The sequence below is a fragment of the Cygnus atratus genome, chromosome 1 (assembly GCF_013377495.2).
Source record: "Cygnus atratus isolate AKBS03 ecotype Queensland, Australia chromosome 1, CAtr_DNAZoo_HiC_assembly, whole genome shotgun sequence".
NCBI lineage: Eukaryota > Metazoa > Chordata > Aves > Anseriformes > Anatidae > Cygnus > Cygnus atratus.
Genome location: NC_066362.1, coordinates 198,001,596 through 198,145,774, shown reverse-complemented (window position 1 = coordinate 198,145,774; position 144,179 = coordinate 198,001,596). Strand labels below are relative to the sequence as shown.

Here is a 144,179-nt window from a genome sequence, read left to right as displayed (position 1 = left end):
TTCTATCGATGTATTTCATTTAGCCATTAGAAGAACCTTCTGGCTAAAAGCGATCTGAAAATAAATGTTTCATTATTTCTTTATGAATATATATATAAATGTATATCAAAATTTAAACTATCCTATTACAAAATTAAGGCCAAAAAAACATCATATTTTGATCTGAATCTCTTGACTATTAATGTCAGAGTTAATGTATCACCAATGGATAATTCTAGTTGTATGCTGCATAGGGCAGCAAGATGGGTTATCAAATCCTTTATGACAGCTGAGTGCAAACGACTGAGAGTATTCATTCTTTCCCACTCCTGTATTTCTCAGAAGTCAAATAACTTTTAGAAGAAGGACAAAAGAAAGCTAAACTCAAGTGAAGACCATGGCACCTGAGACATTTTTCAGGCTGAGCTTTTCCAAGAGAGAGGACTCCTTGGTTTGCTGTTGGATCCAGGCAACTTGAAGTCAAGCATCTGAACTGGAGTAGAAGTGGAAGCTGTGCTGGTTCTTTCTTGGACCCAAGGTTATGGACTCTTCTTAACTAATGTGTCCTTGATGAGCTACATTTTAATAACTGCAACAGTGAGCTTTGTTTCCAGCCCCATTCCTACTGCTTTTCTGGAGCTCAACATTAAGAAGCCTTTATCCCATAGGCAATAGAGGCAAAGAAGGCAATATAAGAACAAAAGAGTAAAATATCCTGTCTCAAGGGCTCTGAAGCTTCACCCTGCTGTAATCTGATCCATGGCTCAAACTGCTGTTCCATATTCTTCTCCCTTTGATAAAACTTTTATTTCAGACCTGACTTGCCAATAAGAACTCAGAGTGGATGTAGATCTTTGTGCTGGAAAGCCCAGAATTCAAATTCAACATTATCAGAATAAATCAAGATCCTTTTGATTATAACAATGAAATTGCGGACTCTGGTGGTTCTTGATGGTTATTCTGCCACATTTTTCATTTTCTTGTGGAAAAGACAGTCATATATCTCTAGACCAGTTGCCTTTTTTTTTTTCTTTTTAATGACTTAAATGGAGTGTCTCTATTTTGCTTGGCTGGCTCAGTTCTGACTCAGATTATCTTGGACCAGACATTGCTGGAACCACTCCATAGTTCTTAATTCATTATAAAAAATATATCTCTTCCAAATCCTGAATTAGCATTTTGCTTATACACTCATTTAAACTGAGTTAATGAGACTTATTAAAGGCTTAAATAGGGATACCCCATTCATCTTTATTACTATTTGTAGAACTTCAGCCGAAAAGTACCACTGTCACCCGCAAAATATCCTCTCATTGAAGCTGAGCTTTGAAAATAAACTTTTTTCCCCCAGGCAGTACTATCTACAGCAATTTTATGCTTTAAAAACATAGTGACAGTTTACTAATTGTATTGCTTTTGGCTGTCTGCTCCTTCTCTCATTCATACATCATTTAGTTTCCTTTTAGGTGCTGAAAACATCAGCTAATCTCTAGAAAAAGACAGCTGGTTTGAACTGATGTTTTCCTATAATACTCTTTTTTATATTCTCTTGTGTGCCATCATGGTACATCAATAATTTATATAGCATTTAATTAAGCAATGTGGCACAAGTGGGCATGTTTTCTTTAGCAATTCTATGCACATCAGCAAGGCCTTGTTCACTTTAAGGCCTTGAAGAATGTATGGCAATGGTAGTAATGGATCTATGAACACATTCCCTAGAGTACTTTATTGTTCTTGTTTTATGTTTTATGCTTTTTCAATTTATTTTGAGGACTTTTTTTTTTCCTTTTGATTTGGATTTTTCAGATCAAACCTAGAGAATACTCTATCTCTTTAGCTTTATCCTTTTATATGACGAGTACATTAATAAATAAAACAGTGTTGTCCTATACATTGCACTGAACTGTTTTTCTAAAAATACTGCTCAGGCCTCACAGGAGTAGGCAGCCAGCAGAGCGTGTGGTCTTGAGGCCAAAAAATCAGAAGTCATTAGGCTTGTTCCTTGCTACTTTAGGCAAGGCACCTGTAGACAGTCTATTTCTTGATATTTCTTTTGGTTTCAACGGGATTCCTTGAACATGTGGGACTGTCAAGATCATGCTCTAAAACACTCCAAATCTCAGGTTTTCTATCCTGCAGCAGGCTAGGTGTGTGGATTCATGCAATTCGTCACAAAATATAAATACTCGCATCCTGTTTGCATGTCAAACAAATATTTTACTTATCACAGACATTCCTCCACATCTGTGAAAATAGAAGAGATTCACAAAAATACCTCAATCTAACTCTCCCTTCTTACTTATTTTATTTCTGCAAAAAAAAATCTACAAATGTTTTTATGCAGACATTTCCTATTCTTCAGAGGCTTCAGTTCCGTGACAAGTGATTAGACACAAACCCAGTCAAAAATCTCCTGTCAAAGTCTTTTCAACAAAAAATGTCTCCAGACATGCTATACTGACAAAATATTTCTTATCTTTAATGAAATGCTAAAACATTTCAAAGAAAAATGACAATAGAGATTAATCTTTTTGTGTGTCTGAATCTAAAGTTTTCTTGGAAAACTGTGAAACATTTTCCAGTCAACCCCATTTGCCATAAAAGTTCCGACGCCCTTCTCCAGACTAAGCACTGACCTCCTTTTGCCCATGGAGTATGTTGCTTTTTGAATATCATGGAAATTGCTTCCTGTTCACACAAAAATAAAAACTCATGGTGCTAGGCCAATGTCAGTGCAACACACAAAGCATTGCTGTGGATGCTCAGAGTTGAATTTTCACACTTGAGAGCTATTTCTCTGTTAAAATAGCTACAGATCCCTTTTGCCCTGACAATTTAGAACCTATGCTAAATCCCTCACATGCAAAAGATTTTTCCTTCCCTAATGCCACTGAAGACAGAAGATCAAATTTTGCTCTTAAATCTGCCCATTCCATAGAAATGATCACATCACATTTTTAACTCAAATCTCGTTGGGAATATTACTAAAATTCAGACCTGCTTCAACCCCACAAAAATTTTACAAAGAGGAATTAGCTTTTGGTGACAAAAACTGAGCTACATTCTCCTAAACAAAGTATTATGCTTGGCCTAGTTTCAATTGAAACCCCACCCCTGGACCTGTGACTTGGTTTTTGTGTGTAACAGACAAACTAGAGATGACGGATGAACGTGTGTCATTAAAGGCATGAAGCAGGAGCCAGCCAGAGCTAGCAGAGTGGAGCAGCAAGCACAGCTCCTGGCAGCTGTTGTCCACCCTGGTACCATTTCTGCTCTGCCACCACTTCAGCTTTTTGCACAGCTTTGCTTTTTTATGCCCTTCATATACTCTGTTATCATGGTAAAATCTGCAGAATAAAGACCACCTAGGTGCTTGGAAGGGAGAGAAGAGGAACACAAAATTTTTTTTCAGCTTTAGCAATGACATAGTTTTGTAAGACTAGGGAGAGCCAGGAATATTTAAGAAAGTTGCTGAAGCTTAGCCTATCACTCTTTGTACCCAAGCTACAAGTCCAGCCTTATATATTAAGAGAAATAAGTATGGAAGAGTTAGCTGGATTCCAAATGCATAAAAAGGTGTTGTGTATTCTTGGTGCAGTTTTTCCACAGGTGAGATTTGAAAAAAAAAAATCAGAACTTAGTTGGAAACAATAATTTTCTTCCTAAGCCCCTGCAGAAAACTGTGATGGGCTGGTTAGTCAATTGAATCCCTCTTCTGCTGCTCACACCGGGGTGTGTGCCAATTGTCTTGTTAATTCTGTGTTCTCTCCAGCACTATTTAATTAGGGAAAAAAAAAAAAAAAAAAAAAAAAACAATGACACTAACACATTTTGAGCAGAGAAAAATAAAGAGTTCTGCAACAGGAGATCCTTTCATCTGGGATTAATGTTTAGGATTTTAGAACTTTCTAGAAGTTTCCAGCATTATCACTGTACACAGGACACATCTCAAACAGCAAACAGATGGAGTTTATAGTGCTTGTCAACTTTTTAAGACTCTTATTTGTGGAAAGTCAATTAGAAACATTTTATTTTCCATTGAAATGCACAGTAGAAACATTTGCAAATTACCTTTGGAAGATGCAGGTCCCTGTAAGACAGAGCTTTCTTTGGGACCAGTTATCCTAGGATAATTACTTGGTTTGTCCATCTTTTTCCTGTATTTAGCCCAACAATTACCTTGGCAGTATGCTATTTTTAAGCCTTTCTTTGGGAAACTTATTGTTGTCTAACTGAATCTGTAATGAGATATGCTAATATTTAAGCTGCAACAAAGATGTAAGGGGGTTAATGATTTTGTAAGTCTCATTTTAAAAAAGCAACTCCTTGTCCTTGATGTACAATGACATTTTCTAATAAAAAGATATATTTCAAAATGAAAAGAATATATTAGGTTTATCAATCTCACATCAGGACAAATGCATTTTTTTTCAAGAGCCTGATTTAAATCTTAGTGAAGCTGTTAGGAGCACTTCCATTCACATCTCACTTGGCTTCGGTTCATGCTCTCACATATAGCAGCAGAAAGCGATTCTTGTGATGTTTACCATGCACCCGCCAATGGGCTGAGCTATTGTCAGCAGTTCACATCTCCCCCTCGTGAGACAGGACATAGGAGACTTCTGTTAGGGAGAAGGAGAATGGGAACAGTCTCAAAGCCTTGTGTTTGTGACTGAAAAGTTTTAAATGAAAGCACTGTTAAGTAATAAGAAATTGGGCTAGGCAAGAGAGTCAAATGCCAAACCCATTTTTCTAGCCATTTTTTGTCTCTAATGCCTGCAGCTGGCTTGAGAAGCTTAGATTGGGGAGCAATCTGAAAGTGTAGTGCCCATGCTTAAGTAAATCACCTTGTGTTCACTTTGTAACTGATAAAGAGAAATGAGCACCAGTATGAAACACTTCAATTCCTCTTAACTTAGACCTCTAGACCGGAAAAGGTGAGCCTTGATTTTGAAACATCTTTTACATATTGATTTAAAAAGAGGGCCCAAGGTGACTAGCTTCAGTGTAGACATCCACACGGCCCATATGGGAAGCTGTGAGGTGTGTTGCATACTTTTGTGTGCTTGAATTTCTTTCAGTTTGTCCTGAAATCCCCTTTAGATTATTCAAAAGCAAATATTTTTCCTGCTTAATTTTCATTATACTATAGCTCAGGTTTATATGGCAAATCAATTTAATAAGGCATAATTAAATCCTTATCTATATCATGATGTATAATTACGTGTATATTATCTATGACAATAAAAAATTACTACAGACTCTTGAGGATTCTAGTGCTTGAGCATCTCTTGGTAACTTCTGGAAGGGTTGTTGAACAAAAGCACTGCTGGGAAAAAAAAAAAAAAAAAAAGGAAGTAGAAAAAAGAGGAGGCAGCCAAGTGGAGAAATCCACAGAAATAGCAGACAGCTGATGGAAGAATACAGCAGTCAGCATGGTATGTGCTGCTATCAACCACACAACAGCATATTCCACCTTGCTGAATCCCCAGGGTTTTGGCATCTTGGGACACCAGTGCTAGTCAGTTTGGAAACTACAACCTCGGTTTCTCCACTGGCAAAACCTACTATACCAAATGCCCTACAAAAATAGGTCTTTGCTGCTCAAAGTCAGCAGAAAGGCACTCAACCACTTCCTGCAAGTCCTAGATCATGGTACACAACTGCGCCTCATTTCCACTGGTTCTTATTATCTTCCAGTAAGATTGGCTCCTGCCAGAAGGACAGCCTGAAGATGCCGAGGGCACTGTAGGTTCCCCAGGCCCCCGTTTCAGCTAATCAGATTGGAAGGACATCGGTGCAGCTGATTTGTACAAGCTTCCAAAAAGAGAGTAGTACAAGCTCTTTTCTTGCAGGTCACAATTCTGCCTCCCCTCTGTTAGCTCCAGATGTTTAGCTACAAACAGAAAAATCTCAGATGATGCACAAGTCAGGTCTGAGACATCTCAAGAGAGACTGCAGCTCATAATATGATGGTTGAGCACAGTTACATTGATAATTGCCTTTTAAAAATTCTCTCCTTAATGTTTCCTTATTTTCAATTTTAGCCATCTTAGTTATTTTTTATTGTGGATTAACTAATTTGAAAAATAAGAATAATTTATCAGAAAGAGATTCATTAGACTCTAACAGAAAATGATCCTGCCAGCAAGATTTCATGTCCAAAGACAAGTAAAAATATTGTTAGGGTTATCACTTTGCCAAGAGTAAAGTGCCATTTGATTTAAAAACATGAATTTTTTAAGAGACATGACTGCAACTTAAAGATATCAATAAACCCTCAGAAATAAAATACAGGTCACCAAAGGCAAATGAAATAATAGTGTTCAAGTATTTCTTATTACTGACTGGAATGGCAACAAAGGCTGTGTTGGCTGTCACAGAATGCTTTTACTGGGAAGAAAATTTGTCACAATGAAGGCTAAAATTTTAGAGACAGAGAGTTTGTATCAGCACGCTGACATCACTAAATCATACCAATCCACACTGTTTGAGAATCACACTTCGTGCTTATCTGACCTCTCTATATGAAATCAAAATTAATTTTGACAGCAATGGTGATTTAAGGAAGAGTTTTTAAAATGTCTTAAGACCAAAAACAAAGAGAGGTTGTTTGGGGGCTCACATAACTCTTAACCTAGGATGGAAAGGCACGCAACACTTTTTTTTAAGCTAATGGTAGGATGTGCAATTCTACTAAAGTTTTGATTAAAAGAGTCCTATTGGGCAGTAAGAAAGAAAGTTGTGTTTTGTTTTGTTTTGTTTTAAATTATGCAGAACAATCACGAAGCTGTTTTTGGTTTTGTTTTGACTCTGCTCACCAATTTTGTTATTCCTCTGAGCCTCTCATCTCCAGGCTGCAGCCATATGTCACTTGATATTTTGCCTATGAGCCTTCAGCCAGGGGCAATCATTGCCTTGCTTGTCCCCACAGCACCAGGGAGGATAGGGTCACCAATGTCACCCACCTCCCATCACTGGCAGCCTTGAAAATGATGCTTAAGCAAGGGGGATCCACAGCAAGTCTACCTTCTGTGTCCCCCTGTAGAACTCCTTGCAAAGCACTCCCAGACCCTTCAATGAACTTACAGCCTAATACCAAAAACCATGACCCATGACTTTGCTGCAGGATACATGCCATGGGTTACTTTTATAAATGCATGAATTCTTACTGAATCTCTCAGAGGCGTTTTTTGCTCATGACAGCAACACCCATAACTTTTGCAAAAGTAGCAGCTTGGGCTGACCCACAGTAAGTCCTGCTGAACCCCCAGCACAGGTGGCAGCTCTTTCCTGCATCTATGTTGGGTTAAGTCCACCAGTTCCTGGGCTCTGTGCTGCTGCTTTCATTTTTTTCTAAATGTCTGATACCTGTTGGGAAGGAAAATGTTTCCCTGCTTTCTCTTTAAGGCCAGTTCTTCTTTTTCTTCCTAATCTTCAAGACAAAGACATCCTATATTTGTTTTCTATTCAGTTTTCCAGTTTCTCATGTTTTTCTTCTCTCAGCAAACTATGACGTTCTGCAGTTTTCTGGGCTGGAGAAGTAAAATTGCTTTTTGCCAGCAGATCAATTTTATTCTCCATCAAAAGAAATTTTTCAGCTTTTTGACAGATGACAAAGCTACTATACAGAACAAAATGCATTCCACAACGGAGGTAAGCAAAAGCTATAAGATTAAACACAGCTTGGTATATTGCTTTTGTTGAGAATGCTACCTGTGTGCTCACCCTGGCTTCCTGATGGACCCACAGGAGGAAGAAACACCGACAGGGAGGCAGAGAGCAGCTTTAAAGTTAACATTGCATTAAGATGGATGCGAGTTGTTTACCACCTTGCAAGAGTGATTCTTTTTATTTTCTTTTATATATTATAGATGGGATATTTGAGAAGTATTTTATGACAGACAGGGAAAAACTGAGAATGAAATCCTTCCTATGAGTAATGGGGTTTTGCCAAAGACTTTGCCGAAGACTTCAATTCCACCCAGAGAGCTTCTAGGTAGGTACTTACCTAGGAGTCAGAAAATCTGAATTCAGTTCCTTACTTTACTGCTGATTTTTTGGCTTGATGCTAGTATGCCACTTAAAACTTTATTTTAGAGGCCATCAGTCTTCAGCAGTTTTAAGTAGACCTGCCATTTTGTTCAGGTCCCTGAGAGATAATTCACAATCTTCTGAAAATCCAGCTATTAATATCTGCCCTCTAGTCCATCATCTTTCATAACTCTTTTGATCCCACATTATAAGTGACATGTCTCTTCAGATTACAGGACTTTTTTGTTCCTTGTCTCTATTAGGATGAAAGAACTATACTGAACATTTGTCCACTGTCCATTATTGTATTGGGCCAAGGCTTTGAGTTATTAGGCTTACGATCAACACAGATGGTAAATAATATAAGCTGTGTCAAATTTTTACTGCAGCCAGTGAATACAGCAGCTTTTGTTTACTCAGAGTAAACGTAGAAGTGAGGGAGCGTAACAGCTGAAAATGAAATGAAAACGAAAATGAAGAAGAAAGCAAGCTCTTTGGGAAAATCTACCTGAAAAGACCATTGGGACTTTAAGAAAATGTTTTCCTTTGTTTGAAATTTGAATATTCTGGGAGACAGGGGCATGAACAGTCTTGGCTAATAAATGAGGTTGAAGTGATTAAATATTTGTTTTCAGTATCAGTTCTACCTCCTAACATGTAGGACTCTAAACAAAAGGGAAAATAATAGCATGATAAATATGTCATTGGGTTTAAGCACTTATGCTGTGCTTAACTCCAATCTATAAACCTTCCCATTTGTTTAAACAGTTTCCTGTCTGTTAATAATTTTTCTTTTGGAGCTCTAGAAAAAAAAAAAAAAAAAGACAAAAAAAAAAGACTTTTTTTTCTTTTATGCCCACAAGGAAAAAAGACTCAATAAATGCTCTAATAAATTTTAAAAAATTAATGACTTCATGTGTTAGAACATTGACAAGGAAAGAGGATACTGTTTGGCTGTGGGATTAATAAACAATCCCTGCAAAAAGTAATTGTTACACTAGATCTGGAATTCCACTTCCAGGTTTTGGCTTCTTTATGCTAAAAAGTCTCTGACATACAGGCTTGTGTCCAGCTGAGGCCACAACAGTGGTTAGTGGACAGGAGGACGTGGCATGAAAAGAGACACCAAGAGAACTGAGTTTACTTGACCTTAAAAAGAGAAATCTAACACAGGGGCAGGATACTTCTGTCCAGACTATCTAATAAGAAATACAGAGAAGAAATATCCAGGCTCTTTAGGAGGTTAAGAGTGATAAAACAAGAAGCAACTGACAAGTTGGAGCATAAGAAATTCCAAATAGCTAGACAAAGGAAAAGAATAAAAATAAAAAGAATGTCTTCCCCACGAGGATGGCCAAACACTGGAATAGGCTGAGGAGTCTTTATCCCTGGAGATATCCAAAACTCAACCTATCAAGGTAACCTGCCTGAGCTGGCCCTGCTTTGAAGACTACCCGATCTCTGGAAGTCCCTTCCAATTTACATGGCTCTGTGAATGAACAGGACTTCAGAGGACGGGATCCAAGCACAGGACAGAGGTTGCAGTAACCCTTCAAATACCCAGCCTGCTACTAAAATGCTAGCACTGCTGTGGGAACACTGGTATTTTATTCAGGACTTCACACCTCCATAGAAATCACGGGAATGTCAAGGTTGGATTGGCTATAACTAGGCAGAAAATCAAAATCAGCTTTCCACTGCTCCATGTGTCCCACATCGCTTTCTTCTTGTCACCTACCTCCCTACAAGCATATTCTAAAGGGGCTATAGGGACATTTCCTCTGACTACATCTTTCACATGGCAGTGCCACATAGATGTCACCATTTTAAATGCTACCCACAGTGCTACCCTCCTGCTACTGGTTGCTTTTTGCTCTACGGCTCTTTTCCTTTCCTTCTGCTCAGCTTTTGGCTCTGGCACAATTTCTTTAAAACTCCTTTTGAAAAGTTAATCTGGAAAATGCTATTCATTTTACTACCAACAGCAGGTTCATACCTTCATAAGCACTGCTGTAGATTACAGAAGGTCACTAACTTTCCTTGATGAAATGCCTCACAATTTTTTAAATGGCTCAAGGAAAAGACTGTCTTGGCTCTTTTCCTCCTCTCTCCAAAATGATTAAGGCAAACAAACAGATGTGTAGAAAGCCCTGTTCTAGGCCTACTCAAAATTCCACACAAGTGCTGCAGAAAAGTACAAATAACATCTCCTCATCATATCTGTGAAGGTGCAGAATAAATCATCCATCCAGACACAGAAAGCATTGCATATTTCTGCTACAGAAGCCAGACGTGGTTTGTGTGCACCAGCTAAGGATGCGCCTGATCTTCTGAACTTGTATTTGCATATCAAGAATGAGTTTCTGATCCTGTGCAGGAAAGAAAAAAAAGACATCTTTTATACCACCTCACGTTCAGCCACATACTGCATTCAGTGTGATCTATTCATGCAAGGTCCATATTCACTGTAATCCTATATAAAGGCAATGTTTTTACAAAATTATTTAAGACCATTCTGTAAAAAAAAATTATTTTCACAGAACAAAAGCAGTTGCTTTGGTGTCATGCAAGTCTTATATCAGCCCTGTGGGAGAGGCTGAATGTAACTCTGGCTTAGGCTTGCATGAATGAAGAGCACCCTTATTTGCTGTCTGAGATGCTGGCATGAGATCTGTGGAAGAATGGTACATCTGAATGTGCAACATGGGCTGACAGGCAGCTGGTATCACCAACAGATAAACTTCCAGGGAAAGAGGTACAGGAGACGCAACAATGCAATCGTCTGTGCAAACCATCCAAGGATGAAATGGACCACGTCTAAATTAATTGGGCCAGAGAAAAAAGACAACAGGTTGGCAACTGAACATTGCTCAAAGTGATGCAAATTTCAGAAAGAAAAAAAAAAAAAGTTGCAGTACAGTGCCAATAAATTTAAGTGAGACAACCTGTTCCACTGGACTGCAAAACTGAAAGAGAGAGAAGAAGGTCTAAAGGAGGGTCAGAAATGCTAATGCAGTGGGTTTGTGATAGATCAGAAAGACTGATAATAAGAGAAAGGATGCATCACCTCTTTTTAGTAAAAAAAAAAAAAAAAAAAAAACATTCTTGTAACCTTGTTCACATGAAAACAAAACAAACAAAAAAAATAAAAAAAAAATCAACAACAATAGAAACATTATTCACAACAATTGCCACTAGGGCTCCAACTCAGAGCTTTAGCAGAGGGCTGGGAAGGTTTTTGGAAGCCTTTTTTGACATCTCTTTTCAGGGGAATGACTGATTCACATCTAGGTCTTCACTCAATGTGACAACAAAAAACTCTGTGACAATTTGCAATCTTTTCTTCCCTTATCCCCTTATGACCTCAAAGCAACATAAAGTAACAAAACCTAATAACAAAGCAAAAGTACCACTTCTCTCTTGCAGAGCGAATAAGGGCTGATAACTCTTGTTCCCCTCCAACAGGGGGATCTCTCCAGCGAATGGTTCCCATCTCCATAGATCATCTGCTGGGATAAAGAGTTCAGGACTGGCCCCAGCATCTGGCTTACAGACTGTGATGCCATTCCCACCAAGAGAAGGAGTTCAGACCTTCAGGGAGGGAAACAGTGGTTGTTCTGTTGCAGCTGTTCCTTTCCCCCGCAGGTAAAGAAAGAGTACCAGAATATTTGGCATGAATCGATAGCCCCCTGCCTGGTTAGCTGGAGATGTGCGCTCTGCTGCCTGTCCATTAGCACCGCAGAGCAGAAAGGCCCTTACATCAGTGACTGCAGGCTTTTGGCTAGAGGGAGAAACACATCATGGTTTTTAAATTTGCCTATTCCTGAAGTGTTTCTCATTAAAAAAGGCTGTAGAGAAAATTACAACTCTGTTAAATTTTCTTTTTCAACATATGAGCAAAAAAAAACCAAATGATTTCCTTAATGCACTAATATGATATCTGCAAATAAATGCGAGATAAGATCTGGAAAAAAAACCTACGCTGCCTAAAAAATCTGTGAAACTCTGATGAGGAAATTAGGCAGACTAATGCAAAAAATAAATAAATAAATAAAGCAATTTGTCTCAGATACTATATCTAAGCTAATTTGATTTTTATTCCTTTTTATTTTTCTTTCTTTTTTTCCTCCAGTGAATAGTTTTTTCATCATAACATGGGGCTTTGTCAGGACCTGGTGTTATTAAGTAAAAATCCCTTATGTCTGAATAAGTGTTTTACTGACTAAGCTGTTACATAAAAGCTGGGTAGTATAAATGCTGCCCTTACTTTCCTGAAAAGAAGATGGTAAAATATCTGTAATTAAAAGGATGATAGGTGCCTAGACCCCAAGACAATACAGGATATATGCAGTCTTCCTGAGATGCAGTGCTACATTCAAAAAAACAAGTCATCAGGGTATAACTGGGATCGAAAGCACATTTTTCTCCTCTGTGTTACACCTCCCTCTTCTCTGTGAATTCTTCCCAGGGACAGGGATGCTCGGTGGTGCAGGAGCACCTCAGGTCGCTCTCTGCAGGTCTGGCTGGGAGAAGTCACTCAAGGTTATAGAGAAAGCCTGCAAAGCAGCCAGAATCCTCATCACTTTAGAAGTACCAAACTAGATCTGTGAAGATACTAAGTGGGAGTCACTTTTGGCTTCTTACAGACTCACAACTACTTGAAATGCAGTTCTTGTGCTTTCTTCTCATCTTCTTCTTAACAGAACGACACTAAGGAGCTTGGCAGTGCTATACCCACAAAAAATAAGGGTCTACTTAACCTCTGTGCTACAAACCCAGTACCTAATTCTTTAATAGTCTAAGCTCTTTAATAGCATACATGCAAGAGAAGTCACAAACTCAGGTAGTGATTGCTTGAAGGGTAATTCTCAAACTTACTTTTCTATGAGGGTAGGAAGCAATTCAGCATACGAGAGAAAGTATGGGCCAAAGTACTCTGATTTTAGGGTAGCTTAGGCTGTTTTTCTTTGAGCCTTGCCTATTTTCTACCTGAAAATCATGTTTGCCACCTGTGCTTGGGACAGCCTTGCTCCCAGAAGGACGAGGATTCAGCAGCCCTTGTAGAAGCCATCAATGACTGCTGAGGCATGGCCCTAGTTTCTGTCACATTTTAAATTAAATGCTAGGAGATCGCTGCAAATAGCAACAACATGCCTTCTGCTGGCTTTACAAATATCAATGACCATCAAACACTATTGATTGCATGAAAAGATGGTCTAAAACTGCTTGCTAATTGCCCACTTTTTGTAAACCTCGAGTCACTGCTGGCTCCCTTGCTGCTGCTGCTTTGACAGCAGTCAGCAGCCTGATAGCTGCAGAAGCAGAGCTGAAAATACCACTTGCTTTGTGATGGCACAGTACTCCTTACCCAAATAAATACCATTCATTTTTATTTTCAATAATTTCTGCTACTTGTCTCTAGTTTTGTAATGGAGGTTAAGCATCCCAGATTATAGGCACTACTTCATATACAAAATGCATTGCCCACCCAACATGATGTGACAGGGACTCTCTAGACCCAGTGTGATGGCTGTCCTCAGTCACACTTAAGGGCTTTCTTTGTTCACCCTCTGAAGAGCAGAGTGATAGAAAGGAACCAAGGAAAGACACAAGCTAGCAAGACCACAGGAACACACAGCTATGAAAACCCAGAGCAGAGCAGGGCATAGATCAGATGAGAGCAATCCCTGTGCTGTGCTGAAGTTAACAAACCATACTTCGCCACCACACTATGCCAGTTAATCTGTCCCACTAAATCTGTTTTACCTAAATCTAGATTTTCAGCCAGCACTTTTAATATGTGGAGTGAAACCCTTTCAGGTCAGAGTTCCTCTGGCCAATTTCAGTCAACTGCTTTAGCATGAGGTGCATCAGGGCCCATTTCTCTCTAGGGTGTATAGAGACAGCCTCACATGATCTGTCAGATGTGGGTATCTAGGTCTGGTCCAGTGAATTACACTCCCTCAGTCTTTGTATTGATTTAGCAGACTCTGAATGAGAGGTTAACACTTTGTTCTGATAGGGTTAACTAGTTTTGGAGACTTCAGTCCTGAAAAGACACATTGCACTGCAGCATTTCACACCTGAGATGAGCAGTGTCCTTTAGCCATGCCATGAGACCCAGGCCCTTCTGCTAGATGTTCTCTCCCTGTTGCACTCATTATAGTTGTATCAAATTCACTGCTCTTTTTGGCATATTATATTTTCCCTGAAGTTTCAATTTTCTTTTTTCTTTTTTAATTTCAATTTATTTGCCTCCTCATTCTCTTTATGTTTCCCTTTACCTTTTTCAGAGACATATCTTCATTGAATTAATGTTTTCTGTCCCCATTTTCTTATTGCTTTCACATTATCTCATTATTTACTGTTTTTATCAACTATCCATTTTTTTATCTGCTCCTTAAACCCATACTTTTCCAAAAGCCTTGGAATAGAAAAATCAGATTCATTGTTCTTCTTCTACAAATCACCTATTAAGTGTGTCAATATGCATTTCCCTTCTAAACAGAATTATAGACAACACATACACTTAAAGCAGAAAATCCTTTACATTCAGACAATCTCACATGGAAAGGTAAAACCTTTCTGAAAAGTACACACCCCAAAGGTGATCATTCATGATCATTATGATCATGATGATTCATTAATAATTCATTAATGATTCATTAATGATCATTCCTTAACACTCTATCACTTAACTTTTATTTCTTCGCCCATAGTCACACTTCCTTTTTTTTTTTTTTTTTTTTTTGTGATACAGCTCAGCTCAGCAACTCAAAGCTCTTAGAAATCAAACCCACCTTCTTTAGTCTCCCTCCAGTTAAAGCAGTGTTGTGTTTTAACCCAGTAGGTGGATCACCACCACACAGCCATTTGCTCATTCCCCCCAACCCCACAGTGGGATGGGGGAGAGAATCAGGGAAAAAAAAAAAAAGGAAAAAAAAAAGGTAAAATCTCATGTGTTGAATTGAGATAAAGACAGTTTAACAGGACAGAAAAGGAAGGGGGGATAATAATAATAATAACAGCATATAGAAATTAAGTGGTGCACGATGTAATTGCTCACCACCCACTGACCAATGTTACCCCCCCTCCCACCCACCCCAAGCAATGTCCCACTATCCCCCAGCCATCCACCCTATATTTATTGCTGAGCATGACACCACACAGTGTGGGACATCCCTTTGGCCAGTCGGGGTGAGCTCCTGGCTGTGTCCCCTCCCAGCTTCTTGTGCACCCCCAGGTACCTTGCTGGCAGGGCAGCACGAGGAGCTGAGCAGTCCTTGGCTCTGTGTGAGCACTGCTCTGCAACTGCTAAACATTGCCATGTTATCAGCATTATTTTCATCCTAAATCCAAAACACCGCACCATACCAGCTACTAGGCAGGAAATTAACTCTATTCCAGCCAAAACCAGGACAAGTACAGAGATCCACCTGATCTAACGCTTGCAAACCAGCTGCAAGACTTTATGAAGCATGGAAATATGTTTCATAACCAGTGGGGTTATAAACAATTATTAGTTCTGTGTGTGTGGTACAGTATGCAGGACAAGATTGCTCCTGACTAATTAAAGGTAGAGATTTGGACACAGGGCCTGTGGGGAGATCTCCACCCCACAGACTGTGGAAGGTCCCCAGGCTAACTTCAGAAAGGTGCATGCATGAGTCAGCAGAGCTCTGCTGCTTCTGGCACACATGCAGATGCTGAGTTTTGCCATGAAGATACCCTAGCTCACTTGGCACCACCTCATCTCTCCCTAACCAGGGAGCTGCACTATGCAGTAGAAAATACAGCCTTAAGTTGCAGCCCATTGATGGCATTGATGCGAGAAGAACAAAGAACCTCCTGTTTTTCCAGCAGCTATACCTCTGCCAAAAATGGGCTCAAGTATTTTCTAAAATGATAAAACAATATGTCAAGAGTACTCTTAGATCACTGCTAAAGATTGAGGGCTTTATTATCATCTGTGCATTTATGCACTTGGAGCCTGATATAGAATAGCTCACAAGTGCCTGTGTCTGAAACTGAGGTCCTGACTAAACCCTCTTGCAGCAACTGCCTTCTCCTGCTGCTGGCTGCCCTCTCCTGCAGCTCATTTTCAGCACGTGGGCATGAAATAAATAATAATAATAATAATAATAATAATAATAATAAAGATTAACACTGACAGCCCAAGCTCCCACCCAATCCCAGACAGTCTGTTTAGCCCTCTTACCTGGGGGAGCCTCTTCACCTTTTCTTGTGGGTGTTCTCCAAGCACACCTACCCAAGACATCCTACCTAACATTGCCACCCCTCCAGTACGGCACTCTTCATTTCATGCAGCTGCCCAGTATTAGGGCAGGGAGCTGGAAGGAGGAAGGCTTGCTCATGAATCTCACACCTACCTTCAACACGGCCCTGGAGCCCCACTTCACCCCACTACCCATTTGAGCAGCTATGTGAAAGCAAAAGAAACCACTTTCCTGTTGACCAGCATCTTCCTGTTGTATTTATTTGTAAGACACTGCCCAAACTTTAACTGGAATCCTATGCTTTCTGGACACAGGGTGTTTGAATATCAGAAGTCAGTCTGTGATCCAAAGTATTGAGGCACTTCTTTTAAACCCCTGGTAAAATGTAGGTAGGCACCTAAACTGAAGGATGCAATCTCAAAAATCTGTATCAAATTTTAACCAGTGAATTTCCTTACAAGCTCTGAGTTCACTCTGACAGCCTTGAATCCAGCACAAGGTGTAGAAGTAGTGCAAAATGCCTGCCACTAAAAATATTGCTGAGACAGGCCTTCCTTATAAAAACCTTAATCAAATGCAATTGTCATGTCTTTTCTTTTCTTGGAATCGGCAAGGCAAAATGCTTAGCCTTCACTTTTGCTTTCTACATCTCTCATCATTGTTATCATTGTCGTATTGGCTTTCAATACTGTGTGTTTCTTTTTTAAAATGCACATCTGTACATTAAAAACATGATGTCAAATTAGATCACACTGCCTGAGGCCAAACCAGCATGGATGAAGATAAGAATAAGAAAAAGAAAAGACTGCTCAGCTGTCAGACCTTGCATATGGTGTCTGGGAGAGCACATCTTCTCTGCACAGCTGTCACACCAGCTGCTTGTGATAATTTGTCTCATGCTGTCCCAGATCCTTTTCTTCTGGCCTAGTGCTTCACTATTTTCCCAATTCTTTTCTGTGCATTATATTTTCTATTTGTCCATTCACTTCCCTAAGCAGTCTTTTTTTTTTTTTTTTTTTGTTAATTTCATTTTGTATCATTGATTTCAGGTGATTTCAGGCTATTTTTTCTAATAAAAAAGACCTAGGAATTCCAACCATGTTTCCAATAGTGCCTGCAGCCATTCCTGGGCAAGTGTCATCTGCAAATTCAAATTAACTCCTTAGGCCATTGAAAAAGATGATTAAAATCGTGGGGAAACCTTACCTGGAAGTCTTTCAAGTTTCTGGACTCTTGTTAATGTCAACTACAGTTTATCCACCCTATAATAAGATAAGGTGGCTGTATTGCCTTCTGTAATAGGGGAGTGCCAAAATTCTTTCCAAAGCCAGAAGATTTAATTACAATGACTTCCTTCCTGTCCACTAGGCCAGTTACATGGAAAGACAGGAAATTAGCTTCGTTTGACTCAAATTGTCATTGACAAAACTGTTGTCCCTCTCTTATCTCCCTTCTTGCCTCAGAGATTGACAAATTTATAATTTCATTACTTGTACTTTCTGGATTTGTCTTTCTGGATTTGAAATGAGACTACCTCAAATTTATTCCTTTTCTCTTTCTCTTTTTTGGCCCTGTCTGCCCTCCACAACTTCTCTGAACTAATCAGTTGAGATTCTGAGATTACTTCAGCAATCAGCAAACAACAAATTTCACCAGACTGATTTGTCTAGCACATTTTACTGACTACTTTGGTATGTTTAACCTGACTCATTACCCTTCAGCCTTCTCTTTTGCTAGTTTGGTTTCTAGTCTTAGCTTTGTTTTGTTGATGCCACGTTAAGGATCTAGTCACAATTCATTCTTTTCATGAAAATTGAAGCAAACTAGGTCTTGAAGATTTCAAACTCCATCATAATTTTTCAAATTTGTGCACCTATTTAAAGCTACTGAGACTCTGCAACTCTTGCTCCTGCTTTTGACCCATCCTGTCAGTCTAAGTTTGAATTTTCCTTGTTTTGATTAAGGCTCTTAGGGAAGTGATGACTAAATCTGAGTGACAGCAGCATCAGCTGTTTATTACAATGCCATTTGACATTCAGTCTCTCATCACCAATCAGGCACTCCATCTGTATTAGCATCCTCATTGGAGCTAATGCCATTCACTAACACCTCCATCCAGGTCAAGTTCTTAAGGTTAACTCTGCTGTTGCTTTGCAACAGGTCTTTAAAGTACAAAGAGATATATGCATGGAAAGAGAAATTAAAAATCTATCTTTCAGTACCTGAATGACTTCAGTATCCTAATGGAAAAGACTACCTTATATTAAAATAATAGATTCAGATATTTTAGAGTTTCGCATCAAAATGTTGCACCACCAGTGCTAATATAGCACTGAGATGTCCAGATTCCCCAAAAGATAGATATGATGTAAAAAGCTGAGACAAACAGTAAAAGTAGATTGCATGTGCATACCCTTCTCAAGGTAAAAATGAGCTGCTGTCTTTCAAAGAGGGGAAGTGGTTACTCACAGTAAGAAATCATTGCTCATCAGAAGGAAATAAGTTAGGAATTCTGTGTCTATGTAACTTTTGTTAGATTCATTTTTAAAGGTTAGGAATGTCACCAGGACTTCAATAGACTAAAATTAAGAGAAATCAGAAGATAAAATACATAGCAGAAGTAACATTCTGTCACAGTGGTCATTTCATACATCCCATATCTAGTTTGGGAGACACAGGCTGAGTTCTTTTGAAAACTGTCCAGAGCAATAAATAAAAATCATTTTCCTTGTAGCTTTGGAAGGACGATCTGCATTTTCCAGGAGCAGATGGCTTTTCCACAGCATAACAATTTATTGGTGAACCGTCAATATCTCTGAAGTTGTTTCAGGAACACTGTTAAGTCCAAAGCAGAAAAATCTAAGGCTTATGAAGTTGTTTCATTCCTCCAAATAACCCATTCCACCAGCCTGACATTTACAACTGTTATTATGACATACAATTATAGTCTTTTTGTTGCATTTATTTTCAATACCATGGTAATCACCTTCTGCAATGCAATTTAGTTTTTGTTTCCAAGGACATTACAGCAGCATCATAGTCATCGCTAATTCTCTGCAAAGGACCTGAATTACAAGCATGCTGGAGCTATGCTTCTTTCCTGCCCATGCAACGTACAGCATTGAATACTTCTCTTACTGGTACAAAAACAGCTGGCTTTTCTCAGAGACTGCTGCTTCCCCTCCTAGACTAGTCCTTTCCTGTGGAGAGGCAACAGGGGCTGTTTTTGAAGATAGTCATCTTCAAGTCAGTGAAAAGAGTTTAAGAGAGGCACATAGCACCTCTTTTCCTGCTCTTCATGCCAAATAGAGAACAAGTGTGGAAAGACTTTTGGAGGGCATCTCTTTATATTCTAAGAGTTGGGAGTAGGAGAGGTGAGATGAATCCTTCATCTCTGATGATTTTTTCTCTCACCATTGGCTGTACAAGGGGTCTGGCCATCTTGCTCAAACCTGATGGTTGTTTTCAACTAGGTGAGTTAGGTGAGGGTAAATGCCAAACCTGCTACAGCAATCACCAATGTCAATAGCAGTCTTTCCATTGACTTCTGCTCAGAACTGGTTGGCTGAACTTTGCAAGAATTTGACACTTTCTGAAGAAAGTTTATGAGCAGTGCAAGGAACTGTGGCAGTAGTTAAGATAACTCATAGAAGTTGTTCAGTGCCTTGCAAGAATGGCTTAGTGTGAGGGTTTAGCAGTAACAGGGAATGGCAACTGTTGAGTTACTCTTCTGACTTGACCTCTCACTCTGCTCTCTCAGTACAAAACTCTTGGAATCATAAATTTAAATATATTTATTTATTAATTTTTACATTGATTAAATGTTCCTTCCCATCAACGAAGGCCTTTGTTCTGTTTTGGTCCTATACATTTGATCAAAATTACACCATCCTAGGCAGTTGGCTATTATGTAAATTTTTATGTATTACAAGCTGTGTACATCGGTCAGGTCTCCCTTTCTCCAATCAGTATTGGTTAAAAGGGAAAAATCATGGTAATAGTATTCCCCTCTAAGCTGTTGGAGTTCAAAAGCTCATTCAGTTAGTCCAGCAGTAGTATAGCATTTATGTAAACTGGATACCAGATTAGCTCTTCCTTTTGTAAGATTTGAGGATCCAGAAATTCCCATTGACATTTCTCAGTTTTGTACAATGCAGAGTAGAATTTTGCTTGCATTTTGTACATCTGCTCACAGTTGTCTTCACTTTCCTTCACTGACTGGAGAGAAACAGACACCTCCACAGGGTTGTCTCACCTAGGGGTGGCATTAATGGCTTTTTAAGGTGCCCTTGTCTCTGCTGATAGCAAAGGGAGACTAGTGATTTATTTTCAGATGGCTGCCATTAAACGAGCTGAAATAAATGAGCCCATAAGTGGGTTCCCTTTTCTATATCACTGCCGGGACATTGCTAGACTTTGTTGAACATAACTTGACTAACTTGTCCTTGTAATGATCCCAGGCTGCTGCACTTTCTTGTTCCATTCCATTGCCCAGACTTGGGAGAAAATATAATGCCACATGGATTGGTGTACCTTCTCATACTGCTTCTGCTACGTGGCTGACAATATCACTGCAGAGCAGGAATGATATTTACCTCAGAAAGGGTATTCATGTGGAACCTACTTATACTAATGACAGACTAGAGTAGAGGGAATATCTGAGACCCTGCTTAAGTTATGAGAAACTGTTAATGCATGATCTGTATCTTTTCCAGTTTTTACAAACTGAACATTACATTTCACAAGGGAAAAATTAGGTTGCATTGATAAGAGGACTGCTTGCACCAGTCTTATTAATAGCAACTACAATACAAAAGCAGCAGTTTCCAGCTTTTATACAGCATTACATTTCGTTGAGGCATTTGAAGAGAAATTATTCGAGACAATGGAAAAAAAAAAAAAAAAGATGTAGGAAGGTGAATCACATTGGAAAAATAGGAAAAAATGAAAGTGGGAGCAGTTTCTCAAGTGTGCTGTGTCATCACCAGTAAGAATTACCTTAATACCGTGTATCAGTGAAATACTATTAACTCCTACTTGGTTGGACATAATACATGGTGTAGGAGGGAATATTTCAGACAAACTGAATGGCAGCAATTTTTGGAGAAAGAGAATGACTCCCACTACTTTTTTTTTTTTTTTTTTTTTTCTGGGAGGGAACTCATTAACATCTTTGCACCTAATTCTTACTGGCAACCAGTTATTGTGCATTTGCACAACTGGAGCCAAACTCCATGACTCTACATGCTGCTAGTCCTGCATAGTCCAATTTTCTAAGACCAACAATAAGTGAACACAACAGGGAGAGAGTAAATGATTTGGAGAATAGGTCAATGTCACTCCAGTCTTCAAAAAGGACAAGAAGGAGGATCCAGGCAACTACAGGCCAGTCAGCTTCCATCCCTAGAAAGGGGATTGAACAGCTTGTTCTGGAGGTCATCTCCAAGCACGTGGAGGCTAAGTTGACCAGGAGTAGTCAGCATGGATTCACCAAAGGGAAATCATGCCTAACCAAAATGATAGACTTCTATAATAGGATGACTGGCTGGGCAGATATGGGGAGAGCAGTGGAAGTTGTCTACCTTGAATTCAGCAAGGCTTTTGACATTGTCTCCCATAACATCCTCATAGACAAGCTCAAGAAGTGCGGCCTAGATGAAAGGACAGCAAGGTGGATTGAGAAACTGGCTGAATGGCTGAGCTCAAGAGGGTTGTGCTCAGTGGCACAGTCTAGATGGAGGTCTCTAGCTAGTGGTGTCCCCCAGGGGTCAGTACAGGGTCCAGTTCTGTTCAACTTATTCATCAGTGACCTGGATGATGGAACAGAGTGCACCGTCAGCAGGTTTGTGGATGACACAAAATTGGGAGGAGTGGCTGATACCCCAGAGAGCTGTGCTGCCATTCAGAAGCAGGGTTGGACTAGATGAGGTTGGGGTTCCCTTCCAACCTCAACCATTCTGTGATTCTGTGATTTGGGAAGTTCCGCCAGAAGCTGTCCCTTGAAAGCATCACACAAACCTTATTGCACTTCACATCTTCTAAAGGGCCTTCAGAGGTTTACTGAGACGTTAGTACACAAATACACAGTACTTCTTTCAGGATAACACCTAAGATATTTTATGCACTGTACCTTTGACATGACAAAAAGAAAATGCTTCCGTCTGAGATGTGATTTTAAAAAATACATGGATCTCAGGCAGCTCCACCCATTAAGCCCATGATAAAAAGAAAGGAAAAAAAAATCAACAAAATAAGGAGGAAGAAGGGAGGAATGTAGGAATGTTTACAACGGTATTTTTGGGAGGTTTTATGAGTACTCTGGTCAGAGTATGGGGCAGCTTGGGAGGGATGTATGTGTGCACATATGTGTGCCTGGAGAAGAGCAGACTGAGGGGAGGCCTCGTGGCAGCCTGCAGCTCCCTCACAAGGGGAGCGGAGCGGCAGGCCCTGAGCTCTGCTTTCTGGGGACAGCGACAGGACCCGAGGGAATGGAACAGCGTGGAGCTGGGACAGGGGAGGGTCAGGCTGGGTGTTAGGGAAAGGTTCTGCACCCAGAGGCTGGTCGGGCCCAGGGAAAGGCTCACCAGGGCAGTGGTCACAGCACTGAGCCTGCTGGCGTTCACGAAGTGTTTGTACAACGTTCTCAGACATAGGGTCTGATTTTTGGGTGGTCCTCTGGGGACCCAGGAGTTGGACTCAGTTATCCTTGTGGGTTCCTTCCAACTCTGATATTCTATGATTCTATGATTTTATGTTAATACCAAAAGAGAGAAAAAAATATAAACTTGAGAGAGGCCTCACATGATTTTCTTTTCTAGCTGTCTATCAAAGGTCTCCATCTTCTGACTTGTACACTATCCTCTTAACACTGACTGTAATAAAGGAAGAAAATACTCCTTCCAGGCTGCTCACACACACAAGGAGAGGAGCAAAGGCAACTGTGCTGGTTTATTTATTGTTTGTTTCTCTCTCTTTTTTTTTTTTTTTTAAGCAATTCATTAGAAGGTTGTAAAAAGATCAAATATGTTTCCTGTTTTAAGTTACACACTTACTCCTGGTAAAATATTTCATCCCTTTATGAACCACTCTGCAGTTTTGGTAGGTGGATATTTTGTGTTTCCCCTTTGAAACTTGGTGTGGCTGGTACAGAAATGATGACACCCATTTCTTTCTTCCTGTATTCAGCTTGTGGAAGAGAACAGAGGGAAGATCACTTCCTTAGTCCTGCTGGCCACACTATCTCTGATACGAGCCAAGATGCTGTTGGGCTTCTTGGCCACCTGAGCACACTGCTGGCTCATATTCAGCCAACTATCAACCAATACTCCCAGGTCCCTTTCTGCCAGGCAGCTTTCTAACCACTCATCACCCAGCCCATAGTGTTGCATGGGGTTGTTGCGCCCCAAGTGCACTTAAGATATTACAAAGATATTATAAAGATAAAGACATTACAGAGAACTGGCCCCACTACTGATCCCAGGGGGACTCACTTGTGACCAGCCTCCAACTAGATTTAACTCCATTCACCACAACTCTTTGGGGACAGCCACTAAGACAGTAGTCTTTTTCAGTGGCCTGCTCCTTCTTCCAAAGGTCATAAACTTTCTTTTTCTTTCTGAGCTGTAGCCACAGCTCTCTGTTCAGACAGGCTAGTCTTCTTCCCTGCCAGCTAATCTTTTGATGCATGTATCTTCCTTGGGTCTGTTCTTTGTATTTTCTGAGTATTTCAGTAGCTGGATTCAGAACACAGGGACCATCTTTTCATTGCCTAACATCTCACAACATTTACTGGTGCCCTGACACATAGTCTGTCAGCCTCTAACTGCCTCAAACCACCTCAGACTGAATCTTTAGCCTTCAGCAGTTTTTATTTCCATTATTATACTTTCTCCCTTTCCTTCTCCTCCACAATATGTCCACAATAACTTTTACTTCTGCTCTCTCACTCCAATCTCCATCTTCAGCATCTCTGTCTTCACCCAGCTCTTCTCAGTGTAGGACGTTCAATCGCATTAATATACGTTCTTCTTTTCCTTCTGCATCATTAAGGAAGACATTACAACAGAAACTGGCTTATCATCTCACTCTGCTAAAACTATCACCCTTAGTCCTAACCTTTCATGTTCTTCATTTCATTTTCAATCCCAGGAGAGCTCACATTCAGGCTTATCTGAATTCTTTTGAGTGTGGGATTTTGAGACACTGTATTTCATGCTCACTGTTTAATGAAAGGATTTGCCATAACTCAATGGGGTAATAAGCTAGATCAACTGCTTTGTTTTCAATTATTATTACAGAAATCCTGCGGGGAGAAAAAAAAATAATCCAGCAAGATTTACTCTTTATAAACATACTCATTTTCTGCCTCATGCTTCTGGAGACCTAAACATTTTCTCTGTTAGGCTAGTTACATATTCTTCTATTAGGCTGGAATACTTCCATCAAGGTAAATATCATTATGCCAACTTGGCATGAAAAAAATTATTTATTTTTTATTTATTTATTTAAATTTATTTAATTTATTTATTTAAATATAATATTAATTTATATTTATTTAATTTAACATTTATTTAATTTATTTATTTAAATTTATTTAATTTATTTAAATTTATTTACATATTTATTCATTTATTGTTTTTTAAAATTTTAAGTTTCTTCTTCTTTATAGCCAAGAAGTTCTAGATACGATATTCATCTGTGTCAAATATTCTTTATATGACCTTAACCATTTTTTTCAATTATTTTCCACATTGACATTTCCTTGTTTTGGAGTTTGGCTACACATTTTGAGACATCTTGGATCTCTTTTGCAAGAATATTGACACTTGTGGTAGATACACAGAAGAACTAACATTTTTTTTTTAAATACAAACTTTCCTCCTTCCTGTGTAAACTCACTGTCCTGAAATACAAAACAGCTTTGCTATCATGAAGCTATATTATGAGGAAAAATATGTTACTGTAAATTAAAATTTCAGATAGAGTGCTAGTGAAGAATATACCAGTAGACAGCCTCATAGACATAATTTATTTATTCCTCCCTTCTATTACCCTATTGAAAATTATTATACTTCAGCTGTGGTTATATTACTGTTGTTAACACATGAAATGCCACTGTTCATCATTCTATATTTTGTCCTTCACAGACTCAGGATGGTCTGTTATCTCAGAATAAATCACTGAAATAAGAAACACGAGGAAGATAACATTTAGGCAATACAAGCCTGACTCAAAATACAATCTACCCCTTTGTGCCATGTAGGTCATGTACAACTGCAAAATACACACACTGTAACAGTTGTGATTTTTAGTTTATACTTGATAGGATAAGAAGTTTGTGTGCTTTTTCCTGGTGCGTTTTCTTCCATTTTAACCAGCTATTGCAGGTCTTCTAAATCCTCGTCTTCAAATCGTCAATTACCCTTGGACTCCAAAAATACAAAAATCTTCCAAACTTGAATCAAATCCAGACTAGATGTGTTTCAGTAAATTAAGCTATAATTGCTCTGATGCAAAACACACCTTTTGGGAGCTGTAGATTAATCTCAGAATAAAAGCTTTCTTCTTCATCTGATATTTGCATAAATACTTCAGAAGGTGACTGGACGGATGACCTCAGCTCAGGAAGAAGAAACTACTCTGAACCTTCCAAGCCCCTTCTGAGAGGAGAGTTTTTATCCAGAAGAGCAGATATCCAGCGATGATACACACAGCCATAAACTAAACCAAGTATATGACTTTTAAGCTGCTAAAACAGATGCTAAAAATATATACATATATTTTAAGTTTAATTTTGTCTGTCCGTAAGATTTTAATGTTTATGCCATGGAGTTTACATTTATGAGTTGATACTTCTTGCCATCAAGTCACATTGTGGAATATACTTTATTCCCATGCATCATTTGAAAAATAACCCTAATTCTCAGAAAACCAGTCAATTAACATGAAGCCTGCTCTGTAATGAACTAATGTCAAGCCTTCCAGACTTGCCAGCCTCTGGCCTTCCCATCAAGAGCAACATCCCAAAGGCAGTCCAGCAGTTTGTTCTGCAAACATCACTGGACTTGCAGAGGGCTTTCTAGACTTTATATCAATCAGCAGAAGAAAGACCACCACCACTCTGTTCTGTCTGTGTGAAATTAATGGCGTAAACCAGTCATTTTTACTTCAAAAGCTGCAGTCCAGAGAGTTCTCTGACAAATTTCTCCACATTTCTCTTCTGGTTTTGTGGTAATAAGATCAAAGCCCTGACATTACCAACATCAGTAGTCCTTTTATTTTCAAAACCAGGTTAAAAATAATGAGGTGCCTTCATGTTCTTCCAGGCATATTTTTTCCTCTGAAAAAACACTTTTCTATTTTATAGAATATCCATTCCCTCTTTCCAAATGAAAGACTATAAATGCAGATAGACTCTGGAGTGAGATGTGAGAACAATAAAAAACACCAGCTAAACTAATTAGTAAACTAACAATCCACCTCATCCCCTTAGTTGATCACAGCTGGTGTTTGCCATGTGAACAGGTTCCTTCATGGAGACCACATCTAAGGAATCCTGATATCACTCAGGTCTGTGCTTAATGACACTTATGGCCTCTTGCTTCCTTCTTTCTTTAGCAAAAGTCCCCATTCATCTCCCAAAACTGAAGAAGCAAAAGATGCCTTAAGCTGTAGCTGCTTACAAGGTTTGGGAGCAGAGCCATTGGACCATCACACTTCATGGGGAAGTGGGCTTGTCAGAGTGGATGATAATCATGCCCACACAGGATTCGAGTCCCCTTCCCAGAGTCACAGTTTTGACAATTTAGACTGTCAAAGTAGTGCTGGCTATGCCCTCTGCCAGACTGGTGAATTAGCCAGAAGGTGTCAAGGTTAGTCAAAAGTGATAAGGCAAGCAAACATCCACATGTGCAACTGTGTAAGTCATTGCCTTGGCATAACAGGCTAAAAATCTCAAAATTTTCAGAGGAAAATTTCACCAGAGAGTAAATAGTTCAGTCTATATATAATCTACAGAGAGAGAACAGAAACTTTACATATTTATGTATCAAAGAAAATGAAGTGATAATCCAGATATGATTATTTCACACCTCCTTGAGGAATGGATGCAAAGCTTTCTCTCTGTGACTGACGAACACTGTAGCAAGACACAAAGGTTATGGACTGAAGCTAGGATTATTATGTTGGAAATAAAATGCAGCTTTTAAGCAGTGATAAATAGCTTAAAAACATCAACTGACATAACACTCAGAGCAGATGCAGTGCTGAGAAGGCAAATTCTCTAACATAGCTTTAAACCAGGAATCATTACTGTTCCCAAGGCCAGCTGTGGGAATTACTGGGTATGCATGACCTTCCATGTTATGCTAAAAGCTCATTTTGACTGTAGTAAGGCTGTATTTTGGCCTTTACATCTAGAAATACAAAAAACAGAAATACAATTTATTTCTCTCTAAGAGCCCATATTCACAAGGGATTCTGTGTCATTGCACTTGTCCACGTAAACAACCAAGGCTTTAAATGGCGCCAGCACAAAGTCAGTTTACCCTACTTTGACCTTACAGTGGTTCAAAATTCTCCTGCGGTGGCCATAGTCAAAGGCACTCTGACTATGAACTCAAAGCACTTGGATATCCTCTTCTTTTTCCTACAAGGAACCTAAGGAACAAGGGATATAGGAAATTTATCCAAAGTTCCCCCACAGATCAGTATTGGAGTTGAGGATTAGTCACGTTCTCTGGACTCCTTTTCTGGTAGTATATTGCTGGAAATCCCTTAGACCTTCTCTCCCTAATGGTGGCTCTGGGAGAGCACCAAAGACCTTAATGTCCATGCAGCGATACTCCCTGGTTTTTGGCAGCAGTATCATCCTGTAACACTACCCCAAGGCTGCTTCTCACTGGCTTTTTCACATATACCCCAAAAGTCTCCTGACTTGGGCCTTATTGCAAACAATCCAGAGCTTCTCACTGCCTTGTCAGCATAAAAGTGCTTTAGCTGTCACAGCTGGGGATCAATATTAGACCTGACACTACTCAACATTTTCAACAATGATCTAAATGTAAATATCAAATCACTGCAGATTGCAGATTTTTGTGAAGTTGATGGTATAAAACAAACAAACAAACAAACAAAAAACACAACAGAGTGGAAAATAGTAGAGGAGACATGGCATCACTCAGAGCAAGCTGGTGTCAGGGAGGTGATTTCATTCAAATGAAAAGCCGTCTGGACATTGTGCTGGGCAATCTGCTCTGGGTGTCCCTGCTTTATCAGGGTGTTAAAACAGAAAGCTTCCTCCAAAGGTCCCTTCCAACCTCAGCCATTCTGTGGCTCTGTGAGGTAAGTGCAAACTCGTATGTCTGAGAAAAGGAAATGCAAAAATGCACCAAAGGGAAACGGTACAATCTGTGGGGGTTAGAGAAGACAGGCAGTTCAATGCGAGCACACACCGCAGATCTGTTGTGAAAAGCTGCATAAATAAAAGATCACAAAAGGTTATTCTTCATCGAGAGACTTAAGAGTTCATTCTGTTTTCAAAAATAATCAATAAACCATTTGATTCAAATGTAGTAATACTGCTCTAGGAGAAAATACAATGTCTTAATTCCTGAATGGCTCTTTAATATAGCAGGGAATAAGAAAGCAAAAACAAAACAACAACAAAAAGATGCCTGAAAGCGCAAAGGAGACAAACAAAAATATAAAGCTACTGCCAAAATCCTAGCAGTGAGGAAGACTAAACTCTTGAACCAAATGGTGCAGGAAATATTGAATTTTCATCCTTTTGATGTTCTCACGAAGCAACTGATGCCTTTTTATTTAAGGGCTGAGGTTACTGGATGTCAAGTAACACTCTGTAATGCATGAGCCTCAGGTATGCTGATCTGATTCATTTTTCATCTCTAAGCTTTATGAATATGTGAATATTGTTGCCTTTACACTTATGTAGCTGCTCCTTTTCTTGTTTCAGTCACTAGCCAAACTGAGAAATCCAATACCTTTTGCCTAGCCTTGACTATGAGCAGTGCTTATTTTATTAATATACATCCATTTCTACTGCAACAGTCAAATTCTACAGTAATGAACAAAAGGCTTAGTTCCTTAATTCTACTCCTGGGCTATACACTTTTCCATATTTTTTTCAAATACCGCTTAAAGTCTACAAAGTATGAAGTGAAATAGTGAAATCAAATAAACAGAAGTTTATTTTGTATATTTATACAGCATTTTCACAAATATATTCCAAAATTTTGTTGTTGTTGTTGTTGTTGTTATTTGTTTGTTTGTTTTTATATTGCCTGGGAGGCTTTACAGCAGCATGTCATTATCCTGAACTGCATTATTTCTTGCAGGTATTTGTATGTAAAGGTATTATAATACCAATCAAAATAGACTTAACAGAAGCATTAAAATAAAATAAAATAAAAATAAAATAAAATAAAATAAAAGTTTAAATTTGCAAGCTGAAGGTAATACAGTTATTACAGGGGAATCTGAATATATTTCTCTTTCTCAAGCTCCAATTAAAGACATGATTTAAAAGGCAGATTTATAGCAGCAGTGCTCAGTGAGGTGCTGGAAGATTCACGATCAGGGAGGTGGAAAAAGAAGGTTTAGCTCAAAAGCAGAATATATTCCCAACGATCAACTCAACCAACCCTAATCAGGAGCAGCTGACAAAAAAGGGTATAGGACGGAATAAGAGCTTCCAAACTTTCAGCTTCCAGATATTTAATCCTAAACTAGTCAAAGTGGGGGTAAATACAAGCAACATTTAACTGCTGGCACAGTTAAGCTAGATGCCTTATGTCCCTTCTCTTTCTTCTTTCAAACAATATTTGGATACGCATGTGACATTACTAGTTCATTTGGTGAAAACAGGAAAGAAGGAGATCTGAGGAGGAAAAACCAGCATCTCAGGAACAGAGATTAATAGATCTTGTTGAAGACATGGGATTGCATAGAGTCATAAACTTATGTCCAATACTTTCTTCAGCTGGGGCAGGAAAAAGCTCCACAAAAGCCTTCAAATGTCTCCAAGGTGACAGCAGAGTCCAGAAAAATGACCACACTAAACAGAAAAGATCTCTCTGTGGTGAAGTAACGTGAAGTGAGGCATTGCCAAAACACAATGCAGTGTCCCTAAACAACCTGTGTTCTTGCTAAGAATTAAGCCCTAAAAATAAGATTTAATTTAATGTGCAGGCTTTGCATTGGATCTGAAACAAGAAGAAATCCTGCCTAGGTGGAGAAAACAGAAGAACACAAAACCTCTGCAGAGCACATAGCACAGGTGGAGGGCAGCATACTAATGACATCATCGGGCACCTGTGTCTGCACCTAATTTTTGCCTGCACAATCCAGGCTCAGAAACTGTGCTTCTTGGGTACCCCATTTCTTCCTCCATAATTTCGTTCTCCTGTATTTACACCTTTTTTTTTTTTTTTCACACAGGAACTACTTCTTGACAGGAACATAAGGCAAAACAAGCCATCAATGCATCATGGAGCCACCTTTCTGCTAAGGATTTTGTAATATCCTATGTAGAGATTATGCTGAAAATAGTACAGTTCTGAAGCAGCCATATCCTAAACAGTTGAATAAACCACGAAGGTGTAGACTTCTTGCCAAACAAGGCCAGGAATAGCTGCATGGAAAGACAGTATTTGAGAACCCAGTGAATGCATCTAAACAGCTATTATTCATAGATAATCACAAAAAAAGAAAATTTAACTCACCCATAAGTAATAAATTTACTTTGCTCAAAATTAATAGCTTAGGAGGCCATACATATTTATGAGAAAGGAGAAAGAAAAATAGAAAAGAGAACAAGCAAAATTTGTAATTTGTTCTTTGGCAGTAATGGATAATGAACAATATAACTGACTGCTTGTGAGTGTTACCCTTTTCTACCCTTCAGATATTACCTTTCAATTCCAGAGTCTTCTCTCCATGTCTCCCCAGAACAGAAAGCCCACATAGCCAAGAAATGATATATTACATAGACTAGAAGATTTTTCATTCTTCCATCATTTGACCAATACTTCACGGTGTGGAGTGTCCTGCAATATGCTGCAGGAGACCTTTCTTGATTTAAAATGTTTTAAAGCACAACTGTACTAAACAAAGCACCTACTTACCCAAGTACCTGTAAGTTAGAAAGATACAGTGCCCTTCTTGCATTACCTCTGTTCATTGCAATAAAACGAGGTGAAAAGTTCCGAGTCCTAGCTGGGATTATGAAGAATAATCAAGCCAGCAGAAGGCAATGTTTGACACATGGAAACATCACGTGATGGTTCCTCAGGATGATCTAGCTGGAAGTTTTGTTTCCTAATACATGTATTGGCATCTGCCATGTGTGTTGTACAGAGGGAAAGAAAGAGAAAAGGACAGACTGAGCTCTGCAGGTATTTGGTCCATATATGCTTGGAGCCCATGGCGTTGTAATGCACTGTTCTTGCAGCACAACTTGAAGCATTCCTAGACATTTCAAAACTATAGTTAAGCCAGAGCTCTTTATATGACTGAAGAGAACACTGATTATTCATGAGTTAAGTAGACAGTAAGCCCACTTAACTGCTCATGTACTAATTCACAGGGAAAACTTGTTGTAAAAGGAAAAGCCTGTAGTTTACAGTAAAGATTGCCTGAAGTGAGCTACACATATCTACATCTATGTATGTAGAGCACTGAACATCTGCCATAATTATGTTCTGGATGATCCTTTCCTAATTAAAACTGTGTCAGCATGAGACAAAATTTTCAAAAGTAACTAGAGGACCTGAACATGTTGCTTGGGTGCCCGACTTGAGATTTTGCAAAAAAATAGCCTCTGTTTCAGACAGTTCTGGGTAATTGCCCTTTACCCTTGATCTTCTAATAGAAATATACTGTATTATTATTCTTAAGTGTCTTCCTTCAGCAGCAAAGGAGAGAAGAAAGGGGAAAGATATTGGTTATTCTTAACTACTTAACTGCCACAGTAAGCCAAACCCTCACTGAAGCAAGTACAAATCTGAATCATTTCCTGCAATCACAGCATCCTGGAGATCCATTTTACAGAGGTGCTTTCAAGATAATTCACAGGGAACTAAAGCTGTTTATAGGTGAGAACAGTGAAGACTTTAGAGGAGGTACAAATATGAACAACTTTTGCTGGCATTGCAATATCTGTAAGGGTTCATTTCTTATTGAGTTGGACAACATGGCTGTCTCCAGCAGTTCCAAAATTCATACCTCTGTTCTGTACAAAAAAATGAAGAGCATCATAATTCAGGACATTGAGAAAGGTCACCCTACTGTATTTTAATTAAGAAATGTAGCACTTACAATTTAACAATGGAAAATAGTTCCATATTATGAATAAAACATCTCCAATGTGAAGGTCCAGGACTCTAATAAAATGTTTGACAAGCTTCTTACTAACTACAATATTTCCTCCAAAACAAGAAAATGCCAGCATTTATAGGACAAAAGCATAGAGGCTGTACATATCATCTGGCATTTCATGCGATAGTCCAAGGCAAGGCATGTTACATAAACAAAATGTAACATGGCAGAAATACATTTATAAAGAGAAAAGATAATCAGCTGAACTGGCTAAAACTGATGAAAACATAAGATGTGTGCTGAATAGATAGGGAAGGAAATCACAGGAAGAACAAGAGCTTAACTGCTCAATACAGATTTTTGTGGATGAAGCAAGATCCATAAAATGCTTAACAAAAAGGGAAAATGAGTTTGCAGCAGCAAAACTGTGTATTCTGAGGCTGAAAAAAAAAATATATATATATAGGTGGGAAAGAAAGGGAGTCTGAAAACAGCTTGTAAACGCTTTAGGGAAGCACTGGGGCACCTCCTTACTGTTGTAGGGTATTCTCAGCAGCAAATCAGGTCTTGCAATGTACAGTCTCTATGCACTGTCACCATGCATTTTAACTACATCCAAAAAATGGGATCCAGAAGAGCTTTTCAGCTTCTAGCCCAGGACTTCTCTCTGCTTTCTCAGCTGCATTTTGGCTGTGATATGTGTATTGGAAAGTTCCCCTGCAGCCCGTGGAGAGGCCCCTGGTGGAGCAGGCTGTCCCCCTGCAGCCCACGGGTCCCACATGGAGCAGATCTCCACTCTGCAGCCTGTGGAGGAGCCCCCGGTGGAGCAGGTGGATGTGGCCTGGAGGAGGCTGCGGCCCATGGAGAGCCCCTGCAGGAGCAGGCCCCGGGCCGGAGCTGCAGCCCGTGGAGAGGAGCCCACGCAGGAGCAGGGGGTCTGGGGGGAGCTGCCGCCCGTGGGGGACCCGTGCTGGAGCAGTTTGCTCCTGAGGGATGGACGCCGTGGTACTGAGCCGTGTGGGAGCAGTTCTTGAAGAGCTGCAGCCTGTGGGCAGCCCCCGCAGGCTCAGTTCGGGAAGGACGGCATCCCGTGGGAGGGACCCCACGTGGAGCAGGGGCAGAGAGTGACCGTGAAGGAGCGGCGGAGACGAAGCGTCAGGGACTGACCGCAGCCCCCATTCCCCGTTCGAGGGGGAGGTGGAAGAAGGTGGATGGGGGGAAGGTGTTTTTAGTTTGCTTTTAGTTTCTCACTGCTCTAGTATGTTAGTAATAGGCAATACACTGTATTAATAGGCAATACACTGTATTTGTATTATATCCACTTGCCGAGGCGACCGGCTCCGGGGCAGACGCGTGCTGCAGCGGAGCGCGGGATCGGGACAGGCAGGGCTATTTTTCGGGCATCGAGCCTACGTGAGGAAGCCGCCAGGCACCGGCAGCCCTCGTGAGGGAGGCTGACGAGGCGTAGGCGGAGCCAGCAGCGTCAGCGACAGCTCCTCCCCCCGGCCGTTCAAAGGCAGCCCTTAGGGAGCGCGAGCGACCAGGAGCGCGGCGACCAGGGAGTGACGCGGGGGGAGTGACGCGGCAGTTAGCGAGGCAGTTAGCGCAGGCAGGGCGGGCAGGAAGGGCGGAGCGCTCACACCCGCCCATAGGGACACCTCCTCTAACGGCACTCTCCCGTCAGCTGGGCTGCAATGGTCTCCACCAGGCACGGTGCCTGCTCTAGGAAGTCAGTACACACCCAGACCGACTGCCCGTCCAAACATGCGGCGGTTCAGGTCTCCGGGTGCGGGGAGTGTCTGAGCCTCTTGCTGCCATCGGCGGGAGGCAGAGGGACTGCTTGCGTGAGATGCGAGCAGGTGGACGACCTGGTCCGCATGGTGGCGGAACTCAAGGAGGAGGTGCAGAGGTTGAGGGATATCAGGGAGTGCGAGCGGGAGATAGACTGGTGGAGTGACTCCCTGCAGGACCGGAGGGAGAGGGACCGGGGTGAGACGCCCCAAAGGGGGGTGGACCCCCTGCCCTGTTGCCATCGGGCAGAGGGAGGGGACCTGCGAGTTGAGGAGGAATGGAGACGGGTCCCCTCTCGACCTCGCAGGAGATGCCCTCCCCTTCCGGCGCTGCCTTCCCAGGTGCCCTTGAACAATAGGTTTGAGGCCCTGGAGCTTGAGATACCGGTGGGTGAGGACGAGGTAGGAAGCCTGCCCAGGAGGATGCCTGAGGTGAGGAAGTTGACTCCACGCCTCAGGACTGCCTCCACCAAGAAAGAAAGAAGGGTGATTGTTGTGGGCGACTCCCTACTCAGGGGAACGGAGGGCCCTATTTGTCGGCCTGACCCCACGCATAGGGAAGTCTGCTGCCTCCCTGGGGCCAGGGTCAGAGACGTTACCAGGAAGCTTCCAAACCTGGTTCGCCCCTCTGACTATTACCCGCTTTTGATAGTCCAGGCTGGCAGTGATGATCTTGAAAAGAGAAGCCTCAAGGCTATCAAACAGGACTATAGGGGGCTGGGACGATTGGTGGAGGGAGCGGGAGTGCAGGTGGTGTTTTCGTCTATCCCTACGGGGGGAGGGAGAGGCACGGAGAGGACATGGAAAGCTCACGTGGTTAATAGGTGGCTCAGAGACTGGTGCCGGCACAGAAATTTTGGGTTTTTTCACCATGGGGAGCTTTACTCGGCACCCGGCCTGATGGCCTCAGACGGGTCCCTATCTCCAAGAGGAAAACGGATCCTAGGCCAGGAGCTGGCGGGGCTCATAGAGAGAGCTTTAAACTAGGCGAGAAGGGGGACGGGGCTCAAACAAGGCTTGTTGGAGCCGTGCCGGGGGAAACAATGGCTAGGCTGGGGAAGAAGGCGATGGCCCAGCTGAAGTGCATCTACACTAATGCACGCAGCATGGGTAACAAACAGGAGGAGCTGGAAGCCATCGTGCAGCAGGAAGGCTACGACTTGGTTGCCATCACGGAGACGTGGTGGGACCGCTCCCACGACTGGAGTGCTGCAATGCCTGGCTATCGGCTCTTCAGGAGGGACAGGCAGCACAGAGGGGGTGGTGGCGTGGCTCTCTACATTAGAGAATCTTTTGATGTTGTGGAACTCCAGGCTGGGAATGATAAGGTTGAATCCCTGTGGGTTAGGATCCGTGGGAAGGCCGGCAAGGCTAGCGTCCTGGTCGGGGTCTGTTATAGACCGCCGAACCAGGATGAGGAGACGGATGAGGAGTTTTATAGGCAACTGACAGAAGTTGCAAAATCGTCGGCGCTTGTCCTCGTGGGGGACTTCAACTTCCCGGATATATCCTGGAAACACAACACGGCACGGAGAAAGCAGTCTAGGAGGTTTCTGGAGAGCGTGGGAGATAGCTTCCTGACGCAGCTGGTCAGTGAACCCACCAGGGGTGGTGCCCCGCTAGACCTTCTCTTCACAAACAGAGAAGGACTGGTGGGAGATGTGGTGGTCGGAAACTGTCTTGGACAGAGTGACCATGAAATGGTAAAGTTCTCTATTCTTGGCGAGGCCAGGAAGGGGACCAGTAAAACTGCTGTATTGGACTTCCGGAGGGCTGACTTTGAGCTGCTCAGGACGCTGGTTGGCCGAGTCCCTTGGGAGGCGGTTCTGAAGGGCAGAGGAGTCCAGGAAGGCTGGGCGCTCCTCAAGAAGGAAATCTTAACGGCACAGGAGCGGTCTGTCCCCACGTGCCCAAAGACGAGCCGGCGTGGAAGAAGACCGGCCTGGCTCAACAGAGAGTTGCGGCTTGTGCTTAGCAGAAAAAAGAGGGTTTATAATCTTTGGAAAAAAGGGCGGGCCGCTGAGGAGGACTACAAGGATGTAGCGAGGCTGTGCAGGGAGAAAATTAGAAAGGCCAAAGCTCATCTGGAGCTCAACCTGGCTACTGCCGTTAAAGACAACAAAAAATCCTTTTACAAATATATCAATGCGAAACGGAGGACTAAGGAGAATCTCCATCCTTTACTGGATGCGAGGGGAAACCTAGTTACTAAGGATGAAGAAAAGGCTGAGGTGCTTAATGCCGCCTTTGCCTCAGTCTTTAGCGGCAATACCAGTTGTTCTCTGGATACCCAGTGCCCTGAGCTGGCGGAAGGGGATGGGGAGCAGGATGTGGCCTTTGCTATTCATGTGGAAATGGTTGGCGACCTGCTAAGGAGCTTGGATGTGCGCAAGTCGATGGGGCCGGATGGGATGCACCCGAGGGTACTGAAAGAACTGGCGGAGGAGCTGGCCGAGCCGCTTTCCATCATTTATCGGCAGTCCTGGCTATCGGGGGAGGTCCCAGTTGACTGGCGGCTAGCCAATGTGACGCCCATCTATAAGAAGGGCCGGAGGGCAGACCCGGGTAACTATAGGCCTGTCAGTTTGACCTCAGTGCCAGGAAAGCTCATGGAGCAGATTATCTTGAGGGTCATCACGCGGCACTTGCAGGGCGAGCAGGCGATCAGGCCCAGTCAGCATGGGTTTATGAAAGGCAGGTCCTGCTTGACGAACCTGATCTCCTTCTATGACAAAGTGACGCGCTTGGTGGATGAGGGAAGGGCTGTGGATGTGGTTTACCTTGACCTCAGTAAGGCTTTTGACACCGTTCCCCACAACATTCTCCTCAAGAAACTGGCTGCTCGGGGCTTGGACTGGCGTACGCTTCGCTGGGTTAGAAACTGGCTGGATAGCCGGGCCCAGAGAGTTGTGGTGAATGGAGTCAAATCTGGTTGGAGGCTGGTCACAAGTGGAGTCCCCCAGGGCTCGGTACTGGGGCCGGTCCTCTTTAATATCTTTATCGATGATCTGGATGAGGGCGTCCAGTGCACCCTCAGTAAGTTTGCAGATGACACCAAGCTAAGTGCGTGTGTCGATCTGCTCGAGGACAGGAAGGCTCTGCAGGAGGATCTGGATAGGCTGGAGCGATGGGCTGAGGTCAACTGTATGAAGTTCAACAAGGCCAAGTGCCGGGTCCTGCACCTGGGGCGCAACAACCCCAAGCAGAGCTACAGGCTGGGAGATGAGTGGCTGGAAAGCTGCCTGGCCGAGAAGGACCTGGGAGTATTGGTTGATAGTCGGCTGAATATGAGCCAGCAGTGTGCTCAGGTGGCCAAGAAGGCCAACAGCATCCTGGCCTGTATAAGAAGCAGTGTGGCCAGCAGGTCTAGGGAGGTGATTGTCCCCCTGTACTTGGCTCTGGTGAGGCCACACCTCGAGTACTGTGTTCAGTTTTGGGCCCCTTGCTACAGGAAGGACATGGACGTGCTCGAGCGAGTCCAGAGAAGGGCGACCAAGCTGGTGAGGGGTCTGGAGAACAAGTCTTACGAGGAGCGGCTGAGGGAGCTGGGCTTGTTCAGCCTGGAAAAGAGGAGGCTCAGGGGCGACCTTATCGCTCTCTACAGTTACCTTAAAGGAAGCTGTAGTGAGGTGGGGGTTGGTCTGTTCTCCCACGTGCCTGGTGACAGGACGAGGGGGAATGGGCGAAAGTTGCGACAGGGGAGTTTTAGGTTGGATGTTAGGAAGTACTTCTTTACCGAAAGGGTTATTAAGCATTGGAACGGGCTGCCCAGGGAGGTGGTGGAGTCGCCATCCCTGGAGGTCTTTAAAAGACGTTTAGATGTACAGCTTAGTGATATGGTTTAGTGGAGTACTTAGTGTTAGGTCGGAGGTTGGACTCGATGATCTTGAGGTCTCTTCCAACCTAGAAATCTGTGTCTGTGTCTGTATTAATCTCCCTTATGCTGAGTCTGTTTTGCCAATGACAGTAATTATTGAGTCTTCTCTTTGTTCTTATCTGAACCCTTGAGCCCTTTTCATCATATTTTCTCCCCTTTTTCTTTGAGGAGGGGGAGTGACAGAGTGGTTGTGATGGAGCTCAGCTGCCCAGCTGGGTAAAACCACCACAATATGGCCCATGCCACTCCTATTCTCCTACCTCCCTAGAACCAGATGGTGTGTTTTCCAGGACAGAGGCATGGTCCAGTTTGGTATTCTAAGGAGAGTTTATGGTGAGTGCACCTGAGACACTTCTTGGGCGATTGCTCATCTCTCAGAGTCCTCAGCTGAAGATCTCCAGGCTAAGCCAAACTTTCTATTAGTGTCTCAGTTCAGTCTATTTCAGGGCTTGCCAGGATGTTATCTTTCTTGTCCGGTGCCTTGTGCAACACTTCAGGACTTGGTAGGACATTTAGTACCCATGCTGTTGGCAAAAATAGCTTAGTTGTGAATACAGGGAAAAGATAATTAGGCGGGAGGAGGGGGGGGGGGGGAGGGGCATATGCAAAACTGAGCTTCTGAGCTCTGGAGCAGAAGCCTGCAACTTGATTGCTGCAAGTTGGCTGGATGTAAATCTTGATAACAGATAAGATAACAGAAGAAGGTGAAGACCCTGGCAGGAGAAAGGATCCTGAAAGTGGGGAAAATCCTGAAGATGGAGTAAATGCAGGGAGACAAACACTGTGGAATGCTTGGGGACCTCAGCCATTAATGCCCGAGGCTGTGAGCACTGACCAATGAGATGCTGTTCTCATGATTTTTGCAACACCATTGTTAGTATAATCTTTGGCACCACTGTAACAGAAAGGGTACATGTGGTTCAGGACCACAACAACAATTGAACATACCCTGTTTCTTAGATAGCTCCACCAAATGTGAGCACATTCTCTTATTAGCATCACTGCCAAATGAGTCCTTGAACTTCCTCTGATTCTCATCTTCTAAAATCAGCTGTGCTAACTGAGTTTGACAAAATACACAGAAATTTGAGATTCTGGAAGATATTTAATTCAGATATGGACTTATGATATATAGGTGTTTTGAATGAACAAAGCAGAGCATAAATAACAGCACACAGCAGGATGACAACCAGCGTGACGGTTTAAAATTGAGAGCCAGGGACAGAGCAAGCCTTGCATTTTAAACCAGGAAATAGCACTGGATGCAGGCATAGCAGTGACTTGCAAAAAAATTGCTTTGACAGGAAGATAATGTACAAATTTAATAAATACATATGAAAGATACATATACATATATATATATAAGCATATGTAAATTAAACTCATAGAACCAGAGAATATCCCAAGTTGGAAGGGACCCACAAGGATCATCAAGTCAACTCCTGTCTCCACGCAGCACCACCCAAAAATCAGACCCTATGTCTGAGAGCACTGTCCAAACACTTCGTGAACTCTGACAGGCTCGGTGCTGTGACCACTGCCCTGGGGAGCCTGTCCCAGTGCCTGACCACCCTCTGGGTGCAGAACCTTTCCTAGCACCCAGCCTGACCCTCCCCTGTCCCAGCTCCACGCTGTTCCATTCCCTCAGGTCCTGTCGCTGTCCCCAGAGAGCAGAGCTCAGGGCCTGCCCCTCTGCTCCCCTCGTGAGGGAGCTGCAGGCCGCCATGAGGCCTCCCCTCAGCCTGCTCTGCTCTGGGCTGAGCAAACCAAGGGATCTCAGCTGCTCCTCATACATCTTCCCCTCCAGACCCTTCACCATCTTTGTAGCCCTTCTTTGGACACTCTTTAATAGTTTTATGTCTTTCTCATATTGTGGCACCCAAAACTACACACGGTGCTTGAGGTGAGGTTGCACCAGTGCAGAGCAGAGCAGGACAGTTCTTCCCTTGACCAGCTAGCAACGCCGTGCTTGATGCACCCCAGAATACGGTTGGTCCTCCTGGCTGCCAGGGCACAATGTTGACTCATTTTCAACTTGCCATTGTCCAGGATCTCCAGATCCCTTTCTGTGGGGCTGTTCTCCAACCTCTTGTCCCCCAGTCTTTACATACAACCAGCGTTGCCCCGTGCGAGGTGCATAATCTGGCAGTTGCTCTTGTTCAGCTTCATGATATTGGTGATTGTCCAGCTTTCTAATTTTTCAAGATCTCTCCACAAGGCCTCTTTACCCTTGGCAGAGTCAACAGCTCCTCCTAATTTAGTGTTGTCTGCAAACTTACTTCGTACACCTTCAAGTCCTGCATCCAAGTCATTTATGAAAACATTAAAAAGAACTGGACCTAAAATGGAGCCCTGAGGAGCTGCACCAGTGACAGCTGCACCAAGCTGACAGCTTGATGTGACCCCATTTACCATAACCCTTTCAGCCTGACCCATTAGCCAATTGTTCACCCATCATACTTTGTATCTGTCTGGCTGTATGCTGGACATTTTGTCCAGAAGGATACTTTGAGAAATAGTACTGAAAGCTTTACTGAAATCCAGAAAGATTGCATCAACTGGCTTCCTTGATCAACTAGGTGAGTGGCCTTGTCATAAAAGCAAATTAAGTTCTCTAAACAGGACTTTCCCCTAGTGAACCCATGTTGGCTTAACCTTTCATCCAAGCCAACAATAGTTCAGCAATAACAATAGAAATATGGAACTTTGAAAAGCAGAGAATTCAAGCTAAAAATTAATAAAGTAAGATTGCTAATTGACAGTTGAAGCATTGTGCTGGGAAATCACGAAAGTATCTGTGGACTCATGGGACTCAGGAGTGCAAGTGGTCTTATGCAATAACCCTGCAGTGATAGCATATGCACCACCTGCTCTGATAGAAGCTTGGGACAGCAAAGAGCTGACAAGTGAGAGAGAAAAGCAAGTATCTGAATCTTATCCAACTATCCATGCAAATATTTTGAGAAGTCTGAGAGAAGTTACAGAGATGAAAGTAAAGTAGTGCCTGTGTTGTAAAACCTAATGCATACACAGGAAAACCCACATACCGGGTACCCTTTCAAGTGTGGTTTGTAAGACTGATGAGATGAAGGAGGTCAAGCTCTTCCTTGGCGGACTTATTCCCTACATACAGCTGCATTATATTTAATCACTTCACTGACAGTAAGTCTGCTGAGGCCAGGCTGATGTCCCCCAGAGCCTGCCCAGTTATGGGAACGGGCTGATCCTCACCCTCATGAACCAAGAGAGTTGCTCCACTAATTTGCATTAACATGAACTCATTAACAGCAATAGTGTCATGGGCTTTGAAGAAGATGGTGTAGCACAAACAATGCTAAGAGACTACCTAATCCTCACAACAAGTTTATTAACCGTGATGAAGTTTGAAAAGCAGAGAACTGCCCTTGGCTTCCCAGAACTCTGGTTTCTCAGGTCTGGCAGTTGGAAACAACAACAAAAACAGTTTTGTTCTGCAAAGCAAATATATTAGATATGAAAGTAGTAAAAGGATCAATAAACTCTGAACATTCCAATGTGTTTTTATGCCAACATTCAGTGAAAAAGATACTTTTAAAATATGTTTTATTTGAACTTTGAGGTGCTTGCAATACCATTTTGGAAAGCTGCTAGAATGCAGAACAATCAATTTTCCCTAAGCATCTGTGCACCAAGCATTAAAAAAGGCAAATATATATAGGGGTGCTCCCAAAATAACACTTTGTTTCTGTGTGCATGTGCTATAACAGAGCTGAAAGGAGTTAATTGGCTTCAGTAATTTGAATTCATGCCCTCATAAACAGATTAATCAAACCAGGAATTAAAGATTGTGCTTGCCCTCCTTGCTGAGCACAAGAACAGGTATGTGTGCAGTACCATGACGCTACCCCTGTGTGAACATTAGAGGAGATTCACTATTGGCATCTGTCCTGGAAAAAATGGGCCGTGTCATGTGTGGGCAAAAGATCCTATGCTTGAATACTCGTATTGATACTTCTTAAGTTCTTTGTCTATATGCATCAAGCTCATTGCAAGATTAGGGCTTCAAACTGGAGAGAGAGGAAAATTATTAAATGATTTTATTCCTTAACTTCCCTCCAATGTACTACATTTAGTAAATATTAATTTTCATCTTAATAAATAAATCTTGAAAAAGGAAATCTGCATTCTTGGATTCACTTCATGTTTTACACTTGTGAAGCAGTGGTTTTGTCTCACATATCTGAGACATACAAAATAATCCAAAATGTGAGTTGATGGCTGTAATGTGCATTTCTTAGAAATTGCTTGTTCTCCACATCTTAGAGGAGAATAATGGAATTTAGTGTTCTCAATAACTAGTCATCTAGGGCCATTATTTTAAAGAAATAAACAGACACAATTATTGTAAGTGCTTATAAAACTTAACTGAAAACTCAGGCTAAAGTTCTGACTAGTCCTGAACTAAAGTTCTGGACTTTCAGAAGTGGGAGTGTTGCTGAAAGTCAGCTTCTAGAAATACACATCACTAACAGCTAGACCCAGGAGATAATTTGAGCATACGTCTGCTTTTGCTTATCCTTTAGGGAAACTGGGATTCAAATTCTTCCTCACTGCAGGGAGTCTGAAATCCATCTTTCCAGTCTCTCTGCTGGTGAGAAGGGAGTTTCAGAACATTCTAGGTGTCTTACTCATAAAACAGTTGTGGGGTTTTTTTGGTGGATGACTCCCAGGGACATTTGTACACAGTTTCTGTCTAAATTGTGTTTATTCAGGCAAGTCGGTAATAGGTTGAATGATTCTGGATGCCCAGCTGAACACACCTTTGAAATGCCTTGTATTATAATGGGGAGCATAAGTATATTTGCAAAATCAGAACTCCAAATTTGTGACTGACAATTGGAGAGCACATGAAAGCTTATACTTCTGATTTTGTTTCCAACCAGTAATTTCAATTTTAGTTAGAAAGTTCAGAACTTTCACATTGATTTCTTCCATACCTAATTATCCAAAACTCAATACTTAAGCAAGGTTAATACTTCAGTGAAGGCCAAGTACGTACCCAACTATGATAAGGGTTTGTCCTTTTTTTTTTTTTTTATTTAAAAAAAAAAGGCTTTTTCTTTGCAGTTTTCAGAAGTGAACTAGAATTTCAGTGGAAACTCCTGGCTGCCTTTCTCCAGTTAGGAATTATCTCATTTACTAAAGCACTTCTGAAAAGATGCAGAAATGTGCATGAAGATGCTAAGTGTGCTTTCATGAACAACCTTGGAGTGGAAGTGGGATTATTAAGGAGTGCCCCTATGACTTTGAAGTGAGATTTATTATCGATGAACCTTCACCTCTTGAGCATGTCTGATAGTCCCCTGTCAATTGCTTGCCTTTCCTCAGATAACTTAAAAATAAAAACAAAGGTAAATTCTGCATTAAAGCAGCTATTTCTTCTAGTGATGTAATGTGGTGATATCCAGGAAAAGAGTAAGTTACCAGAGGATTATTATTGTTGTCTTTATTGATACAGAAGATTTAATTTACAGAACATTAGGTGAACCCACCCTCTTCTTTGCCCGATATTTGAAGATGAACAGTTACAGACAAGAAAATGATCCAGTTACTTATAGTGCAGCTAATGATTACATTAAAATGGTTAACAATATCATGCTGTAAAATATAAGTGCATGTTCAGTATATAAATACAATAGCTTTCTGTTCCTTGTCAAGAACATAAGCCAATCACATTCTTCAGTTTAATTTACCTTGTGCTAAAGTACATTTCCTTCTTAAATATATATTAATGTAAACCATACCCATTAAATCTGGAGTTTCACTCCTTGCATCTTAACTTGAACTTTATATTACAGTACTTTAAAAGCTGAATGAACACTCTTATTATTCAGAAGAGGTTTCTGTCAGATTTCCCATCTTTTAAATCTTTGGCAATGTTTCACAGGAACACTCTTATTATTCAGACGTAGTAGTTCTTCTCTAGTTCTATTAGTGACATTTTAGTTGCATCCAGAGCAAGATATTCTGATACCTCACTCTTTCTATTTGAAAGAGCAGGCCACACAAAGCCCTGCATGAGTGTTAAAGTAATGAAAATCCTACACTGTAGGAGAAAATCAACATTGTATAAAATATATTAATAAACATTTTAAAGATGCAAAAGATACACCATTAGATATGGCAACAATGACCCACTGCATAAAAACACTGCTTCATACCTGGTCAATCAATGGCAATACATCTGTCTGAAAATCTGCTCCTTGACAGGCTGCTCCCCAGTCAGACACGGTAGTAAGATCTGTAAGGCTTCGTATTCGGGCCAGCTTATCCAAAGTTTGATGGCTCACATTAGATTCCTCAAACCTATCAAGCTTCTAAACAGGTGGCCTGAATTTCAAAAAAACTGCTGCATTCACCTATGCTATAGGGACCCATCTCAGCAAATCTTCACGTCATTATTCCCTTGCACCTGTCAAAAATTACCACCAAACTCTGAGCTGGTCAACTTCTGCACCCAGGCAGAAGGACTTTCTCAGAGGTGTTCACTAGGACACAATCACTGAAGAACAGATGATATGAATGGACTTGACAATCCGTTATTTTCCAAACACACATGGGTAGACAGATGCAAATCGGGAAAAATAGCTTTAATTTAAATCCTATTGGTCCCATTAAAAATGTTACATGTAGAAATATTTAGTATCAAGTGAAATACGTTGCACAGAAACACAGCCTATCAGTGTGTAGTGTATGGTTTAGGAACACAGCAGGTTTATTACCAAGCAGACTGAAACATTTATCTTCAATGTGTTTCAAAACAGCTTAAAGACTAAAAAGCCTTGAAGACAAAAAGCTGAAGTTACCTTTTGCCTCTCTGATAATTACCTGTGTTTGCTCCTCAGTGACACTTTCATACAACAGGTTAATACCATAGCATTAAACCAGCTGAGACTCAGCCCTTCAAAGTGCCTGTGAAGTATTTAACTTCGTCCACGCTAAAATAAAAATAAGAACATTGCTCAGAACTATTGCTTGAACAAGGACACACAGTTCAAACTACACGCTGTAACAAATCCCTATCAGAAATGCCTTCAGTGGAGATGAAAGTGCTCATATACAGTCACCACATGGTAGATGACTGGAGAAATACTCTGAAGAGAAAAAATAAGTATAGATATATCTAGCTCTATATTATTTTAGCACTGTAATGAAAAATGGTAGATTACCAAAGGGTAAATTTCTGAGGAATATACAGAAAGCAACCAAAATATTATATATATTCTTATCTTCATTTGTATGAATATAATAAAGAGGTTTTGGCATACCATATGTCTTGGAGGAACATTATAATTAATATATTCCTTAGAAAAAGGAATTTCTTCATAACAGAAAGGACTATGATAAATACAGTTCTATTATTTTACAAAATATAGAGTGTTTTTAGGAAACAAGACCAAAAATATAGCTTTGGCATTTGGAGTGAAAATCATCTTTGATTGTGTGAGCCAAAAAGTCAAATATGAGCCCTGAAAATCAGGATTCTGTCTGGGGACTCAGCACGCAGGCTTGCTGAACAGACCTCGTTTCTACCCAATTACCAACTTATCAACATGTTCTTTTTTCCTTCCAAAATGGACAAAAGAAGCAAAAATTAGCAAAGGGCATGTTAGATCCCATTTAAGGCAGAACATAAGCATGCAGAAATAATTGTTATACGCTCCAGTAGAAATATAGTTAGTCTACAGACTTAGCAATATGTACATAGCAATATGTAAAGGAAAAAATACCATTTTATACATTTGTACAGTTGAAATTAAGGATAAAGTAATAGTGTAAAAAATGGGTTAGGGCAGCAGTTACCAAAATGTACAAAAATAAACTACTCATATTATCTTTTGTGGTGTTGAATGTTTTTTGCTTCATTAAAGAAAGTAATATTGCTCTAATAAACAACATTTTGTAACATTTCCTTCAAAATCCAAAGGAGATAAATACTTACTTGCTAAAAAAATATCATTTTCACATGTATGCCCTATATCTCATATAAGCTGTACCTCTCTACACAGTACCAGTAATCGAAAGCAAGTCCTGAGACAGCCCACACCTTCAGACAGCCTGCAGGCAGGTGGGGCACTCTAGGGAAAATAGGCTTCAAAGCAGACACCCTCTGTGTGTGAATTATAAGTTTCTTCACAGATAACCCACAGCTTATATGTGTGAAAGTATGGCGTAAGCTCCATTCTAGAAAGTAGTGTTTCATCCTTTTCTTTCTCAAGCAGAAGTTACCATCATGAACCCTGAAGCTGCTCGGGACAGCCCTACCCCCATGGCTCTGCAGAGCTCCATGGATGCCATTTCCCTGGAGCAAGGGTCTGGCCATGCTGAGCAGCTCATGGTACAGAAACAGATAGTAACAGATCAAGCAAGATGGCAAAACCACTCCTACCTGGCTCTCTTTTGCTCTAATAAAGGATCCAGTCTTTACCTCTGAGCCTTGCCCCTCTGTCAGTCTTGTACATTTTTCAGCTTAAATGTTCAGACTGTCAGCATGAAAAAGTGCCTTTATGCTTACTGTCATGTAACCCACCAACTAAAGTGGTCTGTTACGCTAGCCTGTACTAGAAGGGTTTGGTGCTTCCAGTTGCTTGAAGAGCTCCCCTTGGAGCCAACGTGAAAAGACTGAGCAAGAGTGACTGTCATTCTGCACAATGCACCGTGATTCCAGACAAACCAGCTTCCAGGGACCAGAGCTACACAACTGCAACCACCCGGAGGTTTTTCCAAGGCAAACATCAAAGTCCCCAGAATGGAAATAAAAAACACAGGTTTTCATTTCTAAAACCAGTGTCTCTGGTTCACCGGGGTGCATCCCACTAGAGACAGCCAAGAGAAGGTCTGTGCATCACTGAACTCCCACAGGAGCCCTTAAAACAGAGCTAGAGGGAAAACAGTAGTGCCTAGACTTTGTGTAGAGATATGATGGATGGACTGGCTTCCACCTTTTCTGAGGAGGAAAGCATCTTGACTTCCTTAGGAAAATCCTTCCTCTGTTTTGCAAATAATCTAAGATCATATTACCTTCCTGTATCACTGTATATATTTTAAATCCTGACACCAATCCAGTTTTTCACTAGATGAGCACAGAAGATTGAGAGCAAAGGGGTTATTCAGATAGCAGATCTGAAGTAATGAGAGAAAGAACAAACAACAGAGTGAGAAAGGGCTGCATGCAATTTTTCAAGAATTCACTTAAAATCCACTGTAATTTGTCCCACGTGCAGGTCTGCCATCCATCTTCGATTCTCGGTAAGGAACAAAATAGTTCATGGCATCTGGTTGTTACTTTTAGCCAACCACCAAGTTTGTAGCATTTAAATCAGCAGAGATGCTCTCAGTTGTGTTAGTTAAAACCATGGATGCAGGGTAAATGATTTCTTCAACCGTCACATACGTCCCTGTTAAAAAGCCAACGACTCCAATGACAACTATGAAAAGGTCTTTGAATATCGTCCACAAACTTAAGTTTTCCTTGTAGAAAGTGAGGATTTCAACCAGAGGTGGCAGAATCAGTGCCAGAGTGCTGCTGCTGACAGCTCCAACGAAAGAAATCACCAGGTCCAGGCGAGGGATCAGAACTGCTACAGCACCTAAAACACAAGAAGAGCAATATTGGCTGCACATTCAACATCCTCATGAAAAACAAAACTGTGACAAATACATAACTTATCATTCACTATTTATCCAGATACAAGTGGTATAGATTATACACACTGCATAGAGGTATGTATTTATTTGTGAGTGAGGTACATTTTCATGCTCATGTGAGATACCCAGTTTTAATTTTTAATTTCTGTATTAGCTGACATAGCTCTAAGTTAAAGTTTTCTAGTACTTACATGGTAAATAAACTTGGCCCGCAAATTACAGAGAAATATTAAATTGTACAGAGAGATTTTTTACTTTTGTATGTTTTTTTTAAGCCAAAAGAATAAAGTTCAGGCAGAACAGTGGAAGGAGATGGTGAATGCTGCTCAGGAGATACTGATAAAAAATACATCACTATTAATAACATGAAATGACATACAGGTCTTCAAAATGGACACAAAACCTACTGGCAACTCGGCAGCCTCAAACATTTCCATCACTTATCTACAGACTTGTCTCTGGAAAACTCTTGGTCTATACAATTGCATTCAATGTAAGAAATGTCACTGTACTAGTTGCCTGGTTAGCTGAATGAGAACTTAGTTCTGCCAAGACGCAAGTCTGAAACCAAGGCCCACTAAGCCTGGTGGCACGGCATGGCCAGCCTCACCTCCTGAAGCCAGACCCTTCTTGGAAACAGCCCATCCTTACAGGAGGAGCAGAACCACTTCTGGTTTTAACCCCTTTGGCTTGCAACCCTGGGCAAGACACCCTAGTATTAACTTAGATATGCCAGTGAGTCATGTAACGTTTTCATTTCTCTGTTAGAAAATAGATTTCAAAGGCCAGCTGAGCACAGACCCCAGTATGATCGAGAGAAGGAAGCAATGGGAAAGAAAGGGAATGGGGAAAACTGCTGTAAACACCAGAATACCAAAATTAGCATATAATATGTTTTGGTTCTTCCGTACCTCCCTTCTTAACTCTTAAGCCATACCAAAAACGTTTGGCTTTAGAGCAACTCCTCCACTAACAAAATATTTTGGCAATAACATTTATGGTGATAAAGAAACGGCCCAAGCAGGACGGAAATCCTCACATAACACGCAAGGATGAAAACTAGAAAGTGTGTATTGACTTCATAATTTCTCAGGCAGAATTTTCCATTTGCAGAGCATCTTTGCTGGGGGCTGATTGCCACTGACTGCCTCAAATTCTGACAAATCTGATTATGAAAGGCAACATAGCCAAATTATGTTATTGCTAATGTTCTCCATTGAGAATATCCAACTTGAGGAAATCTGCACAGGCAAATATGCTCGTGAAAACAGAGACATGGTTTAGTAAATGCTCATACCGCTGTGCAGTAGCAAATATTTTGGCTCCCGATGTGGTACAACACATCATCCCACCTATTTTGCTAAGAGCTCTTCCTTTGCTATACCAAACTTCTCTACACTTCCAATTTTGAAATGATCATGAGCCGAAGGAGTTCAGTCCTGTCTGGTGAAGATAATCAAATTCACTTGCACAGCACAACAGTTACGTGCTGCTACCAGGTAGCTGCCACAAGGCACCATTTGCTACACATTTTAATAAAAACCCTTGCTACAGAGATACCACATAAAAAAGAGGTATGGCTGAAGGTACAAGACCACAGAAGGATAAAGGATTCTCCAACCCATCTTATTTGAAAGAACTATGTAATGCACAGATCTGGCAAGAAAACTCCGTTAACTTGTTCTTGGTTGCCATGACTGTAGTTCATGAACTCTTTGTGATTCCACAGAGATATGAGAGACACAATGAGGCCAGAGGAAGCTTGGGTAAAGATGAAGGTATCCTTTGGGAACCCTTAAGAACACCATGACACTCAAAAATTGATGAGCCTAAATTTTTATCCCACTGTTATGATAGACCTACTCAATGACAGTTTCTTCCACTGCATGAGTATGACAATAACAGACTGGAAACATCAAATGTTTACACACTATCTAGGACAAAGCTGAATAGAATGGCAAAGGAATTACATCAAAGTTAACACAGTACCCACCTCTATAACTTTTGTGGCCATAATTCTGCTCAGGCCATCACTCTGCTGCACCGATACTTGCACAGCAATGCACAACAGGTAAGTAACTGAAAACTGCAGTTGAAGTACATTTGCAATGACTCTCAGCTAATGAATATGCTTAATGTGATCTTCTGAGGCATAGGGGAGGGCTACACATTTATTATCTTGCAAATTTGAGTTGCTGGTGTATTCATCAAGCATAGATTTTCAATTTTTGTAATAGACCTCTTTGACGTCTACATGTGTCCAGAATTTAGAAGGTACTGATTAATTTATAGTTGTTTGCTTTGAAACATTCTGCTTTATTACAAATAATGAGAATATTTTTCATACTTTTTAACTGGAAAAAAAGAAAAACTACAGTTTATAATTGCTTCAGATTATGGAAAGCAAAATGTTGTGTGTTGGTTTGGATCTTGTCAAATGTTTGACTTATATGTATTTGTATGAATCTGGGTATTGCTGTGGGAGGAAGTTTGGAAACATGTTTCAAGGTCTTATGTATTCTCTAACAATCCAAGGGAAATGCAAGTCCTATTTATTATCTACCAAAGAATGTCCTCAACAGGTAAGAATGGGGCCAGTTTCTTCTCCCAGTTTCCAAGAGAAGTATACAAGGGGCATTTCGACAGTCACAGAGCCTGATTTTCCCAGCCATACATAGGTTTCAAAATACCAAGTCAAGAAGAAATTCTGAACATTTATCAACAGTCATGAAACTTTATGGTTTGGAAGCTCTGGGAATCCCAACTGAAAACAGAAGCCCTACAATATTAATGTCAGACTTCGGTTTTGGCCAACAGTTAAAATGTTGAATGAAAGAAAGCTCTAATGAAAGAGCAAGAGCCATACGAACACAGCATCTCACAAAGATATAAAGGATTTCAACACATTACTTCTACTTTAAACTCTGCTGTCTAATCTCAAAAACTAGTATTAATAAATTCTCTAGCATGTCTCAATAATGTAGTAACACTTTTGTGTCAGCTGGGGCTTTGGGGGACCCAGGGGAAATATAGCAGAATGTTTCTATTTTCTTAAGGGACATATCAAGCCGATGGAGAGAGAGCATTAATTTTATTCTGTTCATTTTAAAGCACTTCTTCTTTTACTAATTTCTCTCCCTATTACAAAATCAGTATACTACTAGCCAGACTTGCATGCTGAACTAATTTCAGTGAGATCTCTGTGGGGAATAAAAAGTTTCACCACCTCTTTACTACCGCTTTTCCAAGAGCATTGATATATTAGAAATGGGTGCTTGACATACATTTTCAGGACAATTGTCCAAAAATAAATTGTCTTAAAAGTATAAAACAAAACTGTTTTTTAACAAGACAGCTGCCTATGATATGGCAAGGAATGAGTCCCTTTCAGGAGGAAAAAAAAATGCCTACAATTAAATGTCTGCCAAAGAATTCTGTCTGCAGGCAAAATGGGACTTTAAAATACCAGCCTGAATCCTCCTTATTATTTTAATATCCCAGCCTGTGCTCCCCCCTCATATAAAAAATGCCTTCCTTGAGAGCTCCACAACGGAAATGAAACTGTTTTGATACGTATATACAAAGGAACACAAAACCAAGTAGAAACCTGTTATTAATCTGAAGAGAAACTGTCTAATGCAAATAATTAAAGCTTTTGTGAATAATTTTCAGAGCTTTGCACACACTTAGCAAAAATGTACACATTGGTGAGTGAAGTTTAAGAAAAAAAGGATTTAGATAAAGATCCTGGTATTACATAATTGTGAATTAGAAAATTATTTTTTTCTGGCTAAAAAAGCTAATTAACATAGAGTTTGAGGTGCTCTTTGTTTTAGCTGTTCTTTGAGACATCAAAAGACTATGAGACATAGAGAAAATATTTTTTTTTAAAACGTGATTGCATTTTCACCAAAAAAAAAGTCATTTTCTTAACACGAGTTCTTTAAATGTATGCTTCTAAACAGCAGTTCAATCTCAAAACCAAAATCAAACAAAACAAAGGAGAAAACAAATTGCAGTTGTACTACAAAGTGTCAAATTCTATTTTCACACTGGAGAGAAAAAAGGAGGCAGCTCACATGCAGGAGAACCACATACATCGTGTGGTTGGGCTTTGGTCCCCGTAGAGTGAAAAACACGATCATTATCACTAATGAGAAGGTCCTTCTCATCTAACCTTCCATTTGCCCTCTCACTACAATTCCCTGTTTATGATTGCTTTACTCATGCTACTTGGAAGGCCTAGAGTCATTCAACAGAGGATGGGTTGAATAACCGTGCCCTTCACAACGAGAGGTAATAAAGGACACTGTCTTGGCAAAGAGCAGAGCCCTAACAACCTGCTCCATTCCAGGGGCTCTATTCCTTCCCCCAGCCCTCCACATTCATATCTCAAAGGTGTGGAATTCATCTTTTAGAGCACTTTGCAGCACAGGCTTCAAAGCTGTTTACAAGAGCTTAGTAACTTATATTCTCTTTATTCCTTATGCAGAAAGAAGCTTAAAGAATGATATCGGAGATAACTGCAGTTTCCAGGACCTGCAACCAATTTTAAACAAAATTCAGTGTCACAACAAGCACATGCAGGAGGAGGCATAGATTTACAGGGGCAGGGGAGGAGTGGCAGCGATGTGCCTATAAGGCAATTCTTCCCCTGACTCACTTCCTTAGGACCACTTAGAGCAACTTGCTTACACCTAGTAAAATGCCAAAGTAGTAGTAAATACATTTGTCAGCCTCTTCACCCCGTTCACACAGGGGTAATGTCTGCCCTTCATCAGATCTTCAAAGTTTATGTTTTCACTAAGCACCCCTTTTGGATGCCAGCATGGAAGGCAAACCAGGCCGTAAGGCCCTACGAAATCCCTCGTGCTGCAGTTCACATGGAACTGCAACACCAAGCGGCCTTCCTGCTAACGTGCAGAGGTGCTTGGCACAGCACACTGAATTATCTGCAAAGGTGTTTCAATGTTCAGTGAAGAATAACCCGTGGGCTCACAAACGACACCTGGCTAGACTGTTAGGTCTGAGATGTTGCATTTATTCATTGGTCTCTGCAGTAAATTTAGTTCAGCTTTGCTACTGATACTTACAAATCACTTCAGATGTACTTTAGCACAACAATTTAAGCAAGTATAATGTGCAGCTAGATTCAACAAATGAGTGTAAAGTATGCAGCAGAATACCAATATTGAGCTCCAAATGGATGATCTAATACAATTACAGTACTGACACTGCTCCCACTGCCAATCAGTCTCTTTCAGGCATCTGATCTTATAGATCCACTAGAAATAAATTTGCTATTAAACTGTCCCCTCTACTTCAGTCTCTTAAAATAAATTGCTACTCTGAGACAGCTGAAGGGCTCCCAGCAGTGCAAGCAAAAATGAATGTTGCTCATTCAAGGACAAGACATGTTTTTGTCATGGGAAGCAGAGGAAAAGAAGAGAGTTGGGAGCAGCAGCAAAGCCTTGAAGAATCACTCATGCTGCTTCCAGTGGTGCTGGAAAATTGTATTTCCCTCTCCTCACTGCCATCACTCTATATTCCCCATTTTTTTCCTTGGCTGCACTATGTATATATCAAGGGGATTTGTGAATCGGGGTCACTGCCCCCCTCCCCGCAGGTGAGCTGTGACACATGGCTACTTTGCCATCTCATGCCAAAAACAAGACCTGGGAAGTTAAAGTCTTTTTGCATAAAAAGCAGCTTTTCTTGCCTTCACCCTTGAAAATAAAAAATTCACTATATACCTCCTGATTACTATATCAACTGAGCAAAAGCTGGTATTTGCTTTCAAGTTTCTGATACCTGTCTTCAGAACCCAGTTTTCAGTGATGGTAACAGGACACGTGTGAGACCAAACACATAATGATGCCGGAAAGTATGTCCAGAAAGGCTGAATGAGGAGTTCGTACTAAGGATGGCAAAAGAGATCACAGAGATCTCAGGCAGAAAACGTTCACTCTCCTCTTTTTTCTTTCTCCTTCCCTCCACGTTCAGAGGTATCTGTTTCATTCCAATACAGACTAAAACTCTAGATCAAACCCTTAAAACTTTCATGAAATACAGTTCTTTGTGGTAACCTCTGACACCGAGTAGGATTTGGGAATGACATCATGGGAATGGACACGGCTGTCTTTCCTCATGTACAGCTTCTGTGGAATTGTTATATCACTTCAGCTGATTTCCACAGGGAAGAAAATGTGTTCACATAGTGGTGTGGATGTCAGCGGTGCTGCAGTAATGAAGCAAATGACTGGATTTTCATGTTGTTTTTAAGTATCCAAATTTGCCTGCTTATTTTGGGGGTATGAAAACTGAGATTTTTTTGGTACAATCAATAGCCACTGTGCATGAGTGCACTGTATTATTACTGACATGCAAATAAATAGCTTGTGAATTCACTGCCACATATTAAAACTAAATTCAGAAATTGTGGCCATAAAAAGACAACCATCATACTGACCAATGTATTTTCAAAACAATGCTTTGCAACAGCTGGCATTACAGGCACAAGCCAGTTACAGCCTGCTGTGTTGATGGATGATGATATAGAAAGACCGAGCTGCCAAATGCCCTGGCCTCACAGAGAGACCCACTTGCAGGTTCATCTCACTGTGATCACAGGCTTAGGCAGATGAAGTATTACATTATGGCTTGCAGGCCATAATGCAGTCGTCTACAGATGTTTTTAATCCTAATTTGTTGGCATTTCACCTCACAAGGTGAAGTTCAGAGAACAGCTTGCTTCATCATGTGGGGAAACCTGGCTGTCAAATGCATAGCTGCTCCCAGAACAGGCATGGCCGTGTGTCTGCAGCTCTGTCCTCCTCCAGAGCTGACAAAGGATGACCAGGTGCTTGAAGGTATTTGGATCTGGTACCTGAATTTCAGATGGCTGAGATTTGGTGAGGTGAATTTCACCTTTATGGTCTCGTTTGAAGTTCCCAGTAGGATTTTCAATAATAATACAATGGTAATTCAAAGAAAAATCAAAATTATCATCACCTTACACTCTGATCACCTACCCATTGTAAAACTGGCCAACTGGCACTGCTGTGTTTGAGCAAACACTCTGAATCAAGCAATCCCTGCACAGGCATGGCCAGAGCAGTACACCTGCATGTTAAGGGCCTTACAATACATCTCTTCTCACTGCATATGCGGCTAATTCATATATTCAAACCTCCAACAGGTAAGGGACTGCACAAAGGACCACCGCAGGTTCCTGATCTTAGTAAGGCAAATGGAGTTTGCTGTTCCCAGACTCTGCCCTTCCAGCACAGAGGCTGTGCAAAGCTCTATAGTTTTGTCATGTAAAGAGAGATAAGCTTCATTTCTGTTTCACAATAAGTTTCCAGATAGCTGCCTGAAGTGACTCATATTTAGTAATAGTTAGAAATTTCTTAAAGAAAATGGCATGATCTGTTAGGACCTGAATAGAAAATTACAATAACAAAAGTCTAACCTAGAACTATTTCATATGCATTTAGGAATATAATTATTCCTTTCTCCATGGAAATACAAACGTTACTCTTCACAGACGTCGGAAGCCTTGGACATAAGACCCTTAAGAAATGCACTGGCATCAGAGTAACCTATCAGCATTTCTAACTTCCCAAGATTTGTTGCTTCCTTTGGATTTTTTTTATGATTCCTCCCTCCCCTATCTTCAGCATATTCCAGTTACCATCATCAGAACAGAAAACAAACGAACAGAGTTTCCACGTGTTCTTTGTGTGTTTGCTTCATTGTTTTGTTTTGTGTTTTGTTCGCTGTTTTTGTTTGTTTGCTTTTTAATAATCAGTGTCTAATTCAGGACTACTGACCTTTTAAGTACTTGTATTTCCTCAGTTCAAAATTTCACAGATAGAAATTCTAGCATGAAAACAGAAGAATACAAAAAGATAGAATGTTTCCTACTAAATAAAAGATAAATAAATATATATAAATCTTTGAATATATTAATTATCAACATTCCACTTTAATAGCCACTATCTTTCTCACAAAATTATCTCTTCTTATTTACTTCAAAAGCCAGGCACAGAAACTCATCCATTTTTTCACAGTATCATCAGCATCTAAGAAGAAAATGCCTACTAAACTAACAATGACAATGACCTATCATGTGACAAACAGCTAACAGGTACAACATCATTGCTATGTCGTCTTATTTTAGGTAATTTCTTTTGAAGTCTATATTCACTTAATTATTTGCATGAAAGTGAATATCAAGTATTTAATTTCATTAAAAAATCTAAGGGGTTACTCTGAAAATATTCAGTTATATTACTTAAATGCACCTTAAATACATACACCTATCCTGTAACTGGACCACTTTATTTACACTTGGAAGCAAACAAGCAGCAAGGTCACAGAAGCGTAACGTTCTCGTTATCTACATTTTTCCAAAAAAATGTATTTTCCTTTAGCTGTATATTTCATGAAAGTGAATTGAATGCATCAACACAACATTTTAATACTGAATTATTTCTTTTTATGGCAACTTCCATCATTTCTTATGAAAAGCATGTGTTGTGGCTGTTAAATGCCAAAACTTTTCAAAGAAAAATATCCATTAACTCAAGTTTGGAACTTAAGAAAGATAGGGAAAAATATAAGTTCACTAAGGCTGATGAAAAAAATCCCATTTTACTTTAATGACAAATTTTACAGAATTTATATTGAGTTAGAATTGGTCCTAAGCTAAGCAACAGTATTCAAGATAACTGTTCCTTTATCATTTATTCATTTAAGAAATAGTGCAGGTTTCAAAAATAGTATCATGTTTGTCAAAAAAAAGATTGTTTAAATGAGAATTTTTTTTTAGGTTTAAAATTTAAACCATCCCTAATTTCCTTACTGTCCCTTCTGCCATAAATTGTCCCGTGATGAGTTAAATACCCTTCCTGAAGAAGGTACTTGTAAGAGCCAGTGATGTGACAGATCTGCATAAGATATGGTCGGGTTGTTCAGAAATAAGGGCTTGTTTGGTGCTCTGTTATCTGAAGAGAAAAGACAGCAAAGAACCAGAAAGCACCTAGACAGGAAAATGAATATTCTCTTAGTTTCTGAGGAGACAAGGAATGCAACTGGTCTAAAGAAACGGTCAATGAAAGTGATTTTCAATGCTATAAAAGTACCAGAACATAATCTCTCAAACATCTTCTAAATCCCCCATGGCTTGGGATTGTACCTCCTGGAATTTTGTGTCTCCATAAGCAAAAGGAAGGAACTGTAGCCCTAGAAATAAAGCTTTAAATCTGTGCTTAGCAAACCTGTTTTTAGCATATTTCACTTGCACAGGTCTGTTTAGTAGCTTTGGGCATACCCCTTCCCCTCTCATGCTCAGCTTCCTTATCTGCAGGATGGCAATAAGGATAGTGAGCTCCTTTGTAAGGCACCCTGACAGTGACGGATAAAAAACAATATGAAAGTAATAAACTTTAATATCATTGCAGTAGCTATTCGAGCTTTAATACCTCCCCTGGAACTCTAATATCAAAGAGAATTACTCATATTTGTCCATGTGCCTACATGGTATATAAGGAACTGAGCTCCTGTTACGTGAATCAGATACCTTGCTTGGCTATCCTCAGATGCTTTGCATTCGATTTTAGGGATTGTATTTTCCAAACTGTACCATAATGCTCTTGTAATGCTTTTATGTGGACAATGAAACAGCTGTGAGTAAATACACTTTGTAAAGCAGTATGGACTCCCACAGGATAAAAGGCAATACTAAGATATTACTGTATTACAACGCCATCTTTTAATCTGCAGGTATTGCAATCTCTGCTGCCATCATCCTTGAAAATATCAATTACATAAAGTAGAAACGGTGCCTGCTGGTGGCATTCCAAATAAAGATGTGAAAACCTAGGAAGTCTAGCGAGCATGCCTTAAGTTATAGCTTATCCGAGATGAGAGTTAAGCATGGTACTGATGTCTAACCATTATCTAACTTCCCACAGGGGAAAAAAAAAAAAAAAAAAAAAAAAGATTTATTTTTCCCCACCTGTTACTGTTGGGTCAATCTTCCTTTTGTTCCCAAAAAATAGGCATCAAAAGGAGGCAAAATTTCAGATGAAATAATTAAATAAACTTAAAATCTGGTAGCATGTTTTTACTTAGTTGCATAATGAAGAAATAAACAAATGATTAAGGACAATAGGACTTTGTTTTTCATCACATAAAGTACTGTTACCCAAAAGTTGTGTGATGGTGATACCAAGGGACAGCACCGCTCATTGTGAAGTCCTGGCAAGCTGGGACAAAATCCCTAAAGAGGAGCTGGTGTTCTGCCACACACAGCCACAAGTGTAACTGACCTGAGCACCTACAATCTGGTTTCTCATGGGGATTTGGGATCCTGAATTCAGTCATCTCCATGTTTATGCCCTTTCCAGACTCTGAAAGAAAGATCTATTTTGATGGTGCTTAACGTTTTCCTATATTGCTGAGTCCAGCACAATATCCACGTCTCAGAGAAGTCAAGCCTTGCCAGCTCCCATACCCCAGGAGACTGACAATCATCAAGCCAGACTGAGAAAGAAGTATCATCTTCCTTCTTTTTATACGTGTCATGAAAATATGAAATACAAAGGGCATTAGATTAAAGCGATTTCCCAGGTGAGTCCCCTGATGTCCGAGGCTGCATGTTGGATGCTGACATGGCACTGGCAGATGCAGCACAAATGGAATTACTCTACACACTCATTCATGCAAAACTGTGTGTGTGAGCACCTATACTTGATTCAGCGAGAACTTAAGAGGCTCATACAGAGCTGAACGCTATCCCTGCTGAGAGGATGTGCTGCCTCCACAGGTGAGCCAACTCAATTACCCTCATCAATGAAAATTTGCATCTTCCAATATTCTAATATGAATTAGTGTGATTTCAGCTTAAAGACAAGTAACGCTTGGTATCTCTTTTTGATGATCAAAGCTCTAACCACTAGCAGAAGTCCCCTAACTATTCACTACAGATAACACACTGAACTTCATAATCCTCCTTCTATCAAAGATATTTTTCATCTTTTTTTTATATTGTATATTGTTATTAAGATGAACATTCCTCTGCCTGAAAAGCATAATGAGTATGTCCTTTCCTCAGTCATGGCACAGTACTTGGAGCACAGCTTCAACCAGTTAATTAAATGACAAAGTCTTATCCATCCCTTCCATTTACGGCATGAATTTATCAAGTACATCCACATGAGCACATCATACAGTCACTCATGAGCATCTTCCTTTTCAGGGTGAGCTGCAATATTTCAATAAGTTAGAGAAAGGAAAATCATGTAAAATGAAAATAAAATATTCATGTGAAAAAGTAACATCACAGGGATGTAGCAGGTTAAAACATGCTATACATTTTTTCATAATTTTATTAACAAACAGTAGTTTCATGCTGGTTACTCTGATGTGTTAAAGCAATACAACTTCATTATGACAACAGATCTTCAAAGTCCTAAATCTCCTGCAGGCTACTGAAGACATTATAATTAAGTCACGGAGGACTTCATTCTCATACGGTTCCATATGGATCTCAAGACTCAAAGTTAATTTTGCTTCTCATTGTACATGGTGGGGGCAGAGGAAATGAAACAAATAAAACTTATACAACTGCTAATTTTGACCTACAGCAGTTCAGAAGAAACAACAAACTACCACCACCAAGCCATTTCCTCTCCAAAACTTTAAAAAACATTAGAAAGACATTTGAAAGCCTGTTGCGAGGATCAGCTTATCAAGCCACTAATCATGAATAACATTGAGGCACCATTATATTTTAGCTTTTATGCTTATTTGAAGCACCAGCAAAGAAGATGCCTGGAGTGACTAATTCCAACTATGAAAAAAAATTTAAGAAATAATTTGAAAGCAAAGAATTCAAAGCAATGTTTCACTTTTATTGAAAAGAAAAAGAAGCACTAGGATGCCAGTACCCAAAGTGGCAGAAAAGCTATAGTTTGATGGCCTTGAGTATTTTCTTTATTGCTAATTGTTTTCAACACAAAGTGAAAAAGCTCTCAAATATTTTCAAGATATACTGTTGCTACCTGTATCTTTTACAGTCTTCAAAGGCTTACCTTCTATCTGCCTATAATTTCTGGAAGTTTGAAAGAAAAAATCCACACTTTTGGCACATAAATGCTTTTTCCTTATCTCTAAATTAGGAAATTATTTTGAAAATAAAGGGCTTTTCTCATTAGAAGTCTGCATTCAGGACCTCCTGCTAGTTGCAACTGTCATGCTAAAACCACCCCAATCCTTAGCAACAGATGTCATGCTGGGGCTCATTTTAAGAGATTGACAATCAATTTCTGATTATTTTTTTAATTCAGTATTTACTAAATGTGGTATTTTGCTATTCAAATTTTAAATGCTCTCTTGTTAACCTACCAATACGGATGGGTAAGAAGAGTTTACACTCATTTTTACATGAGCTCACACAAGACTGCAATCAATTTGTGATGCTAATTGGGAATGTGCTTGCTCTGTACAAAGTAGTGTTGCTAAGGGAGGGTAATCACTCTGACCCCCTGCCACTCTTCCATTTGGATAAGACCTTACTTAAATGCCCGTTGTCATTTGAGTGATATCCAGAATGCCACATGCTTGTAACGCATAGATGAGTGTCAGTTCTTCAGTTAGCTCTGTGTAGAGTCCATTGCAGGGAATTCACTGGACCACACTGCCCCTGCTGGAACTGCAGCTGAGTATCTTGCAGGTCTTCTTATAGCTTGGAAAAATAAGTACCACTAAGCTAAAACAAACTGTCAATAAATTGTAAACCAAAGATGAACCTAGGTATGCTGAGCAGAGTCAGCTTCTTCTTGCCTTGCAGTAAATTTGTTCCATGTGCTGAACATCATTGCTTGAAGCATTTCACTCATCCGTTAGCTCTACTGTTCATTTTCTTCCACAAGCCTGTTGTGAGGACAGCACATCCAAAGAGAAATGAAACCCCATAGACAACAGGTGCTTTACCGGTCCCTTTTCCTGTTTTTTCCTTGTTTGAATTAGCACTACTGCAAAGCAGAAATGTTTTTTGTATATAAGTGCAAAGACTGGTAGCAATGGTATCTTTTAGCATTTTGCCCCACATTTTATAGATTCCTGAGGGGAAACAAATACTTTCCACGGTTTTGGTAGTACATTTCAGTTTCCTTTCCACATAGAATTACTTTGCTCCCCAGTCATATTACTTCCCTTGCTTAGTAGCATGCTTGCTGGGTCTTATTTATAGCATGTATCAGAAAACAACTTGGAATTGTACCTAAGTGACCTTCAAAAGTATATTAAATAACATCTGAAGACTCCCTGCTGAGTCTTGCTAAACTTCATTGTCAATTAGTCAGAGGAATCTATTTGAGCAAATACTGGGTAGCTGGTTTTGCTGAATATTTTTCAGCAGACTGACTGGATGCTATTCAGGATGCAGACATAACTTCATAATTAAGGCAAGAAAATAAGATAAATCCCAATGGAACGAGGGAATGACATAAAAGTTGTGTTTCCCTTTTCTTAAGCCATTCTTGTAAGGGGATACTGCAAGAACCACAGCTTAACTCAGCAGCACAAGTCAGAAAGGGTAAAGATAGATGAGATAAACCACACCTAGGCAGGGTATTTATCCCTAAAATTCCTGGAAGTTTAGGAAACAAATTCTTCAGACTTTTCTGCTATGCAGAGAAATGATAAAAAAGTATGTTTTCTTTAACAAGACACCTTTTAAAAAGGTAGGCTTATTTCATTTACTGCTCTAAAACAGAGAAGTCATCTTATAGGCAACAGAACAGGCTCGTTTGTTCATTTGCTGTAAACTGGCTTCTACAAAGAAATGGACACATTCTGTGAAAATCTTTTTTTCAGTCAAAGGCAAATGAATTTTTAAGAATTTTTGAAATGTAAACTTCCACCAAAAGGATAATGAAGCAGCTGGGAATGGGTAACAAAGCAAAACAAAACAAAATTTAAAGGAGGACTTCTGTCATGGACAAGTTATCGTTTTAGCTGGCTGCTGCTCAAATACTAAAAGTAAGGTATTACTATGTAAGACATATTACCACAATGATATCTTTATATTCAGATTACACTTCTTTCATTGGCTTAAAACAGTTCAGCACAACTTCCCCCTGAGCCACATGCTTTAGCTCTGCTAAACATGACAAAACAAGTTTTTGCCCCAGAATGGCTTTAACTCTTGCTACAATATTTATTTCTTCTAATTAATGATAACTTACTGCTGTACAATTACCAACTTATAACTCTGGTAGACTTAAAAAAAACTAACAAACATAAACAAACAAAAAAAAACCCTACAGATCCTATATGTTTTTTCCACACTTCTTTTTTTTGTAAACCTATTACTTTCTGATCTTAGAAAAGCCCAAATAATCAACTCCAAAACCCAGAACACCTCTAGAAGAATGACACGGTGCAGGAGATCAGTGACCCTGAGAAGTACATACAGGTGACACAAACTGTTACCTACTGGCCCAGGCTTTAATAAGGGAAATAATGAAGCACACAACTACTCAAAAGCTATGTCAAGGGAAGAGTTCAGAGGTTCTTAATAAAGAGGGCTTGGGTCTCAAGCAGGAACGTCAACAGCAGTTTATGTCAGATACTTATTCAAAGTGACTGAACATCTTATTCTTAGTCGTCACACTGCAAACAAAATTACAACTTTTCAATGGGAAACTCAGATAATGGGTTGTTAAATGGGAAACTTCTAACACAGCAGCCAAATTTCCAAAACCAAGCACATCCACTTAAGCTACAGGTGGGCAACAATATGTCTTTGACCAGCCAGCTTAAATTCTCAGAAGAAAATTTAAGGGAATGTGATAAAAGCCATGGTTGAATGTCCTCCCTAGGCAATATGCAATCAAAAGAAGATGCAAGAAGAAAACATCTGAGGGGGAGTTACAGAGGCAGAAAGATGATACACCCAGAGAGCCAGTCGAGCACTGAATCATACAGCTCTATTGCAGTTTAAATACCTTTCTGCTCAAATTTTCCTCAGTGCTAGTAGAGAGGCATTATTTCACTTTTTCATCTGAATTGACACAACTTTTAATACTTACAAACTTCTCACTCCCAGTTCAACGTACTAAATCAAAGAGATACAAAGCTATATCACTATGAGTAGTTGAAAACAACCACGCTGACTGATTCTGGTTCTTGGCTGTAATACAGCTTTTCTGGAAGCCCTGAATTAGCTGCAGTAAAAGAAATGGAGATGGAAAGAGGTGAAACAAAAGAAAAAGCAATGATTCTCAGGAAAAGGAAATATCAGAGTAATAATGAATGCAATAGTAAGGTAAGACGCTGTGATGATTAATATTTGGACATCTATAATATTAACTATGGCAGGAGCTTGCCGTGCTAAGTGCCAGATAAAAACACAATTGATTTTATTTCATACAGACTATTTCCTTTCAGGAAATCTCTTGTGCCTTGAGGTGAATGAGAATCTCCCTTTTGACTTCAGAACAATTTGCTTGTAAAGGGGTATCTGAGAAACATGGAAGGACTGCAAGAAAGAGCCAATTGCATTAGTAATGTTATCATTGGATAAAATCGATGGAGAATCTTTTATAACCAAACACATGCAGGTAAAATAAAATGCCATAGTAGCACATCAGGACAAAAATAACTGCCTGCTTTACTGCTAAGCATTTTTACATTTTGTTAGACTTGTATTATAGTGCCAGAAGTAAAAAGGCAGTCTATTCTACATTATTATTCAGCTGCCCATAAAATTGTACATTAAAAATGAAACCTTTGAGAGATGACATTGAAAAGGATCCGAAACAATTACATTTCTCCAACTAAGCAAGCAAAAATCAACTTAAAGAAAATCTTTTCCTGTATAATACTACCGTCAAAGATGTTATAAAATAAAACCTATCACAGTCCGAAATTCAGTGGTGTTGCTGGAGACCCATACTTTTAGAAAATACTTACTTTAGTTAAGTATAGAGGAGCAGCCTGAAATGCTTGACAAGGTGTAATCAACATGTTAAGATTGCTTAGTTATATCTTAACCGTGAGGAATGCAATGTGTGATGTAGCAGTTGCAGGATGGTGGCAATCAAAAACTATGTAAATATCATACCAGTGGAGTATGAGGGAATTGTGTCTTGCTTTCTGAAGATGAATTCCGTATTTGATTAGCTGAATTCAGCCCAAAGTTTAATTTACAGTGTTGATTAGATCTCTACCTTATATGATGGAGTCTATACAACTAGCTCGTTTGTAGGCACCCAGATTCCGGTGAGAAGGATACAATTCTGTTTGAAGGTATCTGCCTAGGTTTCCTCCATGGGATGTGGAGAACTAGCTACTTTCTGTAGACCTGTCTTTCCCCATTAACTCTATTCACCTAAGAATCCTGAGGAAACTTAGTGCTAAAATGCAAAACCATTTCATTGTGTGTGTAAAGTAGTGCCAAACTGCTTGTGTGTCTTTGGTCTGGCCAGCTGTCAGTAGAACTTGAATGTATAGAAAGGATCTAGCTGGGATGAAGATGGAAATCAGACCTTGAGGGTAGTTGAATGCCATGTCACCGGTGGGGAATGGTAGAAGGACCTTACTAAGACGAGAAGCTGGCAAATAGTTGGCAGATGAAATTCATTTTAGATAAATGTTAGGTAATGCATCAAGGGGTAGATAATTTAGTAGCACTTACATAGTGCAGGACTTGGAAGTACCCCTTAAAACATGAGAAGGGATCTTGTAGTCATTGTCAACAGGCTTCTGAAACCATACTGGCAACAAAAACTGGGATTCTGGCAACAAAAAGGCCAATGAAAATGTCAGGAAACAAGGCACAAGGCATCATTTTGCTGCCATGTAAAACTCGTTTCCCCACACTTCAATTCCTGGTGCATTTCTGGTCTCTGTATTTTGAGAAGAATGTTCTGGAGTGAGAGACAGTACATAAAAGAGCAGATTTCAGCCCAGGTTCAGCTCTGTGATGTTAAGTTTCTTATTAATACATGCTGGCAAATATATCTTACTTTAAAAGATATTCCTTGGGGAAAAAAAAAAAAAGTCTAATACTTCCAAGGAAAAATAAAGAATATGGCAACTTTTTTCATGGTCCTACTATAATTTTTATTGGCAAGTATGAGAGGGATAAGAAAACTCATTTTCATTTGCTTTTTCATTTTTTGTACAGTGTGGTTTTGTTTTTTCTTAAGTAGATGGTTGAATCCCAAGGAAAACACAGCTTAGGTATTAAATGGTCTGTACATGAATACTTTTGAATGCTTTGCGCTTGCAGTGAGAGAGCTGGAATGACAGTAATTACAATAAGAGTAAACACAGAAAATATTGGGAGCAATTGTTTTAGTGCAAATAACTGTCATCCTATATAATATAAAATAACAGGGGGTAAGCACAATAGAAATAATTGCTGTGATTAAATATGAACAAAGTGCTTGATAGCAAAATAAAGCAACATTGCTACTGATTTGGTTACCAAAGTGCAGGGTAGCATTTTACATTCACTAAAGATAATCAATCTTCAAGTTATTTGTAACAAAGGACTGCATATAATAAAACATAATGTGATATGTTTTTGCAAAAAAAAATATCATGGTCTCTGCGGCTCTTGGTGCAGCAGGCTATTGCAGGTTCTTGCATCTAAAAGCTGCAAAAGTAGTAACATTCATGGAGTGAGTTCAAATCAATTCACAATGCTGAGTATTGCCCATCTTACTTGCTGGGATATGGAACTTAACAACAATACTATCCTTAGGCAAACAGGACAGATAATGCTTCTACCTGGTACTCAAGGTGCCATTGTAATGTATACTGTTATACATGACCCTCCCCTTGCGAGTTTAAGCTCAGCCTTAATTCATAAGAGAGTAAGTGTTGCACCCATGCACAAGATGATACAGACACTGCCCATGAGAACTTACATGCCAAACAAACTACAAAAGCACTTCAAGAGAAAGGGGGGAGATCACACAAGTTCAGAGTGGTTTCTGATGCAGTTGATGCCAATGGAGTCTGCTCTGAACCTACATGAGGAGCTCTATTACACTATACAATACTAAGTATTCTGAAAAATCATATTTTACGTGATTAAAATTGGGCACTTACAACCACAGGATATGGTTGTCCTCAGTTTTTGCACTTTAACTCTCACCAATCACTTTGCCTATACTAAATTCCAAATACACATCATAATGTATTTAAAAACTAATGTAAATAGAAAGACCTTGGAAATTATTTAGTTTCCAGACTACATTTGAATGTGAAATGGATAAGATTAGGATTTGCAGCTTGTTAATAAAGCACCATCCAGATTATTCCCAAGAAGAGGGAAAAATTCTGTGGAAAACTGTCAAAATTCCAAGAGTGATGAGTATGGTGGAGTCTGAAAGGAAATTAAAAGTAGCTGTGTTAAATAAGGATACCTATGTAGAATCAGAGATGACTGAGTCTACACATGCAACAGAAGTAAAATGTTCACCCAGGTTTGCTTACCAGAAAGACCACAGAAGTCTGGCACAGGGCATGGCTTTTACTAACTCACTTATTGGAAGCTAAAGGCACAGCTATAGTTGCAAGACAGGAAAGCAAGCAGTACATTATCTTATCCATATTCTGCAGTATGTATTATTAAATGCATCATAAACAAAAGCAACAGAAGAGGAATAAAAAATACTATTTTTTAAAACACAACAGTATTATTCTTATTATTCTCCCCTAATACCTCATAAAATTGAGCTGTAAAGATAGGCCTTTATGCAATAATTTAATTTATAAATATATTAGCAGATGTCAGGGCTGAGAAGCTACATCTAATTTACATTTTCCTGGGGGCAGCATAAAACCGGTTTGGAACATCTGACAGGACAAAACAGACTTGACGTGAGTCTTAAACACAACAATACAGCAGGGCAACAGTCAGAGTGAATTAGAGTTATCATTAAGTTCAACTGACAGGATGAAATTTCTGGAAAGTAGTAACACATCTAACTCACCGGTAAGTCTTTTTCACACTATAAATAAGTAACCACACCTGATACTCTTAAGTAATTGTCACCAATAGATGTTCGGTAAGAATTATTTATGCCACTGATTAATTAAGAAGTATTTACAATGGGCATTATTTGAGAATATATCTGGAATACATAAGAAAATGGTTTATTCTCAGGACAGAACATGGTGAGACAGGTGCACAGTTCTTGCCTGCATTTATGTGAGACATGCATCAGCTCAATACTCCTGACAAACATACAGTTATGGGTTAGCAGTACAGTTTTGGTGCTAGACATACTACCCATAAACGAGCTAAGTGGGGCTGGAATGGCTTGACTTTATTGCCTTGAGAACCAGGGCAGCTACACAAGTGAACGTGAAGCCCAAATTACAACCCAAATTGATAATGTGGCCATAAACATGGGAGAACATTATTAAAATAGGGAGGTTATTGCACTGTACTGAAAATTGTTTCTGATCTGGCAGATGTGAAAGAGATTGTGTGAGTGTTAAGAAAGAATTCTCTTATAGCCTGCACAGAAAAGGATCCTCTTAAACAAGGAGGGGAAAATGCTTCCTACAATGAATCTATTTACTTTACCAAAAAGTATAAACTAATTGTAGTCTGCTTGCATTAACGAGTGGGGAAAAACACTAAAAAAGGATCCCTAAGTCTAGCAGATAAAAGATAAACAGATACAGTGACTAAAAGTTGAAGCTCTATAGATGCAAAACAAGCAAAGAAAAAAATTTAAATATACAAACAAAACAGGTAGAGTTTTTATCTTTATCATTGAGATTGATACGCTTGACACTTCCACCCTTCTTCCCTGCTCTGAAACAGACCAGATTTACACAGGATGTTGGCTCCTTCTATCAATAATACTAAAAGAGCTATAAAGAGAAAAAGGCCTTTCTAAAACACTTATTGACTCATCGAACTGTGCACAAGAGGCAAAACACGAAGGGCCCTGGTCACTTTTTCTCTGTTGAACAACTCTCAACATTGCCAAGCAATTCAGTTTCCAATACTACAATACTACCACATCGGGCTGCTCTGCCCACAGGAGGCAGGTTATTTATCAGTGCTCCATAGATAATTCAGCACAAAATTGAGTAAGAATTAGACCTAAGACATCCAGCTCAACAGAGTCACGAAACTGAATTATTTTAGTTTTCGTTCATAACACTTTAACCTCTCCTTAACCTCAGTTAGCTGCCTTCCAATTTTAGCCCAGTAAATATTATTTCAGATTTATTTAAAAAATGACTTCATTGTACAGACAGGACTTGAATTTAAGCGATAATATCCAAAATGATTACACTTATTTTCCCAAGAGTATCAAAACTGGAATATGTACTTATGCAATCAAAACTCATTCAGGTCTCTAAGCAGTACATTAATTCTACTGGACATGTCCAGAGAATATCCAACTTCTAGGTGACAACCTAGAAAGAAGATCAAAATTTTAAATCAGATCTCAAATACAGTTATCACGTATCATTTTACATTTAACTGAACAGTAAATTCTTTTAGCCTAGCTTAGATTTCTAAGCACCATGTCTTAAAATTAAACTGTTACCATAGTCTCAATGGTGCACTTGCAGCAAGTATTTGCAATCATTTTGCCTCCATATTCCAATAAGAAATATATTCTGCAACTATCAAATAGGGATAATTAAAGGAAACACAAACCACGTAACTGTAGCTCTCTTAGCCAAGCCACTTCGACTTCAGATCTGTAATATATTCTGTCAAGCTGACTACATGTCACATAATAATAATAATGGCTCATTCCATGCATTCAAACTAATAATCCTCTGGCTCCTTGTCTGATATTGCAATGAATTATGACATACAATTAAAGTACAGACAAGCATAAAGTAAAGGAAAAGGCATAAGAATAAAGATGAAAAAATAAATTAAACCCAGGAAAGTTACAAAAGGATTCCAGGTACTGTATGAGCAGTAGATTAACACAGAATAGATTGAGTGGCTTTTCCAACGAGTTGCAAAAAATGTAGGTAGAGATCTGAAAGCTCAAGGAGGATGCTACGAAAAAGACCATAAGCAGTACCAGAAGAGTGAAAAAGCAGTAATTCACAGAAATACTGCTGAGATATGCGGAAGAACAAAAATGTAGTATCTGAACTTAAACCTGCAAAGACAGATGGATCTAGCAGAGGCTACAAAGGAAGAAGCATGACAAGAAGACAAGATTTCTGCTAACCTACTGCAAGAGAAGCATCATTGGGAACCAAGGAAGAACTGTCGGTGTGAGATCATGATTAAAAAAAAAAAAAAAAAAAGGATTTATTCCTAACAAGAGGGCAATCAGACTTGATATATCTAAAATCACTTCTATAGAAAACAAGGGGCTGAATATTGGCAATGGAAGAACAAAAATCTGAATACGTACCACAATGCATATAATACAATGTATAATATACATATATGTGCTAGTTATGATATTGCAGAGTATCGCTTTCATTCTGTGAATGGCTATATTATGTTTTAATATGTATTTTTATATATAGCACATAAATATATGCATTACATATACATTATATATATATTTGTATATAAATATATATAAATACACACACACTCCCTAAGCTGTAACTGTTAGAAAAAGACCTAGTAAGTCCCAGCTGCACAAGATGCACTCCTACTAGAAGCAGCTGTCAACAGATTGTAGAGGTGGAAGAGTAACCAAAAAGGTAATGAGTAGCTCTGTAGATTTAGCCAGTGATCCTGACCTGCCACACTCACAGAAGTGTCAAAAGGGCAAAAAGATGCATGAAGATCCTCCTCTTCCCTGATCTCAGAAATGGCAGCTGCAGTAAGCGGCCTATATGCAATACTTCTCTGTTAATGAGGCACCACCTCTGTCTGTTGAGATACCCTGATTCAGAATATAGTATCACAGAAATAAGCATCACATTAATCACATCATTAAGACTTACCCAGAGAAGAAAAAAAAAAAATGTCCCCAGCCTCCCATTTCTCCGACGCTCCCTTCCCCCAGCATGCAAGAGCCATTTTCTGAAGCACAATTTACATCAGAGGGTCTTCGGATTCAGCAAGATATGGTGAAATCCACCCGCTGAAAGCTTGCCAACCATATGCATAGTTAATGCTACTACATCACATAGGTTCCAAATCTATTGCATATATGCAGATCCAACAACCTTTCTAGGATGTAGTACTGTCTGTAGTACACAAGCGTACACTGCTCTAAAGCAATGAATTATCTTCCATATACTTTACTAACCATTTGAAACCATTGGAATGGAGCTACTTACATTAAAAAAAAAAAGGCCTAAATGACAAATTCTGAACAAATAAGTCACTTTCTATAACTTCCTCCCTTCTCAGATGTCTTTGTTCAACAGTAACTCTCATTGATTTACTTGACACTGGTATTAAGTCCATTTTACGGAAATAATTGCATTTGCATAGGAGAACAGAATAGAATATTTTGTTGTTGACAGTCTAATAGTATGATTTAGCATGCTTACAGCACTTTTCATCAGACTTCCAAAAAACAACACACTATAATTCCTCTTTAAGGTATAAATTATGAGCTGAGTTTCCCTTATAGGAGATATATGCACAAGTAGTCCAACATGAAACACGCTGTCTCAGTATTTTCCTCAAAGAAGATTCCGTGCGTTGCCACCCAACCTTCTCATGTATTCCCTCTTTACTCCCCCAAATTGCCTCCCTTGATTTCTATTCCACATGTCCCTACTGCCACACGCAGAAAAACCTCATGTTTTGTTGGTTGTCCAGAATTAAGCATTTAGGCTGAATTGCTAATGCTGAACATAGCACACAGTATCAAATTCCACTTGTCTTTCCTGCACTGGAAGCACCTGGTTCTCCAACCTTAAGACAAATTTTATGAAAAATTTGCATTAATTCATTCATTATTCAGACCAGCATCCTTCTTTCAGAAGTGGCTGAAAAGTTTGAAGTTAGACTAACTTTGAGCACAAGGCTGGACTATGTGACTTTCAATGGTCCCTTCTAACCTTAATTTTATCTGTTAATCTATGATTTTTATTAATCTATGATTTTAAGTGCTGCTTATAAGGGGTACATAGGTGGAACAACTGTATACACTTAATTCCTTAGGAAACCTAACTTTACACCCACTAGTCTTCAACAGCGTGAAATTATGTCTCAAACTAATCAGTCCATACCTGTAGCTAAATCTTATTTGACATATTTTCCTTGAAAAAATATGATTATTTTTTATTAAATTGTTTCACAGAGTGAAGCAAACTAAAATAGAAATAGCTCGTTAGAATTGAGGCAAGTGATTCTACAGCAAATAATTGCTTAACAGTTTATCTGTCCTGAATTCTTCTTTACAATACAAAACAACCTTGGCATTTAATACATCCTTCTACTTCTCCATTATTTTTATAAGCTACTAATAAGCAGGAACATAATATCTGACACTTTAAGTTGAATGCAACTGGCAGGAAGTCATCACCTCTGCAAATCATTCACATTTACAAGATTACAAAGTTCAGAATTCAAGAAAAAAAAAGAAAAAAAAAGCTAAATTGAAAAGAGTTAGTGTAATAAGAAAAATTAAGATACCAATTCTAACACGAAAAAAGCTGGTTACCCTCTCAAAACTTAAACACAAATATTTACAGATCTAGATATACAACTCCTGTCAGTCTTTTACATCCCACAATTGTCATGTTACTGTAAATATCTTAACTGGTTGTCAAGTTCCACAAAATCATGAAACCAAACAAAAATCCATCATATGGTCTGAATTCTCATTTTTGGGTGGTGCTATGTGGAGCCAGGAGTTGGACTCAATGATCCTTGTGGGTCCCTTCCAACTCGGGATATTCTATGATTCTATAATTCTTCCAATAATGTTTCCTTTTCTATCCCTGAACAAGTTGAATTTTCTTCTTTATAGCATGTCAAAGAAAGTAGTAAGCTGATACACAGAAATTGTGTAGTGTTTAGAAAAAAGCCACTCCACAGTCATACAAAAGAAACCAAGTGACACCTACAAAATTCTTAAGACATTGTGAAATTAAATGTCTCCAATTTTATTTCAAAAATTCAAGGTGGGTAATACCAACAAATATTTCATGGAATCATGGTAATCATAGCATAATTTCTTGTATTTCCAGTGCATAGCATTGTAATGAAAGATTTTATTATCCAGAAAGAGAATATTTATACAAATGTACCAATTCATCTATTAATTGCAAAAGAGAATATTTATACAAATGTACCAATTCATCTATTAATTGCATTGCAGTGGTACAATAATGCACATGTGCACATGCAACTGAAAAGGACAGCAGACAGCTGAAATAATTCAAGAGAAATAATACGTACAGCACACTTTTTCATCTCTAATTTTACACAGGTATTGGATTATATGCAATAAATAACATTTATTTTATATGGAATTTTCACCTCTTCGCCTGTAACGAATTACTCCTTAAAATTCCTTAAAAACATTACCATTACATCTAAAAAACATTACCATTACATCTATACTGATTCAGATGGAAGAGGTTCTTAAAATTCATAACCCTTTGAGCCCAACCCATCAACCAATTGTTCACCCATTGTGTCATGTTTTGGACATGTATGTTGGACATTTTGTCCAGAAGGATACCGTGAGAGACAATATCAAAAGTCTGGCTGAAATCCTAAAAGATTACATCAACTGGCTTCCTTAGTCAACTAGGTGGGTGGCCTTGTCACAGAAGTAAATTAATTTTTTTAAACATGAACTTCCCCTCGCGAACTCATATTGGCTGTGACCAATGACTGAATCGTCTTTCAAGTGTTTTTCCATAACTCTCAGAATAATCTTCTCCACAATTTTACCAGGCATTGAAGTGAGACTGACAGGCCTGTAACTACCACAGTCTTCTTTCTCAGCCTTCTGGAAAATTGGAACAACATTTGCCAACTTCCAGTCTACTAGGACCTCTCCAGTTTCCCAAGACCATTGAAAAATAATTGAGAGAGGTCTCGTGATGACATCAGCCAGCTCTCTGAGTACCCTGAGTTGAATTCCATTGGGCACCATAGACTTATGTGCATCCAGCTGGAGCAGCAAATCCTGCACAAGTTTGGAACTGGCTGGGAGTTTATTGTTCCCACAGTCACGGTCCTCCAACTCAGGGCTCCAGGGGTCCCAGGGCCCATATCGGTGTTAAAAGACAGAGACAAAGAAGGCATTAAACATCTCTGCTTTATGTTCCTGGTTGTAAACTGACCAACTTCATCAAATAACAGACCAATGTCACCTCTGGTCCTCCTTTTGCTGCTAACACACTTAAAAATTCCCTTTTTGTCATCCTCCATGGTACTGGCAAGCTTCAACTCTAATTGAGCTTTGGCCACATCAACTTTCTCCCTACAATGGCAAACAGCATCTCTGTAGTCCTCCTGTGCCTTGCTTCCAACATCCATACACATTTCGTTTCCACCTGAGCTCTAGTAGAAGAACCCTGCTCAGCCAAGCCAGCCTTCTGCCCCACTCGCTTGAGTTCCAATATTTTGGAATTGCCTGTTCCTGGGCTTTTAAGAGGTGGTACTTAAAAAGTGACCAACATTGATGGACCCCAACACCTTCAAAAGTAGTTTTCCAGGGGGACTTTCCTAACTAGTTCCCTAAGCAGCCTGAAGACTTTCCTAACTAGTTCCCTAAGCAGCCTGAAGTCTGCTCTCACCATATCCAGGGTCAGAGTTTTCTTTCTGTCACCAAAGATTTTAAATTTGACTACTTCATGGTCTCTATGGCCAAGACAGTCACCAGTCACCACTTCACCCATGTTTGCTAGCAACATGAGGGCACCTGTCCTAGTTGGCTCCCTTCATACCTGTACCAAGAAGTTATCCTCAAGGTACTTTAGGAATCTCCTGGACCTGTTTGTACCAGCTGTGTGCTATTCTCAGTTAACATCTGGCAAGCTGAAGTCACCCATAAGGACAAGGACAGTTGATCTAGAGGTATCTCTTAGTTCCTTTAAGAATAATTCGTTGGTGTCATCATCCTGTCTGGGTGGCCTGTAGTAGACTCCCACAATGATATCCTCTATATTTGCTTGTCCCTTAATCTTTACCCAGAGGCTCCCCACCATGTCACTGCCAACTGCAGGCTCCGTATGGTCCAGCCCCCATCCCATTCAGGGATCTTCTGGGAAGAGTCCAGCAGAGGGCAACAAAGATGATACAGGGCCTGGAGCATCTTCCCTAAGAGGAAAGGCTGAGAGACCTGGGTCTGTTCAGCCTTGAGAAGAGAAGACTGAGAGGGGATCGTATTAATGTTTACAATTATCTTAAGTGTGGGAGACAGGGAGATTTGGCCAACCTCTTCTCAACAGCTTGTGGGGACAGGACAAGGGGCAATGGCCACAAAATGGATCACAGGAAGTTCCGCACCAACATGAGAAAGAACTTCTTCACGGTGAGGGTGACGGAGCACTGGAACAGGCTGCCCAGAGAGGTTGTGGAGTCTCCTTCTCTGGAGATATTCAAGGCCTGTCTGGACACCTACCTGGGCAAACTGTTCTAGGAAACCTGCTTTGGCAGGGGGGTTGGACCCGATGATCTCTGGAGGTCCCTTCCAACCCCTACAATTCTGTGATTCTGTGATTACATAGAGCACCGCCTGCCTTCTGACATGGCTTTCATTTAAGCTCCTTTACTAGAGTCTCTGTGAAATATTACCCTCAAAATCAGCCAAAATGGTACAAAATTTAAGGTACCTGAACCTCAATGCAGAATTGAAGCACTCAGTATATCTACCAAACAGCATGAAGGCCAGATGAGGCAAACTGTTAATACTAATCAACAGCTCCAGTCAGGAATTTACAGAAAAGCATCTTTTGGAACCCTCTAGTGCTTCAGGCACCCAATCTGCAGGTGGTCTGTTCTTAGACATTTCATCAAAACTGCCCTCTGATAACATGGGGTATCAGTAGGTAGAATGTTCAACTGAAATACTGTGGAATATATTAAACTTCAAAAGGAGCCTGTTTGCAATTTTCAAGCATACAATTAAGAATGGACTGCCTAATGTTGTATAATTATGGGTTAATCATTGGTTATGCACACTTCATTCTACCAAAGAAATGACTTGCTAATGAGTTACCAGTTTACAAAACAGTAACGTGAGTCAACGTATTTTTCACTTCAGTAAGAAATACAGCCTCGAGAACCTTACCAGAAAAGCCTACATAACATTAAAAAGTAATTTAACTTTGCAGAACAGACACAGAATTTATATTTTGATGTGTTGCAGAATAGCTATGATCAGTAATTACTGCAAGTCAAAACACAATACACTCCATCATTTGCTGAAACACAAAATATGCAAAATATTTAAATACAAAATGTGTGGTTTTGTGCTGATCACTGAATCCAATCTGCTCTTTTCTGATGAAATGCCAAAGCCAGCACAAGGAAGAAGATGGAAGCACTTCATGCCACAGTAGGATGGAGAAAAGAGTAAGATATCCTGTGCTTGTAAGTAGTAAGCTGTTAATTTGACTCATGTATCATAAAATCATACCATAACAATACTCCTGCTCTTCCCTCCATCTCCCGCGCTGTAGAATACCACTCCTCTGATTGTACCTGCATAAAGGTCTGAGTGCCACAATGCACATCAGGTGTAGGAAAAGTTCCAGATTAAAAAGAAAAAAAAATGCAGAGAAAGGGGAAGAAAAATGAGGACGCTTTTAGGCCAGATCAGCTCCCTGAGCTATTTCACAGCATGATCCCATGAGCAATTATGCCAGCAAAGCAACAACACTGTTAATTGATATGCCAGCTATAGGTATAAGCGGGGAGGAATCCATACAGTGCATTTGCAGTTAAGGAATTAACTTGTCAATCAGCAGCCTCATGGGTGTTAGTTTTCCTACTGATTCACAAGTTCAGCTCTGTGAGCAAGTAAGTTCACAACCCTTCAAGTCTGCTACATGTCATTGCAGACGTACATACTGCCTCAAAGCCAATAAGCAATTAACAATAATGATAAAGCAATGACTCCAAAGTATTCATTACCATTCTTCCATGTCCAAGCGTCTCCCAAACTCTGCAGCTCTATACTCCTACATTAGGGATTATTTAGATTTATTTTTTTTGATGCACAGCAACAGGAAAGAACATCAAACAGATGAATCCTTGAACATCATTTTGAAAACGGATTAAAAAGTAAATGGGATATCACTTGTGATACAGCTCTTAAACTGTACATGAATGTGGCTTGTTATCACTATCTCTACACTGTGGGACCCTAGCAAGTGAAAAAGTGCAGATAAATATTCAGTAATACTGCATTCAGATCAACAAAGTAAGCATATCATGATATCCTATCACTTTTGGTATTCCGATTAACACAATACACCTTTTCAACTGTGTGTTGTTGCATATCAAAATAGGGGAAGAAAAACATGTCACTTTCCTGAAAATAATGGGGAGATTTTTGACAATGTCAAGCACCATTATCTGTTGCCTCTGAACTAAGTGCTAGGAAAGTGGTGCTTTTCCACCTGCCTTTTCCCTGATTTCACCCTGAGGAATTCTTGTATCTTACGGAGATTTCAAGTCTATGACCTGCTGGACAGATGTGAAACGGGCAAGGAATACATGGAGAAATAGCCACCTCATTCAATGAACGTGACAGAAAATCACTGGCTCCTGTTGAAGAAAGCACCTCATAAATTAAATTCCCTTCTGAATCATACTATGCATATAAACACAATGGGCCAAAATAACAAAGTAATGAATATGTTAAAAAATTTGAGTTTTGATCGGCAGTTCCTGCTAAAGGACTTATATATATATATATATATATATTTCTTATGAGGACATATCACCATTTCTTTTTATTTGTAAACATACAGATGAGAAATATGAAGTGGAACAAAAGACAAAAGTAGGTTCAATGCTTTTTAAAATTATTGCTAGATAAGGAAGACAGGATTGAACTGCCAGGAACTGAGCATGATATTCAGCGTTGTTTCTTTGTCTTCCTGAGAAAGATTCATCACAACGAATGCTAGATATATTTCTCACCTTTCAACAGACCAAAGAAAGAAAGAATCACTTCTTTGGCCCAAATTCAACTCATCCAAAAGGAAATAATCTAAAATAGATCAAATGAATTGTGTTCTTCCTTGCTTATAAGGAGTCTAGCTAGGATGACCATTTCAGGTGCAGAGGTCTACAGAACAGATGTGAGGTCCTGGCCCAGGCTGCCCAGAGAAGCTGTGGATGCCCCATCCCTGGAGGTGCTCAAGGCCAGGCTGGATGGGGCTTTGGGCAACCTGAGCTAGTAAACGATGTCCCTGCCCGTGGCAGTGGGGCTGGAACAAGATGATCTTTAAGGGTCCCTTGCAAGCCAGACCATTTTATTATTTTATGTTAAAAAAAGATGACTCAACTCATGTCGCACCTTGCACCTTATGCCATGTATCACCTAAAACCTTTAGAGCACAGACCATCACTTAGTTTTATGATGTAAATGGCATGACGGATTTTCAACCTGCACTTCACACTAAGTGTTACTGTAGCTTAAGTAACTAAAATATTTTAAATTAATATGTATATATAGATCTTAAAATTCTTCCATTTTACTTATGCTTCAGCTACTCTAAATATTTTATTGGTACCATGCCATTAAACAGTGTAACAGATCTGGTGAACATCATGTTATCTTTTGCCTCGCCGTTTTGCACTGAGAACTGCTCTTTTTTAAAACCAAGTGGAGTTAAAATTGGGAAATATTTAGACAAGTATAACTGATAAATTCAACTGAATAATTAATTTATATTCTTAGTAAAATTACACAGCAAGCTCAGGCTAATTTTTTTAATGGACAAAGCTCTCTAACAGCTCAGTTTACGCTCAGCTGGATCAGCCATTCAAATTTGTTTCATTTCAAGCTAACAATCAAAACAGCTGACAATTCCACCAATATCTCCACATATTCACATGCAGTATTTCTTCATTGTCATTTTTATAGGTGCACCATGGCTTCTGGGATATAGCCCTAAATTAAGCCATACATACAAAAATATAGATATATCTTTATTTCTTATATGAATGAAAGATATTATTACCTCTCAACTCCAGCTTTATCCATTCTATTTGCTGATGCTCTTCAGCAGCTTTTATCAATTCACAAAAAAAAATATTTTACTACTATCTAGAAATAAATAAATCAAGAGCAACCTATTCTTTAAAAATTAAGTACTGCTTAAATTTTCTTCTCTATTTTATTCCTTCACTTCATGGATTTGCTGCCACCATTGACCAAGGGACCAGCATGAAGCTACGACAAGGGAGGTTCAGGCTCAATGTTAGGAAAAGGTTCTTCACCCAGAGGGTTGTCAGGCACTGGGACAGGCTCCCCAGGGCAGTGGTCATGGCACTGAGCCTGAGAGAGTTCAAGAAGCATCTGGACAACACTCTGAGACATAGGGTCTGATTTTTGGGTGGTGCTGTGTAGAGCCAGGAGTTGGACTCCATGATCCTTGTGGGTCTCTTCCAACTAAGGATATTCTGTAATACTATGATCCAGATGAAAACTGTTTTCTCAATACTTCATTTTCTTGCAATTCTTCCAGCACCTCCAGCAAGCAAAGTTTAATCTTTAATACTCTTCCAAGGTAACACAGGATAAAGACTTTGCTAGACATTAGGCAACAAATTTACATTTACATTCATCAAAAAACGTGTATATTTGCTCTATCCTAAATTTATTAATCACAATTGCAACAGAGAGGTATCAAAAGAAATTAATAAGTTTGATGCTAGTTAGCGTCAATATTGACTAATGCTTGGCAGTTGAAGCAGATGATCTCAAGGTCTCCTATCTGTGAGCTCAGCTTATTTTCAAGTTACTAATACAAGAGAAAGAACTGGTTAGGCTCAACAAAACTTCTCCAAACTGCCCCCTTCCAGAATTTCCATGATTTTAGCACCAGGTAAGAATGGAAGAGTAAAATACTTTCATGATACAACAGCAACTCGTTTCAAGCCATTCACTACACAGGACTCATTTGGGTAGAAGGTTTTTGTCTTGTTCCTCCAGACAAACTGGTGTCTCAAAACTTATACAGCTCTATGTAAAGATACTAAAAAGAATTACAGAGCTTTTTAAAACTCAGCCAGGATAGTCCAGATTTTTCAGAAACAAACGAAAATACTTCACACTCATATGGTCAGTCCCAATGTCCAGTAGCAGCAGTCCCATCAAGTAAGAAGCTCAGCCAAACCATGGCAAGATTTGGGCAGGGAGCCCAACTTTTATCCAAGCAGATACAGCAAACACAGACCCAAGCTATCTTCATGATGCATTTTAAAGATGTAAAATCACCAGGAACACTTTCACATTATAAAAATTCCACCCCAGCAAATATTTCAAACAGAAAAATAAATGAAAAGCATTTACACTTCAAGCAAAAATACAAATGAAACGGCAACAGAACCTCCTGAAACTAGATGGGTGCAGTTGTACAATCTGAACACGATCAGATAGATTTTCTGTCCTCTCATGTCTTACAAGAAGTGTCCCTGAACTATCAGGGATGAGCTGAACTGACTCACCAAAGGACAACAGCTGGCAAGTCTCCAGGCAGCGGCTGCAATGCAGGCAGCTTCTGGAGATCCTTAGGCACATGATGACCTTCCAGGCATGAGGTGAGGGCAATCCACACAACACTGTGCCCTCATATTTGCTCTCAGTGCTTTCCAGTCCTGTGTGGGCTCTCATCCCACTACCTCTGTATTTGTTCTTAATTTCTATCTTCACCCCACTGCAGTGATGCTTAGCCCAGCTTTCAGTCATATTTCTGCCTACCTATCCACACGACCAGCGCCCACCTGCTTTCAACAGCGACCAAATCTAGTTTCCAACTCCACTCAGGACTTTCACCTGAAGTCCAGCTCATCCCTCCAGAGCCTGCCAGTGCACAAGGTGCTCATCTAAGTGAGGAGATGTACATCTCTTGCAAATGAATTGGAGAGAAGAGTTCAATATCAAATGAAGTGGAAATCTTTAAATTATTTAAATTCAAGAGTATCTGACTTGCATTTTTACCCATGCAATTCTAAAGATACTATTTTCACACTAAACTAAGTTGGAAGAAAGGAGAAAAGCAGTAGGGAACAAAGCCTGTCAAGTCACTTGCACTCACTGTGTCATCATTCAAAAAGCAAAAGAAAGTATTTTAACCAAAGGAAAAGTATGCCTTTGACACTCTCCCAGCAAAAATACTCCTTAGTATTTGCTTTTATCTTGAATAATAGTGTCTGTCTCAAAAATGCTTCTAAGAACAGATCTGAAATTTCAGATAGCTACAGCTAACATTGTTTTTAAATCAATGTATAACTTCCTTTCTGATATGGTAAAAAAAAAAAAAAGACTTCTATTAAACAGCTTTAATTACCAATTCTGTCTAGAAAGAGAGTCAAGGTGATCTCACTGTTCATCAGGAGCTGCTCAGTTTGCAAGGAGGAAAGACTGACCTGCTCCCAGAGTGACCGACATCCAACCAGCCATGCTCTTCCCAGCAGCTGGGTGCATTCCTTCCCTGTCCCAAGCTTGAAGGTTTGGTTCAGATGGGCCACATTAGGGGTGAAGTGTATGTTGCACACTTCAGATAAGGTCTCTTTTGTGAAGCATGAGCAGAGGAAATAGAACAAATGAATCTAAAAACACAAAGCACGTTTGTGACCATCCTCCTGCAGTAGTAGGTGTCACAAAGTGATCAACTAAATTATGAAAAAACATAAGCAAAAGGAAATTTTTTGGATGCACACTGCCTCTCTAGTAATTTGTCTAATTCTTCCTTTCTAACAAACCCCACCAGACCAAAGAAAAAAACCTTCAGAGTATGATTTTCCCTAGCAAATTTTATGATATACTGCAATAATAAAACCATGACCTCATTGATTTTTATTTGAGAAATTCAGCCCCCTTTCCCCCCTAAAATTAACAACAATGAAAGGCTGACTGATTTTTCAAATCTTCTCTTAAGAGGCTAGTGTGTTATTAGTAACACAGCTGAAGTTTCTCTGTTTAGATAGATAGATATATATACATATACATATATATTTTTAAGTAGGTAGAGTCCCTTTCATCAGTGCATAACCTCTGAGTGGTCCAGACATTACAACAGCTTCTGTCACCGACATGAGACTGATGTATCACTGAATTCTCTTCTAAAATTCAATTTCAAAGGGTTTTTTTGTTTGTTTGTTTTTTCAATAAAGAAACGCTTCCTGAACCTTTTTAGGAACCATGTTCTGCATTTAGTGAAAGTGAAGCATTATTTAAATCAGTTTTGGTTTAAAACCAGAATTCAATGAAAGTGAAATTCAGTGAAAGATGGGAAGCAGAAGGGGAGTGTAAGCATGGGAGCTTACACACAATATTGTTGGTGGAAACAGAATTATAGGCAGTAGCCTGCACAGAATCTGTACAAGCCACTTGGTAAAAAATGAAATGCCAGCTAGGATAAACACAACAGACCCTACAACAGGCTGGTAAATATTAAACATGTAAGAGTAAGTTTTCAGTTGTACATTTCTGTGCCTTGCAGTAAACAATTCAATACTTTCAGATATCCCAGTAACAACTGTAGCAGGTCCATTTTACAGAATGGCATCGCAGATAAGTTTCATTGACAAAAATTAGGTCCAATTTTGCATATTTTTAAATGAAATAAAGATATAGCACCCACATTATATTTAATCATTTTAAAGTATTTATTTTGTTTTCAAAAAAGAAAGACTATTAGCTGCTTCCTTGTAATGAAACAATCAAGTACCTGAAAAAATCACAACGGACAACTGTCTGAAAATAAAAATAAGAAGAGAAAAAGAATAGATGCCTACATACTTCTGGGAGAAAGGGACCCACCACCATCCATGCTTTATTGGATTCTTCCTGTCCCAATTCACCCAACTGTAGTTAATTATACCCAAAGACAACCACTCCATTTTCAAGTCTAGCTCATAAGATTACCCCATGCTTATTTGCTTCTATTTCTTCTCACCTTTCACAGAGTCCTCTTCCAGATTTTAAAGTTAATTCATTTTCTTTTTTTTACTTCCTTTTCTTTAAGATTGTTCCCCAGTTTCGCCTTCCCAGATTACCCATTAATAACAGAGCTCAATAATAAACTTGAAGAAAAAAAAAAAACACCAACAAACAAACAAAAAAGCTAGGGCTGAATATCATGGAGTCATTCATAATTTTCCCCAAGTCACATAGACACATGTACTTTAAAACCTATTCACCACATGCTTTGCTTGCACCTCTGAAAGCATCCTTTACCTACAAACTCTCAAAACCTACATCTGTAAACAACTGTTTAGATCTGCAAGTATTTTAGCTTTTCAAATACATTGTGCTATCTTTATCAGGGAAAGCTGTAAGGGACACATAAAGAGCAATAGGTAATGAGTGGAAGTTGAGGGCTACAGGACACCAAGATATAGTTAAGACCAGGGAGTTTATTGGGGTGGAAAGACACTAAAAACCATTTTGGAGCTTGAAGCATTTTGATCAAGGTGTCTCTCAAGTATTACAGGAGCTACTCATCGATCGTCAGTCTTAAAATCTTAAAAGTTCCACTACACACCATGAACACTAAGTATGATATACGCTATATCATGCTTCAGGAAATCCGCAGTTCCTGATTGAAGAAAGTTTTCACATTTTTTTTTAATGTATTTCACATAGCAGATGTGTTTTCAGAGCAGCACGTTATTAGAACAATGGCATTTCCCTTTGCTTATTGCAGTAATTAAATTGCACCAACATTAAACAGCTTCTCTCAACAGGCTTGACTTTAAGAAGGTCTCACTGGATGTTCAGGTTCCTTAGACAACAGAATTATTAAATGCTGCCCAGTACATTAACCACTGCTTAGTGTTCACCAAGAGAACAGAATGAAAACCTGAATTTGCCTTTTCTATCAACATTTTCTCCTCTGAAAAACAAGGTTTAGCATTTTTTGATTAACTGGAGCTTTTGGTTCTTTTTGAAGTAAGCATCTGGTTTTAGTAAAAATGGTGGAGTCATGAACTGTTACTGGAAACTATTTTTTATAATACTTCTGAGAAAAGCTTCAAATGTTATTCAGCACTTTTGATGGGAGCTGTAAGAGAGAACTAACTTCCTCCTCAGTTCATCATCTTCAGGAAGGTTGACACGAATGAGACCATGCTCACCATTCAGTGAGCACTGCTGATGACTACTGCTGTCTCCAGTACTTAGACTAGATGTGACAGAAGCACAGATGCAATAGGAAGGATGGGAAGAGTAGGGGGTAAAAAAAATTACAGACACCGAGGGCAGAGATGCAAAACTACTTTAGAGCACTATCTATGAAGGTTAAGTGGCCCTCCATGAACTCTGATCAAACATCTATATTTGCCAGTGATATTTAATGGACACACGGTGGCACACCGTAGGCTTAATCCTGAGGCTGACAAAGCAGAGAAAGGATTTCTTTGTGAGCAGCACGTACTGCAGATCACATAGAGAAATGTTGACATCAAATAGCCATGTGTATTTCTTTGAAAAGTTATTCTAAAAAAATATTTTCACATTGGCAGTTTATTATTGGCAGAGTGTTGTTCGAAGATACTTGGTTGTCAAATTGTTGGTCACACCTACTAAGAAAAGTGCACTTAAAATATAATACACCATTAGATTCACATGTTCATGAAAATCAAAACATACTGAATCGTTGAAAAAAAAAATCAGATTTGCTAACCTCCAGCAAAATATGTAACAAAATAAGCAGGCCTCAGCAATACACAAGAGCAAGCTTTTTATGGGTATTCTGTACATACTTACAGGTTGAGCAGACTAATAGTGTTCTCACCACAAGTTCACAGGGTAACTTCCACTTCTGCTCCACTTTGGAGGTAACAGCTGGAATGAGGATCTCTGCAGGAACGTAGTACTGGATCGAATAGGTCACAAAAATCCCAAAGGAGTACAGAATTTTTACAGACTGATACAACCTGTTCAAAACATTTGCACGCATTCAGGTAAGTTGCAAATTCTTCATTAAAAATATCTCTTTTTTTTCCTTTTAAGTAATTTTCTAACGTATGAATTTGAGAATTCATTAATAGTTAAGTAAGTAAACCCTCATACTTTTAATTACATCCAGATTCCTTACCTCATATCTAAGCTCATCATATTTAACAAGCTTTAAGGCCTAACAAAATATATGCATTTTCTCTTCAATGCATTTTTTTCTCTTCATTCTAAGTTTTACCAAAAAAATCTCCACAGTTGTTAAGTTGTCAACTAAATGCACTGGTAAAGTGGCTATAATTTACCTCCCCACGGCTATTCTTGGTTAATGACAGTGGCTTTTTTCTAAAAGTGTATATCAAAAAAATACACGACAAGTACAATAACTGGAAATTGTAGACAGAGTGTTCCTAAAAAGAATTTTCACGCTGGGGAGAGGACATCTCAGGAAATGTTATTTATTAAGATTTGAAAAAATACCTTCTAAGGCTGGAAAATATCCGTAAATGAAATTTTCTTGCTGTCTACAACCTCCTCTTCAGACTCACTAGATACAGAACACTATTAAATTATCGTGCCATGTCAGAAAAGAGAAATAACACTGAGGAAGTTTGGCTTAGTATTGTGTCATATATTATGAGTTGGTGGAAGTGTAAGTAATGGCCCTGATATTGAGAGTCAATAATGTAGGAAAAAAACTCTGTTTTGTATCAGAGTATCATCTGTCACAGGATTTCATAGGGTTTATAGCAACACAAAGGGGTACCAAGCTCTACTGTTCCGAGCTGTGCCAAACGTATGCCAGTAGTGGATTGACAGTATATGTTACTACGGAAAAGAAAATTAGTTTGATCAAAGTAAATGTTTTAATTTTATTTTTTTTAAATAAAAATCTTCTGAGGTACCTTAGGACCTTGACATTTCTATTCTTGTATTCTAACCTGTCTGTAAACCTAATAACTAATCAGGAGCCTTGTAAGCATTAATAAAATAAACTTGACTGGGAATGGCAAACAACAGCTTATACATATACAGTGAGCCCTAAGCAAGGTAATTGCATCTCCTTGATGCAATTAGAGCTTGTTCTAAGCTATAATATGAGGTTCAGTATCAGAAGTGGAAAACTGCAATGTTCTTCCTCCCAAATCTGCATTGCAGTTGTTACAAATCAATGCTTTTATTAAGGAAAGCCCTGATAAAGAATATGTATCACACATCTCTGGGTAGTAACCATACACAGCTGTCAGCAAGCATATGAACAGATGGGCTTCAAATTCAGAATGACCTTCAAAAACTGGAAAAAATATTTGGAAAAAAAATAGGTTATGATTCCATAAAGAGATGTATAAGTCTTTACACTTAAATTGAAATGAAACCTTCAGAAATGGTGGGTGGGTAACAAACAGCACTGCTGTTATATTTACCTTATTCTGTATTTTCTTATTTACCTTATTCTGTATTTACCTTATTATGTATTATTATTATACAATATTATGTATTATTATTATACAATATCTCATGTTTGTAAGGAAGAATACCCAAAACACACGTGAAGTGTTCAGCACTAAGCCCTGGTTTGATAAAACTGCACTTAAAAAATATGTAGGTTATTTGAGAACAACAATGAGACTAATTAGAGGTTTAGAGAACATGACCTATTGGGAAAGTTTGTAGATGAGGACTGTGTAGTCTAGAAAAGGTAACACTGAGGGAAGTTATAACAAAGATCTTCGGATACTTAAAAGATTGCTGTACAAGGTCGGCACGCTGTCCTCCATGTCCAAACAAAAGAAATAACAGCAGGATTAAACAGCAGCAAGTGAGGCTTAGTTCAGTGTTGGAAATGGCCTTCAAAGAGAAGAGAACAGTGAAATGCTGTCACAGATGACTACTTGCGGGGTTACAGTCTCCATCATTCAGCATTTTGACGGATGTGCTAAACACAGTAATGGTTTTGGTACACTGGCATGGTTTTGAGCAAGGAATGCAGCTGAGCTTTAATAGCCCTGACAGCCCCAATTTCTCTGCTTCTCCCCTCACATCTACAGGAGAGTTCGGGTTTTCTTTTGATTTTTGACAATACCAAAAGACTGCTTACAAGAAAAAAAGAATTAATTAGCTGAACAAATACAGAAGTAATTAAAAGTGTATATATGAGGAAAGAAGAAAAATACACTGTATTTTGGCTAACAGGTCCTGAACTATTTGTATCAAAAATTTGACCATCACTGCACAGAGCTCCATAAAGTCCTAAAGGCATATTTAATGGGATTGAAAAAACTACTGCACCATTAAGTCCCCATGTAAAGCACTATAGATAATTTAGGAGCCACTGCTTTTGTAATTCACTTCTTTTTGGTTGCTCAGCAGCTCAGTAATTCAGGGGACAAAACAGAGAGGCACATTTCTATCAGCCCTGCCTCACTGTCCAGATTCCATAAGCTTGGATGCATATTGGCCAGTTAACAATAAAAAGAAACTTATCAGCTCACCCCAGTTAGCCTTTAATCCTCAGGTTTCACATCACCCCAAAACTTTACAATAATAATAATAATAATAGAAATTCAAAAACAAGATTCAAAGCTTTAAAGCACCGTAGTTCAAAGCAAGTGTCTCCAAGACACAAATTTTTTAGCTCTACAAGGATTCAGATTGTTCAAATTAGGAAATATTTGTTCATATTATTAAATGAACTTCACTGATAATTTGCTACTATAGTCCAATCAGGAAAAGATAGCTCCCTTAAAAATGTTAAATCATTTATATGTGGCAGAAGAAGTTAAAAAAAGGTCTGCCTCTCCTAAGTCTACATTTTAGATTTTGTTGAACCTCTTAATGTGAAAATTGGAAACTAGTTCTTCTGCATAATTCTAAGGATATGAAACACCATTACAAATGTATTCCAAACCAGATAAATAACTGGATGCAAGAAAGAAAAAATATTTGATGTAGTAAAATAGAATGTTTTTATAAAGTTGTTGTTGTTAAGGAAAAAAAAAAAAAAAAAAGAGCTGAAAATTACTCTCTTTTCATAAAGCCAATTTTCAACATATTCTAATTAAGACATTATGCTGACCAACAGTTTGTTCTCCAAAACACTTTCTAAATTAGAACTGGAGCAAGTCTCTTATCCCAAGGCTCTGGCTTTATTATTTTTGCAGTAGGAGCAGTCCTCTGTTTAAATTAAACTTAAGGACTTAACTGGTCTAGGGCCTGTATATGCCTTCTGATCAATTCTTTGATGAAAAAAAAAAAGCAGCAGCAGAATTTTATTTTTCTTTATCAGGAAAGACTTACTTGTAGAACAGGGATTGCCCAGCTGGAATATTAAAAACATAAGCCAAATTTCATTGCTTAGCTACATCCCAGGCTCTTTTGCACAATCACTTTCTTGTGAAAACTTGTCTGCTCCTTGCATCTCTTTAGTCCAATCCCGCCACTTACTGGCTTTTTATGTGAGGACCAAATAACAAAATACTGACATATGGTTGACTGGAAATTTGTTTTGATAGCACAGCTAATTGCACGTATTTGCTCAGCAATACTGTTTCAAGTAGACCCTCAGTACCGCAAAGCTATAGATGGCATCGTGCATCATAATCCACAGGTGTACCACTGAGCTGCTTCTCCTAATTCTGGGTGGTGCTCTGGGGTACCATCCAGGGCGAGAGGAAAACAGACTGTTTGTTATCTCTACATATGTGCTCTGAGCAAGTGCTCTGAGGTTATTAACTTATAATGCCAATTCCCCACCTTATAGAGCACCAGTTTCCATCTCTTTTATTATCTCTTTCTTTGCATTAGGTCTACAAAGGCATCAGGATAAATGTCATGTTATCATCACATCTGCACCGTAGCCAACAGCTCTTTGAAAATTCATATTTGTATTTAGACAGCAGCTAATAAACCTCATCCTGTTTGCATGAGCTCAACAAAATGCAACAGAGAAAGACAGTGAGCGACTTTATTCTACCTTCCTCTTCTTCTCTTTTATCAGCATATATCATCATTGAATCATATCATTGAATCATGAGGGTTGGAAAAGACCTCCACGATCATCTGGTCCAACCGTCCCCCTACCGCCAATGTCACCCACTAAACCATGTCCCTAAGCACCACGTCCAACCTTTAAAAGGACAGTGTCTCCTTCGAGCCGGAATCGAACCAGCGACCTAAGGATTCCCACGGGTGGTGCCTCTACAGTCCTCCGCTCTACCAGCTGAGCTATCGAAGGGACCTGCCTGAGGCCTCTGGCTTTGACACAGGAATCCAGAGCTACCATTTAAAACAAACTTTTCACTAATTTTATCAATTATGAACAATACCGTGTAATATCATAAATGGAAGTATTTTCCCTTTCAGATGCATCACATAGACATAAAGCGATGCAGTAAGTGTTTGAAGACTTCCGTTTTTTTTTAATGTATATGTATGCTGAATTAAAGTTCACAATTGAATATATATTATAAGCAATACGCCTCAAAAAACAGAACAACTCAAACAAAACAAAGCAAAAACCCAACCAACTAAACAAAAAAACAAATGATTAATGGGAATCCTAGCAAACAGAAAAAAAAAATTAATCTTTCAAGACACATTTTATTATCATTTCATGTATTTTTCACTGAAATCAGTCAGGCAATTGAACAAAACTTTTGGAAAATATTAAAACAGCACAGTGACTTTAATACCTACCATATGCATGCATCCGTAGATGGATACATAACAAAAAATGCTAACCAGATGGAAGTCTTTAGCACTTCAGCATATGACATGTGGAGCTCCCATAGCATTTTTAAAAAAAGCTAAATAAAAATTATAACCCCAAGACACTGGCAAGTGTAAGCTTCATTTTCCTGATAGGAAGCCATTTTAATACATTATACACAAACTTGTGTCTAAACTATGAACCTATTCAGCTTTGATGTCTTCTATTCCAGTTGTTTACCTTCTAAACTCAGTCATTCCTCTAAAAAAAGGTCACTATATCAGGATATCCACTTTAAAACTAGCTGGTTTCAGAAATATACTGTATATGCAAACTGTATGTATCATCCTTCTATACCCTGGGAACTAGCTCCTGCTGGAGATGGAATCCTCTACTACAACAATCGTTGATCTGATCATGCTCAATTCCTTCTAATGTGCAAGCAATTGCTGACTAGGGTCACTGTTAAGCCTTAGAAGGCACAGAGATAGTATGTACAGTGTAATTTTAAAAGTCTGAGCACCTATCAATTGTAAGCAGGGAAGCAGAGATGCATTGAACAACACTTCACCACATGCAATCTTTTTTTTTTTTTGCCTTCTAGATTAAGGATTTTAAAGTCACATTCTCACTTACCACTTATCTTGTGGCAGGTTTAAAGTGATGCTGCCTTTGATTTCATCCCCAAAGCGCAGATACCCCAGGGTGGCTAGTGAGATATACAAGGTCATAACTATCCCCATGCCGATGTTCAGTGCCTGTGGGAACCGCGTGGTGTCCTTCATTCTGTTTTCCAATGGCAGTACCTGGAATCAGAGGGAGAGCATTTACATTTTATGTCCTCATGGTACAGAATAAGAATGTTTTTCTTCTTCCTTTCAAAGTTAATTTCTGAAATTTAAGGGGTTGTTATTAATAAATAAGACTACTCTACAATAATGTTTTACAGCCTGGAAGATCACAGTGTTTTATATACCATATAGAAATGCTCAGTCAATTACTGAAGAGCACCAACCAAGAAACGGTTGGAAAACAGCATCATTTTGAAAATATGAAGCCGTATTCATAGGTTAGGAAAACTAACAAGAGAAACTTATGGTGCCTGGATGAAAATGCATATGCAATGTGAGTACCGTTAATGTTTTGTAACGGATTATGCTCAGGATCCCAGAGTAATTCCCCAGTTTTTATGAGGAAGGTCTGCACTGTCAGTCTCCATCACAGACAAACCTATCATGCAGGTGGTTAACACAAAAGCTGATGCTGAGCAGTTAGCTCTCCCTGGAGGGGAAGCTGAGTCCATGAACTCCTAGAATATGGAACTGTGCTCTTGGTGCTCGTATTCATTTTGCTGACACGGGTGTGGCCAGGCATACTAAGCAGTGCTTTTCCTAAATGTAGCATGGGTGCTTTGAGCCTGAACTGTAGCCAAGAGAGCTTGCAGGGCTTGCCATCACTTCAAAGTGCGGAAATAGGCACTGCAACCATTACTGCCTGCAGCCTGTTGGAGAAATTCCTTTTACATATATTATATAGAGTACAGAAAAATGTGTTTAGTAAGCTCCAACATAACCTTGTAGTCACCAACACAGAATTTCAAGTCAGGGCAGGAAATCCAAGCAACAAGATCACAGTAAGTGGCAAATAGTGCTGCTGCTCTCACCTTGAGTTTCATCGGTGTAACAGAGCCTTTGATGTCTTAATGAAGACGCAGACTGAAGGTATGCAGACACATGGCTACAAGTATTAAATTTACTGCCAGGTAGGATGGACAGATTCTTTTTTTTCTGTCCTCAGTTGGGATTAGATTGTTTTAACATAACACCTTATTAAGAACCTTGAAGAATGCAAATTCCATGTAATTTCCCCTTAATTTGGAAATTTCCCGTTCTTGACTTGCTACAAAACATTCTGGAACAAAGAATCAATGGGTAGCATTTGGGCCTGAACAAGTAATAGATATACTCATTTGGTGCATACACTCTGATGGTTATAAATGCAATTTATAAATATTTTCTGACTAAGTTCTGCCATGTTCTACAGCTTCCAGGAGTCCCAATAAGCATAAATTGTTACAGTAAGACCTTATTCCAAGCTCCATCATCCCTGCAGAGCTTTCATGGCAATTCCTTGCTCAGCTTACAGATATGAGGAGACTCTTAATAAGTTCTCAGGCCCTGAGATTTGATTTCCAGAGTCTTCAGCATTCATTTCCTATGTTCCTGGCAGGAGGGCACTGAACTCAGATACATATACCAGGCATGAAAAACTTGGGGGTTTCCTGAGGATTGTCTGCCCCTCTGAAGGGCAGCAAAAGCAATCTGTAGGAGACTACTAATGGGGGAAAAAAAAATCCTGTGGCTTCACTGTCAGAGGGAGCTCAAATCTAAGACCTTTTACTGGCACCACTGGACTGTTCATTATGATGCCTTCTTTCAGACAAAACAAAAAAAAAGCCATGCTGATTTTTTGGCAGGCTACTCATAAAAAAATACAAGAAAGAAAGAAACTGCTTACTTTTTGGCTACACCTTCAATTAAATAGCACAATATTGTATATTTATGACAAACGCTGGCTATGGCCATTCTAAAGAACATTAAAAGAAAAAAGACATTTACATGACCGAGCAGTCCAAGACAACAGATTTTAATAAATAACTATGACCAGTAATAACATTTCACATATATATAATGCTTATTGTAGAATATCTTCCACTCCCTGTCCAGAAAAAAAGACAGAAGTTCAAGAAGGTGTGACATGAGCCAGGGCTTGTTCTTTCTATACCACTGTTGGGCAGCTGCTGGAGAGATTTTTCATTCTGAATTTCCTTCAGTGCCTGTATAGTCCCAGTTGCAATGACTTCATGTAGCCTAATATTTTAACTGACAGCCGTAGAGGTAAGGCTCTTTTTGCAAATGCTTTCTAGGGTTTTTTCGCTTTCTTTTGGAACACCAAAGCTGAACACTTTTCTTGTCCTTTTTTTGGGAGCCAGAAATTAATTTCATTCTTATATTATTTTAAATTATTTTCTTAAAAAGCTAAAACCCTAATTAGATGATTGAATGGCTTTGAAAGAACACAAACACACCTCCTATTTTCTCTAGCTGTCCAATACTGGCATCGGAACGTATTCTCTCAAGAGAGACGTTGCATTAATTCAGTATCTCACACCAAGACTTCGATGCTGCTCTATGCTATTCAAACAACCACCTCTGCTCTAACAGGCAGCATTATTAGCCTAGTCCAATGCCTTCCACGCTCTTCAGACCTATAAAAATTCACCAAATATATTACCATTGCGCAACCTAGTGATGTGAAATACTACGTTGAGGGAAAACTGTGGTGAATAATCTTCTCTACCAAGCAAGGTCACCAGAGGCAGAACACAGAACCATGAGATCCAGAAGAAGAGTTAAGTTTCAGAGTTTGGGGGATTTATTTTGAGTGGATTTTTCTCTGCTTATGATTTCCATGCTCTGTCTGTTTCCTTCACGGTCTTTCTCCCCCAGTCCACACTAGTCCTCTGTCATAGCTCTAAACACCTATGAAATTAGTTTTTAAACCAAAACCTGGTCATTTTCAAAAATTCTTTTTTTCCATCATTTTTCTCTCTCCTCAGCTGATAAATTTTCCATCTTTTCCTGTCACCTGTTTCAGTGAGATATTCCTATAATTTCTGAGATATGGGCACATGCTGCTACTATCATCTTCCTTAGACCTTAATACTTGATTCCTTCAGTAACCATCAACCTTTGGTTTCTGAATTTAACGGAAAGTAAGTTTAGAAGAAATCCATCTCCCCTTAATCCACCAAACGATTAACTCAAAACTACCCGTAATTTACTGGCAAAGCAGCATCAGCTAATCTTTGAAACAACCTGGCTAATCTACCATCACGCATCATTTAAGGTATCACCCCTTTCATCTCAAGCTGCTTGCAGTACCTGGAACCACCCCCCAGTAACAACGCTGTCTCCTCATTACTTGCCTTGAATATCCTGGTTACAATTAGACTGCTTTTTAGATGTAAGCTCCAGGGGACTGTCTAATTCTAATTAGAAATCTCTACTATACATTTTTTTATTACCAGACCCAAAATAACAAGCACAAGATAATTCAGCCTGCAGATAATCAGATTGATTTAATTGTCACTGCCACTGAAAACTAATCTTTTAATGGATAACTCAGTAACAGATGTGTTTAATGTTTAAATATATATGCTAATCTTCTCTTCTTTCACAAACTGCCACTAAAATGACAAGAATGAAGCAATCCTCCTCCTTTATATTTTTTGAATAAGTATTTCAGGTAGAAAGGGATAAGGAGCATGGAAAACAACTGTGCAGGCTCCAGGACTGAGACAGTTAAAAACTGACAGGACAGAAGCTCAGAAGCCCTAGCAATATAAAGGTTTTTGTGATTCACATCTGACATTTTAACATTATAATCATCAAAAGGAGTAATGATCCTATTCTGAAAAATTAATCCACCTGAAATAGGAGAAGGAAAAGACACTGACCTTTTTTTTTTCTCAGAAGAACAGAAAGCATCATACGCCTCCATTTGAAATGATGGCACAGCACCTTGACATCTAAACTACTCAGCTGTTTTTTTCTGTGAAGCACTAAAACAGCTCATATACAAGTTTAGGAATACACAACACTCAGCTTTCTAGTATAATCTTCAAATGCCTTCATCATTATGACACTTTTCTCTTCCACGCCTTCTATTTCCCTTACAATTTTCTTCTAGTGCTCTTGACAAATCTCCTCTCCCAGTGTGCAACTTGTAAGGCATAAAGTTTATAAGAGAGCCAATACTGAAGCGTGACAATGTTCAACAGTGGATGATTAGGGCTCTTTCATATTCCAGCAACACATGTATTAATAAAAAGTTCTGGATTTAGGAACTCTATTCTTCACGGAACATTCAAGAAGATTACTGAATTTAGAAGTACTTTGACAAAACCGCATGTTTTAAGCCACATAGTAAAATCACATACTTTTTTCTTTTTAACTGTTGTTTATATCATGCTTGATCTGATAAATGTAAATGGTTTCAGGACATGTAATAGATTTAATTTACAAAGTAGATACATTGGCAAAGTATTTAAGAGGTAAACTAGAACTTCATTTTTATGTATTGATATATATACATGCAAGCATACAAAGCAATGCAAAACACTGTTCAGATGGGGGGGAACGATTACAGCTGGTGAAGTTACGATGACATCAATTACACAAAAGCTACCAAAACCTAAGACTAAGAAAGCAAACATTTATTCTAATTAGTTGCTTACTCCAGGAAAAGTTACTAACAGTTTTGTGGCTTCACAGCTATATTTAAAAGAATAGTCATACAATGAAGACTCATAATTAAATACCAGTTAGATAATTCAATCCACTGCAGATCAGTCCTCACTCATAAGGTACTAGAAAGGAGGAAGATACCTTAGCTAAGACAATTACAAATAAGTGCAAAATAGCAGCAGCTCAGAACAATTACTGGAGAATGGGCAGGGAGGATGAAAAAATCTGACAAAAAAAAAAAAGGCAAAATAAGCCACAGAAAATGCTTCTACCTGAAAGTAGTTCTTATGCTACCTAATTATGTGTATAAGTCTTTCTCCATCTTTACTGCACGCATACTTAATACAGAGGAGTCTTCCATCTGAGGCAGGGTCACATCCAAACAGAAGAATGAGCTTTTGTGTCTCATGGAAGTCGTGTATCATCACACCACTAAATCTGCTTGCCATGAGCTGGCAAAGCGGAACGCGATGGCTTGGCACTCTGTTACTCTTCCTCTCTTCCCATTTCTCAAAAGTCACAGTATCACTTAAGGACTGAGAAATGTTTAAGATAAGCAAGCAGTATATTTAAATGCCTTTATTTTCTTATTTGTGCAAATGCATGGGTGTCTTGGGTTTTCTAAGGGAAAAGAAACATTTGAATATTGCATGCATCAGGTATGGGAAGCTACCTAAAAAGTTATATTCTGGAGTCTTCTGTTTCTATTAATCAGATATGCCATAAATGTAAGAAGTATTAATGTTACAGTATGAACAAGATACTGGCTGGAGGCAAACAAATAGTTTTGCAGGGTAAACGGAAATTCCTCCACATGTATGAGGTGCAGGATATAGGTAAGGAATATTTAACTTGATAAAGATGTGCATTGGGCTTATGTGGCAAGGCTGGCATGGGGAGAGGGGGTGGCCTCTGTGAGCAGAGCCCAGCAGCTGCCCCAGTTCAGATCAGAGCCAGCTCCAGACAGCGCCAAAAGGGACCTGCCACTGGCCAGAGCCGAGCCATAAGCGATGCTGGGTGGGCCTCTGGGAGAGCAGATTGAAGGAAGGGAAAATCTGCTGTGCTACAGCAGCTAGGAGAGAGGGGTGAGAGCTGAGAGAGAAGCAGCCCTGCAGCCCCCAAAGTGAGTGCAGCAGGAGGGCAGGAGGTGCTCCAGGCACGCAGCACAAGTTCCCCTGCGGCCCGTGGAGAGGCCCCTGGTGGAGCAGGCTGACCCCCTGCAGCCCATGGGTCCCACATGGAGCAGATCTCCACGCTGCAGCCCGTGGAGAGCCCCTGCAGGAGCAGGCCCCGGGCCTTTCAAAGTCCAAATACTGACATTTTTTAAATGATAATCCACTTAGTTTTCTCACTTTAAATCTCCTGGAACTGGTTAGATGGTGCTTAATGGGATTCCAGAGCCTGTCTTTTGGTATACAAGCACAACCCTACCTCCTACTGCAAAGCTCTGATATCCAAGTTTAAAAGTGGTTTTAATAGACGTATTCAAGAAAAAGGCTAAAATATCAGAAGCCCTACATTACAAACCTGAAATTAATGTTAAGTAACATTTTCTCTCTGCTAGGCTAATCAGTCTGCAGAACTCAACAAGAAAAAAAGAATGCACTGAATCCTATGATTTTACTTAACTGAGCATATTTATATGCAATAGAGAAGCCAAATTATACACCTTGTTTAAACTTTATGAATCTAATTTATCCTCCTACCCCCAAAGCTTGTATTAAAATATCATTTCCACGTTTGGACCTGTTTTTATACCTTGAAGAAGAAAGTCAAATGGAATTTCACAGCAAAATATTAATTATAACTATGATTGTATAGATAAAACATCATGCAAAGTTATCACATGCACACAGTAATGCTACAGACATATCCAACTCTGAAGCCTGCAGTGTTATACTTTTCTGAAAAGTATATCCCAAAGTTTTAACTGCATCTTAGGCCCAATAGGCAGCACAATCTGAAGCTACTTTTTAATTCAGTCACAAAAATTTCACATTCTTTATAAAAACAGACCTATTCACCAGTGGAATATGAAAGTGGCTCTCAAACGTGGTTCTTTAGAAACAACTTTACACATTCTGTGAACACATTCATTGTATGTATTACTTGCAGCTCCGGTATTTAAAATGTACGGTTGGTACCCTCTTCTCTACTGTGGTCTGCATACCAACCCTGTGACTTCTCAGGCAGCTTTATCCAGCACAGGGAACCACAGCCAGAGAGAAGCTAAAGCATAGATGGAAGGCAGCAGGAGAATGTTCTCCCATACCCAGCAGGACATTGTCCTCAAAGAGGTCCACTGAGGGTTAGAACCATAGAATATCCCCAGCTGGAAGGGACCCACAAGGATCATCGAGTCCAACTCCTGGCTCCACGCAGGACCACCCAAAAAATCAGACCCTATGTCTGAGAGTGTAGTCCAAACACTTCATGAACGCCAGCAGGCTCGGTGCCATGACCTTGTCCCTGGGGAGCCTGTCCCAGTGCCTGACCACCCTCTGGGTGCAGAACCTTTCCTAGCACCCAGCCTGACCCTCCCCTGTCCCAGCTCCATGCCGTTCCCTCGGGTCCTGTCACTGTCCCCAGAGAGCAGAGCTCAGCGCCTGCCCCTCTGCTCCCCTCGTGAGGGAGCTGCAGGCTGCCATGAGGCCTCCCCTCAGCCTGCTCTGCTCTGGGCTGAGCAAACCAAGGGACCTCAGCTGCTCCTCATACATCCCCCCCTTTAGACCCTTCACCATCTTTGTAGCCCTCCTTTGGACACACTCTCATGGTTTTATGTCCTTCTTATACTGTGGCACCCAAACCTGCACACAGTACTTGAGGTGAGGCCGCACCAGTGCAGAGCAGCGCAGGACAATCCCCTCCCTCGCCCAGGTAGCAATGCCGTGCTTGATGCACCCCAGGGTGCGGTTGGCCCTCCTGGCTGCCAGGGCACACTGCTGGCTCATGTTCAGCTTGCTGTCAATTAAAACCCCCAGAGCCCTTTCTGCAGGGCTGCTCTCCAACATCTCGTTCCCCAGTCTGTATGTATAGGTAGGGCTGCCCCTTCCCAGGTGCAGAATCTGACACTTGCTCTTTTTAAACTTTGTATTGTTGGTGATTGCCCAGCTCTCTAATTTGTCTAGATCTCTCTGCAAGGCCTCTCCACTCCCAGCAGAGTCAACAGCTCCTACCAATTTAGCGTCATCCACAAACTTACTTAGTATACCATGACCTGTGTCCAAGTAATTTATGAAAACATTGAAAAGAACTGGCCCTAAAACGCTCTGCAGAAGCCCACTAGTGAATGGCTGACAGCTTGATGTGACCCTCATTTCAAAAAAATCAGTGTTAGAATATTTCCCCTACAGTCTATTATTTGGTTCAAAGAAACCACGCAACCAAACTTTCCACACTGTGTACTGTCATTATGAATTTACAACTATACTCTTTCTACATTAGCCACTTCCCTGCTACTAACAGCAGAATCAATTAAGTCTCTTTAAAAATAAATCCTCCCAACTGTATTAGCTGAGGTGCAGCATTTTGTACTGTACCTTACAGATTATTTATTCCTCTATTCAAAAGTTATGTATTCCTAGAAGGAAGACCATTCTACATAGAATGACAGTGGTAGAGAAACCACACTGAGGGCCTATTTCCTCTCCTGTCAGATTCTACATAAGATAACTGAACTTGCCAAAAAAAAAATCTAAATTTCTTTTGCTTCCATATTCATAACATTAAACAATCTGGCTGTTCTCAGATGAATGCAGTGAAATACTAGTGTCATGCATGTTTCAAGCCAAGAAAAGAAAAAAAGTTATGGCCTCCGAACTGTTTAAGGCTAATTTATTGCATAACAGGAATCAACCATAATAAAGTTATCTGATAAAACTAAGACATTAAGGCTTCTGTTTATAATGCAACGTTCTGGTAACTTCACAGAAGTAAATGTTACTTGCAAGACATTCCAGAATAAAATCTAATATCATGTCTCTAAAATAAAAACCAAGATTAAGGAATCTTGATTGCCTGCAATCAGAAAAGACAATTTAGTAAATGTTTTGGGTTGTTTTTTGCTTTTTCCTTAACAGAACGATCCAACCATATGAGTATCAGAAGGCCAGTAATTAAGACACAGAGTAACAGGTTATCACACATCAACTATACTACAGCAACTGACTATGTGAGTATTCTTAATCCACTGCAAACTGGAGCAAAATTCATTAGCTTAGATCTCAGTGAAAGAATTTTAAACTAACATTTTTCACTTTGCATATGCAAGAGGTCACAAACATGCATACAAATCGCAGTTCAGTCTCTGATGGTAATTTATTGAGCAGTAATAACAAATTACTAATTATATCAATGACCAAGAATTGTATGAAATATTAACTATGTTAAGTGGAAATGTGTCGATTTGCTTTGCTCATCTTTTTTATTTCATGCTTAAACCACTTTACCAGCATTAAATGAAGTGCTAGCTGTTCAAATACATAAAATCTTTTTCTTTCTTTTTTTTCAAATCTTCACTATGGTGCATGCAACTACAGTATAGGAATGTACAGTACACATTATGCACATTAAAAATATCCCTGAGAAACACAGACATATTAATATCATTCTGCATATAAGAAATAAATACCTTACACTCTAGATTTTCAGTTTTACATCCAAACACCCACAGAATGGTTGAGGTTGGATGGGGCCTCTGGAGGTAATCTGGATCCAGCCCTTGCTCAGGCAGGGACAGAGAAGGTTACCCATCACCACGTTCAGGTGGCTTTTGAAAACCTCTAAGGAGGGGAGACTCCACAACCTCTCTGGACAACTTTTGCCAGTGCTGTCACCTGAACAGTAAAGTGCTTCCTCATGTTTAGACAGAACCTCTTGTGTTCAGTTTGTGCCAACTGCTGCTTGTCCTGTCACTGGGTACCACTGAAAAGAGCCCAGCTCTGTCTTCATTGTGGCCTCACTTCAGGTGTTTACAGACATTGATGAGATCCCACCGAGCCTTCTCTTCTCTAGGCCGAACAGTTCCAGCTCTCTCAGCCTTTCCTCAGAGGAGAGGTGCTCCAGTCTCACAATCATGTTGGTAGCCTTCCATTGGACTCTTTCCAGTATGTTCAGGTCTCTCTTGAACTGCGTGGCCCAGAACCGGACACAGGACTCCAGGTGCAGCTTCACTGATGCTGAGCAGAGGGGAAGGATCACCTCTGTTGACCTGCTGGTGATACTTGGCCTAAGGCACCCAGGTTCTTAAACAAAGTTAGTCTTCTTAGCAGCAAGGGCACATTGCTGACTCGTCTTCAACTCGGTATCCACCAGGACCCCCAGGGCCTTTTCTGCAGAGCTGCTCTCCAGCATGCCCTGGTGCCTGGGTTGTTCCTCCCCAGGTGCAAGACTTTGGACTTCTCATTGCTGAACTTCAAGAAATTCTTGTCAGCCCACCTCTCCAGCCTGTCAAGGTCCCTCTGGAAGGCAGCATGGCCCTTTGGTGAATCAGCAGGCCATGCTGCCATCGAGAGGGACCTTAACATTAATTTTAATTTGTAAAGACAGACATGTTGTTTGAATGGTCTTGTGTGTGACGTAGACACACACACAGTATATCAAACTATACTGAACATGAACATTGGTTTCTAAATATCAGTAACAAAGTGAAAGAACTAAAATGCACCATTTGTCTGCATTGAAAAATAAATTATGATCAAGTAAGTGAGACAGACCATACAGAAATATACTCAAAAACTATGCAATGCTAATATCTAATAATATTGAGCAATATGTTCATGTTTTAGAAGTACAGTAAGAATGAACCACGCTCTTGAATAAACAAAGGAAAAAGGTCCACAGCTGTTAAGAATGTCATTGGTAACAACCAGGGATTCAATCAAGCACAACGCTCCAGGCAGCTCCTTAAAGGTTTACATCAGTAGTCAGCGTTATTACTATTGATGTATATTTAAGGAATTGACTAATGTGGGATCTAACTTGCCAAAAAATAATTACTATAAATCAATTCACTATCTGTAATTCTGTAAGCTACAGCTACCAAATAATAAGCCTTCCACATTTTTCTGAGATTTGCATGGACTCACACATTTCCTGACTACAATTACATACCCACATCCCACGCAGATCATCAACAACAAATCCAATACAACTATAAATATATCAGACCTACTGTATATGCCTTGCATTTAGCCACACACAGTAAGTGCAGTCTGGGAAACAGTGTATACAGACAGACCATACAACTTAAGAGCAACAAGTTTAACACATCCCAACCTGTCAGATTCACTGAGCATGGTTTGGGTTTGTTTTTTGTTTGGTTGTTTTTTTTTTGCCCAAGAGCTACAGGCATCAAACAGCCCAGGCCATTTTCCTGTGAAAGAACTTCCAGATGACCAAATATTCTTCCATATATATATATGCATATATATATAAATATACATATTTATGTGTGTGTGTATATATATACACACACACACTTTCAGATGACTACCAAATGTACGGTAGCTAAACCACTACATCAGTCAGTTCACAGTCTGAGAAACCACTGAAAACAGTTTGAGAAATGGAGATTCACTGTCACTAGACCCACACATCCTGTTTGTGAAAACACTTTTGTAACATACTAGGAGTTAGGACTTCTGCTTTTCAGCTCTTCTGGCAGTAATACAGCAGCTGGATCAAATACACTGCCTTGATTCAGAGCTGACAGTTCCAGAAATGAAAAGATATTTGAAATCTCAAAACATGTTATGCCAATGAAAGACAATAATCATTTCAGACAAAGTGTATGCTGGTTTGGGTGTATAACATTTTGGGGGGCAGGGGAAGGGTTGGTTTGTTTTGGTTTATTTGTTTGTTTTTGTTGTGTTGCTTTAGCTTTAGTTTTAAGCACATAATAACACCTGCTGAAGTATGTGGTTATATTAGTAAAAAATGAAGTGCATATGGTAATTTCCCAACAGTTTAAAGACATTATAACCTACCATTCCCAGATGATGCTTTGGCTGTTTTTAAAATTGTAACGTGAAACAAAAGCATTAACTAACTTGCAAACTTTGCTACTATGAGATGCAATCAGAAAGCCCTTAGATGCAGTAGGATGTGAATATAAGAGATTAAAAAAAGATTCACTTTTAGAAAACACATTTTAGGAGTGACAAATAACTGACTTATTTCAGGAAACAATGAGGAACTGAAGTTCATTGTCAGAAGTCTATGAATCAAAACAATATTCTGGAATTTCAAGCCTTTTTCTTATCACCATTGCTATGAAGCCATCCCTATAGACAAGTTTGAGGTAGGAAGAATAATACTTTTTTGATAAATCACTTCTGTCCTCTGTGATCCCAAAAGAAAAGAAAGATGCTGAATACGTTTCTTTTTTTCTTCACTCATCACTTCAAACTGAGCTGCTGAATCATCATAATTACAGAATCACATTATTATTAGCTGAATAGTGAATTATGATTTTAATCTATTTTAAAACTATTTTTAATCTGTTTCGATGAACTACAGACATCCTTGTAATTGGGAAGGTGCTAAGTGTTCAAGTAGCAATCAGTATTCACTAGAATACCCTTTGACAAGGATGTTCTGTCCTCAACTTTTGCCTTAGATAAAGTAACACATTTCATGACTGGGAGATTAGTGCTTCAACAAGAAAAAACTAAGCATCAACAAACTAAAAACTGCCTGTATTTCATCATCTGTCACAAACTCAGGTATTCTGAAGAGTCAATGATGAAGACTTACCACACCAATTCCTTCAAAAGCAAATATTGCTGTCCCAAAAAACAGAGGATATTTCTTCCAGCCAACCACAGGAGGCAGTTTTTGAGGATCTGCTATATCCTAAAGAAATCAATGCAAAACAGTGCTATTTAAAGAATGTCAGCTGTTCCTACAATTTTAATTGCTGTCTAGGAAAGAAAAATCTGTAGGTGTTGACAACGGAGTATACACTGCTAGTTATACTCCATAGTTTTCCCCACAAGCTTATAGTCCTTTACACGCAATTATAGCTTCCTTCCCACCCACTCACAGACACTTGCAGATGTATTTATTCTAGGTTCTTGTTACTGACATTAGAAGTTTTCATATTTAAAGTGTTACTCTGGTGTATATAAGTGAGCATCAATTAAAATGAATGGGAAGACTCAAGCTTAACCGTCTAAAAAATTAGGCTCCCCTGAGAACATTGAATTTTCTTATTCTTCATACTTTACAAGTATTTTTCATAACCATAAGGGATAGTTAAAAAAAAAAAAAAAGTATTTTTAACACAAGCTGAATTCCTGCAGAACAATTAATTGCTGTTCAACTCCCACAATGTCTTTTGTGTAACTTCTACCTCCTCCCATAGCCGATACCTCTAAATAATATCAGTGCAGACCATATATCTAGATACTGTGCATGCAACAGAGTTTGCCATTTATACTTTTCAAAAACTGTAAGAATGAAAAAATGTAGAGGTTCCTGGGTGTGATTTTTTTTCAGCCTTCAGTTCAATTTGTTCTGTTCTGAAATGCCTCCAACTGTTAAAAACAGCAGCAACCCAGAAAACGTAAAAACTATTCAACTTCTCAGGCGATAGAAGTATGCAATATCTATTCTTAAATATGTAAGATAAATCTTTTTTTTTCCCTGATTGTACCGGAAAAATGCTATAAACAAACATTGTTGTTGAATCAGTGCTTCTGTTGCAATGAAACGACTGGCCACAGATGAAGCCTTTGAACTTCTGGGTGCGACTTCTACTCACTCAAGGATTCAGAGACTTCAAAATTTGTATGCTCCGTATCTTAAGTGCAGTAATATTGCCATTTCTTTCAAAAAATACCATAAAGGTCTCTTTAATGCATGTCTCAAGTATTAAGACATCTCCTTACCTCAAATTAGAAGATAATTCTGACTTTCAGCCATTGTCGATCAGTATGTTTCAGAGACCAACTACCCCAAGCAACCACTAAGACATCACATTAAAACAAATTATAAACTTGTTATACTCACTCTAACAATATACTGGTAAATGATCACAAGGCTGACAGCCATGGACAGATTGGCAAGCAGTGAAAGCAAGGACAGGCTCTTAAGGTCACGAATAAAGACCAGGAGGATCATAAATGGCAGGAAACACAGCATGTACACTCGTAAATCCGTACTCCTTTTCTCAGAAGAATTGCTGGCGGCACTGACATTTATAGAAGCAGACTTGATTTCCAAGAATCCTTCATGGACCTGTAGAAAAATAAATAAAAACTGGTAGCACTGAGTGTCTGTACATGGACACACTGCTGTTTCTCTAGGGTGGAATATACCTCTTCACTTTACCTGCTGAATGTCAGGCATTTTGGTTTATCTATACTCTCAATGCAGAGAGGAAAACAAGGCACTGAGCAAGTGTTTCATCCTTGTGAAATGATGAAATCAGGCCCTAAAAGACCTTGTCTTTAACCCACCGACTAAGGAGGAAATCCACATGATCAGTTTAGATTAGATGCCTGCCTTTTAGAAAGCAAGCGTTCAGTCAAACAAATGTGGGCAAGATGGATTTAGGCCTAAACACTGGAGTGTGAATTTTCCTAAAGTAAGGAATGGGTTCATATGACCAAGTACTATTAATTGTCTGAAGGTTCAGTGCCTAATAACCTTATGCCTTTGCAATCCACATCATGTCAGCATACACACAGAATGATGGTAGAATATTCATCTGTCTTTATTTTAATTCAAATTATTTTATTCTTAACTTCACTTTTCCATTAATTAACTTTAACTCAACTGTAAAAGTTGTGCAAATAATAAAAACAACAATAAAATAAAATAAAAATAAATAAAACATAGAGCTGTATACATTAAATCAATATAAATTCATACTGGTAGATAAATAGTAGTACACAACGTGTAAAAGTATTAAATATCTTGTATATATTATTACCATAATTGCCCATAGTGCAGTTCAGAAGACTGAGCTTGGGACTATTCACAACTCTCACTGGATCTTTTGGAAGAATGTTAATGTGGTTATAATTGGTTGGGCACTGGGACAGGCTCCTCAGGGCAGTGGTCACAGCACCAGGCCTGCCGGAGTTCAAGAAGCGTTTGGACAACGCTCTCAGACATAGGGTCTGATTTTTTGGGTGGTCCTTTGGGGACCCAGGAGTTGGACGCAATGATCCTTGTGGGTCCCTTCCAACTCAGGATATTCTCTGGTTCTATGATAACTGCCGAAAACTGTTTTAAGGAAACATTCTGTGCTGTGTGTACACCATGACCAAAACATCAAGAGCTGGTGGTTATTCCGCTTGCTGCAAAATGAAAACAGTTCACATCCATTGTTTAAGTCTTATGCCTTTTCCCTAGGAAGGTGTACTCTTTTTCCCTTTGATTGTATTTGCCATCTTATAAATCAGTATATGACTGCGTTTAATTTGTTCACACTAGACAAAGCCTTTGGCATGATGAGAAAAGATACCTAGACAGTGGAAAAAAAATTGCTTCTTTTTTTTGCTTTCTTTTTGCTCTCCAAAATGTCCATTGTTATCTGTGCAAGTGAAAATAACAAGATGATAGATCCTCTTTTAAAAAGTCAAACACGTGAAGCTGCTACAATAAAAAGGCCAAGTATTACTATTACATACAAGTTTAAATGTAGTCACAAGAGTCCTGAGCAAACAGCACAATTACCAATACCTTATGACATCTATTTCATTTTATACGTCACAATAACTCAGGGTATTAATTTTCCAGCTTGAGGAAGAAGAGAAGAGGACAAGTTGGAGATACAGTAGGCAATCAAGGGATCATTTGTACTGTGAGACTTCCAGAAGGTAGAGGGAGTTATTTAAAAAGTTCTGTGGTCAGAATTCTATTTGAGTTCAGATCTACTGTGATCTCTACAGCTGCCAAGATGATCACCTCACACCTCCAGGTTGTGTTAAGTAAAGAGTGGTCATACGTAGCCTTTAAAAGTATGTTTTATTTTCACAAAAATACTGAGGAAGGCACTGAGACAGAACATACTATGCCTGCTCATAAACTCTCCACAACCATCATCAGGTGACAGACGTCTGTAAAAAAGTCAGCTAAAATTATCAAAATGTGACTCCCTTACCCTAGGTTCTTACCTTCCACTTGCATGCTTCAAACATGAGTTATATTTCTGTAACAAACTACAACACTGTAGTCCACTTTACAACAGAGTGAACATGGTACCCTTTCTTGCCACACTCTTCCCTGGCCCAGTATTCACCAGGGAAAGGAAATAGAAGTTAAACAGATTCTCTAAAATGTTATTATTTGCAAGAGTCTCATCAGATCCTGTTTTGTGAAATACAGTTGAAAGGCAGAAGCCAGGGCAAAAACATTCCAGCTGGAAGGGCAAAAAAAATAAAAAAGGCAATTCTGAACCTGCTCCACTCAGATTTATATTTTGAGTAAACAGATTTGCAGTCACAGCTGTCTTAGTCCCAGTTACAAAAAGCACCTATTTCTGGTATGTTTTTAACTCAAAAGCTCCTCTTCCACATCATTTCTCATTTGAGTCACTTTACCTTGTCATCTCTTATCTAAGAGAAACATTATATTCCTGATATGTTCTCCATTACATTATCCAAAAATGGAGGTTTGGATTCACTGAACCATAGAATAATTCAGGCTAGAAGCGGCCTCATGACATAGTCCAACTGCTTACCCAAAGCTCCATCAATATGAGGTCAAACCAGGCTGTTTCTCTTGAAAATCTCTAAGAATGGAGACTGCACAACCTCTACGGGCAACCTGTTCCAATACTCGACTGTCTTAAAATTTTGCTTTGTCTCAGGTCTGAAAGTGCTGTGTTATTTAAGAAACATATAATTGGGAGTTGGAACTAGATGATCTTTAAGAGCCCTTCTGACCCAAGGTGTTCTATGATTTTTGGGGAGGAACAAAAAAAAAAAAACAACAAAAAAAAAAAACTTTTGAACATTTCAGTTCAACTGTTGACTGCCAAGCCATTTTTATTATGTTCATTATGCACAGCTTTCTGCATTATCAAACACTGTGTTTGGGGGTGAATTTTACATATTCATGTATATATATACAACATGTAATTGATATAATGGATACAGTTATACTGATATAAAAGCACAGAAAGACAGTTTATTCCGTTTTCTGGATATATATACACCTTTAAATCAATTCTGTATCAAGAAAGCAGCATCCATGTTAGATTGGTTAACAATCTACTTTAACCACCGTGTCAGTCAGGGCAGCACCACTTAAGGGTTTAGGGAAGGCCACGGGGAACTGCCACACCACACAGGTGGATTTTGAGGCATGACAGAAGAGTGATTCTGTACATTGACTCAGAAGAAGTATCTCAGATGATCTTATGGGAGAGCTAAAAAACAGGCAACAGAGACTGATGAGTGGAAGAAAAGTAAGTCTGAAAGTAAAATACAAAAATTAACCCGCCCAAAATACAATTCTGCCTGTGAGCAGATTGTGTGAGGATTGATGCTAAAGAGCAGCAATGGAAAAATCTAATGAAGATGAAATTATACTCATTTGTTCAGATGCAAGCTAACATTACTATCACTTTTGAAGTATTTTATTAGGTTTAAAAAAGTTTTATCAGGTTGAAAACCATTCTAACAAGTAACAATGTAAAGCAGCAGAAGTGTCTTTAAAAATAAAAAAATAAAAAGCTGTTTCTCATGCTGTTTCTCTCTCCTCTAAAGAAAGCAAAGCAGTCTGAAATACTATCTGAATATCAGACAACTTAGACAAATATTTTCACTTATTCAATCAATACATCTGTGCTTGAAAAATGCATTCTATAAACAATCATAATTCAGATCCTCCCACTAAAGATCTGAGACATGGAAATGTACATTTGCCATTTAAGAATCACGGCTTCCTCTCTTAACCATAACAGAGAATGTCTTCCTATAAAAGTAATTCTGATTTGTAGAGAACAGTCATTAAATTTTACTGTGCCTGTACTCACTCTGACTACAAAAGAGACAAAAACCAAGATGCAATAAAGTCTGTGCAGGATTTCATGAGCTGCTACACAGTACTTTTTTCTTTGTGTCACAGAGCTCAGTGTACATTGAGCAACTTCTAATCTGAATACATTATATGCATTTTGTTCTGTGACTACCATAACTGTACCTAGGATTTCCACAAACATTTCCCTAAACCACAAGGAAATATCACTACAGTTTTAGAAAGCAAATAGTGACTACTACTTGCATATTGACTACAAAGACTAGTGAATTCACAGAGTGACTTCATCAGAAGTCATTTTAGTTATTCAAGCATTAATTCACATGATGGTGTGGTGTCTGAAACAGCTTCCTTTACAGGAGTGCTTCACTTAATGTCTCATTTACATATCCCAAGCACAGCATCCACTGCCCTCAGCTGTATCCATGAAGACCACACATTTGTGTAAATCTGGTTATCAGATTCCTGATATCAGACACACAGAAAATTGTTTCATTTAAGAACTACATCAGAAGCAACAAAGAATAGTTTCCTTAGTCCCTTCAGCCAAGACCACTCTTGCCTACATCTCAAACCCTACTCTTTCTGTCATACAGTCTGCAAACTTTTCAAACTTTTTATCTAGTAGGATCAAAATAGCAGTCCTTGAGCTGATTGGTTCCTGTAACTCCTTCCTTATTCAACTCAGAGCAACATACAACACAGGGCCCAATCGAGCACCAAAACAGTGTGTAATCAGGTATATGTTGTATATGGGACTATACTGTAATCCTGTAATTATGAAAGAAAAGGTCAAAGCATGTCTCACCTTTCATTTAGTTCTGGTATTTAACTATTACTCAACTTTGCAAAGTACAAACACTTCCATGTCTGAGTACGACTGCCTAAGTGGTGGGTTTGTTTTTCTTAGGGGGTGGTTCCCCCTCCCCCTGCTTTTTACAAAATCTAGAAAAATAAAAATTCCATTATGTAGCATTCTACTGATGGGTCATTCAAAGTGTCAAAGATGTAATAAAGTGTTCCCACACAGCAAGAACATGTTTTCATATTTTAGCTTTACCATCAAACAATGAGAAAAAGACGCATTTTCAGAGAACTCAGCAAATATTCATGAACAAGTAGATAGCTGCCAAGACTCTTGACTTAAGATCTTCTGCTCCTCAGGAAGGAAAAGTCAAGTAATTATGACATGAAAGGGGACCATCTTCTGGGCAGATTCCTTTGTCCACCCCACTGTGATCCTGCTCCAATCTTGTTGCAGCCAAACTGCAGATCTTTGTGCCAACTTCATCATTCTTCTCCAGTTCTAGTCTTTTTTACCTGTAAGACCCCCTTTTTTTTTTTTTTTGTAAATAAGACCCCATATCCAGAACTACACAAACCTGAGTTTCTTTGGTGAGCCAGGGAAGTATTCCTTTAGAAAAGCTTACTAACATTATTACCATGATTTTCCTTTATCTTAGTTCTCCACTCCCTCATTCCCTCCGTTCATATGCCTCATCCTTCTACTACCCAAAACAGATTTAAAGCTGTACCAACTTGTGTTCTTTGGTGCCCTCTACGGGACAGATTCCTGCAATATAAGGTTGCCCAGACGGAAACAACCTTCCTCCCAGAGGAAAGAGCACAGGGCAATGTAAATCAAATACACCTGCAAACAGGACTTCTCTTCTGAATTGCTAATGACTTCAATTCATTCACAGGGTACATGCCATGGGTTTCTGCAGCTACTGCTTTTGTAGAGGTTGTTTTCTCTCTACGTTCTGCTCCCTGCTTTCAATTCTTCAAGACAGCAACAGTGGGTTTTCTGAAAAGGTTTCATTTTTTTTCCAAAACTTATAAAAGCCAAGGCAAACAAGTCTTTGCTTTTGCTTAAGGTCAAAACATATATATAATGACTAGTTGGTCATATATTTGTTCAATGGGAAAGGTTTCAATTCAAACTTCTATTACAAAGGATGCCATAAAAATTCCTGCTTCAGAAGGCCAGCAAAAGGACATCATATATAAATTAGGATTTTCAGATACTGAGATAGACAGTGGGACTGTCATAACCTCCCAGTACACAAATTACAGAGTATCCAGCTTCTCTACACACAGATTCTTCTCACCTTGACATTTTTGTAACTTGGAATACTTTTTAAACATAATACAAATACTCACCTCACAGGGAGCAAAAAAAAATGTGCCTACTACATACTAACTGTCCATGGGGACACTTCTTCCTCAATAACATAAATTAAGCTATTCAAAGACACCTTTATTCTACCTTTCGGGTAGAAGTCCATATGGATGATTAATGCTTGGTAACATGCCATACCTTATTCCTCACCTGCCTCACTAATTACAGAGACACATTTTCAGACAAAGATCCATATTCATTCTCAAAACAGAAAAGAACGGCACAGATTATCTTGAGTCAGAAGGGACCCACAAGGATCATCAAGTCCAACTCCTGGGTCTACACACCACCCAAAAATCAGACCGTATCTTTGAGAGCACTGTACAAACGCTTTTTGAACACCAGCAGGCTCGGTGTCATGACCTTGTCCCTGGGGAGCCTGTCCCAGTGCCCGACCACCCTTTCGGTATAGAACCTTTTCCTAACACCCAGCCTGACCCTCCCCTGTCCCAGCTCCATGCCGTTCCCTCAGGTTCTGTCACTGTCCCCAGAGAGCAGAGCTCAGCGCCTGCCCCTCCGCTCCCCTCGTGAGGGAGCTGCAGGCCGCCATGAGGCCTCCCCTCAGCCTGCTCTGCTCTGGGCTGAACAAACCAAGGGACCTCAGCCACTCCTCATACATCCCTTCACCATCTTTGTAGCCCTCTTTTGGACACTCTCTAATGGTTTCACGTCCTTTTTATTCTGTGGCACCCAAAACTGCACACAGTACTCTGGGGGTCCGAGAGACCCATCACTGATGAGTAACTGTGAGACAATTCTGAAAAATGGAAGAGGTTAAACAAGAACATATTCAAAAGAAAGATTCCCATGACACAAAAAGGGTAAAATACTCTCAGAAGGTCAGGGAATAAAAAAGTCAGCAGCAAATCCTTGCAAAAAGAAATGTTCATTGACAACTGGATCCCAGACCAGTTTCAACCTTGTTTCCTATAATTTCTGCAATTAATTTTTAAGTTCAACAAACAAATGAGAAGGCAATGAAACTATAAGCACTTCCGCAAGATGTGAGTTTAGATCACCTTGCACATTGCTCCTTTTTCCAAGAGCTCCATTGTGTAAATCATGGCAGAACTATTCTGTGCATCTCTCAACTTCATGTTCTACAAGTTCTTTTGCACTTTACAAGGAAACAAAAAAGTAAGGAAAAACAAATCTAAAACTGTAACTCTTTCCATACAATATCTTTACTCACTTGTTTCACATTTTCTGCCAAGAACACAACATAAACACTACAAAATCCCAGCTGCGTTATCACTAGGAAAAAGTCCACAATATACCTGAGGAAGAAAAAATAAACAAACATACATTATACTTAGGATACAAATGATTAATCCATTTCTACCTAATACACAATTACAACTCCTTGTCATACTAGTCATAATGTTAGATTCAAGTATCACATTAATGTTGTGAATACTGGAAAGGTTGTTCTTCTGGCAAAATAAGGTGATTTTGTGTTTTTTGTGGGTTGGTGGTTGTGGTAGTGGTGTGTTTTGTTTTTTTAAGATAATAGTAAATAGGTATGAAAGTTTCTCAAAAAAAAAGGTATATCACATTTAAAGAGGCATAAAATGAAATTCAAAGACAGCAATGTGGTACAACTATAAACAATGGACATATATACTCAATGTGCAAATAACTTCTGCTGCAATAATTTAGCACTTTAGCATAGCCATTTTCCACTGAGACCAGAGATGAAATGTCTCACACTGTTAAGTTTCAGCAATTCAAGACAACAAACATTTTCACAGCTAACTGGCTCTATGTGAATGTATCCAAATACACATTCAGACACTGTATCTCTTGGAAAAAAAATCCTGAAGTATGGTTCATACTGTTTTTGAAAAATAATATACATGATAGTGACCTGAAGACACACCATAATGAAACTCTCTCGATAGTCCAACATACAACAGAGAACTGCCCCAGAGAACAATCTTGCTGCAGCACGATGCCTCGGGAAATAGAATTGTCATTTGTGGCTTATAACTCCTTGGAGCATTACAGTATTTTCATTCTACTTCCCCACAAACAAAAAAATTTCCCTCTAGTACAGCTCCAGTCCATTCCTACGAAGTCATCAGAAAATATCTTAAAATATTACCTCATCTTTTTCTTATCTGAGACCAAGTGATAGCCACAAACAAATGACACAAGATGCTGTCCTTGAAAATAACAGGGCAAAAATATTCTCTTCATCAAGAGAGGAAAAAAAAAACACTTTAAAGTTAACATTGAACAACATCTCAGGTTTTCAGTTTCATCACTATGTAGTCATACTGTAAGCTCCATAAACAGCTATACAGCAACAGACGGCAAAAAACACATAATGGTCTTTTTTAAAAGATGGATAAAGCACTTAAGAGCTACAACAAGCTGTTAATATCTGCAGGTCATTATTGCAAAAATCTAGTAAATATTTCTCCATGATCTGTACTTGGTATTTCAACAAATCAAAGAATGCTTTGTTTCCTTTCAGAAAAAAATAAAGTCATTTGTGTTTGCAGTATCAGTCAGCTTAGAGAGTGAACTCTGATGCAGTGAAATGTGTTTGTAGTAAAAGCTGACAAAAACTTATACTACGCAATACAGACTGCACTTCTTGTTATACAACATCTCTTCCTATATTATAGAAGAGAATTATTTTCTTCACAGCTCCTGTAGACCTGAAAATTGAAATTCCTGACAGACACACACACTCCCCAGTCCTTCCCAACGTCACTAGTTGACCCCAGGAAATATTTTTATGTGGTGCTATTTGTTATTTCAAGCACAGAGAATATACTCTGAACACTAGTAACATCTTAGTAAAAAGTAAATGTCCTAACCATTCCAAGTGTAGACATCAATTTTAATAATTAACTGCAAAACTAGACCGCAAACTTACCTTCCCCAGGAAGATTTTTTCTGAAGAGCACTCAGAGGCCCCACTTCCATGGCATAACTAACTGTATCACTATACCCCAGTGAGGATTTTTTCAACCTGAAATCAAAGCGCGAAGAAAGAATAGAGTTACTAGAAACGATTAGAGCCTACATCTCTACCCTGAAAATGCTTATACAGGCTTACATGCTTACACAGGCTTATACAGAATCATCTGTGACACCATTCCGCAGCTGCTGAATTTTAGAAGTATAGTTTAGGCTTCTTGGGCTTCTTTCTTGGAGGAAGGACTCTTGGAGGGAAGCACTCTATAAGCATGTAAACCACAATTGCTTCCCACTAATTCAACAGTACTAAATCAGTTCTGGTTTTGTTTTGTTTTGTTTTGTTTTTTTAATAATAGCTTTTCCAGCTACAGGGACACTAACAGCTTCATGTTACTGTTCAGTTCAGCAACTTTATTGCACTTTTAAAGAACTTTTATTGCACTTTTATTGTACGTCTCACTTGAAAGACTACCTAGCATTAATCTGCTCACTATTATCATCTTACCACATTACTTAGCACCACATTTTTTAAGAACCAAGTTGTCACAATCCAAAGAGACAATCACAAAAGACATTAACAGCAATTCTTGGTTGTTTCTGTAGTCCTATAAAGTACTTACAAAGTGGCAATTTATAAACTGAATGCTTTTCAAAGCTATGAAGATTCAAAAGTTATGAAGATATAAAAGGACTTAAGGACTGAAGCTAAGCAGCTAAAACTGCACTGAGAAAGATCTGATTATTTCCCAGTTACGACAGGGAATGGGATTTTGGACAAGTTAGACCAACTTATTTTTGTGTAGAACCAGAAAAGAAATATTTTTTCAATGTATTAACATACTGTTACTCAAACCACAGCTATCATTTGTAGCTGCTCCATAAGAACATGTATTCCTTCTTTGAAGTACAAGATTCTGACCTGAAGCAACTGCTACAGCACTGGGTCATTCTGTAGGCCAAAACTCAGAAAAAAAAAATCTCAGCAACAAAATGAGTAGTTCCACATTTACCTCTGACATAGACAGTGGCTGCAACGTACCAAGATGTGCATACAATGAACAGATATAATTCCTATGAACACAAGGCTGATTGGTCCAATCTGGCGTGGAGAAAAAAGGGAGAACAAAGGATATAAGCAACTGAAGTCACGTAAACAGATTTTTTCATGAAAACATGCCAGGGAAAAATGTTTACATGCAAAAATTTCATATTTTAGCACATACATAAATTATAGGAATTAAAATTTTATGCAACTTTTTTCCCCTCAGAGGAGGATTCACTACAGATTTCTGCTGCATTCCTTACTTCTAATTGATGGCTCGACTGAAGTTTCTCGAGGGTGATCAAGCAGTAAATAGCAAGTGGACATGAACAACTTCACTCTCAGAGCATCTTCATTAAGATATTTGCCAAAAAATTGTCATGAGAGAAGACCGCAGATTTCTAAGCAATGGTTTGGACCATTTCATTGTCATCAACACTGTCATTTTAAAGGCTTCTTTCCATTACATTAGAGCATTTGATGATGTTCAGTATAGTAAAAAAAAAAACAAAACACCACAATCACTACCCTGACAACTTTTACAATTACGAGTTACAGATAATCTTTTGAATTAAATCATTTGTTTTAGAACAGAAGTTAAACCAAAAGTTTTCACAGAAAGTACTTGCTTTTTACATTGTAACTTTCATCCTTAAACTAAACATCCTGTAATAAAGAATTAAATTTATTTAGTCTTAAATTTTAAAATTCATTTAATGAAATTTACATTGCCTTAGGAAATGCTTTGTTTATATCCCTGTATAAACTAGACTGTGCTATATCCTGTTGCCCCAGAAACAAAAGACTGATTTAAGATGACAGTGCATCCTATGACATTATCCAGCTATAGTGATGTCTGGACAAAGATAAAATAAACCCAAAAAAGAATCCCATGAGCCATCATAGGAGTCTGACTAAATCAAAATCTTTCTTTTTTCAGAAAAAAAAAGTTTTCCACAGAAAAATGCTCTGGCTAAGCAAAAATACAAAACATTCTATAAAGTCTTCAGAATGACATAGTTAAAAAAGAAAAAAAGGTTTGGTTGTTTTTGTTTCTTTTAATTTGTCTCAACCTTCAGCAATAACTTCACCAGACTGAAAAGAAAAAATATAACACAATTCAAAGTAGGTAGGTACAACCAGCAGGTATCAAGAATTTAGTTTTTCAGGCTCAGTCACATATCTGTATGTCTTTCTAGATAACATTTCTAATCTAAGAAAAACAATTGCATTCTTACCACAATGCCAGCATTTTTTATTGCAAGTGGAAGACCAAGAAGCCCAGTTCCAATGTTTCCTTTGAGGAGGTGGGTAAGTGTTTGTATAAACCTGATGATAAAAACAGAAGAAGTCCCATTAAAAGCACACCCTCTATAATTCACCAACATACAGGAACAATTTGTGAGCAGTAACTACTTTGAACTGGTCCCACACATTCAAAGGACATTCTTATTAATCTCTAGATATGAGTTCCGTCAAATGGAACGTACAAGTCTGATTGATCTTCATCTCCTTTTCCCAGCTTGTGAAAGGCTACTTTCTGTGCAATTTTATCGTCTTTTTGCCTCAGAAAGTGTCAAAGTTTCATCAATGCTATTTTAGAATCAATAACATTCAAAATAATTACCAGTTACAAAACACAATTCTGACAGCTACAGCTTTAGCCCCCCCCCCCAAAAAAAAAACAACTCTTTCAAATACAATTGTAACAAATAATCTATTTCCAAAGTCTTCTTAAGTTCCTTTATTAAAAAATAAAATCAATCAAACCCCTTTGTAAACAATGCCTGGATTCTGAGCGACCCAATCACTTTATAAATGGTCACCTTGGAATATTTTACAGCCAGTATATTGTTAAGCTTCCAAAAACCAAAGAACCTACTCAAAATGTGCTGTTTTTTGGTAGACGCATGCAAAGCCCTAAATTAGAACTATGCAAAGCCCTATAAAACCATACCATGGTTGCAAGTAACCCCCCTGAGAGTTCAGTAAACTACTCATGGAAAACAAGTTGGAGGCAAGGAATTTTAACAAGCTGATACTTAGGAGTAATACATACGTAATGCCTTCTTCATTTTCAAGTTGGTAATGCTTCTCAACTGGCAGGATGTCATTTTCATGCTCCTCATCTGAGACTTCGTCTGAATTCTGTTCATCAATTAAAGGCTTCATTACTTCCAAATCTATACAACAGAATTAACACAACTTAGTGTTAGAAACAAATGTACAGTTTAGAAGTAAAAGGTGATTTTGAAATAATTTCCCATTTCATGAGATTTATTTGCGTTACTAAATATAAAGCTGATTTAAACACAGTTACAGCACAAGTCTGCACAAGAAATTCTGCCTCGCTTTCCAGGGGCACACATTCACATTATTCAAAACAGGCTGGTTTATGGTCAAACACTAAAGCTTCCCATTAAGGAAAACAACTTTGTATCATCAAAATGTTGATGGCTTAGACCGTTGTGCAAGCTAATACAACGTACAGCCAAACGGAAAAGTCATCCAGTATTAAGAAAAGATGAAATTCATCTTAGGTGCTGTTAGCTGCTTCAATGCTAAGCACTTAGCCTATTACTAGTGGAGAGCAAGGGCACCCCCCAGAGCCATCCCATCCTAAAACTGAGAGGTACAACAGAAGATGTCTCCAAACACTGGTGAGAAAACCAAGATAACTGATTTATACTACATGCTTGAGCTGCAATTTCATGAACTTTTTAAAGTAGCATAAACTGCCACTGCCGTCAACAAATGCAGCCTTGCTATCCAGCTAAATAAAAGAGCTAAGCAACAGCAAGCAATGAACAAAACTGGCTTTCAGGCAAACCTTGCAGGTTTTGCAATTTAATGTCGATTAAATTATAACCATTTTTAAATGACTACAGTTCTGTAAAACAAATCTTGCCAAAACCAAAAAGATTACCTGCCTTCTGCAGTACCCATTCATAAAATCAGTTGAATAAATCTCAACCTCTGCGGTTTTCACACACACAAGAAAATCCTATTCTTACGTGATTTTACGCCACCTAACTTTTTCTACTTATTTTTAAAAATTACTGAGTATTTCTAAGAATGCAACAGCACATCTTACTGATTTACCGCATTAATTACAGAACTCTGAAAACATTAAATAAGCATTAATTATATTAAAACATGCTTCACTTAAGAAAGAAAAAAAAAAACACAGTTTGAGTGAACTTTAAATACCTTAGCCATGCTAAGCTTATCCATTTCATAAGAAAAATAGGGATGCTCACTTCACATGCGTGAAACTTGTAACGCCAATGAGACTGCAGAAGCATTTAAAAGAAAGCAGCAGGTACAATGCTTATTTGGGGACTCTTTATGCTCAATCTAATAAAATTACTACTTATTGTGGAAACAAGATATGTGCATGAAACCTGATCAGAAATGCAGAACACACTGAAAATCGGGTGTTCAACAAATCCTTAAGGTCTTTATGAAACCTTAACGATGTCTAACACAGCAGCAAGGCACTGAATACAATCATAAGCAATAGGAACTTCAAAGAACAACCACAAAACAAGCATTATATATCCTATAAAACAGAAGGCTTATCCAGTAGATAGATCAAAGTATACTAAAGACAGCAACAGGTCATCTGAATTAAGTTTCGATAAAGCTGAAAGCCAATAATGAAAGCACTTGACAAAAGCAAAAGGTGCCCAGTGGAATACAACGTCAGAGGTCAGAGACCCAACTGGCAAGGCCAGTGTAAATCAAGTTTACACTCAGCAATATTCCAGTTATACAAATTGAGGTAGATTAAATGTTTTGACATGGAACAGAACAAACTAAAAGTGTGCAAAGTCTGTGACAACATGAGATTCAACAATATACAGAAGAAATCATCATTAATTTACTTCTCCTGTTTTGACTTACATTTTGTAGCAGTGTTTGCAAAGTTAAGCAATAGTGACAGCGTGTGCAGCAAGTAAGGTTCCTATCTAGGAGTACGATGGACCCAACAGTGTTGAGATAAAATTGCTTTAATTTTCTTCTTCAAATCAAGCACCCCAGAAAGACAGGGAAGACTTCTTCAACTCACAAGCCAGGATCACAAGAACGCTTCGCTACTTTGCTTCTTAGAAGAGATATAACTAAGAATTGGTTGGATAAAACCACAAATGATAAAAGTGTTTGTAAAGCCTTTTTTCCCTTTCTTTCTAGCAGCTCCAGATGGCATCAAACTCTATCATCGCCCCTGGGATCTCCTGCAAGAATTTCTTGCTTTTGATCATCCCTTTGGCCTAGCTGAATACCTGCTTTCATCAAGAAACCTTTGCTGCAACGCTGTTGTCCTGACACGTCTCTTTTGCCTCTCCCCCTCCGCCACCTGCCCGTTTTGGGGGTAGCCTCCCTTGGGACTGCTCCTCCAAGCACTGCGGCAAGGGAGGATGCAAACAGCAGCCCCCCAGTGCTGCCCTGCTACATCACTTTAAAGGTGCCGAACAGCCTGTATCCTGCTCCTATACAATACAATTAAAGCAGATGCCTGGAGGAAATCTAGCAAAACTACTGATGGGGAACACTGCTGCTATTGATCACTATATAATACCAGGATTTGGGTAGTTCTGGTGCAGGTTCCACGTTTCCTAGGAGGATGTGGCAATGCTGAGGACGTGATTCCACAACCAGCGCTGTGGAAAAATGGAGACTGTACACATATTCATGTGCACATGGCTGACTACACAGACAGAAATACAAAAAGCACCAGTCTCATCCCGCTCCCCTCTCTGTCTGACCAGGATGAAGGTCCACTAGTGGGAAATACGTGGTTATACAACGTGGATCTCTCCAGAATTGGGTTCAGACAGCCTACCCAGCAGCTCCCCCCTTCATGCCAGTCTTCCCAGTCACTGGTAACCAAGCACAAAAGCCTCCAAGGCACCTGACCCCCAGGCCTCATGGTCTCTCTCTCAAGGAGTTGTCCTTGACCCCCTGGTTCTCCAGTAACCAGAGCCTGGAGGTGCTTCTCGTACACACGCATCCAAAAGCTGAGCCTCTGAGCCGCTCCCATTGACATCTTGACTGGCTTCACATCTGGATCAGGGCACTGGAGGTTCTCCTGAGACAGCCCTGGGAGGAGGCTGGACAGAGTGTTTGTTCCTCTGAAGTCCACAATCTGGGTTCCCCACCTCTGTTCCTACACTGTTGCTAGATGCTCCTCTTCAAACCAACTTCCATTAACGCTTATTTTCTCAGGAACAACGCTGCCACAATCACCCTTCTTGAGGAAGCACTTCTAGTCGATAGGAAGCTCACCTGAGTTGTAATTAATTAACAGTATTTTTGTACTTTCAGAAGCCCACTCCTTCACAGTAATCCTGAAAGAAACACCTCTGGCAACCAAAAGCTAAATTACATCCACTGTGCCTGCCACGCTATGATAAAGGGATCACCCACGAGTAAGGCAGAAGAACACGAAGCAATGTTTTCATCTTGGTGTTGAGACAACACAAAACTCTTGGATATCCCCTTGCAGCTAGGAACACTTCAATCTGCATGAATTATAGTTGTATTTTTAACCTTTGGCCACACACTGTATTGTATGCCAATAAATATATATATATATATATATATACACACACACTTATTACACCCAGGTATTGTCAAGCATCTTTCAAACCCTTGGTGTAAGCAGCTCTGCCTCTTTACCTTCCAGATGCCAGCACGACTTTCAGGACCAGCAGCACAGCTGAATGTCAGTAACTGCTCGCTCAAGGGAGAAAAGTGAATTTCTCTTCTTCCATTCCAGTCTGACACCGAAACTTCAGAGATGAAAACAGAGCTCACCACGTAACTTTCTCTGGGATCCCTCTCAGAAGACTGCAAGATTTATAAACATCCCGTTTCACTTTTCTCCCAATTTACTATTTTTTCTGGTTGCAAACACAGTTACTAAGAACAGACTTAGACATACGCCAGCGTTCCCCTCATTTTTTAAATGAGAATTTTTCTAAAACAAGCTTTTCCCTCGAAAATTTGTTTGTCCGTGCCTAAAGCAATCTCAGAGTCGATGTTATCGCTATCAAAGCTCTGATGATTGCTTAACTGACTGCTAACTGTGGGCCAGCAACCACTCCACAGAAACACAAAGAAAAAAGCCTTTGCCTTAAAGAGTTTAGAATCTAATTACCTTCAGTGTAGCTAGGATTTTTTTCTTAACCATCATTAACTTTTTGTGTGATGCAGTTATGTAGCTTACTGAAGGATGGTCCAAAAATAAAGAAAAAAATCCTTGATTTTTTTACATTCTATTTCATCATCTATGTAAAAAAAAAAAAAAGTCATGATTATTTCAGTACATTCCACAAAAACATAGGAAATATCATACAAAATAAGCCCAAAGCAAGATACACATATTTGCAACAACTGGTAATTTAATTCACACCAGGAACATCTTAAAACATTTTTAAAGTACTGCAGAGTAAGATTTCAGTATCAAAATCTTTATCAACAAGCAATACAAGCAATAACAGAAAAATCCTCAGTTCCTTGGGCCCTGCCAAATTGCCTCCCTGGCAGGTATTAGGTGGTTACGTCCCCCACGATAACCAGGACCTATGAGCAGAAGGCTTCTCCCAGTTGGTTAAAGACAGCTTCATCCGCCTCTTCTTCTCTTGGTGGTCTGTAGCAGACACTCGCCCCTCTGTTCCCGTGGCCGACCTTACCTCTGCTCTTGAGCCTTAAGCTCCTGTGTCCCAGCCACCTTTCTATTCCCCAGGTTTGTTCACAAACCCATCCGTCCCACACCGCAGTTGACTGATATTGACAACAAGCAAAGCTTTTTTAGATGTAAGAATTAATGGAACGGAAGGAAGATATATGCAGGTCATACAAAATATACTGTCTCCTTTTATTTAAATTCACTGCATTTGTCATGGAAGCCCCAGAAGAACAGGATGACAGATAATCTGTGCAATGGAGGTGCTGACTCTCCAGAATGATTCATCTGTTCTTTGCCTGAGTTACCTTACCTTCACTCAGGACTGGTACTATGGCAGTAACGAGAAGATGAGCATTCTGAAAGAGGCAGGGAGAAAGCTCACACCGTAAAGTTTACACCAATGACCCACTCCAAAACATCAGCCTCTCCCAGCTGATGATCCTGTTCCTGCCTCTCCATCCTTCGCACCACTCAGTTGCCCTCACGTACTTAAATGTTTAAGTCTGTTCATGCACCGCCACCCCCCAATATAGTAATTCTAAGGGGGGAAAAAAAATCTTTGCTATTTGGACCTGCAGGAGGTCTGGCCTCTTTACAGAGCCTGCTGCCTCGGATCCGGGACGTTACCAGGAAACCTGTTAGCAAACAACATCCCTTGGAGTATCGCCCACTTCTCCTCTTCTGTGTCGGTACCAAGGATGTAGCTACAGGAAGCCTGGGGTCTACCTAGAGATTTTGGAGCCCCGGGAAGATGACTAAAGGGTTCAGGAGCACAGAGAGGGTTTTCCTCAACCCTCCCGGTAATGGGGAGAGACGGGAAATAAACGGGTGAGCCCAGGTCATCAATGCCTGGCTCCAAGCCCAGTGCCTCCATCAGAATTTGGGGTTTTATAATCATGAAAGTCTTCAAGACATCAGGTCTGCTGGGGCCTGAGGCGACCCAGCTGTCTCAACAGGGAAAGGTTTCTTGGCTCGTAACCTGGCAAGACTGATTGAGAGAGCTTGAAACTCGGATAGATGGGGAAGGGGACACTGTTAGGAAAAACGAGGTTAAGCCAAGGGCTGGTGCAGCGCTGCCTGAGGGTGGCAAGGCTAACAGGAGCATTTATGATGCTCCAGGGAGCGCTGAGGGTTCAGGAGCACATCCAAAATGCTTGTATACCAACACACACAGTATGAGGAATGAATGGGACAAACTGGAAGCTTTGGTCCTTTCCCAGAGCTATGATACCATTGCTATCAGTGGGACTTGGTGGGATGAGTCCCACGATTCAAGTGCTGTTCAGGAAGGACAGGCAGGGCAGGCGAGGTGGAGGTGCCATGCTGTCCAAAAAGGACAGATGTGACCGTACAGCCCCTGTCTTGGGGATGATGCAGGAGAGAGCCTCTGGGGCTGAATTTTCATTAAAAGATTTTCCATGTTATTGATCTTCAGGCATGGACAACTTTGACAACATGTTCTTTTTCTCTTGCAGACATTCTCTTCTGGATCCATTAAATTATCTCCAAGTCAAAACAACACAAATACTTCAGGTTTGATTCACAGGATCATACAATATCCCAACTTGGAAGAGATCCACAAGTATCATTAAGTCCAACGCCTGGCTCCATTCAGCACCACCCAAAAATCAGACCCTATGTCTGAGAGCGTTGTCCAAACGCTTCTTGAACTCTCTCGGGCTCAGTGCCATGACCGCTGCCCTGGGGAGCCTGTCCCAGTGCCCAACCACCCTCTTGGTGAAGAACCTTCTCCTAACACCCAGCCCGACCCTCCCCTGTCCCAGCTCCATGCCAGTCCCTAGATTATTTTCACCTTTGTACGCTTCCCTCCAAGACAACGTATTTCTCCTCAGCTTCAGAAGTACTATTTTTTTTTTCTGAATACTTTTTTTTTCCTGAATTTGTACTGTATACCCTACAAATGTGTTTAAGATCTGCTCTGTAACTTCTCCCTATGCCTTTTAGTATATGTTGTTCTGTACTTGAGCCTACTTCTCCAGACAATCTGCCATTTCAAGATTCTTTGATGAGATTCAAGACACATCAAACTGCCAAAATTCACAGCTGAATTCTCTAAACTACAGCACACAACCTCATAAGCAAAACAAACGACTGTAAGCATGTGGTCTCAGCATATTAGCTTATTCCAACTTTATAGACTGCTTCGAGTTTGTGCTCCTTCATCACTGCAGGGTCTTCCACAGTACACAATCATCTGAACCCAAAAAAAAGGCAACACTGAAATTAATACAGCCCCCAGATTTTAACTACCTGGGGAAAGAACGTGACCATCCTTTCAGGGAAAACGTGGCGTGTAAACATGTGTAAATACGTTTATCATGGTGACTTCAATATTTATTTCCAAATCCTGTGGAGGTATAAACAACGGGTTTTTTTAGAACCTGTTCTCCCCCATTATTGTGCTATTTTATTCACGTCACTTACGCAACAGAACACCCCAATTTCATAGTCCGTCGCATTCTCAAGAGAAGGCTGGGAACTACTGCTGATAACAGAAGAGATATGCATCATAAAAAAAATACATTTACTTTGAAAACCACATTAAAGTTTTATTTACAAAGCGTCTTGATGCGCAACAAGTTTCACATAAAACTTGAGTCCCAATAGCACGGAACCTGGTTTGCAAGGAGAGGTTGCTCTTCTGCAGTCACAAGATGCCAAACAAACCAAACTCCTTCTGCATATGTAGCACGTTCTGCTGCACAATACATTACCTACACTCTGCTGTCAGTATACCTCATGCTGAGCTGCCCATCATCACCAAAGAATTACAGAAGATGATATGAAGGAAGGCTTGAATGTCAACGGAAGTTAACAGAATGATGGGGTGTTAGGCATTTCTTTAAACGTGCTTCTTCCAAACACATCCAAACACCAGAAGCCAGCCAACATTCACGTTCCAAGCTGATAAACGTCAGAGCAGTATTCTTATGCAGATTTTCTTTACCTGAAGAATATAGCACCAGCTGTTCTAGAGAAAGGAAGAGATTTCACCTTGAACGCTGAAAATAGATTTATTTGACCACAGAAAGAAGACGATATTCTCCCGAATGTCCCACTAAAAAAAAACGTAAAGCTTTATTAAAATCAAACAAACATCCGTATATGTTTCTTTCCTGCAGATAGTATCTGCTGGTGTTCACTTCATACTATTTGCATTGTGTAACTAATTTGGATATTAGTTTACCACACTGCTGTACTAAACAAAACTTCTTAAATGCTGATTAAACTGGTAATCCTAAAAAGAAGAAGTTCATCTAACGCATCTCAATAATAAAACTAGGCTTTCCAAAGTTCCACGGCCACTGGTAGCTGGTCACAAGAACAGGAAGATTGCACACAACTAGAGCACAGTAGGAGGCTTTAACTAATTACCCTCTATGACTGGCCTTCCTTTACCAAAGGCGAGACATTTTAACCCAGTTATTATCCAGACATTTATTAGCCTAAGCACATGCCTGGAAACACAGAATCTTTTCTTAAAAAGAAGTCAAAAGCAACAAATTTGATATTGGCAACGTAGACAACCAAGAAAAATGTTACCTATCATTAAATGTCCTTCCCCATACAACAGACATTGAAGTTGTATGTCCTTTATGCATATAGCTCATGGGAAGTCTGGAGAAATTGTGTACAGCCACAAAAATCTCTCACATATATTTACATGTGAGAGGAAAAAAAAATTAAAAATCCAGAACATACAGGTTAACCTCTGAAAACAAACTCTCGAGTGGAAGAATCAGATTGTAAAGTAAGCACCCACTAAAACATTGTTTGTAAAACTCACAGTTAGAACATTAGTACTTTCCAATCTACATCTATTTATGTACATTTATGTATATTTTTTGTCTCATGGGACCCATGCATAACCATGGTAACAGTACACTGAAGTGTCTTCAACCATCCCTTAGCATACCACTCCTGGGCAACAGATACTGAGAGAACTGCAGTAGATCCAGTCAATTATTCATCCACGTTCCCAGAAATAGCTAAAATGAGAACTCTCAACATCTGTTTCTTATCTGTACACCCAAGCTGACAGTTCATGTCCTATTTTAATATAGTAACTCCTTCGAGAATAAATTTCACTAGAAGAGATTTAAAACCCAGGTAACGGCAAGTAACACCAACTCACATTGTGATGATGACATCTATTACAGGTTTCCCTCGAATATTATGTTACATAAAGCACTCCAACAACATTTGGCTACTGTTCTAGACAATAAAAACGTTCCTGAATTACTTCTTCTCCCCACCATTATTCCTTTATCCCATGGCTAGCACATACCCGGCCCTAAAATATGTGAACCAGTTAACAGTAACAGTAGAGAGACATTATATAAATTTTGAATCGTGCAACTTCTAAGCATGGGTTTCGTTTGCTAATAGATTTCAACTGTTGGGTACTGCAGCTGTGTCCCAGCTGCACAATCTGTACTCCCACCGACATCCAGATTTGACGGATTCACCTTGTGGTCCAGAGCATGCCAGCCAAGAAAGCTTAAGGCTTCTCTGCCCCATAAAGGAGGTACATACCCACAAAGTAGAAAAGCTAGTGGTTTGCAGCCTTGGATCTAGCCTGAAACTTTCTGTTCTGAGAAGTCCACAGCCATGGACAGAAAACCAGCATGGAATACACACACTCACTTAGGTTTCTTCCTAGAAAGGTCCAGTGTGCATAAATAGGGTATGACACTCCAGCCACAAGAGCAGCACAAGCATGCCATACCTGAATCGGAGGTGAGGCTGGCTGACTGCTGTCTCACAAAGCACACACCTTAGCCTACCTTAGGTCCATGCTCCACCAAGCTGTCCCAAATGTATACAAATAACACTATTAAAGATCCAGTCCAGTTACAGTATTCACTGAAAATTTTGCCCAGAGAAGTTGTGGACCATCCCTGGAGGTGTTCAAGGCCAGGCTGGATGAGGCTTTGGGTAACCTGGTCTGGTGGGAGGTGTCCCTGCCCATGGCAGTGGATATAAATGATCTTTAAGGTCCCCTCCAATCCAAACCATTTTATGATTCCATGCTTTGCATCATCTTTCATGATTCACCACAATTCAGAATGAGGCAACTCACTTACATGCATGCTTTTGTTTTTACTTAGCCAAAGCACCAAGTAATTTTCAACCCCATCTCTCCATCACCCCATACAAATCTCTCTTCTCCTTGTGCTACCACAAAATTCTTTTCAGACAAAATACCCCACCCAGACTGTCTTTACCAGTTATTTGAATATCTGTCATTGTTTCTGCTTTCTTCTGTGAACACCCACCTAAGAAGGATGCTAAAAAAGCTCTACGAGAACCACTACTATCAGTGAGGCGACACAAAATGCTTATCTTCTCCATGAATTAGCACTTCAATGTTACACTGACTCCTTATCGCACTGGAGAAATCACTGATCCATTACAAAGACGTGTCACGCTACAATCACACAACACTGTACCCTCAAAGATGTCTTGTGGAACTTCAGTCACAAGTCAATTACTCGTTATATAGTGGGGGATTAAATTATAGTGTTTAAATTGTTCTGACCAATATTTCCAGTTTCGTATCTTCAAGTATATTTGACAGCATCTTGCCAACCTTTATGGACATACTGACAAAGAAATTGTTGAACTGTAACTAAACGTACTTACTTCTAAAGCTGGCTATAGCATACTCAAGTAACCCTTTGGTTGGAAAGCTCTGCAAGCAAATTAATTTTCACTGAGAACTTCAGCTTTTCTGTACTGCTCAAGCAATTAGCATTTCAAAAATTATCTGAACCTATTATCACCACAAGAGACAGAACTAAGCTTGGTCATTTCGGGCTGAAACGGAGACAAAACGATGAAGCAGTTTGCCACAGCTGCCTCACAAGTTAAAGACAAAGGAAATAATAAAAACAGTCAAATACAATCTGCCATTGATCCTCCTGAGAAGGTCACCTCCTAAGCAAATTCCTATCTAAAACCTGTTTTCCAAATCCCATTTAACAATTTGTTTTCCTTTTTTCCTTGAGGGCTTTTGAAGTCAGTACGATCTTACAAAGAACTGGATTTGACGTATAAGTATAAAGTGCTTGGGGGACAGGATATAGCTTATCATCACTTACACCAGCTGGTTTTGCTCCGTTTATGGGAGAAGGAAGACAGATCTTGCTGGAGCAGCACTTTCAACGTGCAAAATGCTTTGCTAAAGCATTAATCAAAGGGGGGCTTGTAGATAATTCAGTTAGTCACAGCTTCTACACAAGAACATGCTAACACGGCCAGAAACACGGCAGAAGATTCAGTCCCATGAAAGATTTATTACCTCTCTCTGTAAGAGGGATACAGACCCAATTTAATTTGCTGTTGCCTTGACTGCTGCACAGAAGTGAAAATTAGACCCAGTTAATCTTTATACTAGCCCCAACAGGGTTTTATGCTGGTATTTTCTCGCAGGGTAGAGTGCCATACTCATAACTTACAAGCATGCCTAGAGGTGCTGTCACCTAACCAAACCTGCAGGCTTCTCCTACGGGACAAGATTCATGACTGTCTCTGAGCAGCTGATGCCCTGCAGTGAGCTCCCCTGGTCTTTAACACAGAAAACACACCCACATCAGGCAACAGCCACCATTGCGACAAGCACTTGGCTTGCTCAGCAACTTGGTTCAGTTTACAGGTGGTAAATTTATCATCTTAAAGCTGTGGAAGAGCTCTTCGATTCAGCAGTCTGAACCGAGGCTCTAAAAATTTAGTTCCAAAGAAACACTCGTTATTTCCAGAATCTGCAGCTGGTTCAGTAAGCAACTCACAATACAACCTTCAGTTAATCCTTTAATCACAAATACCACTCCCCAAACTTCAGCCTATGAAGAACCTTCACAACACTTTTTGCAGAAGCCGAACTATAAAGTACTCTCCAAACACTGGACTCCCATGGGATGTACCCAGTTACTCAGTCATGTGCTCCCACAACGGACGCAGAAACTCCTGATCAACATGAAGTGACAGTGAACACAAGTGGCAGGGGCAGGACTGCCTGGATTGGATGTATTTTGAGTCTATTTCTAGTTCAAGGGGCAGCTAACAGATAATCCCATTCAACCACACACAAATCTCCCTCTTATTTTCTCCACAACTCTAACTCCTACTGGATGCAAGAGAAATAAAAAAATAAAAATAAAATAAATGCATTTTCCAGAATGAAAATTAAAAAGGAAATCTCATCTGTTTTAAAATAAATGTGGTTTTTTTTTAATTGCTATAAAGTACCACTAGATATATTTTCCAGAAGAATACTGTTTCACATTACCTTTCGTTGGCTTTGTTTGTTTGCCATGAACTCTAAAGCTATTGCAATGTTTTATTATGGCAGACTGCAATGTAATAAAGTCAATTTATCCAACTTTATGATAGCATTTGTTTATGACTAAAAGTTATCAACATTAATAAATGTTGAGAAGTCAATAATGTCACTCAGTAAGCAGGAACAACTGTCTGCTTTTTCATCATAACCCCCCAAATCCAGAAGGCTAATAGAACAAGACACTTGAATTATAAAACCAAAGGTCTTCCTAGCTTATTATACTCTCTTCTCTCTCAGAGAAACATTTCTACCCCAACCAACAATGGATCATTTATGTGGAAAAAGATTAGTCTTAAATAATCCACTGTCCTGTCCAGAACAAACTACACATTTCTACATGATTAACACACTGCCAATTGCTAATTGACAGTCTGATTGATAGCGTGTTCACTGATAGTTTATCAGTAGGAACTTAAATTAAGTCGTCAATACGACAGAACCATGTAAAAAGCTTCTGAAATCTTATCAGGTCTTTATCTCCGTTTTTAAACAGGTAATGCTGTAAAATAAAAATAATCTGGTTCTAGGTATTCCACGACCTCCGGCAGGTCTGTGAACCTGAGCAGCTGACAGGGAAGCTAAAATTTCCTCCTTTCACTTTAGTCCCTAGGTAGCAATCGCTCGCTGCAAGATGGACCAGCCTGAGGGAACATAAAATCTGGTCAGCCTCCTGCTTCCACCAGCAGCCCTGGACAGGAAGAACTCTTCGGAGAAAGATCAAGAAGTAAAAAAAGATCAAAGAAGTAAAATCTTTCTCAAATAAAGAGGTGAACATACAGGTACCCACGCACACTGAGAGGTCTGAGGAGCAATCTGCAAGAAATACAGCTAAAATATCCACACACGGACACACGAGACACGGATTTTGTCATGAAAAATTAAAGCAGTGAACGGAAAGGGTTTCCAGAAACTTTTAGCCAAGATCATAACCTCTTAACGAACTCCAAAACCAGCTGGGGGAGCCTTGGGGGGGGGAGTCGGGCTTTGTGGGGGGAGGCTTTGGTGGGGGGCAGGCTTTGGGGACGGGGTCTTTAGGGCAGGGGAGGCTCTGGGGGTCTTCACACCCCTGCAGTGGTTCCCAATCCCTTCGCCTGCTCCCCTAACACCCCCGCAGGCTCCTTCCCACCGGCTCAGCCCGGCTGTTGGCTGCGGGAACCGAGCCCCCAAAGTCCCTTGAGCCCCCAAAGCCCCCCGAGCCCCCCAGCCCCGCTCCCCTCCCCTCAGCCCCTTCCCACACCCAGCAGCGACGCCCCCCCGCCGCGGGTGGGATGGTTCGACCCGCCCGCCCCGCCGCGCCGAGCGCAGCCCCCCGCGGGCCGAACCATTCCGCCTCCGGGGGGAGGGGGGAGGAAAGCGGCCGGCGGCTCCTCGCAGCCCTCCCCGCTCCGTCCCGCGGCCCGCTGCCGCCCCGCTGCCCCGAGGCTGGCCCTGTCGGCGGGCGGCGCGGCGCGGCTCACCCAGCTCCTCCTTGCCGGCGGCGTCCATCTCCGTGCCGGCCTCCTCTCCTTCCGTCACGGTGGAGCCGGCCGGCGCCCACAGCCGCTGCGCATGCGCCTGGCAAGGGGGGGCGAGCCGCAGAGAGCCGGCGGAAGGGAGAGAGTTGAGGGAGGGAGAGAGCGGATGGCGCCTCCTGAGCCCGGAGCTTGTGTCTGTGCCCCAACACAACACTTTCCTGCCACTGAGTGCCCTGTGTCCCAACACAACACCAGTCACAGAATCACACAATGGCCGAGGTTGGAAGGGACCTCTGGAGATCACCCAGTCCGATGCCCTGCCGAGCAGGATCACCTAGAGCACATTGCGCGGGATGGCATCCAGGCGGGTTTGGGATATCTCCAGAGAAGGAGACTCCACAACCTCTCTGGGCAGCCTGTCCCAGTCCTTTATCACCCTCACAGTACAGAAGTGCCCCCTCATACTGAGCCAGAACCTCCCGTGCTTCAGGTTGTACCTGTTGCCACTCATCCTGTCACTGGGCACAACTGAAAAGAGACCGGCTCCATCCCCTCGACACCCTCCCCTCAGATATTTATATACATTGATGAGGTCCTGTCACTGAGCGCCCTGCTAAGCTCCTGCCCTTTCAAATACCCGAGTTTCTCCAATCTGCACAAGTGGGGCTTGTCCCTGCTTGGGCTGTGCTGCAGGTCAGGGTTAGTGCTGCTGGAGGCCTCCCGTCATGGCCCTCAGAGCTGGCCCAGCCTTTCCCTCAGCCTCCTGGGCCTCTCAGGGTGGCCACCTGTGGTGGCTGTGCAGGGCTTCCCCACGGCTTCCCCACAGCACCCTGTGGTGAGGGAGCTCCTGCCTCCACCTTGTAATCAGCCCTCAGGGTCGCATAGCCTGAGGCAAAGCTCGCCCCTTGTGTACACAATGCATAGTACACTTTTGCCTTCCATTGCTACCGGAATTAACTTGAATCCACTTTAATCTCCTTTATATCTTTCAGGAGCAGCTGCTCTTAAGCCAGCACAGGCTGCCTGATGGTTCTTGTGTCTGCTGCAGTCCCAGGTCTGGTGACCCCATAAAGTCCCGCTGGCATATAATCATAAAATCATTAAGGTTGGAAAAGACCTCCAAGATCACCTGGTCCAATCGTCACCCTACTACCAATGTCACCCACTAAACCATGTCCCTAAGCACCACGTCCAACCTTTCCTTGAACACCCCCAGGGACGGTGACATCTGCCACCCTCTGTGAGGGTGGGGAGCCCAGCTTCAGGCAAGGCACTGCTGTGACAAAGCCGTAATTAATAAGCAAAGACTGAACACAAGGTTGGAGTCAAGAATTCGGTAATGCTTAACAGATCTGTTGGTGATTTGCGATTTGGCTTCCTGAAAGCACACCAGCTCCAACAATTTCAAATTGTTTTCCCTATATGAAAACAAAAAACTATTAAAAAAAAAAAAAAGGATATTTGGAACAATCATAGTTAATTATGCATCAACAGCTGGAACAAGAAAAGAGTTTCTGATATGATACATTAATTATAAGCAGTTGTTTCTTATGAAGTTCCTCACTTTCTGAACTTCCACAGAAATACTGCATTTTCTCTGTGCTCCCCTGTAGATACGAGTATGATTTCCTAAGAGCTTCACCAATAAGCAAAATAAACTTCAGGGAAACATAGAAAGTGAAACAGTTTGAAGCAGCACACTTTATGAAAACTTTTGCTTATAAGTAAATGTTTCTATCCATATTAGGGGGGAAAAAAAAAAAAAAAAGTATTTTCTGTAATATTTATCATTGTCCAAACAAACTAGCATTATTTATTTATTTTTTTATTTTTTTAACTTCGGAAATCAAGTCTTTCAAGGTGTTAAAACAAATTTCAACTATAGTCTGTAATCAAAGATATAACCAGAACTCCAGGTCACTCTGAAGTAATATTCAGAATCCTTGCTCCCTGAACCTTTACTCTGAAATTAAGCATTTTGAGCAGTGTACAATAAAAGCTTCTATAATTCCATGAATTTTTATTTCCATGGTTTGAAGACCTTAATATAATGCTATTTGAGGATACAGAGGTAAGAGAAGAAGGGAATGGAAGGTATGGTGTCTTATCTTAAAGAAACACACAAAGCTCCAATGATTTTCAGCTGAAATTATGCTATCTAGCCTAAAAGGAACAGCCTTTGATAAAACCTTCTCCAGTCAAGCTTACTCTATTGCTTCTTTTCAACACTTGGAGACTGATCTCCTACTAATTTGGCTCCCATACTTTAACTAGCATCTTTGTGGTAGTTGCTCCCAGAATAACCCATCGGTATTTTTTTATCACAACTTTTTGCCTGTATCTATGCCTGATATGATTTAAGTAATAAAGTTTCCAGTTGTCAGTTTCCTAAATCAGAGCACTATTTTTGCAATTTCGAGTGTACAACGAAATAATTAGTCTTTTTTCTTTTCTACCTAGGAGAAATGCAAGAATCTTCTGAAGCTTCCAAGAAGCTTCAATTATCTTCATACAAGCATCATTAATTCAATTATCTACAAAGTATAACTTCCAGTAGGAAAAACATTGACATTCTTTTTGACAGTTTTATGTTTATTTCATAGTATCATGCTTCTCCAAAGTTTCATTACAAAAATGAACTGTGCATGTGAGCTGTTGGCTTCCTCAAATTTATTTTGGAAAAGGGGTCTCTGTAGGCAGTCTGTGACTGCATGTTATTGATTTAAGGAACTGACTTGCTAATTACAATTTTTGAGTCAATCACTTACTTAGTATATATTTCTTTTGTTTATATTCATGGATATTCTATATTCTCTGCTGTTTCTAACACCACCAAAGTTTGTTGCCTGCAGAAAAGTGTATCCAATCATTAATTTATATTAAAAACGTGTATTCAGCTAAGAGTGTTCATTCCTTCTACTTTGTCATTGCATTTCAGGACTTAGCACACAATAAATCCTTCATATGTGTTGAAAAGATTTAAGGACATAATACATCATTATTTCACATCCTATCCAGAGGAAAACCATTTGTTTCTACTACTTGCCACTATTTGCATCAGAGATCATTCCTCAGGGAAGAGGTTTATGATCTGTTCAGGGAGATTTTTGTAGTATGCTCCAATAAATGTGTCAAGTACCTGAGCAGCCAGTGGTGATCGATAAATGTTCAGAAAATTCACAAGTCTATGCTGTGATGGATATTCGTGAATTTGTAATATTTGTCTTGTTTCTCTTTAACAAGGACAGGAAGATTTGCTTTAATGCAAACATCTGGTTTATTTCTAGTCATTCATCCATCAATGCAAATTTACTTCATGATGTGAATATTGCAGTCACCAAATGCTTATTTACCCAAAGTTCATATTCTGAATAGCTTATAAAACTTGCCTATTAGAAATCACGGATTCTGTTCATGTCGTTTTTGTTGGTTCAGAACAAGGCTGGGTGGCGTAGGATATGCAGCTTCTTGGGGTTTAATTTTTTTTATTCAAAGTTAACCCTGAAATCCTCAAAGTATGTTTTCAGGAAGGATTTTGACTACTAAATGCTCTTTATTAGAATAATTGCTCTGCTAGGTCTTTCTAAACCCACGTTTAATTTTTGACTGAACTTCCAAACTTTCTTAGGGGAAAAAAATATAAGAACAGAACAAATAGACAGAAATATATTATTTTTGTATGCAATGCCTCCACACAGATGTCAGCTAGCTTTAGGTTAGGGACTTCTTAAGTCTTGGATTTTTCTCCCATTTCTTCATGAAATCTTTTTTTGAGAACCCCTATGGCAGTAAGTCCCAAAGTTTAATTATGCATTGTGCAAAAATGTGTGTCCTTTTGAGCCTGCTACCTGACATTTAACTGCTAACCTGCGGTTTAGTAATGTAAAAAAATAATTATTTGTTTACATTCTCCAAGTCATTCTTGGTTTACAGATAACTGTCATGTACTCTCTCCTATCTTTTTCAGACAGACTCCTAGTCTATTTAACCTCCTCTCACAGAGAAGCCATTCAGTGTTTTTGATTATTCTTGTCCCTTTCTTCTGTCTTTTCTAGATCTTCTGTGTTCATTTTCATTTGGGGACGTCAAAAGTGCAGACGTACAAACAGACTAAAAAGCTTTCCACCTACATCTGACTGTTTCTTACTTCTTTTTATGACAGTTCACATTTTAACTTTTATTCAGGTACTAAGTTACAAGGCGATTACTTTGCATGATGTTTTAATGAGCCATTGGTAGCCTTCTATTATGTTGCCATCTGTTTGCCAGTGGACTATAATCCTGTCTGACTGGCAAATGGTTGGCATTGCTCCAAGGTTCGTATCACTGTTTCATATTTAAGAGCACACTTTGAAATCACCTTGAATACGAATACTGCATCCCCATTTCACTAGATCCCAAATAGCCTATTGCTTACCCACGTATCAAAAACCTGGTCTCTGGTCATTTTATCACTGACCTGAAAAAATATATATATACATATATATATTTACCTGTTTCAAATTCCCTGGTCACAAACGTGAGCTTCCTTTCATATAAATTCCTTACTTTCTTTGTTCTGGTCTGTAAAGGCTCATTCCCAAGGATTCCTATTTTTGCTTTTTCTCAGTACAAATATCAAGCACTGAAAATCCTAAACTGTCTGAAAATGTCAGCATCTTAAAGGTCAGTATTACTCAAAAAAAGTAATAGATAGCAGACTAAAGTTTTTAGGGGGAGTTAGTTTGATGTGTGTTGTCTCAGGGACTACTTTGTTACACCGTCTTGCTATGAAGTTTCATGCTATGCATGGAATAGCTTGCCTTTCTTCAACATGAAAAGATTTTTGAAAGAAAGTCTGGAGGTTGGTTTTCCATTGCATTTAATAGATTCATGGAATCACAGAGTGGTTGAGGTGGGAAGGGACCTCTGGGGTCATCTGGTCCAACCACCCTGCACAAGCAGGGCCACTTGGAGCCAATTTCCCAGGACTACATCTAGACTGCGTTTGAGTATGTCCTAGGAGGGAGACTCCACAACCTCTCTGGGCAGGCTGTGCCAATGCTTGATCACCCTCACAGTAAAAAAGTGTCCTGATATTCAGACAGAACCTCTTGTGCTCCAGTTGGTGCCCACTACCTCTTATCCTGGCACTGAGCACCACTGACAAGAGCCTGGCTCCAACCTCTGTGCACCCTCCTTCAGGTGTTTATAGACATTGAGATGAGATCCCCTGAGCCTTCTCTTCTCCAGGCTGAGCAGTCCCAGCTCCCTCAGCCTCTCCTCACAGCAGAGGTGCTCCAGGCCCTTCATCATCTTGGTTGCCCTCTGACAGATTCTGTCCATCATGTCCAGGTCTCTCTTGTACTGAGTAGTACAAGAAGTACTTTGTAGCTGAAGATCAGTTGTGTTGTCAATGTCAACAATTAAGAATACAAATCTTAAAAGGGCCATCGTGGTCAACAGCTATGCTTAAAACTCCCAAACTGCTGTTCACGTTTGATTGCTACAGCTGAGATGAACACAACGTTTTAGATGGAGCCCACTGTAAAATACAGCTGTTGATTAACAAAATGTTAAAAGCCTGGTGTGTGTTGATTCTCTTTAAGCTTTGATGAAGAATAAATATGATTGCAGATGATGCTGCAGCTGTCAAAAGTGCTGTTGGTGGTTCACACTTCAAATAGAAATTCTCAGCACAGTTCAAATATCAGAAACATATGAGAAAGCCACCAGGATTTATCCCAATGTGAATCATCATCATGTGGCCTAAGTAACATATTTTTCTGTCACTTAATGAAAATAAAAGATCTATATTTTCATATGGATCTGTATATACTGGGACTTATCAGTCAAGCATTGCCAACATCAAGGTTCTCTTTTGTTTTTTAACTTAATGGGCTGCCACTGTAAATTTCCTTTCAGTACAGTTCAAAGTCAAAGTGCAGCATCCCTTCAATAAGTATCATAGAATCATAGAATCATTAAGGTAGGAAAAGACCACCAAGATCATCTGGTCCAACCATCCCCCAACCACCAATGTCACCCACCAAACCACGTCCCTAAGCACCACGTCCAACCTTTCTTTGAACACCCCCAGGGACGGTGACGCCACCAACTCCCTGGGCAACCCGTCCCAAGGCCTGACTGCTCTTTCTGAGAAGAAAGTAGATCACTTGGGAAAATACCACAGATGTTTAGATGCTTGTGAATCTTTGTAAGTTCTTATATCATTCATCTTAAATATTTAAAATAAAGATAACCAGATATACTGCATGACAAACTTACTAAGTCACACTAAGGAGATCATGTGATAATTTGGGGTAATTTCTCAGATTTGTAATGCTTTTCCATACTATCCTACTACCTTTACCTTTGTTACAATCTGAAGAGCAGTGCCTGAACTCTGCAGGTGTTCTGGAAGTATAACACTGTTTAGTCTGAACATCTGTATGGACCTACCTTAATGCTTGTGAAATTACTTAGGTGTCTAAAATCTTGCACATAGCCAGAGACACTTTAGGTTTTGACATCGGTCTCCAGCTTATGGCAGGTTGTGTCTTGTACTACTCTAATCTTGGGAGCATCCATGCTCTTTAATAAAAGTGGTCAGGAAGGTCTTATTTTGTGGCCCTGTTCTGGACCTCTAATCAGAGTTCTGCAAGACTATGTCCACGGACTATTCAAGGGACAGTTCCCTTACAGACTGCTCCGAAAAAGCACTGTGGACAAGAATCCCCATTTCCACAGTCCCTCAGCACTACTCCAGCAGCCTTTGCACCTTCAGACAGCCCACACATCTTCATGCAGTGGTCCCTGAGCATTTAATACATATACAGGAATGGAAAATAGATGACAGAAGAAAGAAAAGGAATCACGGTGTTGTAAGACAAATCTCTCCCTTTTTAAAAGGGAATTCCACTATTCCTAGTTTTCACTGCTAGACAATACATAAGCCCAGAACTCTTTTGTAGTCACCGGCTGTGATATCACAAGAAGACGTGGTCCAGCAGCAGAGCCCCAGGGTGGCTGTCAGCCACCCTCGTGCTCCTATGATTCATGTCTGCTTTGAGAACTAGCATAGCCTATGACATGAAGCATTACTCTTAGAGTCTGCTCTAATTTAAGAAAACCTCCAGAGAACTACAGCTCAGAGCAACTGAAAATCCACACCGCCACGTGCACTGCGGGGACTCCTTTCATGCATCTTGTGGGAATTCTCCCTTCAGCTTTCATGGTCCTTGTATTCCTCTGAAGTAGTGTTCAAAGTGGAGTGTGAAGGGAGAGAGGATTATCTGCCTTATTGAGCTTCCTGAAGTAAAACTAGTTGGAGGACACCGTAAAATGATAGCCTGTTGGTGATCAAAAGATGTTACTGGAAATATTTTTAAAGCTACAGGAAACGTAAATAATAGAAATTCAAAAAAAAAAATGGCTACGTAAATAATTTTCATTTAATTCAGAGGAAGAAATTAATCCAATCAAACAACAAAACAATCAAACAACTATTTAGTGCATCCTGGAAAGAGCCAGGAAGATCCTAGGAAATCTATAATCAGACAACTGAGCACTGCAGTGAGCACATCTATAGAATTTTTCCAGGATCAGTATTCCCTGTTCTGAAATTGGTCTGTATGTACAAGACTTGCAGTAGCACTGATTTGTTCAGCAAACATGGTGATCCAACTCTTTTTCATCTGCTCTTAGATTTATTTAATGTTCAATGAAAACTAACAAGTCTACCCTTTGGCATTTATTTTAGAAATTCAGGTTCAGCAACACACCAGGAAACATTTAGAAGCTGTCCTTCTATCCACAGAATTTCTATTAAATTTCTTTTCTATTAAACAGGGTAAAAATCAATCACACACATTGTCTTTATAGCCAGACCCAGTGTGAGTAATTCAGAAAATGATTGATGACCTGTTTCTGCCTGCATAATGTATTAAATCTGCAAGCAAGCAATAGGCCATCTGTACCACTGCAATATAATCAAGAATAGCCACCACTTCTCCTTGCATGCACACTCCTGTTTGTCAGTGCATAGGCACTGATTCAGGTTCCGTTCCTTTTTGGTTCCTGTTGGAAGGAACCTCTGAAGGTCAGGTTTTGGGCTGTTCTGCTTCACATGGTGTAGGTAGTGCTGGGTCCACAGACAGTGTCTGCTCAGAAATCTTCACATTATCCACCACTCAAACAATAATGCCTGAAGGAATGCTCTGACAGAGCACTGGCACAGGTTGTCCAGAGAGGATGTGGAGCCTCCTCTCCTTGGAGACCTTCAAAAGCTGGCTGGACGTGGTCCTGGGCAACCTGCTGGGTGTCCCTGCTTGAGCAGGAGTTGGACCAGATGGACCTAGAGGTCCCTTCCAACCTCAGCCATTCTGTGGTTCTGTGAAGGTAGGAAGGGAGAATAGGCAATGGAAAATTATTAATGTTTTTTTACTATTCTAACTTAGTTCCTGTGACTGCCAACCAAAGCAATCCCTTTCCCTTATGCTGACCTTAATCCGAGATTTTACTCATGTATCAATCCCATTTTCAATAACTGAAGGTGCTTGTAGAAGCCTCTCTCACTGGCGTGCTGTGAGATTTTATTTGTCCACCTACATTCATGAGTACAGTGAGATGAAATTAAACCTCACGGAATCAATAAAGCTACACTGAAGCAAACATTATAAAAAATAATAATCAAAAAACATCCAAGGCATGTAAGAAATACTGGTAGCCAGAGCAGAATGAATGGAAGTGCACAAGGGACAGGGAGAAGGAGAGCAGTAGAAAATTCACGCACTTTTCATCTTACAGCCATCCCATTTGATTCACGAAATGCCAGTGTTACAAGTGAGCTGCCATCATCTCAGCTTTTGGTATAAACACAATGAGGTGGTGTCTTCTATTCACAAAGTAGTGCTGCACTGTAATTAGAAATAAATCTTCCTACATCCTGTCACAAATGTTTTTCACCCTAAGGATCTAATTCTCGGTAGAATGCTTGCTTCCGGATATCAGCTCCATAAATCTGCGTGTCCCAAACCCCATAAGTAAAGCCTTTAGAGGAGCAGAAGAATGGACTAATGACAGTTGTCATTCTCTGTAATACTGACTTTGCGTGGCATTGCCTTTATCAGTACAGTGACCACGTCTTCTCCCATGTAGCTGGGTCAGTGGGATATGGAGATGTCCCAAAGGAGCTGGTGTACTCTCCAGAGCCTGTGAAATCCAGAGAGGAGGCAGTCACCTCTGTTACGTGACCACTGTGACGCTAACACAGGAGCCTTACCCACTTTGAAAAGCCTTCTGTGCCCTCTTATCAGTACAGAGGTTCAAAGTGTTTGTGGAGGACTAAGTAGTATGTAAAGCCGTCGTATACCGTGACTAGGAAGGAAGATACCCTTTTGTCTCTCCTTCTGGTTTGTAAACCAGCTTTATTATACCCTATAGACCCAATTTATCCAGGATCATCTCTTAGCCCAGCCATATTTCGTCTCCTCTGATTCTGCCCTCCCTCTCCCATGTTATCAGCCTTTTATTAGCAAAATTTCACTTCAGTCCAAAATGTCACAAACTATTGCATACCTAGAATACAAATATACAAATGAGACCTTGCTTATTTGGTTCTCTCCCCTCCGTTCCCCAAGGAGTGATAGCCTTTCTTCATGGAGCCTCAGGTTGTTTCGTGGCTGGGATTGTCCCTTAAGAGCAGAAGTGCTGTGCTGAATAGGGGAACAAATTGCACAACACTCTCATTTGTGAAATGTTATTGAATGGCTAGTAATTATAACTCTGTAGTGGTGGAGAGATTGACCCAGATTGGATGAAATGAGCAGAAATCACATCCGTGCTTTCCTCAGAGCCTCCCACTGCTGTGCTACCAGAATCAGCAGCTGATAAATGTCTGCTGCTAACATTTTTATTTCTATACCACCTTAATTTGTCTGAACAGGCCAAGGTAAAATAACTGTGACCTATTTTCACCAGTCACTGCCATTGGTCTGGCTACCACCGAGTCAGGTGCCATGGAACGAGCTATTACCAAAAAAAAAAGGCATTACAGCCCCTGTTACTGGGTACTGGCAGAGAGAACTGGATGCAGGAAACTCTGACCTCTGTTTCTGTGTCCATCTGCTACACCAGAGCTGGCTAGGCTATAACTCTCGTTATGATCCAGAAGATAAGCTTTGACAATGTAGACAATGTTATCAATGTCTCCTCTTTTGGAATAAAGTTCATGTCTTTGAGGTCACCAACTTTCTGGTTCGGATTTGGTTGACCTACCTGATGTTTGCAGTACAGCTAACAGATTACACAACTAGAACATCATGCTAAAAACTAGCCTGTACTCAATCTCTGCAACGAACCTACAGCATTATGTTTCATTGTCTATCTGTTACAGAGGTTAGAGCCAAAGCAAAAGGGGAACTGCTTGTCCAAAGAAGACTGTGTCATCATGGGGGACTGAGCTTTAGAAGCCCAGGTTTGTTTCTGATCTGCCAGAAACATGCTCCTGCTTCTCCAAAGTACAACCCTCCTCCCCCATGTATCATATTTAAAGCATAATTCCAATGGCAGGAATCCAAGATCTATGAATTTTCAATCTTTCCAGTCCAATGTCAAGACACTGCCAAAGTTGGCAAAGGTGGAGTTGAGGGATCCTTCTGTTCTCTCTCTCTGTCTAAGTGAAGATAGTGATATTCCCAAAATTGGGACTGTGAAAGTACACTCATGTTGCAATGTGTTTCAAGGTCCTATTGGGACTCTACAGAAGTCATTTATCAGAGATGTTAAATTACAGTTCTTTCTGTCTGTCTCAGTATATTTCAAACTTCAGCAAAGGGTTTGGACTAAATCTGCCTTTTCTTTCGTTATTTTATTCATCTACTAGTCTTAATTTCTTATCTGACCAGTTTAGTCAAGTGAGGACTCAATCCACGTCCCTTTTGGTTATTAGATGTAACCTGAGAACAGATTTTATCTGAGAACGGTGTGTCTTTTGACTTAAATTATTAAATTTATTTTTTCACTTTCATGAGTTTTTACGTATTATTTCATGCAGCAGGGTGGAACAAATTTATTTTACCCTGGCTAAGGTTGCAATATAAGGAGACACACAACACCAATAAAATAAAATTAAAAAAAAAAAACTGATGTTTTCTTATTAAAAATATATATCCACAAATTACTCAAAGACATTTCTGTGTTTTACAGTATTATGATAGTGCAATCTCTATAGTGTTTATCTCCACTGGGGAAGAAAGTTCCATTATATGCCACTTAAAAAAATAGTGGAAAAAATAATAGAGAGAGAAGCATAGGACGAACTAAAGTACAGAGGAAAAAAGCAGCTTGCCTGAAGCTACACTGAAATCTGTGACGCTGTAAGGACTTGAACTCCTCTCTCTCAACACATAGACTAATACCACTCCTGCTCCATAAAAGCTTTTGGCAGATGTATCTTTAATAGTCATCATGTAGATGAGATAATGTGAAGGATGTTCCTCCTTTCCATCAGCACTGCCGATGAAAGTGGAGAATTTCCTACAGCAAAGCCATTTAGAGGCAAAGAATTATCACAGTTATTTCTGAAATACGTTACTCCCTCAACAATGCATCACCACCACTGCCGATTCATTTAAATAATAATAATTTTTAAAAAAGCTTTCCAGTTCAGTGAATAAGCTACTTGTGTACACTTACAGAAGTGGTCCCAGATGTATTAGTGTGGCGTGTCGCAGCTGGCGGTGGCAGCGGATGAGAACTCCCGAAGTGCATCCAAGCTGATGCTCCTAGTTCCTAACCAGCTCTTGCCTCCCATCTAGTGGCTACATTCACACACCAAATATTTCACTCTGATATTTTTTTCAATTAATTTGCTGAACAAGTACTTTGTCTGTAGGCCAAGTGATTTTTAGCAGAAGTGACAATTAGATTGTTTTTCTATAACTAAACGAGCATGCGATGAATAACTTGTTATAATAGGATAACTTCAGTGGGCAGTGTAAGGCAATAGCCCCATTTCTCAGAATTTTATAACGAACTTTGCTATGTATCAATAAACCCAATTATTCAGATATTGTTGTTTCTTCAAGACATCTTCTTAGGAGAGGGAAAGTGAGGAGATTTATATATATATATATATATGCTGATTTCTTCTGTTGATTCCAGGATTTTGAGCCTCCTAACGAAGCTATGTTCACAAACTTTCCACTGCCACCATCAAAACAGAAAGCTTGCTTTTCATCTTAAGATTCAAGGTTAAAACCTTGTGAGGAAAGTTTACTCCAGAAGACTGTAAGAAAAAAAAACTAAGGGTTTGAACACCTACAGTAAAACCTTAAATGAACACAAAATTTTAACTTTACATCCTTCCCTGCCCTAGCTGAGGCCTGACCTGAGGCCAGAGCTGCAGAAAGGATGCTCCAGAAAGGATGCTCCTGGAAAGCAGCTGCATGCTTGCAGGAACCTGGCTGCCAGACTTCATCTGGGCGCTCGTGTGCTTGGGATAATGACCCAAATGAATGCAACTTTCATCAGACATCTATAAAGAGTAAGCATTTGCCCTCTTGAGGAGTGTAGTGGGCAGAATGCAAAGCAGGGAATTATCCCATGTGAGCATATGATAGTTAATAAATAACTATTTCTAGCTCTTAAATAGGAAATAACTCCTTTGGGTTTTATTCCAACATAGGACCTATCCATTTCTGAATTATATTCAGCATCTAAGCATGGCTCAGAATTGATATCATCCGAGGCACTTTGTATCACCAGTATGTACTACTATGAGCAAGAACAGTAAATTAAACAATGCCAGGGCACTAACAAATTATAGTTTATCCTATTTAATTGTTAGGATAGTGCCTGGGGTATTTTTATGCTCAAAGTTTCCTAAACAACTCCCAGGCATAATTTAGGACTTGGCACAGGCCATGCACCATTCTCGATTAAACAGTCGCTCGATTTGGGAGGGAAAAAGAGTTTGGAAGTTGGCCCCAGTGCTGGAGAATGCATTTAATGTGGTACTGCAGCCATTGCCCTTGGCTACATCCATACTGCTGGGAAATAAAAGAGGCAGACTGAAAATTTAAATAATATCATTTTACATACATAAATTCAGAGTTTGGAGAGCTTCTTCTCATCATGGATTGCAGAAATTTGATTTTTTTGCTGAAACAAGCTGCCCACAGATTCCAAAATTGCTAAAAACTTTTGGAGCTGTTGCATGTAAATATCCTCCTCTTTCCTGAGAATGTAAGGAAATAGTTAAATTTAAATTTAGATTTAATTTTTTATTTGTACTGACATTCTTTAAGTAAAAGACAAGAAATCCCTTGGCAGTGAGTACTCTGCAGTAAGGAGCAGTGTTCTGGATCTTTATTGAATAGTGATATGGGGATGTCTTTCTTTTATAAGGCCAACAGTTCAGTTCAATTCAGTTAATTTATTTCCAAAGATGTTTAAATAATAACTCTGAGAATGTGTCCAACATATTTAACCAGTCCTTCTGCAGAAAATAATTCAAATAGCAAAGGCTGTATACCTAATAAAGACCATACATAGGAAAAATAACAGGCTTATTGCCTAAAGAGTTGCAGGAGCGACTGTTGTGTCATAGACGTGTAAAGAACTAATAATGGGCAATTATAAATGAACACAAGAAAAGTTGGAAATTTGCAAAGTTCTCTATTTATTTCCACTTCAGTGCACCAAATATCCTTTAAAAATACCATTTGAGGCAGAATTGGCCAGAAGAGAATCAAAAGTGCTGAAAATGCTCTGTTAAAATTTCTAAGACTCTGTAAGAAGTTACCTTGTTAAATTTTATTCCAAAATCAGCCATTATATTTTTTCATTCTGAAAATCTTGCTTGATCTATTTCTGCTTTCAAAGCTCAATGGCAGCTTTGTAAATGGATAAAACTAACCCTTAGTCTCTCTTACAACCCTTATTCTCTTTTACATATAACATTATCTAAAGGAGCTTCACCATCAGCAGTCTGATCTGAAGCTCATCTAAGATAATGCAAACCTTCCTACACCTTCAATAACTTGAATGTTGGGCCCTAAATACTGACAGACTCAAAAGACTGAGCTACTAACATGGGTGCATCACTTAATTCAAGAAGAATTCTATACTTACTGAGCCCACAGATTTTTAAAAATAGGTCTAGGAGTAAATATATACTGAGGTAATATTTTGAGCCATTTAATTTAGCAATAATTTCCTGCATTGCGACTAATGAGATCCTGTTGGAATAAATATCATCATAGCTGATCCAAGACAGAAGTGTAATCAAGCAAGTTTGGGAAAATAGCATACTGTTATAATACATGTCAACCAGATTTGTCTAATAAATGATGCCCCATGAAGAGTCCCCAAAACAAAATGCCCTTAGAGCCCAGAGATTCTTGAATCAGGTTTCCACTAATAAACACAAATCAGTAACCTCTGTAGTAATGAAAAAGCAAGATCTGGGTGTGAAGATGGTGCTTGGAAGAAATTTCAACAGCCTGTTAAAAATGGCTGTGGTAAACTTTCCTTTCTGCACTGAAACCACATGCTCTCCTAGAAAATGAGTTGCTCTAGACAACACGCTACAGTGGTGGCCGTGGTGTGCTGTGACGAGGTACAGTTTGAAGCATTATTGGCTGCTAAGCCCCAGCTGTCCCATTATCTCTGTCAGTAGTTTTGTGTTGAGAATGATTTGAAAATACAAAATCCTTGCAGTTTTCAGCAAATTAGTGTTTTTAGCGTGATGTCTACACAAGGCTAACACGCACCTATCAAGCTTATTTTCACATCAAGCCCGCTCAGTTTCTATCCAAACCGCACAATCTGTTACGTGTTGATGCCTGTTTAAATGGTACTTGATTTTCTAGTGATGATAATGGTTTTGTGCTGGTGTGAACTGCAGTGTAAATATGGATAAGCAATGTTATTTCCACTGAGAAGAAGGAAATACATCACTATGTTACACTGCTATCCTTTCTAGCAACGTCTAAGCAATTAATTCAAAAGACTTTTTGATTCCTTTTGTCTATATAAAGGCATTCTGTCCTTTGCTTGTGTCTTGGTTGCATACCAATTAATTCACATTGCGTTCCTGGGAGTCATTGGCATTGTTGGCACAGGAGACTACCTGGTTTCTCTGGCATAAATATTGAGATGCTCATAGGCTTTCATGGGTTTAGGCTCCACCTTGAGTAAGTAAGCAAAACAATTATCACCTTTAGATGTTAAACCTTATTATAAACTTTAAATTAAACCTTTAACCTTTAGATGTTAAACCTTATTATAACCTTTAGATGTTAAAGCTAGAGATTAACAAACTGAGAAGAAAAACCAGAAGTCTGGGTAACCTCTAGAATCTGAGACTTTGTGTCCTATGCAAGTGATCCAGAGTTTGGACAATGTAGTAAAATATTTTCCTTATAGAAGCGTGGTTTCCAGAACTGATTTTTATGTGAACTCAGCATCATTAACTGCT

The 144,179-nt window shown here is 39.7% G+C and overlaps 1 protein-coding gene and 1 non-coding gene across 4 annotated transcripts; both read right to left on the bottom strand.

The window, feature by feature from the left end:
* Positions 1-43,732: 43,732 nt before the first annotated feature.
* SLC36A4 (solute carrier family 36 member 4) lies at positions 43,733-128,810 on the bottom strand. 3 transcript variants are annotated; one of them, XM_035542643.2, is made up of 11 exons: positions 128,720-128,810; positions 115,262-115,385; positions 114,441-114,531; positions 113,171-113,259; positions 112,117-112,212; positions 110,422-110,506; positions 103,067-103,294; positions 101,810-101,908; positions 89,382-89,551; positions 83,849-84,018; positions 43,733-47,884 (listed from the first exon to the last, which is right to left on the bottom strand). In XM_035542643.2, exons 1-11 carry the CDS (start codon positions 128,745-128,747, stop codon positions 47,583-47,585), a joined length of 1,482 nt encoding a protein of 493 aa, XP_035398536.1. In that variant the 5' UTR covers positions 128,748-128,810; the 3' UTR covers positions 43,733-47,582. The 3 variants fall into 3 exon arrangements, with proteins under 3 accessions (XP_035398536.1, XP_035398538.1, XP_035398537.1); XM_035542645.2 differs by lacking the exon at positions 128,720-128,810 and adding an exon at positions 113,466-113,658 and having other exon boundaries at positions 115,262-115,286; XM_035542644.2 differs by lacking the exons at positions 115,262-115,385; positions 128,720-128,810 and adding an exon at positions 113,466-113,655 and having other exon boundaries at positions 114,441-114,526.
* On the bottom strand, positions 88,182-88,271 carry TRNAY-GUA (transfer RNA tyrosine (anticodon GUA)). Its single transcript is given in 2 exon segments — positions 88,182-88,217; positions 88,235-88,271. It is a non-coding gene; the product is annotated as a tRNA-Tyr (tRNA).
* Positions 128,811-144,179: the final 15,369 nt, after the last annotated feature.

What these genes read in the sequence shown, in the direction of transcription:
- SLC36A4 (XM_035542643.2), bottom strand. Translation starts at nt 128,747, where the DNA reads ATGGACGCCGCCGGCAAGGAGGAGCTGG. An exon ending in CGCCGGCAAGGAGGAGCTGG is followed by an intron (nt 115,386 to 128,719) that starts GTGAGCCGCGCC and finishes TCTGTTGTATAG; the next exon opens with ATTTGGAAGTAATGAAGCCT. An exon ending in TGGCAGAAAATGTGAAACAA is followed by an intron (nt 103,295 to 110,421) that starts GTGAGTAAAGAT and finishes ATTTTTCTACAG; the next exon opens with GTCCATGAAGGATTCTTGGA.